Below are 120948 nucleotides of genomic sequence, written 5' to 3' on the forward strand. Positions count from 1 at the left end.
AGCTGTGTAAAAGTGGTGTTCCGATATTAAATAAAAAACATATCATACTTTCAGCATCTGTGGGAAACTGTTTGCATTGCCCCAGAGGTGATAAAAATAATTTATAGACCTCAGTATTTTTCACAATAAGGAAATGACCTCAGCTTTGGCAATCTGAGGTAGTTAGTGAAGCTTTTCTGCTACATTTATGGATTTACTTGAGCTACATATTCTTTGACCTGTATTTTAGATTTATTGGCAGATACATAAGTCACAGTAAATAACCTAAAAAGCAATTGATGCTCTGTGCATTTTGTGCATGGACTGATTGACAGATTAAGAAGGGTTGCTTCTTCACAAGTGATTGAGACTTGTGCCCTTGCTTGTTATAAATATGTCTGCTGGGGTGTCATGTACATTTTTTAACCCAAAATTCTAATATAACTGAAGGATTAAAAGCATATTCAGATGATAATGCATGTAAATACAAGCTTGAAAGGAACATAGGTATTTATGTATGCTATGATAAGGGTAATCAAATCCTTGAGAGCAGCCTCGAAGCCCTCCCTTCTCTGAGCAAGTCCCACCAGCTTGATACCTCTCCCAGGAACAGGGCTGCATTCAAGTCTGTGCTGCAGAGCATTAATGGTCCAAAAGAGGGGGACAAGAAATGTTCCTCTCCTGCGGCTGTCACGCTGCTGACTTTCAGATCAGCACTGTTAAATAGCTGAGGACTTCAGCCAGAGCTTGCTAATGTCTTGAACAGGTTTTGAAATTAAGATCTGGGCCTTGAGTGCATATGCAAGGCACTCTTTGAGTGCTTTGCATAATCATACAGGATTGAGCAATTACTTTGGGATGTGATGGGGGGAGAGGAGAGTTGTGCTGGGTCTCTTCAAGTGGATCAAGCACTGAGCCGTAAATAGGGGAAATAGATACTGTATTTGATGGGCGAGCATCTGAGTGGAAGTCACAAACCCCGCAAGCATGTTTTTATCATGACACTGCTATGGAACTGAGATATTAATGACATTAAGTAGATATCCCTGATATCCTTTCATCCCTTTTTCGCTTTAGGCAATGATCTTCAAAAGCTGCAGTCAAATATCTATACAGACATCCCCATCATTTGCCTACTGGAAACTGGAAAACAAACATCCCCCTCTCCCATCCTTCCACCAGAAATGAGATTAATTTAAAGTTTAAGACAGGACTGTACAAGTTTATTCTCAGTCTCTTTGTTCTTGTGGCTTTAAACAGATCACTTATCAACCCTTTCATGCAGCCTTTTTGATGGTAAAAAATGGCATTACAAAAGTTTTAAAGCGACCCATGGTGATATATCTTCATTCTCTCAGATGCAGCACAAGATAGGTAATAAAGAATAAAAGTTTACTCACTTGAAACTGAGCTTCATCCTCATCTGTTCAGCTATGCATAGATTTTAAATATGGATGTAAGAAAGAAATTATAACAGCTTCTATCTGTTCTACTGTTTCTATGATCAAAAACGTCACCAAATAAATATGACTTAGATTACAAACACCTATGGATGAATTAATATTTTCTGTTACTTGAATGTGCCAGGGGTGATCCGTGCACTGGAAATGAACCTTGCACAGCCGGAATATGCACGGAGCTCTATGAGCTATCTGCAGCAACACCATCCAGCAGGCAAAACACATTTTCTCGATTTATTTCACCCATTTGTTTAACTTCACTGCCATCTGCTGTTAAAGAAGGCACCCTGTACCGCAGGCCAGGCAATAGCTGTGATGTGCCCAGGCACTGACTGCCATAGCACTTCTAACTCTTCCACATTTTGATGTGCTATAAAGGATAGGAGGGAGATATTTGTCCACAAGGCTTGTGTCCCACGGGACACTATGCTACTGCTACCATTGCCAGGGGTTCTTCTAACAGACAAGAAGATGCTGTGTTTCTACTAAATTAAGTGTTAAAATGGACACTGACTAAATCCGAAGCAAGTCTGGCCCCAAGTAGGGTTTGTGCAGTCCTGTGCATGCTTATACCACTACCAAGGGAGCATTTTATCACCATCACATATTGTGAAGACTCCAGCAACACCAGCCTAAGTAATGCCATCGCTCTTTGTGCATGTTTCCCCTTCTGCATCTTCCCCTCCTTTTTGCTCTAGAAAGAAAGCCTTCCTCATGTTCCTTTTCACAGCACTATTGCCCCACGTTTCTTCAAACAGGTCCTGGAAAATCCCATCTTTTCCACCTAGCTTAAAAGAACCTAGAAGAACAGCTTGAAAAGTAATCAGTAATTATAACATCTCTCATTCTGTGCAATGGAAGCACCAGAAGTTTATTAGGCAGAGAGGACCAGACCAGATGGATCATCAGCTCTTGTCATTCAGTATGTCAGGTAGTTCCTTCCAGTCTAATTACTTGATGCTGTCATTTTCACTGTATTTAACAAATAGAAGTAATGGAAGTACTCTCTGTATGGGTAATGGGTTGCATCCAGAAAGAAAAAAAAAAAGAAAAGGAAAAAAAAAAAAGATGGGCTATATATAAAGGCTATGAATTAAAAAAACAGAGTTTGATTATGGAAAATATGTTAAAAGTAGAAAATATTCTACCACCGATGGGTGCAGTTAGACATAGGAAGTCTGTAAAAGCATGACATTTTCTATTAGTTCCTACGTATGCTTATCCAGCTTTGACTCAATGACTTTAATTCTTTGGCATGATCCAATATAAAGCAACAGAAAACTTTAGTTTGACCTCAGTAGGCTTTGGCTGAGGCTGTCAGTAAAACTACTGTGCAAGCTAAAGCATTATTTGAAGATTAACCTAAATATTGTGTTTAGATAGTTAATCTGATGGCTTTGAAAGGCAAATGATGACATTACACGGCTATATACATTTATTACAAATAGTGTATTTTTACTTCGAAGTGTCAGAGATAGGCTCTTTTCAGAAGCAGGTTGCTACTGCAGCAGTAGCTCTTTCGCCATGGCAACACCTACAATCTCCTTGCTTTTCTGATATTTTTATTTAATTAACAAAAGGCTTGATAATCAATACAGCTGTAGAAAAAGCAAGATACAGTCTACCTCTTCTTATGCCTCAGCAATAAAACTGCAGTCCAGTCCTGATCTCAGAATATCTGTTCCTATCAAAGCTAAGTTATGAACTGTATGGCAGAAAAAATGTAGCTCAATTTTCAGACACTCTGTTAAGTGCAGACCTTGGCAGACAGAAAAATCTTATTTTGCCTTATAAATGGAGCGAATTTGATATGGAATTCAGTGAAGAAACACCAGAGTGGAACACCAACATGCCAGTTCCCAAGTGGAACACCACCCCTTGGGGCAACCACATTTGCATGAAAAGGTATTATCCAGCACTGGGTCACCTCTTGGCACTGGAGTGTGTTCTGGTGGACAGAATGTATTATCAGTCACACTCATGTCCAGATCTCCTGAAAAGCCTCTGTGTGAGACATGGAATAAAACACTCTTAAAATGGAAAAGTAAAACACTTTGGAAAGGTGTTGGTCTAAAGCTGACCAAGGTCAAAGGCCACAGATGTAGGGTTTTTTCATTATGATTTATTTCTTCATAAAGCATGTAAAATAACTGCTCTGGCTCTAACCCTTTTACCATTCATTTCTTCTTTTCTTCGATTTCTCCTCTGAAACAGGTGGATGTTCTCCTATGAACATGCACTCTTCGGCACAACTGCCTAGCATATACGCAGGCAGACTTTTGTAAACCAGAATCTTGTCAGAACTGGCTCAACATTTGAAATTCTGCCTCTGCTAGCAAGTTCATGAGAAATCACTGGTACTGCTGACTTAACTGCATGGCCTGAGAGCCACTGCTTGCCATCTCACTTTCGAACCCTCGGTTCACTTCATCTTACTGAAAGCAGACTTGGCTTTTGTCTCTCCCAGATCAGGACAGGCCTGTTTTCTCTGAGCAACTGTGAAGCATGCTGCTTCGCTTCATTTACACTTCCAGAACTAAAGGCAGGTGAATCCTGATGTGATGTTCACATAAAGCATATGCAGCTCATTTCGTCCTACTTTCTAAATCAAAAAATTGCAGGTTTTTTTCTACTATACAAAAGGAGAAGTATAGCAGAAGGATTGACTACAAGGCAGCCAGCTAGGGAAACAGAGACTGACAAAAAAGAAAATGCATTATCAGATTTTTCTTTAAATGTGCAGTAGAAAGGGAGCTGGGAGAGAGTCTAGCCAGAAGAGATGAAGACAAAGCAGTGACTTTAAGCTCAGTAGAGCAATAGTCAAGGTAAAAGGTTAATTATGCTCTCTGTGGAAGTTCTAGTCCCCGAATCAAACGGGGCAACTGCATCTCCCTCTTTAAAGCAGTTACTGGATTTGGTCATTTCTGCTCCACACAGACTGTGCTGAACTGCCAATTTACAGCAGGGCTCAGTGCTCAGCCTCCCACCAGCCCTTGGCTTCCCCAAAGGAAAGGAAGTAATTCCTGCTAAGTCCATCTGCAGGGAACGGACAGTTTTATAGGATGGTGGTTTAGTTTACAAAATGTCCAAATAAGAGAAGGAACTTGTCTCTGCAATCACAGGTCACCACAGCCAGGGGCACAGTGCTCAAGGAGCACCAGTAAGTTCTAAGAGCAGGGCCAAGAGATAGGAAGCTGGAAGAGGTTATATCCCCTACTCAGAGGCAGGTTTAGGAGGAAAGAGGTAGTTGCACATCTACTTCCTACACTAAGCAAAAGTAACATGGATTCCAAGAAAGAAGGCAGCAGCAATGGGAAGCAGAGCTTGCTGGAGCTATTACCAGTTGCTTTGTGAATAAGCTGTGACTTTCGTAGCCATTCCAAAAAAACCCATACTGGACAGTATATGCCATAGCCCAGGTCTTCGTGTGTCTGTAGGAACTTTTTTCCTGATTTCAAAAGTCATGGAAGTTACAAGATGTCCTTCTCCATCTTTGGTTTCTAGAAGGCATAGTCACTGGTAAGAGGGTGCTTTGGGGATATGCAGTATAACTCCAAACATGTTACTTCCAGCCTTTCAAACTCACAAGAATATGAACTACTAGAGACAGTGGAGAAATTGCTAGAAGAATTCTACAACAAAAAGACCTCATTAGCCTTGAAGTATAAAAAAATCCAACACAGTCACTGAAGTCGGCCAAACTGCTGCTTCTGAGTTGACTGATAAGAAAACTGCTAACAATGTCAGAAATAAATCTTTGTCCTAAGTGGCCCTGCATAAAGGATGTGAAGCTGTGTAATAAGGCGTTGCCAATTCTCCCTAGTTTTATTATGGGCCTTGCAATATTCAATGTTTGTTTAAAGCCTGGCTCCCGGAATCAATCTCTGTTTTAATTAAGAAACAAACAAGAAGGGTTTTCTTCATTTTGTGGTTGCTGGGAATAAAAAACTCCAATGGTGCAAAACCCAAAAAAAGCAGATAGACCAACCTTTATATTGATATATGATTTAGATATACTGAATCACCTCATTTAAGTTGATTACATTATTTACAGAGATGAAATTTTTAATGTTCATTGTTTAGTAACACTAATGATGCTAAACCTGAGAGGAGGTTTCTTTGTTTAAATGACCCACCCTTTAATTAGCAACAAAAGAGCTTCAAAGAGATCCAGGTTCAAGTCAGTTGATTCCTTTGCGATAGCACTTGTGAAGGAAACAAAGCAGGTAGCATTGATGGCTGATGTTACCTGTACCAAGCAGGATATGCAGTAGAGAGACAAAAGCGTGCATCCATGGCTGTTTCCAAACTGAGTTGCCACATGACTGACATTAGATGCACAAGACACTGGCAACAGCATCACTCTGTGGCACACAAAAAAGGAAATAACCTTGTCTGGAACACATAAATCTGCCAAAGAGGAATCTGCACCTCCTGGTGTGTAACTTTAGCTCTTTGGCAAGACTGAAGTGCAGATGTCTGATTCTAAAAGCAAGAATCCCCACTGAAGTTGACTCTCAGCTGTAAACAATACACACATTTCTGGCCACAATGGGCATCTGCTTGTGCTGCTAGAGAGGACAGAAAACTGTCATGGATCAGTGTAGGCTGCTTATTGTCCCTGCAGGAGACAGCTTCTTCGAAGCTGCAGAGAGAGCTGAATTTGATGAACCTTGATTGTGAATGTAACCTGCCTAGATGGCTTTTTAACAGCTGAGCTAGAACCCGGGTCTTCTGGACTTGGGTCTCTTTTGCTTTCCTGCCCTCTAAGAAGCCTTAGAAGTCTTCTACAAATTGGAAGCTAAAGCTTTTGGAGATGTAACTTTTTCCTCCCTCATTCTTTTGGGCAGTAACAAACCTGTTTGCTAATTTACTGTTTAGTATGAGCAATTTCTCTCCGATTCATCAACTACTCTAACCTTCCTTAGCATTCCTCACTGCACAGAACAGTTGACCTACCAGTTGGATGTTTCTGCTACAGTGTGTTCAATATTGAAACAAACCTAACACTTCTAGAAGGCATCACAGGCTGAAGATTTCTCATCCCACCGCTGTGAGCTGGTGAGAGGAAGCAGGAGACTTGACTTTTCTTTCAGGATGATCACCATACGCTATGTGCGGACTTACTCAGACATGCTGCACGGTTTTATGCTAAGTGACATTCTGATAATTATCTTTATACTTTGGAGATGTAATGCTTCACTATCTTATTAAATGAAAGATTAAATCAATATTATGTAGACCAGGTTCGTATGATAAATTTAAAAATGACCTGGTAATTATATGACCATGTTTTTCATTAACTATATAATTGAGTCCCACACAACAGTAAAGAACCTTCATGGTTCCTACAGTTTTTACTTTTACCTAATTTATGGCAAGGTTCCCTGAGGTTTAGGGGGTTTGCACAGATTTGAAGTGTGACTTAGTCTGCACAAACCACAGCCTTATAAAACTAGTTCTTTGCAGACTAAAATTCCAGAAAGTGTTTTCTAAGCTTATTATAATTACTAACAGTTTTTACTAGTTCCTAAATAAACTCATATTAACTTGCCCTTGAACTTTACTGAAAAAATGGGTGCCACCATCACTGTTAAAAAGAACCTATTCAGAAAAATCACGTATTTTATTTTTCAGTACATTCAGGTTCAATTTGTGCTGAAATTAGCCACAATTCACAAATAATAGTCAGGTTAAGATCCATCCTTTTTTCTTACCTCTGAATAACTAGAACAGTAAAAGGTAATTCATTTTTCTTAATAATTGCTTCTGTGGAAAAAGAATATTTGAAAAGAAGGCTAGGCCAAGTTTCCTGAACACTGTAAGAAGATATTTGGATCACACACAGAAAAACCTTGAAATGTCCAGTGTAATAAAACTTGGGACTGCATTTCATTGTGCCCATAAAATCTGCTCCAAATCCTCCTAAAAAAAAGGATCAGAACAATTCAGAAAATGTTTGATTCAAATTACAAGAACTTCTCAGTGATTTATGGGACAGTGGAGATGGGGTCACTGTCACCTCAGATTTGTTTTCAGGACATTCATTTTTGTACTCCTTATGCATAATTGAATAATGAATTAAAAGATATTAAAACACACTGAGACAGGCTTTCCGAAATACAGGCTGCACACCACAAATACATTTTCTAATGGCAGCAGAATATAGTGATGTGTCTGGTGTCACCAGATGGTGCTCTTCCACCATTTGTCAAAGTGTTTGCCTTCCCATGAGCAAGATTATATTCTTAAAAAGATACGTTGTACTAATGGCAGTTTTGGATTATGCCAGAATCCACTGCTTTGAAGTAGTCTGAAGTGGAGACAGTAGAGTGAACAGTAGCAAAGGTAATTTAATTTAGGGTTAAAGTTACAGTGAGGCCAAAATTCCTAAAAAACATAGCTCTGGGGGACTGTTTCATTTCAGAATGCGTGTGTATATAAATTACTCAAACTTGATGTCTCCTAGACAGCATAGTGCTCATTTTTTTTCTGCAGGCAAGCTGCATTGTAAAGCACCTTGTAAGTTGTCCTGGATATCTTAAAGGTGTGTTATTAGTGTCATGATGAGAAATTAGTATGAGAAGAAGATGGAGGATTTATAAAGTTAACATTGTTCATCCAAATTTTTTTCATCAAAAAAGGCTGTCCATTTTTTTAAAGTTAACAACGTGAAATAATTGTTGATGCAGTGCTTATCATTCACAGACAAGGCAAGGTCATATTTACTTGAATAAAACAGGAATCAGGTAAGTGGTAACATCTTTGTTCAGTACTTCACATGCCTTTCCACTCAGCCTTCAGCCTATTTTCCTTTTTGCTAAGCTCTATTCAAGGTTATACATCCTGTGCTCACCTTGTATCTCTACCCTTCTGTCTTTTCTACCTCTGCATCACTGATATTTTCTCTTGCTCCTCTTATTGCTTCTCTGCCTTTTCAATTCTCTTTCACAAAAGTTGATGTGGAAGAAGAAAAGCTGAAGAAACTCCTCCACCTTGGATTGTCTTTCTCTTCAGAGTGAGGTGGACCTGTAAGAAGTCTGTTACTGTTTCAGGTTATCTGACTCCATTGGAGAACTTAGTTGATCATTCTTACATCTATTTTAAGTGAAGGAGGTGCCAAACTATTATGACATGTAGAAGGTAAAGTCTAAATAGATAGATTTTGCCTAAAAAGGCCACAGTGAAAATATGTACCTCTCTGCCCCTTCATAAGAATTTGTTTCAAGACAGCCAGTAATCCAACAACCTACATTCTTTTGTTCTTTGGACATCAAATAAATCTTAGAGCATGATTATGTTTGCAAAAATTTTACCTTTTAAAAGTATATTATTAAGTTCCTGGGCTTTTTGTTTTCCAAAAATTCCAAATCAGATTTGGTAAAACAAAACAAAACATTTCTTCCTGGTGCTACCATCACAGACACAGCTGCGATCTGAAATTTAATATCCTGGCCCAAATCAAGAACTGCATGATGCACTTACAGTGCAATTGTTCTCATTTTCTTTGTACCTTCTCAGGTAAAGGCTCAATGACTCAGACTTAATTAGTTGTTCCATGGGTGATACTTGAGTCAGAAAACCCCACTTCATTCTCCCATAGATTAATTTCTCTTGACTGTAACAGCTACGGATGCCCTGAGACTTTCAGAAGAGATGCTGTGTAATGGTACTATCCCAAAGAAACTCCACTGTGGAAAATTACTTTGTGTCAGGGTGTACTGTGCGGGTCCTTGCCTGGACTTGGCAATGTGCGCCCATGTAGAAACCAAGAAACTCCTTGGTAGCCTGATTTTCAAAAAGGGCACAGTAGGCACTCTCTGAAAATCAAGCCTCTCATAGTTTCTCAAAACTCAAAGTACCCAAAATAACTAGTTACTTGAATATTCTGATGACGGTCTTCGAGTGATGTGACCAAAATCATGACATTGCAAAAGAGAAGTCTGGTAAAAACTTTCATATTAATCAGATACTTAGTTATAATATTCTTTTATTCTCCAGACAGACTGCTATGAGAGAGCTTGCATGGATGAAATTGTAAAGAGGACCAGCCACCAATTTTGTCAACTCCTGTCACATAGACCATGAGGGAGCTGTGTTTTATTTCTTACCAGAACATCAGCATTTTCACTATTGGACTGTCTTGTCATCTACGAATTCCACGGGCCACAAAGCCTTTCCTCTTCCTCCTGCTTAGACAAGGAACTATTGCGTGGCCCTTTGCTAACTACATCCCTGAGAAGGTGACCATGTACAGGAGCTTCTTCCACTTTCTCATCCACTACTCCCATCTGATTTACCTCTGTGTTGCCTTGGGTTTGGTTGGGATGAACTAACAGCTTGGTAGGTGAACTAAAGATGTTTGTGTTAATATTGCCAAACTTAATAAACAATATTTAAAATTACACAGACATAATTACCAAGAAAAATATGTTTCTATCTCCCCATATGTTTTAAACTATTAAATGCTGAGAATAGGAAATGTTCAGAGGAGCGACTGAATAGGATCTTGGCTGGACAGTAGCTTTTAGATGTCATCAATGGATGTGATAGTGGACATGCTTAAAATAATATTCAACATTATATGTGATTGCTGAAAGGGCACTATACCTTGCAAAACGTATCAGCCTGTTTGATGGGATGCAATGGTCTGGTGCAACCTCTAACACAATGGCTACTGCAACAGGTCTGTGAGTTTTTCGTTCCACAGTGCACAGTCTCACTTCCACTGATGGTAACTGGGAATTTGCAACTGCCTTATGCCTACTACATCTCAAGCAATAGATGAAGGGGAGCTGAATAACTATAAGGAGATGGGATACAACCAAAACAACAAATAGAAAAGAAGAGTAAATGCACGCAGAGGAAGACTGCTGCTGTGCCTGGCAGTATCGTGAATTTCAGAAATCTAGATGAAAACTTTCATGGCAGGAATCATTTCATTAGGGATCAGGATAGAAGAGATCTCTGTGCTGGAGCCGCTGGGCAACAAAATGGGTTGAAAACAGCTTATCCAAGATATGAGCCACAGAAAACAATGCAAAAATTGACACTGCCTTTGAAAGGCTTGGGTTCAGTCCTGTGCAGATGGCTTCAGCTTCTCCTGTAATTAGGAATACAACTCAGAAGATGCAGTCACAGCATTACTGAGGTCCACAGTCCAATGAAATCACTGGGATCCTTCCCGTTTAGTCCATGATCTGTCCATGATACCTTGTTTTATGATACACATAAAAAAATGTTGTACCCTAACAAAAAGATGCTGTGCAAAGGACCATTGCGCAGGGAGCTACACTTACTTTATCTATCATGCAGAATTTATGGAAATAAATCTTTTAGTCCTTCTCAGCATACAGAACATTGGACAATTACTTAAGTCTATTTATTTAACTGTGCTTCCCCAACACAGAGTGAAGCCCTTGCTGTTGCTGTTATAACCCCATCTCACGTTTTAATTCTTGTTATGAGAAAAGCCACTTATGTGCTAAAAGGTACAGTGAATATTGCTACATTTTTAGTGGTGACCAAGTCTGATGTCGTCAGAAGTCCGGGCTCAACAGTGAAATAAATCATGCAGTTATAAAGAGGGGAGGAAGCTCTGTAGCTCAGCTTCATGGGGTCAAGATTAATGAAACTGAAAAATCAAGACAGGTTTGTTCAAAGCAGCTGCACCATGTGCCAGAGCTTGCTTCCCTCCACAGATCAAAATAAAGCAGGGAAAGAGAAAACAAAGACTAAAGCTGGACCTGCTAGAGATTTGCAAGCACAAAATCTCCGAAAGAAGTGAGGTTTTTCTTTCTTAGACAGTACCCCTCTTGGGACTTTTTTTTAACCTAATTGGTATTTAGAAGATTGATTATCTGAATGTCATAGGGTACAACGGGTCTGTCTGGATAACTGGCTGGATTTGCATCACAATTAGGTATTGGGAAGCAATGCCTTTGCGGAGTATTTTATTAAGGTTCAAGGCATCAAAGATGGGTTGTAATGACAACAGAGATACATTCTTGTATTTTCATGCCTTTCCTTTTCATTTCTTAATCATAAACTAGGTGAAGGAAAATTCCAGCCTTCTCCTGTAAAGGAGAAAAATGGTTTCAGTCTTTGTGGTCACAAATGACATAAAGCAAATTGAAAGAACATACTACTTTTCTGTAAGTATATAATTTCAAGCCAGGTTTGTGATTTTGGGTGCCAGCTGCATGCATTTTAAAATCCATAGGAGTTAATTAGCCCTGTCTCCCTTCCTCTCCTTCATCATGCTTTAAAAATCCTGGGAAACAGTTAAGGTTCCCAGTGTAGGTTTGATCCTTCCCTTGTCTGATACTCAGTTACTACTTAGCCCCCTAGTTTATACTACCCTTGGCTTTTTATTTTTCTCTAATGTGTTTCTTTGAAAGGAATTTTATGATCATGGCTCAGGGATCTTTTTTCCAAGTTGATGTTTCTTTTTAGTAGTTACCTTGCAGCCTGTGCTGGCTGCTGTGTCTGAAGGTCATGTACATCCCTTCCTCACACTCTTCTGTTTCAACCTTTCTTCTTATCCATGCTTTTTGTTTGTTTGCTTCAGTCTTCCTCTCCATGACAATCAAATTAGAGCCGTACAGTTCTCTGTGAGAAGGCAGACAAAAAGCAGAAAGCCTGTATTGCTCTGGTGAGCATGTTAGCCTCTGGGGCTGCATAACAGTTTTCTGCAACTCTAATTAAGACATGGCCTGTGGTTACACCAGTACGCAGCCTGAGCCGGTCTGGCATATTTTTGCTTTTATTATTATTGTTTTGATCGCTGTGTCAGGGCAGCAGTCGGTGTGGACTGGCCCGTGTACGCTCTGCTGCCTTCCGACAGATGGAAACAACGCTCTTGCGTGGCTTTTCTTGTTCCTTCGCCTCCCTGAGATGTTTCTAGTCACAGGCTAACACCGAGTTTATTTTTTATAATGCTCTGCCTACAGTGAAGGGCCTAGAAACCGGGCTCCTGAGGCAGAATTGAGAAGACACCGCTGTCAGGTATTTCTGAAGCCACTGTCACCAGGAAAGGCCTCCCCGGCCTCCCCACAGGGCCATGCCCCCACGCCGTGGGACAGAGGTAGCACCAGATCAAGGGGGCGCAAAGGTTCCTCAGCATGGGACCTGCCTGCAGGTCTGAAAAAAACGGTTAAATCCCCCTCAGCGTTTGGTCACCAAAGGAAAGCCAGCTGCTAACGAGGCGCACCAGTGCCCTGTGGGGCTGAGAGGCCGTGAGACACCCCTCAGGTCACAGCGCACTGGGCGGCTCGTCCTCCATGCTGGAAGGCCTCAGGTCCCACTGCCAAAGAGAAAACCCCCAGAACCACACAGAGAAGGGCGACCGCCCGTAAGGGGAAGGCGGGGGGGGGACACAGCCCGGCACCAGCGGGCGGGCGGCTCTGAGTGGGCGCCACCGTGCCCCAGGCGCGGCCGTGGGCCGGGGGCACCGGGCCCCCAGGGGCGCCGCCCGCGGGCACTGGCGGGCGGGGGCGGGACGGCGCTCCCGCGGTTGCGCTCCGTGCCGTCAGTCACATGAGCCGCCGGGGAGCCGCGCAGCCCCCGCCCTCCTTCCCCCGCACCCCTTTGGCCGCGAATGGCACGGCCCGGATGCGCTTACACGCAAGGAGGGTGCGGGTGAACCATTGAGCGGGGGCGGGGGAACCCGGCAGCTGCCGGCTGGGAACCGGGCGTTGCGACGGGGGGGAGCGGACGTGACAGGCTGAGCGGCTGGGCGCAGGCTGCCGGAGACGGAGGGCGATGGTGGTCCCCCGGGGACAGGAGCACCAGGCCCCCCAGGAGGTACCGTAGTGGCGTCTTTCCAGCCTCCCCCACCCCGGGCAGAGCGGCGTTGGTGAGGCGCGGCCGCCCGCTGTTCCTCCGGCCGCGCTGCACTGGCTTCCGCGGGCTCCCTGCCCGCTCCCTCTCCTCGGCTCCCCGCGGGCCGGGGCGCTGACCGGCCCTCGCCGCCGCGCCGCCAGCCCGGGGCTCGCCGCTGTACGGCGGGCTCGGCCCTGCGCCCTGCCCCGCCCGCGGCCCCGGGCGGTGGGGTCCCTCGGGGCGCGGGGAGCCGGGTCCCGCTCCCGGGGGCGGCACCGCGGCGCTGCCGGCAGGGCCCGTGTCGGTCACCCTCCGTGCACCATCGCGCTGCCTTGCCCCCGTGGCCCATGAGGCTGTCGGGGTCCCCGTGGGAGGGAGGAGGTTGGGGGAGAGGGTGGTGGGGAAGGTGGTGGGGAGGGTGCTGGGGCGGGTGCTTGCAGCCCCCGAGGGGCCGGCTGCCCTTCCGGCCTAGCCACGAGGTGCCCGGGGTGCCCGGTGCCTCTGGGCAGCCACGTGTGTGCGTGGAGCCGGGGGGACCCTCCTGGAACGTGGGGACAAAAGCCCGGCGCAGGGCGGTTGGGGCACCGCGACCATCCCTGCTGCTGTCAGTGGGCTCTTGGCTGGTCCAGCGTTCCAGTTTGCTTACGCTTGCATTGCCCAAAAAGTGGAATTCCATGTGAAGGTCTCCTCCTGTTTTCGTAAAAAGAACACAGAAGTGTTAAATTGAGGTGTGTGATTTTTGTCAGCCCTGAATTTGAAAGAAATATGCAAAATGGAGAATAAATTAACTGGCTAATGGCAATGGGGGCAACCAGACTGGCTGGAAGCAAGCTGTGGGCCAGCAGTTTGAACAGCAGAAGCAGATTAAAGTATTCAGCTGGGTGAAAAAAATGTGCTGTTAAATCCATATAGAAATGCGTTGCCTATTTCTTTAACATCCTTCAAATTAACAACCAAGTTACTAATAGAAGTCAAGGTTTTCCACATGGTCTGTGTTAAGGTAAAAGTTTGGAAAATGTTCATTTGCAGAATGAACGAGAAGCGCTGAATTAGTGTTGCGTTGTTTGTTTTGGCCAGGTTGAAACGAGAGAAGATGAGGAACAGAACATCAAGCTGACTGAAATTTTGGAACTGTTGGTGGCGGCTGGGTATTTTCGAGCAAGAATCAAGGGGTTATCACCGTTTGACAAGGTGAGACCAATGCAGTATTTCTAAAAGCCTTTTTTTAAGGATAGGAAGATTATATACTTTTTCCTTGTTTAGCGGTTCTAGGTGACTTAAAAAAAAGACACTTGCAACACATGAGGCTTTTCTGTGTAAATAATTCTGGGAATGACCCAGTTTCAAACAGATAAGACCTCCTCAATCTTGAAAAACAATTCTGTGCAGCAAGGCCTGTTTTGGAGGAGGTGATTGGATGCAAGCTAGTTACTGCTGTGCTCTTCTGGCAGTGTTATGGCCGAAGTTAGTCATATATGGGGAATTTTGCCCCTCTCTCAACTGCAGTTAGAAAGACTTGATACTTGGACATAGCATGGTAATATTTTTTTTTTTAAAAAAAAAAGTTTTCCTGAATGAGAAATGAAGAAATACTTGTCTTGAGAGACTCTGAAAGAATGGAACAGTTAGCCTAGTGAGATTATTTTTGGGCTGTTTTTACATACCTTTAGAATGTCATGTATGTTAACCTTTCATTGTCCTAGACGGGAAGTATGTGATACTAACAGTGAGCAAAGTTCAGGTTGAAAAGAGACTTCTGAATTGTTTTAGTGCTGACTCTGTAAGAAATTCCTGAACCAAAGTTTGAGAACACAGAGATACAGCAGCATTGAAATGGACTCTTCTGTTTTCTGGTGTTTCTTTGATCATAGCACAGCCTTGCTTTGCAATGCAATTTTAGTTTCTTAAAACTGCTTGGCATTACTGACCTTAGCTGCTCAGGAGGCTGTGCACACAGACACAAAGTAGTTTCAAGGAGACAGCCTTAGGATGTAATAGTTGCATTTATGTGTAGAAATGGACGCATCAGGTTTATACTTGCCTAAATACAATTGCAAAGTTACCATTTCATGAATGCCCAACCTTTACAAAAAGTGAGCACTGCTATTGAAAATGATCAAACTGCTAGTGTAAAAGGGGTACTAGTAAACTGTCTCAGAGGGGAATGTGAGAGGGGGAAATGTGTTAGAAAACCTTGTATAGAACACCCTAATTTACTGTGTGATGTGGTAAGTCACTCCACATTTTAATCCCTTTTTCTGGACTTTGTGTGTGTTTAGACCATCTTGCATATTCATATACAAGGTTGTCTGTATATATTTACGTAATTTATGTCAAGTTGATGAAATGGCTTGGGATTTTTAATATGCCAAAGTATCTGTAGGAATAGGACCGGAAACAGAGGTTTCTACAGAGCTGTGGATTTCCATCACTATGTTGATACTGTGCCTGGCACTTGGTGTTGCATATGTTAGCAAGCAAAGAATAATAGTAGTAAAGGTATGTGTAGATATATGAATACAAAAATTATGATCCTTGATAAAATTCTGACACAGTCACTTCTTAAAGATCTGACATTTAACATACTGTGCTGATTTATTTTATTTTATTTTTTTTTTTAAATTTGAGAGCTGTTTCAAGACTGATACATAAAATTCAGAATGTCACTGACTGCTGGGGTTTTTTTGTTTTTTTGTATACATGTATTGTATGTGGAAGTTGATACATGTATGCTATCTACATGTCTTTCAGTCTCCATAAGAATACTGAGGATGTATATATAAGGATATATATATAGATTATATAAGGATATATAAAAATACTGATGATGAGGTGAAAGTACTGAGTTGTAGTTTCTAAAATAAAGCCTATAAGATGTACTTGGGTTTACCTCTTCAAATTAAGATGGAACTAACCATGCTGTTGCTCCTTTGCTAGGTGGTAGGCGGCATGACGTGGTGTATCACTACTTGCAGCTTTGATATCGATGTTGATTTATTGTTTCAGGAAAACTCTACTATTGGTCAAAAAATGTAAGTGGATTAAATGGCAAGTGTGGTGGGTTTTGTTTTGGTTTTGTTTTTAATTTTTTAGAAAAGGAGCAGTGGGTGGGGAGGGGGAAATTACCTGATACTTGCTTGTTATGAGACATACTTTTAGTCCAAGTTTCCTGCTTTTGAAGACCACCCACTTGCAAAACGTTGCACTGGTTTCTGGATTTCTCAGACTGTAGTTCCATAACTTCTAAAACCAGAAAGAAGCTTATTCCAAAAAAGGCAGTGCTGTTCGCCTCTGGGCTGCCATGTTCTTGTATCACTACCAAGCAGTGAAAGTGCTTATGAGGCTGCACGTTGAACTGGATTTGGAACTGATCCAGATTAAAACCTACCAAAAAAACAACAAGAAAATAGTTTTAATGTGAATCAGTTCCTGGATCTGGTTCTCTATGCAGCTGCACAGATGCTTGTGCTGGCACAAGGGGGTAGTGCAGAGGCCAAAACAAAGGGCAGAGGGAGACCATGCTGCTGGAAACTGGAGTGGAACAGTAGAAGACCTTCGTTGGGTTCTCTATGTCTGCAGATTTGCTGTGTAAATAACCTCTGATTCTCCTTTATGATTCTGAGTTGGAATTGTAGGTGTCAGCAAGCAGAATGTAAAGCATTACACTGTTGCCAAAAGAGTTACTTGCCCCATACTAAGGAGAAGATCCTTCCTGACAGTGACTCAATGAGACCATTTTGATTTGATTCATTTCTTAAGGCATGAAATTTGGTCATCAGTCACCTAATTCCTGTATTAGGGAGGTTTTAAGCATTATTTTGAGCTGAGAAAGGGAATACTTTGTAAACTACATTATTTCTTTATGCATTTCTGTGATAAAAGAGCCATAATTAAAATTTGAAGGAAGTAAAAATAGCTGTCAAGTTACAGTTGCATGAAGAGACTTGTTTGCTCCATGTAGTCAAAAAGAACATCTTTCTGTGCTGTTTTCTTGAAAGTCATTTAGCGTTGGCAAGCCTGTAATACTTGTAAAAATAAAGATTCATGTTTATTGCCGTTAAACTTGGAGACACTCAAATAATCATAGATAACTAACTACATAAAGCTTTAAGTGCATGGAATTAAGTAGAGACTAGGAATACAGGTGGTGGTGATGGTTTTTATAGTTGCCATCTTTCCTATCCTGAAGAAGAGCAGGATAGGAAATAGTTAAGTTCTGAAAATGTTCTGTTATCTTTCCAGCTGACTGGAAAACTGGCAAAACAAAAACCAGGCTCCTCTCCCAAAACAGCAACAATGATTTATTTGTAAACCTAGAAGTGTTTGGAGTCACACAAGCATAGGCGGTTTTCATGTCCATGTAATGTTTATGGTGGCTCAGTGCTCTTGTGATCTTCTCGAGATAAGGAAAGTTAAGCTTTGTGTTTTCTCAGTATTATTCTGAAGGCATTTTGATGGTGTCCTGTTATTTAATTGCTGGGTTGAAATAAACATGGAAACATACATTAGGAGATGTTCTTGCATCTATTGGATAAATAACTTTTTTTTCTTTACATTTCATTTGCTTTGATTGTGCTGAGAGGCGCTGCTATTTTCATGTTGTAGAATATTAATATGGGGCCATAGTGGGAATTGCCTTATTAAGAATAAAGTAAAAGTTTTCACTTGTCTTAAGGAATGTAACTTTTCAGGCTCTTTTCCGAGACTATGGTCTCTTGTCTCCTGTCTGTTGCTTCCTTTTTCGTTCTTCCAGAATATCAGTTTTCCATTTGGGGGTTACTGAATATCAAGGTCAGTACTGGACCAGTTAGATTTTTTTTTTTTTTCCTTCATGGAAAAACAGTTTTAGTTTTCCCATAAAGTGTTCATCCTTAGTGCTGACACCTGCTTTAAAAACGTGCTTGACAGCACTGGCAGCAAAAGAATACCTTGCTCTGAAATAAAGGGTTCAGTAGGAGCAGAATGATGTTCTTGTAGGTGAATCCCTTGTGTTAGGTTAATCCTTCCATTTTACCAGTTCTTACCTGAACTGTAGAATGAGACTGTAGCCAGCAAATTTCGTTTTACTCACTTCAAAACTGTGTGAAATATACTGTGTATTTAGCTTTGAGGTGTAATCTATATTTAAACTCAGTTTCAGTAGTAATGTCGAAATATATTTTGGGAGTTCTGCTAAAAAAATGTTTAAGTCCTTACATTTGATTCTGGACTTCCTTTAAGTGCGTCCATTTTACTTGGTCTAACTGTTCTTAAAGCTAGTGTTTCTTCATGTATGCATATATTATAATATGCAAAGGTGTTTGTAGATACATCTTACACAGGCATTTCAACTGACCAGACATGCAGATCTTAACATTTTCTGTGTAATCCTATGAATGAAATCACAAGCTAGGAGCCTGCAAGAGGGGTTCGATCACCTTTTCACATACATAGTATACATAATATACATAGTACAATGTAAAAGCTATTTCGTAAATGGAAGTCTGATTGCTTTTCACAGCTGTATACAGTGGAAGCCGCTAGAGGGAACCTTCTAACTACTGTGTTTGCAGAAGTAATTTGTAATTCACAAAAGAAAGTTGTAGCGTATATACATGTGTATTTTTGTTGTTTTATAATAGTGCCTTAACTGAAAAAATTGTGTCTGTATTACCAAAAATGAAGTGCCCTCATCGTTTGGAACCACATCAGATCCAGGGACTGGATTTCATTCATATATTTCCTGTTGTACAGGTAAGAATTTTGTGACTTACTGATACTTTGCTGAACAAGGCCCTGAAACTTGCATAAAAATTATAACAAAGATCTGGATTATTGTTTAGCTCTCTATTTAACTTCAGAATGAATAATCACAGAGAAGTAGTTTAAATGAATGTTTTTAAAGAATTGAGTGACATTGTGGATGATCCAATTCTGAAGTATTGCTTGATCCCCATTTAAGACAAACACAAACTCTTCTTCAGTTCTTTGAAATGGAGTCAGATTCTGCTTTTTGTGGAATGGCTGTGTAAAGAAACTAAAGTTTAAGCTTGTTTGGAATCTGATAATCTACTTTGTCAGACTAGGAAATAGAATAAATACCTTACAGTCTGTGTTTAAGCTTATGAAGTAAGTTACACAGTTCAATCAAAGGGATATGAATAAGCTGAAAGCCAGTTGGAGTTGTTTCTTTAAGCATAATTCATCCTTCATTTGTATCACTTAAAAACTGTACGGCTAGAAAAATAAATTGCTCTGATTTGGGATCCTATTACCATGTCTTTGTTGTGCACTGCTAACTGACCGTGTGCATGCTCATAGCTCTCGATTTTATTAAGGTTTAAGCTAACACGTGACGTGTTCCAGTTATGTGTGGTATCTTGAGAATCCTTGGTATGTCCTTATTATTTTTTGATTTTTACTTTCATCTGCACACAGAAATGTATCTTTAAGTAGGGAAAATGAAGACTGTTAAGCAACCTGCTTTTTCATCAAGTATCTCCTTACCTCCTGCCTGAGAAAGAATTCAGCAAGTAAGAGTTTCCTCTAAATTCCAGTTTGTAAGAAGTGGGGGAAACTTCCTGTTGTCTCTTTCTTGTTATCTTCTAGTAGGAGGCTCCTGAGGAAAACCACGCTTAACTGCACTCCCCACAGAGTTACGTGGTGTGTGCTGCTGTTACACAGCTTTCAAGCTGTGCTTATGCTGCCTAAGGTGGAAAGTTTCTATCTTGTTAATGCGAGTTTTTCCTTTTAAACTTGAAGATGATGGTTACATCTATCAAATACAAGACTTCTCTCACAGAAAAAAATAATTCCTCTGCTAAAGTGAGAACATGAACTATTTACTCCTGCTGTAAAAACTATAGCACTAGGTATTCTTTTATCTGACCTGCTTTATCCAAAATCCCAGAAAGGAGAAACATTAATTCTAACCAGGGAGGAAATCAGCTTCTAGGATTCTCTGAGAGCAGCAATTCTCAGTATTGGTAGCTGGCCAGTAGGTGGTATATCTATTCCATACTTGTTGAAGAAGTCTTTGTTGACGAGCTTAGTTTTTTTTATGTAGAGATCCCTTTCAGAAGGGAAGTTCTGCCTGCTGCTGGTACTGTTGGTTCCTCATTTCATCCCAACCAAGACAGGCTTTCAAGAAAACCTGTTGGTGTCACCAGTATACTATGTTCTGAAAAAGACCATGCAAGAGCTGTAATAGGCTGACCACACCATGGCATGTGGGAGTTAAATATTTGATAGTGACACTTTACTCAATGCTCTGCAAAGTTCAAGATTTCACTTGCTATCTCTTAAGTCTCAAATCAGTCCCCAAGTAATACAGAAGCTCTTTCCTCCACCTGGAATTGTGTCCCAATAGCTCTTACACTGTGCGAGCTAGTCTGGTGAACTTGATGGGAGGAATTTAGATGAATCCTTCCCTCCAGGAAGAAATTAGATTGAGTTGGCTTACTGCCATGGACTAGCAGAACTAAAAAAACCCAACTAAACAAAAAACTTTAAAAAGATTCCAATGGGCAGGAATGGTACTGTTCTTCCTAGTAAGTTCTGCTTATGTTCACGTAGAAAAATATGTGCACAATCTTGTGTTGAGATGTGCTTTGTAATCAGTAGTCTGCATTTTCATCTTTCTTGTTGTCATCATCTTCCCCTCAGTTTCCAGGGGTTCATGGTTATATCGCAGAAAACAGTTGCTGGTTCAGACTTGGATGACAAGATTGATCTGATCTCTTATGTGACCTCCTGCACTGGCTGTCAACAGCCCACAGGATTTATCTTCTCCAATGTTATTTAAAATCTACTTCAATATTTGTGGCTTTTTGTGTGGTCTTATAAACATCAGAAGAATCTTCTTATACAGGCATGTGGTGGTTCTTGAACACTTCATGGGCTTGAAGATAGGTCTTTTCACAGTGGAGCTGTAGGTTTTGAAGACAGTAGTGATATATAGTAGGAAAATTTCATAGCAATGCATATAACCTAGCTGTAATAGCTTCTACCTGGGGTACAGCCAAGATTAATGAGATGAGGTCATGTTCCATGTGGTGTCTTCCGTCAGAGCATAATGGACTAATGATACAAGACAGATTCAGTGTTGGCTCTTGGCACTGAGAGCCCAGAACATTTTCTGTTCAACTTCCAATTGCTTCACCTTCCAGCAGGGCTCCAGCCCATCTCCTCCTGCTCAGACCGACAGAGATGGGTGCTGTGAGCAGTTCAGGCTTGCTCTGTGGAAGGGTGACTGTACCATAGCCCACAGACTGTATAAAAGCCACCTGGACTATTTGTGTAAAACAGGCTCCCAAGAGCCTCTCTGGAGTAGAGCAGGATGAACCTGTATGCATGTAGAGTATAATAGCAGTTTTGTATATGTGCTGTCAATCCTATGCTTCCTAGAACTGAGAGATTCATTATTTATTCAGTATGGCCTGCTCAGAAGGACAACGTGGATAGCTTTTAGAGTACAATAACGTTCTGCAGTTTTTGAATGTAGAATAGGATGTATGTTGTGCAGGCTGGTACAGCTGAGCTCTTGGTCTGGTGAGGTGTGCTGGCTATTCCATGGGATAGATGAAAACAAAAAAGGCAGAAAATTAACATTCCTTTGTTTTGCCAACTACTGTTGTGTATTTTTCTGTATTTTGATAACAACGTTATTAATGTTTAACAAGGAATAACAGTGAATATTACAGATAATATGACTACATAGTGTGATGAAATGTACTTTGTTAAAACTTATTTTAGCTTTAGTAGACTTCTGCTAGGATATAGGGTTTATGCAACTCAGATTCTTGGGAGGGCATTGTAAGGTTTTGGGGCTTATTTGGGGAGGCAGTGTATTTTTTTTTGTTTCCTCCTTAAAGGTGCAAGCTAAAAGAAGAATGTTTAAAGTGGCCCACATCCATCTCTATTCCACAGATGCTCTTCATTTTCCTTTTTGGAATGATTTTATTGAAGATACTTGGATTACAGCATGCATTTGGCAAAATTCCAATGAAGTTCACTTATGCTTGTGAAGATTTCATATGGGTTTTTTATAAGTGAATTTTTCCACTATGAATTCCTAACAGTTGAAATTTGCAATGGAATTTTCTTTCCATACTTACTGTAAGAAATTAATTAGAATATAAAAGCAATTCAGAAGTTACAGTGCAAGCTAAATAAAGAGGATATCGGGCAACAAAATAACAATTTTGCAATACTAGTTACAAATAACATTCAGGAATGTTTTTGGGATACTAGGTTCTGCCCTAAGGAGCGTAGAAGGGAAGGCAGTTTGATCTTCTTTGGACTGTTGAATCCCACTGTAGTGTGAACAGTATGGCTCGTCAAGGTTTGTATGGTTCAATATAGTTCAACAGGATGAAGAATATTTAGGTTTTTATATGTAAATCTTTAATTATAAGAAAAGCCATGTGGTTTCCTAGCTTACACATTATCTGATTGCTCTACTGAGGTTTTTATTACATAGAAGAGCAAACTTTGTAAAAGTAGCCAATGCTGAATAGTTTTGTTAGGAGTAGGTCCCAGAGTTACCGTGTTTACAAATAAATGTTCCTCCGTGCTTAAAATGTGCTTTTAGATTTTTATCATGTATTAAAATATTTATGTAGTAGTTTGATGTTTGCTGCTGTTACTCTTCTCCTTTCCAATGATAGAAACTTTGTTTTTTTTCCCAGTGGCTGGTGAAACGTGCAATAGAAACAAGGGAAGAAATGGGAGACTATATCCGTTCTTACTCTATATCGCAGTTTGAAAAAACTCATAGGCTACCAGAGGTAAGATAAGCTAGTTGTTGCAATGCTCACATCCATACCAGCTTCACAGCTCTGAAATTGGCACAATATACCAGAGTTGCATTTGCTATCATTTTGTTAATCAGCCCTAGAGCAATCCATGTACATTCATAGATACTGGTTAACTTCTGCTTAATAGTTACCCTAATTTTTCTGCAGTATTTACTACTTCTCTGTCACTTTGGCTTGCCAGGTAGCTTGCTTCTGGAGTGCATATACACTGCACAGAGCTCTATCCAGGCTAACCATGTGACTGGAGCTACATGAAATGTGTTTGAAAACACCCAGCATGCTATGGAGAAGCTGATCTAACTAAATGAGAATTGGTGCACTGTTAATGCTCTGTAACTTGGGTTTTGTTTTGGAGTGCTCAAAGTGAGCTCGTCTCCCTGTATCCAAGCCCCAAAATTTGTTCTTGAAAACTAGATTCCTGAAAAACTTCATTCAAAAACTGATCTTGGGGAAAGACAGAGGGACAGTTTTGTCTCCGTAAAACATGATTGCCAGAGGAGTGAGATGTACAGTTTTATCTAGAATTGTAGTGGTCAAATAGTCAAATGCTGTCCCCTTTGAAACTAAATGCTTAGAACAGTGTTGTGATCCTCTCTTCTTCCTATTCTGCACTAATGTTGTGAGGTTTCCTTGGTGTAGGGGGAGAGCTGGAACGAGCTTGGATTTGTGTCTGTAGTGTAAAGTCATTAGTTTTGTTGGTGCATATCCCAGGGCAATTCCATATTTAAAACCTAGAACCCACGTTTTGTCTCTAATTCAGTAACAACATTAAAGGTGATGTCCCTAATACTGTGAAAGATGCTTGGGATGGTTTGGATTTTATTTGGGGTTTTTTTATTATTATTTTTAGTGCTTAGAAAATAAATAAAAGTAGGGGAAACTTCTCTTTTCCACATTAAGCCCATCCCAATCTCATTTCTTCATAGTGTAGTAATGATTGGAGATCCTGGTAGTGGGCTGGGATTGCATTTCTGTCAGGTACTGTGTGAGCAGAGAGCAGAAGGACTGCTGATCTGGATACAGTTTTAAATAGGTAGGTACCCTTTTACAAGACCTAGCTACTTATCTGATGAGAGAAGGAAATATTTTTCTGTGTTACAGGGAATCATATTCACCAAATAATTGGGCAGCTCAGAAACTATTTGACAACTTTGTTTGCTAAATGCATTACAGTGGTTAAGATGTAATCTCTGTTGCTAGTATTTTTAATCACCTCTGTTAATGTCTTGCAGGATGATGAATTTATGCAAAGAAAAGAGAAAGCTGTCAAAGCAGTTACTGATATCTGTGTAAGTATGTTAGATTTTTATGATCAAGAAGCAAGTGGTTTCAGTAATAAAATGGCAGTGGTTAATTTTGTTTAATGTAGCCAGTCCTGAGTTCTCTCATGAGAAGGTCCCAATTAAGTTACATATTGACCTTCATTCTTAGAACAGGTCTCAAATGCCAACATACCAGATTAAAAAACATTTAGGTGTGTACTGTCCGAATAGGTAAACTCTGTCAACTGCCTGCATAGAGTGTGAAGTTCCACCCTGTCAAAACAAAAGTAACAAAGTAGCCTATAGGTTGTTAAACCCTCAGCAGACTGTAGCTATTAGCAGTTGGACTGTTTATCTTGAAATTAAACAAAATGGCAATTTAAACGTCTGCATTTCAGAACTTGTCTTTTTTACTACTTGTAATTAGCAGTGAAAATACCCTACTTTAGAAATGTTTTCTTCAAGTAGCAAATGTTGGTTGGGAAAGGTGGTATCACTTGTGAGATCTTCATCTGAAGAGGGAGATAACTCTTGGATAAATGGTTTGTTTATATTTTTTGAAAGCTTATTCATGAAGGCTACAAGGAGTGACATGTAAAATACATAGGCTATATGACTGTCTCGTACCTGTTTTCATATACCTAGCTAGCAACTTGAGTTTCTGTCCTTGCTTTCTCTGTAATTGCTGTCTGCTTGGGACTGTCAGTTTGCCGTTTCTGACTCTTTAACAGCTTGCTATCTTTTTGGGTTTTTTGGACCATCTTGATAAATTCACAGGCCAGCATTTGAGATGGGATGAGAAATCTGGGTATGCTTTGAATGGGACACTTCCAAGGCTGATTGATAGATGGTGAAACCCTTCTCTTTTGAGAAAACCAATGCTACTTCAGGGAGCTCTAGCCAGACACCCTAAACTCTTTGTCCATGGATGGAGGTGTTAAGTGCCAGCATACCAAGCTATATGATAGCATAATGGACCAGACAAGTAATCTTACCATTTGTCATGTTTTGGAGGCAGTTTTTCCTGTATTAGCAGTTTGAGTGCTGCTGAGCCTAATATATGTGGTTGAATTACAGTGCATGTTTATAGAAAAACATTGCTGTGGAAGTCTCCAGGTAATGACCAATGCAAAGCCCTTGTTAATCTATTTCAATAATTACTCTTGCTTTGAAAATTTCAATTACAGTCTCTTAAGTGTTGTTCCCCATGGTTTGGTTGGGTTGTTTTTAATTATTAGCAGGTTTATGATGAGTCTGTACTCCAGTGAGCAGTACTTGTCTTTTCAGTGAGATCTCTTTTCCATTTTACAAGTTAGCTCCCCTTGTAAATGGATATTATTGTTTTGTTTGTGCACCTGTATAACCCTTTACATTGAGAGAGAATGCAAACCTGTGTAAGAAAGCAAATTCCAAATGCGTGTTGTATCAAGTAGCTCTTGACATGCCCATTTTCAATTTTCAGAGTAATTGTCCTAGTTTTTCAAGTGTGGCAAAGTGTGTCCATTTTCTGCCTGCATTGTCCTTAAATAGCACTAAACGTTCGGTATCCAGGTGGCTGATACCAGCCTTGTCACTGAAGAGACAAAGTAGTCACAATGCTGTTAGGAGGCACCAGTACCTAGAATTTTTAATGTCATTTAAAAAAATAGGGAAGATACTTGATTAACAATGATTAAGGGATCCCTTTTGATTGCTGAGGAGCAGAGGGGGTTTCAAGTCTCAGTTTTTATAGTCTAATAATTTGATTTTTTATTTTTTCTGTGACATTAACGCATTTGTTTGGGACAGCTTGCCTAAAAAGAAGGAATGCAATCTACTTTTAGTATGCAGGTACCTAGTAAATGTCAGGTCCATTCAAGTTGCTTGTCCAAAGTCCTGGGGTGCTTGGTTGAGCTCCCTTTGCATATCTACCTGCATGTTTTCTGAAATTGCTTTTTGGAGTTTGAAGAGAATGCCATGGCAAAGGTGAAGCAGGTATATGTATGTCAGATCAGGTATTTCTTGGCTGGTTGAAGCTAGTGAGTGGGTTTCCACTTGCCCAGTATGTTAGGGTTGTTATTTTAAAATTCATAGGTCATGGTCCTAGAATCGGATACGCAGTATTTGTCTACTTCTGCAGCTAAGGGAATAGTTCCATGTTCAGGGTCCAAGAATGAAACTGATAATGCAAAGCAAGGAAAACAAGATCTTCAAAGTTTGATAGTATTTTGCACCATTCAGCTAGCCTGTCTAAGGATCTCTGAATAGCTCTCCTGCCTTTGAACGTGCTGGCTGCTCGCCCCAGTTTGGATCTGTGTGCAGAGTTGGAAAAGGTATATTCTGTCTTCTCCTCTGGATCACAGATTTCTAGTTTTTTAGGTGCATCTTCATGGAAGATAAAGTTTTCACGTTGGTTCATCACTGCTGAGGATATCATTAGACACACCTCCCTCTTAAATATATGAGCTGTGTCAGGATTGCATCTTCTACAGCACCTGATCTTCTTTACTGAAGATTAGTTCATGAGATCTCTTAAGGCACCAAGGCATGACTGCAGTCTAGAACACATGGAGTGAATTTTCAAGCTTTCCTGTCTGTCTGTAGGAACTGTAAGAAGAAGGTGGGCCATTAGATGAAAGCTCTTCTGCAAGTCACCTTGAAATCATTATGCACTGGAATTAGAAGAGAAAGCCACTTTCCTAAAAGAAGCAGCAAGAGTGAAAGACTGGTCTGTTGCTTGAATTCATTATTATAAGTTTGGTCTAAGGATCTACCCTTCTCTTCTCAAGGGGACAGTACAGTGAGATTTATGGTCATGATCAGGCCTAAAGGTTAGAAAAGGGAATATTAATACTGGTAATGGTTATTGGAATAACAACTACTGCTGCTGAAAGGTGACTGCCTAGTGAATTCAGATTATCTTTCAGTGGTTTTGTTTGACTAATCAATTATCTGATGCCAAGACTAATGTTTATGGTATGATGCCTATGCTTTATATAGCACAGGTATAATATAGAATGCCATCATAAAAGCTACAATTGTTTTTACGACTTGTGTTGCTTTTCCATAGTACATCTTGTGGAAGATTCTGGATCATACAATGCTTTTTCATATGACAGTCAAAAATGTAGCAAGACTTAATAGCTGGAAACAAGGATGACAGAAATTGAGATTAGAAATGAAGGAAAAATTGCAAAGGGTAACTGACAAATTCAGGAGAAACTTGCCAAGGAATACCATCTATTTTCACTTGTTTGAGGTCTTTGCTTTGGGATTACATGTCTTTGAAAAAGATTGAAAGCTATTTTGGCAATGTTATGGTACAGGAACTGCTTGTTGAAAATAATAGTTTGTGTTGTACCAAAAGCCAGATCAAGCAAAAAAAAAAATACCTTTTTTATTTTCTTTCAGAATCTTTGCAACTTCTTGCATTAAATCTTTTGTCCAATGTGAATAGAATTTTCTGAAGTTAAATGTGTATATGGAAAGCCCAGGCTTTGGTTTCGACATTTGTTTTTGTAAGGGATGTTTTCTGAGCCTGTTCCTCAAAGCATTTAAAATACATGAATGAAAAAGAGAGGGGGGCGTTCCTTTTTTGATGCTGATTATTTAACGGTGATGAAAAAGTTTTTTTCTCTGCTGTGATGAGTGCTGGAATTTCATTTCAGAAAAAAATGAGAGAATGTAATCTAATTGTTTAAAGGGGACACTTTTTAAAGAATATCAATTGAAGTAAAAAGAATACCATTGAGATCACAGGTTCTTGTTTAGTTTTTTCCAGTATCTTTGCTAGCAGGATAGCACTAAATACTAGACTTCAGTTAACCTCAAAATCTTTATTCCAGCAGCGGAAATGTTGCATTACAGACTAACGCCACCCTAATCTTTCATCAAAGAAACAGCATTTACTTCGGAGTTAGTTTTGCTATCTTGGTTCCAATTTCTAATTTGGGGAAAGCTGAGAATCTTATGATTATTTTTTGTTTTGTTTGTGCTTGAGGTAGAATAATTTTCCTAATGTTGTTAAATAGACTTCTATAGGGGCATAGTTGTTGTATGTGGGAGGAGGAAGAAAAAAGGTAATATAGGCCATATTTACTGTAGTGTAACGGTTGTGTCTGTGTTAACAGTTAGAACAGTGGCTCAGTCCTCTTGTTTCAGTTTTTTGTTTTTTAAATTGGAAGTAGCTCTGTCAGCGCAAAATAGTACTTGTGAATCCTTGTTTTATTTGATGAGCTGTTGTCCAGCTGTAGGATCACACTGGGACAGCATGAAATTGAATGATTTTAGTACCTAACTATTTAAGATATTTTTGTTCCTTAAATTGCAATAAAATCTGCTTTAATTCCACTGTAACCTGTAATCATTGAGTAGGTACTAATTACATTTAGTTATTTAATCAGAGATTAAAAATAGCATTAACTCGCAAAAGAGGTAACATTTCTAGATGCTGGTTTTATCAGCTAAGTCATAAGTTGTTTTTTTTTTAATAGGTGTTGATTGTGTTATTTTTTACTTTTCTTTCAAATGTGATGGAGGAGATGGTTGAAGAAATAGTGTCTGTTGTTAAATACCCATTTATAATTATTATTATTTTTTAAACCTGGAAGGATGGGTCCTATAGCAAATTGGTCAGAAGTAAATTTGGTAAGATTTTTATCCTGTAATTCCAAAAAGAGAAAGTGAAGGATATTTATTTGGGTAAGTATATTGAGTTGGAAAGCAAAGAGCGGTATATATCACTCTAGGTAACAGTTCATCATTTATTTTAGAAAAGCCTTCTACAAGCTCTGAATTTGTTCACTGTCTTACAGGAGGTTTACAAGCCTCAAAGAAAATATAAACGTCAGAAGGGAGCTGAAGAACTGCTAGATGAGGAATCAAAGGTTCATGCTACGCTTCTGGAATACGGCAGGTGTGAAAGGCTTCATTTAATTGTCTGTGGGTTTTGTATTGTGTATATTTAGAAGCATACCATATAAAATCTGGATCGTGGGATTTTTTTCTACTACTTGAGAATCAAACTTTCAGATTTACTCCTCCTTGGTTTTGGATCTTGTTTGCTTACCCTGTAAATTCTTCAGGGACTGGACAGTCCTCGTGTGTGTGAACAATATTTTGTAAAATGGGAGCCCAAGTTCTGACTTTATGCTGCTGGTAGGGTGTGTTTATTTAAGTTGTTCTTTGCTTCATAAAAATGGCTGAAATTAATGGTGCTTCTAGGTGCTGTCTGCCAACCAATATTGCCTCTTTGCAAGCAATCCCCAGAAAGTGGGGTGGGGGCGAAGGAGCTGAAGTTGTTATTGCTTTTTCTTTTTTTTTTTTTTTTTTTTTTTTTGTAGTTCTTGTGTGGTTGCTACATCAGCAGGCTGAATCATGGTTTAGTGCTTTCTTGTCTTGCTTTCTGTAAACTTCATATACTGAGACCATGTTCCCAAGGTTTCCATTTATCCATTACTTTTGGAAGACCGCCTGGCTTATTGAGAGCTCTCTAAACACCTAAAAATAATGGTACAGTTTCTGATTCTAGTGTCTATTTCCAGTTTTCTTTTAATAGATTAGTGATATGGACAGCTTGTCTGCTGTCCGAGCTCTTAATTAGTGCAAATGACACATGAACTCATTTTTGTGTCTTCTATGGCTTCTCCCCCAAAGCCATAGATTATTTTTGTTGTTGTTGTGTTACTGTTTTGAGTACCTTCCTTTTACTCTTTTCGTGCATTTTTCTTGACACGCAGTTGAAATGAGCCAAGTGTCCTGGTTGCAGATTGCTTATAATCTTCCCCTTTCATTCATCATCATATTTTGTGAGGGCAGTGTAGACAAATGTAATGGAAAATAAGCTGAAAGATGTTAAGTATGGTGAAATCCTCTGTGTGTTCCTAAGGAGTGAAACAGACACTTGGGTGTCCTTTTACTCAGCAGAGCATTTCTGACACTGCATCAACTTTATATACAAGTGGTTAACTGTAGAACTTTTCCCTTCCTTCCACCTTGAGTGCAGTTCAGTGCACTTACCTGAAGTATAGCAAGGTGCTCACAATTGGAGTCCAAAGAGCAGATATGGAAAAATGAAGTCCTGGTGTACTCCTGCCTATTTATAGTTTCTTGTACTGTTTCAGTGTCATTACTACATACTGGTGTCAATAGACCTCTCCTAACAAACAAGAAGAGTATAAAATAGTTTGTGCAGTTTAAGGGAATTTTTGTGTATGATTTTTCTAGAGTAATTTTAATCGTTTGTTGTTTTCTTGGGTTTGGGTTTTGTTTTTTTTAAGTAAAACTCGGAATCACTATACAGCTTGAAAATTGAAATAAAAAGAAGATGTTTTCTGTAGAGCCTCAGAATTTGTTTTAGTTTTAGGTACTGTGCAATGGTTGAGACCTAAGTAAAGCTCATTTCTGCTGGAAAACATAAATCTTTTAATATAAAAAACAATGGAAATGGATGATGGGGAAAGTTTAAGTACAGTAAGAACAGAGAAGTAGGAGGTGTTGAAGATGTCAGGGAACTGCTCTTCTGTTGTATACGTGTGCATTGGTACATAGATATGAGGAGCAGTTTGGGATTAAGAAAGATGACCAAGAACTTGTGACCTTTTGGGAAGGAAAATCCCTCTTCAGGACAGTATGTGTTGAGGTGAATTGCTAGGGCTCTGCAATACTACAGAAGAACAAAGGAAGAAGAGGTATTTTGTGTTTGAAGGGCATTTATTTAAATTGGTGATACGGAGGAAGGACAGTATTTAGAGTTATCTGATATGAAGGGCTTAACGTGGATTGGATAGAAGTGGGAGATGATAGGATAATTGCAGGATTTCAATGTATTCTGGTAATGATTTAATAATGAATTCTCAAAGCATAAAACTCTTGATCAGAAAACTATTTTTGATACAGTGCAAAAATAAAGAACATCTGAGAAAATGACAGTAGTGAGACACACAAATATCTGCTTTGTGTGTTTTGGTAGAGAAAGAAACCCTTAATGAAGGACATAGTATGTCTACTGTGAACTAGTGATAAATTGGCAAAGAGTTCAAAGACTCTTGCACTGTCCCGATGCCAAATGCAGCATTACTCGGATCCAACTGGTGATAGTGCCACATTCTAAGTTTGTTTTTGATCTTGTGGCCTCCAGCTTAGAGATTATCACGAGGGAGCTCGGATGTGGTAGCCTGGTGTTGGCCAGGGTCTGGCTTGAGAGTGGAGTGATGCCAGTGAGCATCTTTCCACACAGTTGCATAGTCTGTTTTAGTAAAGGGCGTTCATTGCCACAGCTTTGCACATTACCTGTCAGCTTTCAGCAAAGTACAGTCAGTTTCTACAACAGATGTGAGATGTTAAGCCTGGGAGGTGTCTGGGCTCTCTGTTGATACAGCTGATGGTTGTTTTTGTTATTGCTGTCCTAGTGCAGTTCATTACTTGGATGCAGTTATTTCTGTGTGAAAATAAAATTGTGCTCCTACAGAAAGCAAGAAGAGATAATGATAATGGCAATGCTACTTACAAATGCTTCTATACTAATACAACTTTGTGCATATTCTGTGGAAGGTTAGTGCTCTGCCGCAGTCTTTGCGTTGCTAAGCTTTAAAGTACAGAGAGAACTTTAATGTTGGGGAACTCTTGAAGACTTGGGAGTTATGCTGTAGTAAAATACGACTGAATATACCTGCCAAGTATAAGTATGGAATAAATGGAGAACTGGTGACAATTGGTACGCCTGCTTAGGATTACTTTTAATTTTTAGCCATAAAAGGCTTATAAATAGTCCTGCAGTAGTTAAGGAATTAAACAGTTGTAGGTCTGAGTTAGAACTGATCTTGCTGATTAACTTTTCATATCTGTGTACGTGGTGGGTTTAGTGCCTTGTGAGATGTTCGCTTGCTGATATCTAAGATTTCTTTCTACCTGTTTTTTCTTTAAGATGGTAATTCCCAAAATAACAACATAGCTCAAATGTCAGGTTTTTTTCTCTCACTCAGAAAAACAGATGTAAGGAAGTTTGAGTATATATTTAAAGCTCTGAATCCCATGCTTCAGAAAGAAGCTTCAGATTCATCAAAGCACACAAGAAGCATGAATTTTTTTGGGGAGTAGAGATTGCACTAGCAATTTCCTGAGGTCTTTCCAGAATTCAGTAGTACATAGCTAATGGCTTGGGATTAACTTCCAAATGGAAAGAGAGCGCTACTTTTCCCTTTCATGAGCTTTACATGGCAATATTTAATGAACAGTCTACACTTACAAATCGTGATGGAAGGGGTAGATGGAGCTGAAATTGTTCTGTAAATATGCTGCAGTACATGCTTGTTTAATTTATTTGAAGTACGACAAAACTAACCTGAACCTGGCTGTTGGTGCATTTCTGATGTGGAAAACTGATAGAAACTTACTGTGTTTGTGGAAGTCGTAAACAGCAATGTACTACTTTAATGTTACTGTTGTTCTTTTAGGAGATACGGATTTAGCAGACAATCTGGAAAAACAGAACAGGTAAAAATTATGCTAATTTTAAATACTTAACTTGCTGGAAGAATTACATTGTTTTTGTTGAAGTGCTGGTTACTGTAAGTTCTTAAAGGAATACAATGGAATAAGCAGCTATAATTTCTATTATTGCCAGCTCTTAAAAATGGCTAACTTAAACTAAAAATCTGCATGCCATTAAGGATGCTGTTGATTACAGTCTCATTTTTTAAAGTATTTCCTTCATCAGTACGCAAAGATCCCATTTTGAAAGTGTGATTTTTCGCTTAGAAGGAAGGATGTTTGGGTGTTGTGTTTGTTTTGTTGCTTTGTTTTGTTTTTTAGTGTAAGGTAATGACCTTACACTAAGGTAAAAACCCTGTCTAATGACTGACTTTTAACTAGGTGTTTCATGATGTGATCATTAAAGAGTTTTTCCTTTTCTTTTTTTTAAAAAAAAAACATTCAGCTTGGGAGAAATTTTGTAGGCATTTGTTACATAACAGGTTATTTAATGTGATAGAAAAACATGATACCATGCCATAAGTAAATCATAGTGCCTCTCGAAAAGCAGCATCCTTGCTGTGCTTTTGATGATTATGGAATCATAAAATGTCCTTGTCAGAGTGTTTTCAGGTTTGTTTTTTTTTATTTCAGTTCAGATATTACTTTGGCTACAAGTTATTACAGACAGAGGTAATGAAGAAACGCATTAAACATGTCACAGACACTGCAGTACATGGAGTATATTAAGGTTGCCTTTCTTCATTATCTCAGTATTCTGCATACAAATTTAGCATTCAGATTTTATAAGTGGAGATGTTTCCCAATCTAGGCATACCTCTTGTTCCCTAAAAGTAAATACCAGACTGCAGTCATGTTCATAGAATTTATTTTGTTTCTTAAAAAATATTATGGACTTTGAAATATTATATATTAGATGGTCATAATCATGTTTGTGTGAGTTGTCTTCAGTAAGGCAAAAATGGTCATTAGTCGGGTTACTGGTGAAGTAGAGTGACCTAGAAATTGATTGTGTCTGTCACCAGTTCTCATTAGTGTAGTAGTATGAAATGTGACAGAACTAGGTGATTTTATACCGATATTGAAATTATTAAAAAATGATTTATGTTAAAAAAAAAAAAACAACAACCTGCTTTCTGCTGTATAGCAAACACATTCTGGGGCAGCTAGTTGTCTTGTGAGGTTGGTAGTTGTCAGGTGGCTGTAGAGTAAGGATTCTTTGTCCCAGACACTGTCTTGAGCAGCTGGAATACTTGTGAAATTAATGAGGGTTATGTTTCAGTTGGCATGAATTGGAGTGTGAAGATGTTCCAGGCTGAAATGTATTCTTAAGAATAGAAAACTATATACCAATTTTCTCCTTGCTGTTTTTATTCATACTTTAGAATACTGAAATTAGATATAATATTCTCTTTTTCTTTAAAAGGCTGAAGATAAAAAAATTGCACTACCTCCAGGGCTGGCAGCAGCAGGAAAAGCTGAGCCTTGTGATGAAGATGACCTTCAGGCCGCTGAAGAGGTGTGCCACATACCTAGTAGGCATGGATGTTACTAACTTGGGGGAGGACAGCAATTATCACTGCCCAGTCATTCTCTGTAAGAAGGAAAACTTCCATGCTTAGCTGAAGTGAGAGTTGCTTCCCACAGGAGAATATGGAACCTGAAAATTATATGTAAAATTAAATGTTTTTTGATTTTTAGTGCCAAAAGTTTTGCCTTTTTTTTTTTTTTTTGAATCTGAGAATTTTTAAAAGGTCAGTTTTCAGTTGACGGTAGGAGCTGAATACTTTTGAGTGAACCTGTACTGTTATAAGGAAAATTTGGTAACTTTAGCTCCCCCTTCTTTAACTTGCACAGATTTACTGTCTCATTACATGCATTACAATACAGATATGATACTAATTGCATATATGTGCCCCTGTCACTAGGCTGAAGTAAGTTAATTATTGAAAGATAAGTTGTTATATGTAATTCCTTGTGGTTTTGTCCTAGCTTCGCATTAAAACTCTGATGACTGGAATGGCTGCAATGGCAACAGAAGAGGTAAACAACAGTGAAAACTGATAAAACTTTGTTTAAATTATGATTGATTATGGCAGTTATTTCTAAAATCAGGTTAGTGGTCTGAAGTCTTGGAATGACTGCATTTTAAATTTTCATGAAGTGAGTGCAAGAAAAGATGGCTTAATTGGGAAGACAGTATTTTTTATGAGGCTGACGACTTAATAATTTGCCTTGAGATGATAAAAGCAATATAAATAAGTGCCTCATTCAAGTGGTTTCTACAAAGAGATTTTCAGGGGAAAGACGTCACAGTGCAGCTACATAAGATGCAGTATGATTTACTTTACTTATCTTGTGAAGATATCCAGAGGACTAATCGTTTTACTGGCAAGAGTGGACGAAAATTTTACATATTTCAGTGTGTTTTTCAAAGCACTGGAAAATATTTCAAAACACCATTCGTCTAAGAAAATGAAAATACTGGATGTGTATCTTGTTTTCTTAATTGGTTGTAGTTAATGGAACTTGTAGGCTGCTGTAATTTTGGAAATACTTACATTTTGATTTCTGGGTGACAGGACTGGGAAGAAATTCAGTTGTTAAACATTGTTTCTGTTTATGCTGAAGCCACAGAAGAAAAGGTAGTAATTAGGCTAGTCTCCAAGTTGATTGACATGCTTTCTACTGAAATCCACTGTAGAAATCGGTTCTACTTGAAGATTGGTTTTAGACATGCATTCTTTGAAAGGTGCATTGTTTCACCCATCTGCATTTGTTATAATTTGGCTCAAAATGTGGTCTAATAGTGATATTTTTTTTATTACCGTGCATGCAAAATTCAGTATACAGAATACAATTAGAAGTTTTTGAAAATATGAATTCAAATTTGATAAAAGGTTGTAAGTGAGAAATTTCCATCAGCGAAGTGTTTTGGGGGAGCGGAATGTTTCTTTTTTAAATTATTAGAGATGTTATTTTTTTTTTACCCAGCGCAAAGGTTTTGTATATTTTTGTTAAAATTAGAGCTTGGGGAATTGCCATGGAAAAAGCATAGGCAATTCCACAACGCAAATATTTTCTTGACACAATTGCAGGGCAAATTGACAGCAAGCACAGTTGGTCAAATTGTTGGACTCCAGTCAGATGAGATCAAGCAAATAGTGTCAGAATACGCTGAAAAGGTAAGTGTGTTACCTGATTGTGTTTTACAGAGACATTTTTGATAGCTTGTTAATTTAGGCCTTAAGCTTCCAACTTAATTGCCATGATTCTTTTGAAACAACAGTGTGTCATGTATGCTGTGGATAGCAGCATAGTCAGGATTCAGGAATGTATTTTAATGAGATTCAAATATGCATAAGCTTTTGGTATGGTAGTACATATTCCTGAATTGCATTCATGAGTAGTTAGTGTTTAAGCACTTGCTTAAACATTCTCATGAATAAAGAGCCTGAGTTGATATCTGTTCAAACCAGAGGCCTAAATTCTTAATGCATTTTAAAATGTTCAATGTTAAGTACAAAAATACAGTTCTGTGGGCCTGCTCAGAGAAGAAGCTAGGCTGCTCTGCTCTGATCCCACACTGGGATCTTACTTGCAGTGGGCTCCAATTCCCAGTCATGCCATGGATCTCTAGTTTTGAATATAGTATCATCAAATCCAAACCTTTGTTGCTTTTAGAAGTCAAGGCAATTAAATGTACATATTATCTCCATTACTGCTGTTCAACTGAGATGGGTTTTACAGTATTGTGAAAAGAAAATCTGGCTTTTAAAGCAATTAATACATACAATACATCACTGCCAGGTATGAGTTATAGGTCGCTCTTATTTGTCCAGTAGTCTTCTCATATTTCTTCTTTTTTGTTGACACATGTGAGGTATGGAGCTTTCCCTTTTGGGAGATAAACCCTATAACTCAGAGTCTATAGCAAATTCTTGGCCTTTCTTCATTATAAAGGATTAGAAGAACAGAAGCCCAAGGGTCATATTTCAACATTACATTTCTTCTGTTCTGAGAGAAGGCAGCAGGACCTTGACTATTATAGTAGAACAATGATTAATACTCTGGAAAGTAAGAACTGATTCAAGTCAAACCAAAAATATATCGCTTTTCAAATCTATGAGATGTGACCAAAAAAAATGTATATCTCTGTGTATGTATTCATGCACCAGAAAAATGAGAATTAAGGATGTTATCAAACAGTTTATTGAAGCATTAGCAATGTTTGGATATAGTTCTAATAGTTTTAACCCCTTGTAACTACATAGTTTGAAGAACACAGCAGTGCTTTTTTGTCTACCAGTCCTAATAGAAGGCACGGGCCCAGTGAAGAAAGCTGTCAGACAGAATTCTAGATTCGATGTTGTATGTGCCAGGACCTTTCTTACAAGATGGCATTTTTGCAGAAGATCAGTGCATACAGTTTTCTGCATTTTCCCCTCCTTTCTGCTGCTACTAACTTGCTGGGCAAACTGGAAGGCAGATACCAGTGTTGTTCCTCACTTCCTAAAAATCCTGGCAGGAAACTATTGACATGGCTTTTGTCTGTCTATTAGTCACCAGCTTTAAGGACAGTTATTCAAAGTAGCTTTGATTTTGCTTGTTGGAAGGATTCTTACTCTGAGGATCTGTAAGTATAGTCATAAATAACAAGTGGTTTTTTCTAGGAGTAGAATAGGAGGAAAGCTTGTTCCCTGGTAAAATGAGAGAACAACTAAAACTAGAGAAGTGCTGTCTCAAAACTACCCCCTTCAAAAATTCCTGAAGGAGAATCCTGTACAACAGTTCTAAATGCTGTTTGTAAGTTGCTTCTGTCTTGAGAAGTTGACTCAGAATATTATTTGACTTCTGTACTCCTATATCAAAGATTACTATTACACCTTAAACAGTCAGTTGAAGTAACATCTAATGAGCATTTCAACCATTTAGTGTGGTTAGGGATTGTTGTTCAAGGAAGATATTAAATTAGATTTTTTTTTTTTTTTTTTTTGGTTTGAGGAAACCCTCAAAGATAAAGTTATATGCAGTGATTTTTATCTTTGGGTTCCTGGGTCTTGGGAAAGCATCAAGGAAAAATGACAGCAAATTACATTGAAATAACTGCTAAAGATCTGCATGGAACTTGACTGAAAACAAATCTGAACTGCTACAGGCTGGAGATATTTTGGTTTTTTTTACCCAACACCCCCTGTGGGCTTGAGACTGAACCTCAAACTGAGGTAATTATTATACAGCGGTTTGGGTTGGAAGGGACCTTAAAGATCACCTAATTCCACCCCCCCCGCCATGGGCAGGGACACCTTCCACCAGCCCGGGTTGCTCCAAGCCCCATCCAGCCTGGCCTCGGGCACTGCCAGGGATGGGGACTAACTATAACTAATGATGGAATTGGTCACAGATCTAAACCTGTGAAGTCTATTTGCTAGTAAGGAGAATGGTTGAACATGAAGATACAAACACAACTAATTACTATATTTACTACTGCTGCAAAATTTGTATTTTTGTACAGACTCTTTTTTTAAGAATGTGAAGTTCTGTAAAGAAAGATCATTAATTATTGGAAAGTGCTATAAGCACGGATTTGTGTGAGAGTATCTCATTACGAAGAATAACATTACTTGCATATCCTTCCTTCCTCCTTCCCATTTAAAACTTCTACATGTGAACAGTGGGAGGCAGGCTCTTGAAGTCTAGAATTAGCCATTTATTTTGGCTAGCAGTTTTTGAGCTGCCATAGTTCAGTGATCCTTATGCACAATTATTATGGCATTTTAACTTAAATTTTGTCATAGAAAAAGGCTATTAACACTTCTTGTTTAACTTGCTTGATTTGGCTAAATTTTTTAGGGCATTTGAGCAGTTGTGGGGAACAGGAAGAGTGCAGAAGTGAGTCTACACCTGTCAGCAGTGGGGGATAATGTGTGTTAACAGAGAAGTTGAAGGATGTATCCACGTGTCCCTTCTTGTCACATGTAACTGAAGTTCTTGTTTTGAGATAGAGTACCAAACTGATGATCTTAAATAGTCAGAGACACTGGTGCTCAGATATGACTTTCTTAAATTATGTTCAAAAGGCAATGGCTGTTTTGGTCTAGTAAGAGACCAGGTGACAACAATACTGTCAAAAGCAAAGTAGTTTCTGTAACTTGTACTTTCTTCCTTCTGTGCTAAAAGATGCATTTTTCTCAACAAACTGGAACCCAATTCCTTGGGAACTTTGTAGTGTTGCTGCAGAGCAGATCCTTAGCCTGCTTTGACTGCGTGAGTCTTAACCCTAGTTTTTTCATTTGCAGACCAAAAGGATTTTTCTGCAGAAACCTCTGTATTACAGTGATGGTTATTTCCCATTTTCAGAAAGCAAGTTTTAACAGCCCACTTTTTGAGAGGTGACCTTTCTTTATGCCAAAGCTGTACTGTGTGCATTTTTACTATTTTTGCAAGAGCAGTCTCAGATTGGTTTAGCTTATGTTTCTTTCTCTTGCATTTCCAGTTTTCTTGATTTGCACATTATGCATATTAGATAGGCTAATCATATGATGAGGAGGATGGAGTCTTAGAATGCATGACATGATGAGGGAATGTGACGACTAAATTAGAGGAATAAGTAAATCTGAATGTGTATTTCTTGAATAGTTCGGTGTTACAGATGTTGCTTAGAGGCATTTTTTTTCTTTCCCAACAAATGGAAAGTACCCATGTGACTTGGGTTAAGATATCTGAGTCGGTCTTTTCTTGCTGTGGATGTAAAACTAACAAATCATTAAGCTGCTCTTCAATATGAATGACACAGGAAATGGAGAAGAGGAAGACAGGTTTTGCCTCTTATTTTTATTTAAAATTAAGCTGTTAATGAAGACTGGCTCTACCCGTCTGCCTAGAGTGGATACCAGGAGCAAATATGAGTGAGGAGGATTTCGTACTTCCCGTAACATTTTTGCTGGTTGTACATTGCAGTGGTTGTCAACATTTGATAATTGTTCAAAAAGCACTTGGTATTGAAGTCTTTGACAGACTCTGCAAATTGACACCTGACATACTTGAAAATTAACAGTTTTTCTAATGAAATATTGGAAAATGGATTAACTGGAAAAAGAAGTCAGAGTGCATGAGGGAAATTACCAAAACAGATGGATGGAGTATTAAAGTGAGGACTTCCAAAAGGTACAAACACTGTTGAGGCAAATAACCACTTAGACATCTAGCTATTACTGAGTTTCACTCATTCTTTTGTCTATAGCAAATACACAATTTCTATTACAAATACTATTCCCAGTAAGGAATGCTTCTGGCAGCTTTCATTTCACAATTCAGAGAGAACAGGAGACTGGAGCCAGATTGCTATCTTCATTATGTATTTGAGACACTTTCTTGGTAATGCGTGCTGGATTGAGTGGTTTTCAGAGACTGGTGTCAGTAGCACACACACATGCACAAAAAAAATGCTTGAAGTGCTAAATGTATCTACCACACCAAGTATGTCCTTGTCATTCAGCATAAAGATGCATCCAAACTAGTATTTCAGAATCCAAATATACAATTTTTCAAGGCTTTCAATTCTTTCTATAGTTCTATATATCTACTTATTGGGGTATGAAGCATCTCTGATTCAACAAGGTCAGTAAATACCACTGCTTAACATAGTTTTAGCATGTTTTTGTATTTTCCACTTAAGAACTCTACCAGGTTTAACTGCAGCACGGATGCAAAAACTTTGTTTCTTCTAGTATGCTGTAGTATTTTTCCACCTGTCTCAGGGCACCTGACTTCATTTTTAGCTTGCTTTACCTGTTACCTTTGCGATCCAATTCAATTGTTCAGCCACTTCCTTATCTTGATGCGAGATAAATCAGGAATGCATTCTTTCTGTTGGATAGTGTGACACAGTTCTTGATAAGGAGTATCACAGGTTTATTCTACTTTGGCATTTCCTGAGCTATTGAAGAAGCAAAAAGTCATGGCATGAGGTCCAACAGGCTGTTCTTACTGCTTATTTTAGCAATCTGAGCTTTCTGCTGAGGAGCGACCAGAAAGGCTTGGAGCTGCCCAGCAACATAGAAGGAAGGTGGCATCTCTGAATAAGCAGATTTTGCAAAAAACGAAACTCCTGGAAGAGGTAAGTATTGTGTATGTAATAAAGAAGAAAACATTGATAAATGTGGTTGATCACAATGTTTTTGCCATCCAGAAAAAAACTTGCAAGCTATCTTCTGTACGAGCAATTTGTCATGCTGAACATTCATTTCAGCATCTCTGAATGTCTTGCTTGCACATTTATTACTAAGACAATGTGGCTGATTTTATATTAAAAAATTGTATAGCCCTGTCTGTGAGGAAGGGGCTAGCTAATCAAAACATGCTTTTCCTTCCCCCCCACCCCACCTGTCTTGGAGAAAAACAGAGGAAGTATCTCCATTTGACTACTTAGCTATAGTGTTGAATGGGCTGTTTCCATGATTTTAAGAAACAATTTTGGAGGTTACTCTATAATGTGCTAGAAATGGCTTTTTATTACATCCTGTCTTTCATATGAGCCAGCTTGTCTCAGGACTGACTGTGGTGGGATTTTTTTCTTGCTTGTTTGTTTGGGGGTGGTTTGGTGGGTCACTGCTTGGTTCACATCTTAACACTTATTTTAGGGGGGCAAAGGCTCTTGCATTTGTGCGCATACTCTGTAAGTAGGAGCAAGAACCACCATTCCTGTGTTTTAACCTACTTGTGCTATTGCCATTTAAACCTAGAAAAGAACAAGTGGAGAAGTTACGCCATTAATGAAATGTTGCTTTTAATTATGCATACTGCTGTAATCAGCAACATGCTACCTCTAGCTTGCAGAATTTGGTGAAAAGATAGTGCATCAGAGTCCGTAATTGGAAGAGCTTGCCAAAAGCAAATATACTTGAGGAAAAACTGTGGCTGACTTCTGTGGTTGATACTCTTGTCAAGTACAGCGCTGCTCCAGCAGCCTTCATCTGTTTTTTGTTTTGCTCTGCTCTTGTCAGCAATGTGTTAACGCCTTACATCTTGACTGGTTTTGCCTATTAAATGTTGGGGGTACAGGGGCTCCAAAAGATAGCGCTGTATAGCATGTTTTATGAGGCAGTAGAGTGTTCAGTCTTAGAAACAACAGAGGTAGAAGAATGGTAGTTTTGAAAGCCTTACCTACTATGGTGTAACTATGGCAGCACCAGATTTTTAACCTCAGCCACTTACTAGACCTGACTTTTTTTAAAATTCTACTTTTAGAAGAGTCTTTAACAGTACATTAAAGTCTTCTATTTAAAGGATATTTATTCCTTCAAGACTTAAATCTCCTTTCAGTAAAGCATATGCTGTGAACTCTTCAGTAAGGCATATGTTTTTGAATCTCTGGCTAGCATTCAAGTAATACTAAGTTTAAATAAAGCTACAGAAATAAAACCTATGCACAAAAAGTTGGAAAGACTAATTGCCTATCCTGCTCTGTGTTTTTTTCTCTTCTTTTTTCCCAACTTTAATAAAAGCTTTATGAAGAACTGGTGCAGTTTCTTCTTACTTTATTTTGCACAAAGAAGAATTTTCAGAGGGTAGAGAATGACAGTTTAAGTGGTAAATATTAGAACGCATTTCCTTTGGAACATGCTGAACAAGGGGGTGTTTTTTGTTCTTCTTAAACTGATGCATTTCTTGTGTTGCCCTATTGGTATGCCTCATCTGTTAAAAATGGCATTTTTTCCATAGTCAATAACCCTGTACAACTGTTAGTTGCACTGTATGTTGAATGTAAACCATGTCTGTCACAATTTCTCCCTGTTCTAGAGTGAAATACTAGGAAGTATTATACTGAAATTAAATACACATTGACTTATTTATTTCACTTGAGTTTGTATTCTTTTAACACTTTGGTAATACGAGTTTTCCATGTCTATGTCAAACATAACTTTGGTGCCTTGTCAAGATGCTGACTGTTATTAAAAAAAAATACTGACAATACCTAGCATTTAAATTCAGGCTGATGTGTCAGGCTCCCAAAATCATAATATGGGCTTACAGAGAGTTAAATCCTGCATGAATTCCCATGTTGGTTTGAGTGTTTTTCCTGAAGTAGAAACAGAAATTGCAGAATGAGATCTTTGGAATTTCAGGAGTGCAGGGAAAACAAGAGGATGTTCAGTGTATCCTAAGTCATTGCAGTGTGTTTCTGTCACACATCAACTCTTCTTCTAAACCACGATGGCTATGAGACGGGCATATGAGGGAGATGTGTTGTGTGTATGTTGTAGAATGGAGACAGATGCAGGCTCTTCCAGCATCTGCTCTGAGCTAAGCAGGTTGCAGACTTGTTCCAGATAAGATGCTTTGTTGTCATGACTGACAAGTGTTAAACACTGCCCTGTTGTAACAAGGGGCAAGCTTGCTCAACTTCAAAGATATTCTAGTACAGTTCTGCAGCTTTTGGTTGTGCCCACCAGCTCACATCCATCTGCAGTTTTTCTGCAGTCAGTATGTAGGCATACTGGAAGCGTGCTTAGTTTGAATTTTTTTTAAAGAAGTGCAGTACCAGAACACTGCACCACAGCCCTTGCATTGGGAGAACAGTTGGTGTTCTTGGAGGCAGTTGGCTCAAGCAGGATTTTGGGGAGGACAACCCAGGTACGGTTGTGTAGGAAGAGTAGCATTAAGGAAACTGTGACAGCTAGCTCAGGTTTCAAACAACGAAAAAGTGCAGTAGCACAGTTCCCCACTCCTGCTGTTTCCTTGATGTTTCTTGCCTAGTTGAGCAGTAGGAGAGGCTGGTAAATGAGCTTAGCAGTTGTGGGTGGCTTTTGCAGCTATTCTGTGTTGTGCTGTTACGATCTGGAAAGCAGAAAGGATCTGACAAAGTCTATGCAGCCTCAATGACTGAAATGTTCAAAAGCATTTTTCTGTAACAGATGGCTCCCATTCTAGAGAATTGTAGCATATTGTGGCTACTGAATTAGCAATACAGAATATGCCTGTAACTAGATATATGCTGACTGGATTACATCTTCGTGCCTGGTGCAAGTAATTTCCTTTACCGGCTTCCCTGGCGTATGAATGAATGTATTTGCTTGCTTTCCAGTTACTGCTGAGAAGAAAGCAGTTTGGGGTGGGCAGGAAACATTGTAAACCACACAAAATTGATGCAGTCATTACTTTATTACAGATCTTCTTCTAACTGCCAAACAAACTTCATAATCCACAGGAAAACTTAAGTATTTCTGAATCTGTTATCATGCTATTTGTCATTTTAGCAGTTAAGAGCTGTTTAATTCTGGGTTGCTATTTCCAGTACATATGTCTCAGTGCTGAGTTTTCATGTGGGGGAAAAAAGTACTGACAGCTATAACCCAAATATAATCCTTTTATCACTTTAATAAAAGTTTCCTGGCTAAACTATTTTTATTTTTTTTTTACCACTTGCCAAAGACTGCTTTTGAAATCAGTGACAGTCAAGACCCCACTTTTAAAACATGTTTGAAGTTCTGGCTTTGGTACTGCAGTAAGTTTTGGCAAGAGTTCTCATAACAAATAGTTCTTTAATCTTTAGGTCAGTGTTCGTGAGATGTGGACTGCAGGCTTATAATTGTTTTGGGGTTTGCCCACCTACTTATAATTCAGTCTGTTGGTGAATTACTGGTGAAAAATATGGAAAACAATGAAAAAAGCTGTCTTTTTATAAATTTGGTTGTGGAAAGGGATGAGTCACAGCTCTGTGTTGTGAAGAGCAGCATGAAAAAAGTGGAACAGAAACCAAAATGTGCGTTTCTTTGTTTGCAACACTTCTGCTCTACTTCTGTAACCCATGTCCCATTTTTGTTGTTACGATTTGCAATTTAATCTTTATTTTTTATAAAAGGACTTTAAAAAAGGATTTTCTTCTAAAATTAGCCTCTATAAATTATTGGACAAGTGAAATATCCAGTGGTGTTTTGCTAACTGCCTTATTAGACTTCCCATCTTTACACAAAATCATAAACCAGCTTGCTTATTTGCTATGAGCATGTCTGTGGTATGGTGCCATGGCATTTCTATGCAAGTCTTGAATCACCCTGACTTACTTGGAAAAGTATGAAATGGGACTCTTTTCTTTAGCCTAGTGTGAAACCAGACCAGTATAACTGGGCTCGATAACTTTGAGCAGTTTAGGAGAGATCCTGTCTAATAAGTTCACATTCTGTTCACATCTGTCTTTGAAAAGCTGCTGTTTATTCTGGGACCTAATACATGTTTGCTGCTGTTAATTAAATATTCAACCAGAATTCTTGTAATCGAATGCTCTTAGAGTAGATGACAAGAAAAGATGGTGTTTGTGATGGTTGGTGTATTGTTTAATAGACAACCTTTATTAACAGCTCAAAAATTGCTATTCTCTGTTACAGGTGTAATTGGCATGAATACAGAATCAAACTCTTTTTCTTTCTCTTTCATAATAGTTGCAAGCTAAATGTACTGATCTGCAGGCAAAATGTACAGAAGCAAAAAAGACATTAACAGAGGTAATCCTTTGGTTTTCTGTGTACTGATTCTAGCAGAATCATTTTTGAGAAGCTCTGTGTGTGGAGTGATGTATTAAATGGTGAAGGCTTTTGACAGCTTAACTCACTGATCGCATGGTGTGGGAATGCTAAGTACCTTGAAATATTTTATGTGTGGAAGTGTATTTCAATTGATTCCTAATTGCAACCCTTAGGTTAAGAGTTACAGTGAAAAGCTGGACAAGGAATTGGCAGCCTTAGAAACAATAGAATCCCAAGCAGATTCTAGGTAAGTTTCTTCCTTTGTGACCTGTGAAATTCTGAAAAATGGTGGTTTTAAAATGAATCATTGAATTTTTCTTGCTTTGTCAACCTTAATAATTAAAATTTAAAAATTAAATAATTCTCCAGCTTGCTTTCTAAAGACAGGAAAATATTACCATAGTGTTCAGTCAGAATGAAAAGTATCGATCTGTAGTTGAAAATAATTGTAGGTGTTTAAAGCAGAAAAACCCTAGACACGTTTGACAAGTAGATGAGGCCTTCCTGATTTATTTTCTTCATATTGGAAGCCTTCAGCTCACATAAATTAAACAGGAGTCTTTCTCAAAACCTCCACAATAATGAGGCCAGAACATAGCAAACACATCAAAATACTCTTGTGTAATACTACATTTTTATTTTGACTTTTGTATATCAGTGGTGATACTTGGGGTTTTAATTTACACAGATTTTGCTGGACAAATGTCTTTTAGTTCTCATCTGTTTATAAATTAGAAAGTAAAAATCTAATGTGTCTTACTAGATCTTCAAATTTAGCTTATTACAGAGTCTGCGAGCGCTGGTGGCCATGAATGAAAACCTAAAAAGCCAGGAGCAAGAGTTCAAAGCACATTGTAGGGTAAGTTTCAGTTTCTTAAGTAAGGATTCATTTAAAACTTGGTAAATAAGCATTATACTTCTTCCCAATTTGTTGTGTTGTGTGTGTTTACTGGTAGTTCCAGGTTTATATTGAATATTGCCCGCGGCTTGATTTGCAGCAGAATTATGGACAATTGCTCAGTTCTGCAGTGTATTGTATCTGCAACAAGGCTGAAGACCAAGAAGGTTGGAACTAGATCAACTAGCTGGACTTGCCCCCTGCCTTGGAGCAGGGAGGTGTAAGGAAGGCTGCCAAGGCATCTGAGTTTCTGTGGCCTTCAATGTGCCGTTGTGCCTGAGACTGTCGTACAGGGCAGTTCCCAAACATGGAATGCCGGATCAGCCTTACCCTGGTCACAGCTGTGGCTCTCCTTGGTTTCGTTACCATTCTGCTGAGAGCAACTCAGGGCGGGTTGATGGGGAGCACTGACACCTAAACTTGCTATTAGGTGGTACTAGATACCCACCTGTGCTACTCAGAACCTGGAATGGATTGTCTCTTCTTGGATAATGCAGCCAACACTGACTTGAGGGGAGGTACAGTGCCAAGAGGCGGGCTTCCTGAAGGCCCTTAGCCTTGGAGCAACACACCAAAAAAAGACAAGACTGAGATGAAGCTATTGCAGTTTTCAGGGCGTGTTTCAGTTTTACTGCGTAATAGCTGTTTTGCTGTTTACTGCTGTATTTATGGACTGACTAGAAATACGGTTGGAGAGAATAGTTTTCATTTTCTACCGTTTAAACGGTAACGGATGGGATTTAATAGAACGAAAAGCAGTAAAAAGAAGTGGTGCCCTGAGGTGTAGACTGAGCATAGGAACCTTGTTTTCCCATACATACTCCTTTGGAAATCTCTGAAGGATTGCAGTGGAAACTACCTTGCAAGTAATTTTAGATTTGTTCGTTTCTAGAAGTGCCATATGTTGCAGTCCTGTGTCGTGCTGTTACTGTTGTAATACTCCTTTGCTTCTTCAGTCTCATTTTCGATGTCAGTCATTAGTTGTCTAAGCTGGATCTAGTATATTTGAAAGAGAGAAATAAATCTGTTCCCATGTTTGATAAAAACAGACAGTTCTATGTAATGAGTAGTAATGGATGCCTTACCCTTAAGTAGGGAATGCTGTTTAATCTCACAAATTTAAATATAAAGTGTGTGGTCAGCTCCACAATTTTGTTCAAGGTGTATGTTGTCAAGCTTCCTGCTCTCCCCTGTTAGGAAGATAGGTCTCAGTTAAAAGCTGCATAAATTTGTTTGTTTGTTTTAAAGGAAGAAATGGAGAGACTTCAACAAAATATTGAGAATTTGAAAGCTGAGGCAGTGGAAAATGGGGAGGAACAGGTAATAGCAAATGTCTATATTCAGCGTGTTTTAAAATGTTGGTTTAGGTCCTGAATTTGGGAATGTACTCATAAGCATTAAAGTATCTGTTGCAATCTCTGAAAAAATCTGTTCTTTCCCCCCTGGTAGAGCCACAGTTCAGACTAATAGTCGTAGAAATACAATAGACTGAAAATAGCTGTAATGTTCTTCATTATTCTTGGAGAATCCATGGGGCTAACTCACGGGTGGTTTTTTGTGCATTTTACTACTTTCTTTGTGGTACCTGAGGAAAATCTCTGGGTATTAAAAGCAGTGCATAGCTCTGACAAAAACAGGCCTTCTTTGGAAAGCATGTTTGTTTTGGTGGCTTTTTTTCCCCCCCTAAAAATGGATTTTGTTGAAGGATGAAAGCACAGGTTTTCAGTGGCTCAGTACGTCGCATATCATGAGCAGCTGTCAGAAGTTAGGCTTTAACACAAGTGCATCCACACTGATGGCAATGAATAATGAATGAACAGAAAAGGAAAAGCTTGAATGACTTGTGTATTTAATGGGTAAATATTTGATACATGTATGCCTCTGAAATGAGGTAGATTACAGGTTCCATGATACTGCTGTCGTTCTGAACACAGCATGAAAAAATTAAAATGTAAACCTAAATCTTAAATTTTTAGACAAGAAAAAATTATCTTAAAAGTCCACAATCCAGGATTCTAGAATACTTCTCAGAGGAGGGTTTATGTTCTGTCCTGGACTATGTTTATCCTTAACCCCTGCCACTGAATCAAAGTATAAACATTTAGACAAGGAGTATGGACAATCTTCCAATACGTATCTTCATTTAAAGTGTGACAAATCTTAAAAGCTAAAATGTCAAAAGTTTAAAAGCTAGCGAAATGCACTTGTTTACAGTAAAAGATGTCAGGTTTTTAATGCAGATTCTGAGTCATTGTTAAAAAAATAACAGCAAATGGTGGTGTTACTGTGGGAGCCATTAAACAGAAGACAGGCAAATATAGAAAACAAGCCCAGTCTGCACATTTTTGCACTACAGCCCTCATATGCTGCTCTAATACACAATTCTATCGGGCTCTCAAATTCTAGGAGCCGAACAGGATTATAGAACAGCAGTACAAAACTGAGAAAGATAAACTTCAAAAGATCCGGCTGTTACTGGTGAGTAAGTCTGTGAATTTACTTGTACAAAATTATCGGCAATTTTCTTATCTTGTAACTTCTAATACTTCTTTTTGTTTTCTAATCTTAAAAAGTTTTTTTGTCACAAATCAATTAGGAAAAAAAAATTGAGCCTTAGCCAATGCGCTTTTTTTTTTTCTTAAATTATGTAGTAACAAGGTATTGCTGGGGCAAGGTGTGGGGGGCCTTCATCCATTTTAAGAAGAGAGCAAGAAGAGGCTTTGTTTTCTCCCCTCTTAACTTTCTGTTCAGGCACGAAGAAACAGAGAAATAGCCGTTTTACAACGCAAGATTGATGAAGTACCCAGCCGAGCTGAGCTAACGCAGTATCAGAAGAGATTTATTGAACTTTACAGTCAAGGTATGTATATCAAGCAAGGAGCATCCTGCTGAAGGCTTAAGCCCTGAAAGGTGGGCCGTTTCATTTTGAGCGTATGGCATGTAACAACAGCACTTGCTAATTTTGTGCTATTTTAAGGGTCTTTTGGTATCCATGTCATACGCCCTATTTTCAAGGTTTTATAAGCTGGTGATAAAATTTTCCTAAGGGTGGAACTTGATGCACAAAATCTCTGGAGTAAACTGTCTGCAGCAGGTTCAGTCGTTTAGGTTAATGACCACTGTGTTTAGGAAGTCCTTAATTAACCATTTACAAGTGAGGTTGCTGTAAATTTGAGTTGTGTTTAATTAATTGCTTTTAGCATTAGTTCGCTTTCATTGTTTTCATTGACATGAGATACGTGGTTGTGGACCACGCTACGTCAAAAACTATGAAGTAAAGGCAATTTCTTGAAGAGAATGTTTTCTTTCATTTTTTACTTATAAATACCCTGCGGTATCTTGGTAAGATCAGAGTACAAATAGTCCTTAGCTCTTTTTTTGTCTGGTAAGAAGTTACAAAATGGGAAAATGTGCTCATCTGACTTTTTTTTGGATAGATATGTGTTTGCTGTGCATGGATATTACTGAACATGCAAACTGAATACAATTTTAAGATTGTTCCGTTAAACTGTTAACAGACCAGTACACTTGCTGGTGTATATTTAATGTAGTTTGTGTATTAGCATAAGCTAAAAAAAGTTTCTACCAAGGAGAACTAGCAAATGTTTTAAAGAACCTCTGCATTCATTAAATATGTGTGTGAACCAAGCTCTTGAAGGTTGAGCAGTTCTAAATTGTTGTCTAACTTGGATTCAAATCCCTTGGCCTGGCGAGAGGCATCTGTAGTGACATAGCTGTGTGCTCTCTGCCACGTATGGTGTCTAACTCAATGCAGAGAATAATGCACTTAACTGAATACAAGTCCAGTACTTCCTTCCCCCGGCTTTGCTTCTTATGTGCCATGCAGTTTATTTAAACAAGTCCAGCTATAAAGACAGTTTTGTTGTCTTGCATTACATTTCCGATAGATTGCTTTCTCTGTCATGTCTAAGAGAATTCAGACAAATAACCTATGGTCAGAGCATCTACCTGCTCAGAAGATGGAGGTTTCATTTATATACGAAGTACAGAAGGGATAAGGTCAAAGAGACTTCTTCAGCTTTGGGTGTAGATTTAAGGTGCCTTGAATTTTATGGGACTTCATTTTCTGTAGCACAAAATGTGTGTAGTAACTTAGATAACACACTGCTCAGTTGTGGCCAGGAACCTGCATTGTACAGGTTGAGCTTTTGGAAATAAGAGCTGAAAATCTCTAGCAAGCCTTTCTGTGAATGGTGGTATTTTTTTGGAGGCTTTTCATTTAGCCAGATTCAGGCCATCTTCAGAGTTGCCACAACCTGGTTTGTGTGGGGTTTTTGTTTGGTTGGGTTTTTTTTTAACTTTGATTCAAGGGGTGCTTCTTGTGATCTTCAGTGATGCCTTCCAACCTCTGATTCTGTACTGGAATGCTTTTAGGTGCCAGTATTCTGTGCTTTAATTTTGACCTAACTGATCCTCCTCCCTTGAAAACATTAAGCTGTGGTTGTAAGAGAATAACTGAGGCTCTTGGCTCCTTCTTCCTCTTCTTTTTGTCTTGCCTTACGTGGGCCGTGGTGTGTGCCCGTAAGGCTCCATAAGCTGGCACAACTTTCTAACTTGGTGGAAATCCTGAAAAGTTTTCTTCTGAATTGGTGTGTGGAATCCACTCATAAAAGATCTGTGACTACCAGAGTGGCTGCAAGAAAGGGAAGAGAAGGTTCTTCTCTTGGGAAAGGCCTCTTCCATTTGGCAGCAGTCCAGCAAAACCCAAACTGATTAAGACAGCACACCTGAAGTAAGCCTGTTGGTGATCTTTGTGCTCGTGCAGTTTTTCAAGGAGCAGCCTGATTCCAGCCCTTGGAAGAATCTTTGTGCAACATGCAGAGCAGCCCTTATTAACTTGTCAACCTATCCCAAGCATTCCGGAATTCCTCGGTGCTTTCCTGCTCCTGGTACTCAGTAATGTAAAAGTGGAGGCTACTATATGTGTATACCATGTGTCACAATCGTACTGTGGCAATGAGAAACCTCTTTAGTCCCGAACGTGTTGCTACTGCAGCAGTAGCCACTGCTGGATTTCTGTCACTAAAAGATTTGGTTTCAAGCTGTGGGTTACTGTTGGGCTTCAGCTGGAGAACAGAATTGCACAAATCGGTCAGGATTTCTTTAAAAATGTGGATGTTTAGTGACATTGTGATATGGGAAGGAGGTCATGCTGTCTGTAAATGGTTCCATTCAAAAACTTAGTCCAGCGCATCGGTTCAGTAGAGATTTTATTTAAAGATGGCAACTTGTTACCTTTATAGTTTAATGTAATGACCACGATTTCACTCTGGTTTATCTTTTTTAACCCATACTTTTTTTCCAGGTCAGTGGTTCTAGACAGTGCTTAACATATTAACCATAATTTTTGCCAGCTGTCCTTCACTGTTGAACTTTTTTGGGGAATCACAAATATCTTGGGTGTCCTTAGGCATTGAAGAATGAAAGAATAGATGAATACTTAGTAGATTTGAGTATCAGTCATCATCTTGTAGGCCCAAAGGCAATGTATGTCTGAGCCTCACCTTCCCCACCAAGCTATGACCAACGCCCGCTATCATAACCCAAGCCAGACAGTATTATTTCAGCATGAATAAACTGTAAGAAGAGAAAAAAGGCTTTGAAACAGTAAAAGCTTGCTTTGGGCATCTTGCACACGTGTAACTTGAAATAGGTACTATAATGTAGCAGCACAGCAGACTGTATGGTGTAAGGGTGAAGCTTAGGAAGGAAGGGGGAAACAGACAGTAGTAAGGAAGCACAGCTAATGGTGCCAGCGTATGTTCACATAAAGGTCTGTCAGCAGTTGAGGCTAAATTTAAACACTGAGCTGTGGAGTTCTCATAAAATCTGATAGCTGCAAACCCTGCTGGAGATTTACATGCGGGGGAATATTCTTCTAGAATGTATTAAAGAGTGTGTTCTGTTATTGATAGTGGAAAGTATGTTATATAAAGCCTATGAAGTATTCTTACAGATTCCATTTCACTTCATGCTCTTTTATTATTCTGCCCTTCTTTTTGTTTGCAGTTTCAGCAACTCACAAAGAAACGAAGCAGTTCTTTACCCTTTATAATACACTGGATGATAAGAAAGTATATTTGGAAAAGGAGGTAAGAAAATGTTATTACTGTTTTCTAAATATTCAGGCTGTGGAGGAGATAAATAGTTCTTACCTGGCTTTCACCTATATTCAGTCCTGTCAGAGTAGAGTTAACAGTCTTTAAGTAAAAATGAAACAACTGATTCATAAGAATATTTCTGCTGTTGAGGGGGAAATGGTCTGTGTTGTAAAAGAAGTGCTATTAGTACAGTACTGCACATTGTGTTCACAAAACATGAGTAACCTTTGAGTAGCAGATATCTGTCTTGGTATCACAGGACCAAATTACCCTCTTTTTCTCTTTGGTCATCATCTTTTTATTCTGAACCAATGCTACAGTCGGTAACTTGGGAGAGCAAATTCCAGCTGCTCAGCTGTCAGCAACGTTAGAGTTAATTCTTGGGGTCTGAGCCTGCCTACGCTACAGTTGCTGGTGATTCTACTGCATCAGGATCAGAAGAGTAGTTTTCATGAAAGTCACTTGTTTTTTCCCATCCCCTCTCTTCCTGCTACATAGAGTTCACATCTTTCTTGGGGATGACTTAATCAAGATATTGCAATTTTCTTTTTATACAATGGCAAGCATGTGACTTTAGTAAAGGAGAAATAGGAGCAGTCAAGACTCTAAAAAAATTATGAAATTACTTTTAAAATACATAGTGCTTTGATACTTCAGGCTTCTGTTTGTCCTAATAAAATAAGAACCGATTAGTTAGGCTTGCATTACTTATATATATTTTAGTTTGTGAAACAAGCAATAGTCACATTTCTGACTGTGTAAATACACTTTATGTCCTGGTTTTGAAGATGCAAACCATTTCGTTCCTTTAAGCAGCTGATTGTAATACATGTGCTAGGTAGTTTTCAGTTTTCCAATTCAAAAAAGTCACTAATTTATGTAGCTTCTTTAGAGGGTGTGCGATCCTGTCAGTTGCTTGTTGAAGGAGTAGGTTTAAATACAGAAATATTCTTTGAACACTTAACCTATGCTGCATGTACTGTACCTGTGGTAGAACTGTGAGGAGAGGTAGTTTGGGGGGTGGGGGTGGGGAGCAGGAGGAACTTTTGGTGGGCAGCAGCCCTTCAGAATAATGTTAGGCATGTACAAGAGCATGTTCACTGGGGAAGAAAACCCTACTTCATCTGTTCCTGACTCTCCTACTTAGTTCTACAGTAACTGAGTACAGTATCCTTGCTTCCATTTTGAAAACCTTAAAAAGTACTCCATCTGAGTCTGCTGGAAAGCTCACCAATGTTCTACTTCTGTGCAGAACTTAGTACCTTTTGCTATGGCAAACATACAAAGCTGGGCTGCTTACAGATTTTCTGGAGGCCAGGATGATGAAAAAACCCCCATGACCCAGAATACTTTTTTCACGCTAGCATTCTAGACCTTCCCCAGTTTACCCTGATAGAAGTATTTTAAGGTATGACTGCAGTGTCAGGGTAGATCTGGCTCTTTTATTTTGTGGAAAAGTACTATACTGTTCTATGGATGTTGTCAGAATTCAGGCTGCATCTCCATAAATTCAGAAGTAACTTCTGTGACCTAAGTGATTCAACAACACATGTAAATAATATATGTAAAACCATCTCAAGTTCTATGCTGAATTGAGCCTTATGGCTTTTTTTATTGGGGCAGGGGGTGTGTGTGTGTATATACATATATGTATATATATTTTTAGTTAGGTCAGTGAGCAGTACAAAGCAGGATCTTACCAAAGTTTAACCTGGGGTGAATTTGTCATGTGCTTTACCTAATTTCTGGGAGAGGTTTCAGTTCAAGGTGAGACAGTGCCTACCTGATGGTCCCTAAGATACTCAAATTATCTTGGAATTAGTGGTGTAACTTTTTCATCTCCTGAAAAATACCATTATGAATTTTCCTTGAAAGTTTTCTTTCAAGCATCTATTTCTATCAAACCAACAGTGATGATACCATGTAATGTCAGTTACATAGTGAATATTCTGGAACCCTAGCCGCAAAACTTGCGTGCCTGTGCAGGAGCGGGTGGTACAGTGGCTGGCAGTGGTCCTGGCGAATGCCTTACCTAAGTCTGTTAGATCAAGAGCTTCTTTTAGCTTCATGTCAATCACCAGAGAGGTCTAAATATCTTCTGATGCAGTCTTAACTTTGTTAAATGTATAATACAGTTGAGGTTTCCTTGTGTTGCTCTTAATATTTACTTGCTGAAACCTTAATTATAATATCTAGTAATGTACAAAAGATGCCTTTGGCATCTGTGCCTCATAAAGATTTCTGGAATATTCTTGTGCTAGTTCTTGTCTTCCCTCTGCTGCCCCCCACCCCTTTCATAAAATACACTCAGCATAATTGCGTTAAAATAACAATAGCAGGAATTGTTATACAGTGGGATTTTGGCTATAAAGGTTGTAGTTCTGACATGAAAGGTGTCTGTGTAGTTCAGCTGTTAATCGTATTCTGTGAAAGATTAATTTTTAAAATACTTTTAAACGCTTTTTTTATAGAATGCCTTTGACTTGGGATTTATACGCTAGTTTTGCTGTTTGTAATATAAGACATCAGCACTCTTACTGTACAGTAGTTGTGCAGTTACTTTTCATGACAGAATGTTTTGCAGTATAAACTGTAATTACATTACAATAAGCATGCATTTAAGAAATACCTTGAGGCAGGGATGTGGACTTAGCAAATATTGATGGGTCATGCAATAATTTCTTTCTTCTGAGTAACAGGAATTCTTAAGCATCTTAGCTGCCTCTGAGTCTGTTCAGAATTTGTTTGAATTTTTCAGAGAAAGGTCAGGAAAAACTACAGATTCTGCCATGCATGTGCTTGTCACTGTCTCATTCGGAAGATTTTAGATTTGGGAGAAAGCAGTTTAGCTTTCTGTAGCAGTGGGGCAAATGATTGATTCTGTTTGGAACGCTTAGGTTTGCTTAGTACAGAACACTTTCAAATATTCATCAAAAGGAGAAACTGCTTGGAAGGTTTAACCACAGGTCTTGCAAGAAGTATTTAACACCAAGAAAGAATCACTTTAATTGCTACTTGGTGAATTTTAGTGCTCTCTGCAATTTATAGAAAGCAAGAAAAAATCAAGGTGGTTAATAGAATATGCTCCACATTTAGTTTAAACAGTTGGAGGAGTTTATAGGGAGCGCAACAAAATATTTCTGTGACGCTGTTTCTGTCTTGATTCAGTGCAGTGTTAGGATCTTACAAGAGAAGCCATACACATGAAATGCTATTCTGTATTTTTTAGAAGTTAATCTTGTAACAGCCTGTAAAATACGTGTAAGCCAAGTGAGTAATGATGCATAGCTCTTTGGAAACCTTTAAAACTCTTTTGCACAATGAAAACTGTGCAGAAATTCACCCGTTCCTGGCATGCTTGTTGTCTTTATGGTATTGTGTGGAGATACTGGTTCCAGTCTCTGAAGCAAAAGTTGGGGTGTATGTGGTGGTCTGTTTGTTTGGTTTTTTTCTCCCCCCTTGCCTCTCCAATGCAATGCTTTGCTTTAGATTGGTGCTCTTGTTGCAGCTTCTTGACAGAGCTAAGCTGCTAATAGCTTCAAAACCAGCATCTTCAGTACTGTTAATACAATCTGGGTTTCTTTTGTTTGGGCAGTGAGGAGTTACTGCTTAGTTCTTGGTTTTGTGGGATGTTTTTGTTTGTTTGGGGTGGTTTTTAAAATATATTTCTGCATTTGCTATCCTGTTTTGGCTTGTAAGCATAAGTCAGGGATATGCCTAAGTGAAACAGTTCTGCCTTATCACTACAAGTAAGACTAATTACGCAAACCTAACAGCCACAACATATGCTTGTGCACTGTCACTGTTGAGCACTGGATGAGTACCTGTTAAGTTACTTATATGTCAAGTTTCAACACATGTTGAACACATTTATACACCATTTTACCTCATTGCTTTAGCTTGGAAAGTCATCACACCAGAAAATTCTCAGTGGTGTAATTGGGTGTCAGTGAAACTAAAAATCTCAGTTGTGGTCCAAGGCTTCTGGTTTCTGTGGCCCCTCCACTGGGATAGATTTTACTAATATGAAAGGATTGTGGTTTCTCTTCTGAAAAAGCTCATGGTGATTTTTCATACAACTGGCTGCTTGTCAGAGCAAAATCTACGTAGTCAATTTTCTAAACTAAATTTCATTTTATTGAAATCTCATACCAGAAAGGACAAATGTGTATTTCTTTTTTTTTTTTTTTTCTAATTCACAGGTTAACTTACTGAATTCTATTCATGACAACTTCCATCAGTAAGTAATGGTCCTTTTTCTCTTGGTAGTTGCAATAAGTAGTACAGTTAGTTGGAAAAATGGCAGTGGGCATGAGTTATAGAGACTTTAAAATTGTTGGAAGTTTTTATGAACGTAAACTCCTATTAACTCTGTTTAAGCCAATGTTTGGGGAATCACAGACTTGGAAATGCCTAACTTCTATAGCCAACATATGTTTTTAATATGTGGCTCTTCAGTTGCAGATGTGGAAAGAAATTATTCAGTCATCATTTTCCTGGCATTAATTTAAATATTTTTCTCAGTTTTGTGAAGTTGTGGTTATTACATTAGTTACAAAACACTAGGCTCAGACATATTTCAAGACATGTTTATTATGAACTAACCCTATATTTAAAGGTTTTGTTATAGTGTGAAGTATTTACGTAAAATCATGGTTCCCTGGGAAGTTTGAGGTCAAAGATCCATCTATGGTGCAACTGGCGGTTATTTTTCTCTGGGGTTTTTTGACTTCAGAAAAAGTCCAGTATGAATTTTTGTCACAGCAGTACAGTTCAGGTGTGTCATGGGGGAGGAGGTGGTGATTTAATAGTTTAAAACAATTCTTGCTATTACATCTTTTTATAATTCTGCTGTGAAATTCTGAGCTTCTCTTTTTTCTTGTGTCCTGTGTTGGTCAGAAATTTCAATATTCTTATGATTTAATTTTTTCCTCCCCTATTGTGATATCTAAAAGTTTAACTTAATTACTGGGTTTTGTTGTAATTATTTCCGATGTTTTTCTTTTGCAGCAGGGATTGTAGATTTGTTTTGCTCAGTGATGAGATTCTTTTGATTCTGTCTAGGCAGTAGAAACCAATGCTGTAATTGACAGCTGGGTTTTAGATTAGCTTTCTGTTGGGTGGGTGTGCGGGGATGATTGTATTTTCTTTGATTTATTTTTCTTCATAATGTTTAAGACGTGTTACAAGTCTAAAACCACATCTGGGCTCTCCCTGTTAAGGAAATCATTTTTTTTAGAGTATTTTCTGATTTCCTAGTCTTCTCCTAGTTTTCTTGATATTCATGACAGCTGCTATTCTTAAAAGCTTGTGCTTTTAGTTAGTTAATAGCTAATTCTTTTTGTACAACATAGGAGAGAAAGGAACAGACTTTAACTGACAGGGAGAACACTTCTGGTGAGCTCTGTAGTCTCTGTTCCCCTCTTTGATAGTTTATACCAGTGGAAGAGCTGCACTGTTACCTGAAGTCAGTGATTAAAAAGATGAATTGTTACACAGCGCACTCAGCAGTGTGACTTCTTGGACATCGGTAAATATGCAAGATGGCTGTAGATGACGTGTTGTCCCACATCCCTGTCAGTTGTTACCTTTTTTCTTTCCAGAGCAATGGCATCTTCTGGTTCTCGTGAGCAGTTTTTACGGCAGATGGAGCAGATTGTAGAAGGCATCAAACAGAATCGAATGAAGGTCTGAGATTCTTCTCACTTTCTTTGCCAGAACTTGGGAGTTAATTTCAGAAAAGCCTGTGCGTGGAGAAATCCACTACGTGAGGTGCAAATTAAGCAAGCAACTAACAATTACTGTTTCTTTTCACATTCTTAAGAAACTTCTCACTGCTAAAATTGTAACGAATAGAGTAGAAAAGAGGTATTGTAACACCTCTCTGCTGACAGGAAGCTTATACCCCTTAACTTCACTACTGCCGCTGTAGTGATTTAGATACTTGAAACAGCTGTATGTGACTGAAGTCAGTGAGAACTCTTCCATTTGGATTGCACGGGTGCAGTCAGACCTGTGTCCCAGGCACGGTTTCTCAGGCAGCTGGAGCTGATTGAAGCTGCTTTCTGCTGCTGAGGAGGGTCAGCAGCACCTCCCAGAGTCCCAGCCATCAGCTGCCTTTGGCCCGGGCGCAGGGCTCATCTGATGCTGTGTTGAGTCAACTCAGGTGTTTCTGTTCTTTTTTATTAGAAAAGGCAAAGCATTGCTGGTGAGCGTGTTGTGTCCGTGGTGCAAGTGAAGGGGGTTTGTGGGTCAGCAGAGCCCCAGTGCTCGTGCAGAGAAGACAAAACTGTTTCTGGTAACATTTGGGGGCTGTTCTGTAAAAGCACAGCCTCAGTGGACTTGGGGCAGTGCAAGCATGAGGTCCAGCAGCTGCTCCACATAAAGCTGTCTACAGGCTTTTTTGCACATTGGCACACAAAGAATAGGCTTAAGTACTTGGTAATGGTAGTTGGTAACTTGTAGCTATTGTGGTGTTTCACTCTTTTATTTTCATAAGTGAACATATACATAGTTTCTCAAGTCTGGTAAGGGGGCTCTGAGATGCTTTTCTCTATAGAGCCAGAAAATTCTTGGTAGTGGATTATAGCTGTTCTTTATTTGAGTTTAAATGGAAGTATGATAGACCGTGACTCAATATATACTAGAGGGTGTACTGAAAGTGTGGTCTGTCCAGGTATTGGGCTCTTTTTATCCCGATAGCTAAACAGAAACTTCAAGTACAAAATATAAGTATGTGTATATAGAAAAACCAGAATGGGATGCAACTCAAGCTGTTATAAAGCTTTTTTCCCTAATAAACTCTACTATAAAAATATGACGTTTACTATAGACTGCTGTGTTTGGCTAGTTCATTGCCTTTTTTTGCAATGAATTATTTTTATTTGCTTGACCTCTTATTTTCAGAGAGGACAAATTGACAGCAGAAAGAATAGTGATATTGGTGGTTGTATGTATGGATCATCTTTCTGTCTTCAAGGTTGTTGACATAATGAGTGACTCAGCATCAAACAGATTATGAAAATACTTTTGAACAGTGCAATTCTGACTAGTGAAGATGAGCTTGAAGGTAGTTACATTTCTTTCTTTTGGTAGAATGACGTTATTTCAATTGCTGCAGCAAGCAACCGCCCCAAATTGAAACTGTCCAGGAATTCAGTGTTTTGTTTTCTGTTTTATCCTCTGTTACGCACACAGAAGTGGGTAACAGCACAGCAAATGCAAGGAGTGAAAGCAGACCGAGAGCTCTGCTGAGACTTACTGTGGGCTCTTGCAAATTTTGAAGTTCATAAAATCATTCTGGACTGTATTACTGTGTTCTCAAATGGAATCAAAAGTTTCAGATGCTTCTTGTGAGAGGGAAGTGAATGGGAGCTATAATGTGAGATGGCTCATTATTTTGGGGGAAAATACAACTTCAGCATCTCTGATGATTACTGAAAGCAGTGGCAGCTCACATAGCTTGTGCTGTATTCCTGCACTAGCAGTTTGGCCACTGGCATATTGTGGGAGAGGTCACAAGTGACATTTTATTCCTAGTTTTAGGTGTCTGGATCAGCAAAAGGTGGCAGTTACAATTAAGGAGAAAAACAAGTTTCTGAATGAGAAAGCTAAGTTCATTCTCAATTCAGAGAAAAAAATGTTATGATGGGGTAGATAATCATTTAGTACCTTCTGACAGTTGATTTCTCAATGCCAGTGAAGATACTGACAACACATGGATGCAAAGAAAGTTTTAACAGTTTGCTTGGTTCCTTGGGGAGCAGCTGTGCAGCAAAAGGGAAGGTTTTCTTATTCTTCCCCTAGGAAATGTCTGTTGGGTGACTTTCGACAGACAGGCTTAGTTGTATACTGCAGGGATTATTCAGCCCAGTGATGATTTGGTCTTACCTATTTGATTTCTGTCTGAAGTGCATTAGAAGTGCTCACAGTCAGTTTCACAATTCACTCCTAAAAGTGCATCCACTTCAGTTGTTTTCTGTACAGCCCTGAAGACCTTGTGCCTGAAGAGACGTTTCAGTTTTCAAAGCCCATCATATTGTAACCGCATCATAAAAGGCCTAAGGAGAAATTGGACATACTTGTTATGGGGACCAGTAACCTGTGAATAAGCAGTTCAGTGTGATTACAGATATTCATGAGACTGTCCAAGGACAGAGGAGGGAGGAGTATGTCAAGGGATTTGTCATAGTCAATGCATAAGGGAAGCAATTTATCCAAGGGTGGTAATCCTTACCTCTTTACAAGAATTTAGTTCCTAAGTGTTTCAGCAATGCTGGTTTTAGCCTCATCTTAAAGGAAAGGGATGCATGTGATAATGTTTTGGGGTTTTTTTTCTGCATTAACACATTTGATGCTGTTTCTTCCTCAGGCATAACTTTAAAAACCTGCTGGCCCTGATGAGTTATGTTAGGAGAGATTCCCTGGTGTTCTAGACAGCAGCTGGCTTTGTAAAGGAGACTTACCTTGTTAGCAGTGTTCATACCCAGAGAAGGTTGGGCATCTGCTCATTTCTTTTAGGTATAAGAATCATACACGATCAATGCTGATGTATAAATCTAGAAATGCAACAAGTTCTGCTGCTGTGGAATTACCTGCATGTTTGAGTTTTACATTATTCTTGCAGGTTTTGGAATTGCATTTTTCCCTGTCAAAATTCAGGAGATGAAAGCCTGTCAGAGAGAATGCAGAAATAATTTTGGGGGAGAGGAATGCAACAGGAATTTCTTACGGGGTTGTGCCCTAGCACCAGAGGGAGGGATGGAAAACATTTTCTTTAGACAAGCAGCAAACTTGCCCGTGATGCTGTAATGGAAGAACTTCATTAGAACTACCCTGGAGAGGAAAGCAGTCTGTTCTATATAGTAAGAACCAATCCCCTTCACATTTAGGGGTTTAAATTATGTTTGACACAACTTTTGGCACAAAGAGAAAAGATAAGATATTCTTACAATACCACAGAAGTAGACACATTCTTGTAAGACCACATAAGTGTGCGTCTTGAGCTAATACAGCATTGCATAGGAAGGCAAAGATGTCTTCTGCCCTCGGTTTGATACAACTCACAACTAAAACAAGATCTCAGTGTTGCATCAAAAAACTTTTTATTCTTTTTTCTTTTTTTTTTTTTTTACATTACTTTCACTGTGTCATCATTGCAGTAGGATTGTTCAGTGAGCAAGATTCCTGTGATGTGAGCCTTAGTTTAATTCTAAATGATACTTATAGTGCCACTGGTACTGAGACTTCAGCATTAGGTTTCTAATCTTTTTTCTTTTTCTTTTTTTTTTTTTTTTTTTAAAGATCTGGCCTAAATGTTTGTCTCATTTGAAGCGCAAGCCAGGGGTTTAATTCATGAAGCATCTGTCTCCCTTTGTCTATTATAGATAGTTGTTCCTTATGCAGTATATACGTGTGTGTGTGTATTCCTTATGCAGTGTATCGTCTCTTATCCTTCCTGTACACTAACAGATGGAAAAGAAGAAGCAAGAAAATAAAATGCGAAGAGACCAGTTGAATGATGAATACTTAGAGCTTCTAGAGAAACAGAGGCTTTACTTTAAAACAGTGAAAGAATTTAAAGAGGTAGGAATGTTTTTGCTATGTAAACTATGAAGTGTTCAGTTACCCATTTTGGCTTGACTTGTGCATTAATACTGATAGAACATTTATCACACCATGTTTATGGTGTCTCTTTGTGATTATCTCCACATGATTCTTGGACTCTGAATTAAATTCTGGAAATCCTTTTTTCCCTGATAGACTAACACCCTTCCATGTTACAGGGGAAGGATAATTTGTTACTGAGCAAGTTGTATATTTAGGTTTCCAGATGGAATCTCTTGGAGATCTATGAGCAGTTAAGTATTGGAGCAAAGAGTTGTGGCAATGTGTGTGAATAAAGGAGGGAATCTGGAGTCTCAGTAGTTATAAATACCTTTAGGAACCAGCCTTGTTTTCTTAACTACTGTGAAAGCACTGTTTAACACTTCATTGATTTAGCCTTTCCTGAGCTTTTCATAATCATGTGCTTCTGTTAATTATTGTCTCCATGATAACAAATGACAAAGTAGTGCTGTCAGGCAGAATTGTCATTTGGCTTCAGATGTTTGAGGAAAAACATCTTTTCATAATTTGTTCTGGGAGAGTTTCTTTCTGTTCCATTCGGACAGTACTCTGGGAGAATAACAGGGACTGTTCAGCTACTATTCTGATACACAGAATTTTGTGTCCTAGTTGCAGAAGTTAGGTGGAAGTTGCAGTTGTTGTTGGGGGGCATAAGTAAGCCATTTTTCTTCCACTGCCTTGTGAGGGAACTTCTACTCAACCTTGCTGTCCTTCGAAATCATTGAAGTCATGGTTATGGTACTGAAAACAGGTGGTACGTACTTAGGTAAATACATTTCTGAACCTAGAGTGTTCCCCAAACACTTAACTTTGAAAACTATCTAGTCAAGTTCCAGATCTCCTAAAAGTAACGTCAATTGCAGATTTATTCAACTTCCAAGTAAAAATGTGTATTTGCTTTAGCTACTTGTAACAACTTAAGACAAATGGTCAAGCAGCATTCCTTTTGGCTGGAATGTCACAGTGTTTAATGAATATTACCATTGGAATAACATCCTGGATGAACTGGAATTATCTTCAGCTCATCACTCACTCCATTTTGGAGAACTTTCAAAATAAAAGGGTTCAGTTTTGCTGATGTGAAGAAATAACTAGTTAAGAGCAACTACCTCCTCTTCTGTTCACTTTCTGTTAACAGGAATGCCGTAAGAATGAAATGCTGCTGTCCAAGCTGCAAGCCAGTTGTTCCTGAAGAACTCCAGCTGGTGAAGCCTATAGATGATTGTTCAGTCCACTGAATCTCTCTTGTGAGGTGACAGTTATAACTGCAATGTAGATATATATAGGTATATATAAAAAATGTATACACACAGATGTAAAAATCTGGGTTTTTTTCCAGTATGTATTCAGTTTTACATTCCTTCATGACATGGTTGTATTATTCATTATTGCCTCCACTACACAGTAAAGAGTTAACGCAGTACAGAAATAGAAATATTGTCTAATTTTATTTATTTGGGTTTGGGTTTTCTTCCACAGTAAGGACAATGGAGATGGTTTTTTGGTTGGAGATATTTTTTGCGCTTTAACACTGAATTAGGTCAAGATTCTGGAATAAGTAGATACGTACTGTGTAACATGTCCAGCACCGCAAGATGAGCATTGCATTATGCAGTGGTTTGTTAATTTTGGCCAAAAAACTCCTCAGAATGAGATTCTTGAAACTCTCTTCACCAGCTAGTAACTTCACATTACATTAATTTACACTCTAGCCATAGATGAGATTCCAAAGGATAAAAATTAATTTCTAATGGTTAAAACATAAGAAAATGGGAACCTGCCTTGGATAATTCCCAGTGTAAAATTATAGATCTCTATTTTTATAAAGTCTAGCTGTTGTATAAATTTCTTTGAAATTACATTTTTATATATAGAGAGCGTGCTTGTTAAATTAATAGCTCCAGGAAAAAACACCTTAATCACTAGGACTATCATGTTACCTCTGGCTGGGATGAAAATCAAAGCCTGCGTTACCTGTAATATAATGAAGATAAAGATTCAGACGTTCTGCTCAAATGAACTGATGGCTCACCTCCGAAGACAACAACCTATTTACCCTGCTGAAGATTTGCCCTTGAAAGTTTAGAAACTTTGTGGAGCACTTTCTGAAACATTTTTCTATCTGTATATACAGTATTTTATAATTCAAACCGTTGCTTTTTGTACTTAACACCAGGATTTTGGACTGACTTCTTAATGTACATCTTAATCGCAGGACATCTTTCCTTCAGGAGAAGGAAAACCATGTTCTTTTTTCCCAGTAACACTGATGACAGTCCTGTTTGATTACTTTCTATGGCAGCGAATATAAAATAAAGAACGTTTGGAATCCAGTGACCTGCTATTGTGTTTTTCAGGTGGAACTTGCTTTAGGATCCTTAGTATGCTTTTGAATTACAAGTGCATTAAAAGATGAATTGTGTCAATATTCACTCATAAGGATGTTTTCATCTGTCACATTAAACAGCAGTCGGTAATATTTTGTTTTCCGTTGCTGCTTTTGGTAAGCTTGGTGTTTAGGTATTTGGTACAAACTATCGAACCTTTTATATGCAGAGGAGGTCCATGGAAGGTTATACTTGTCTTCTATAAGCATCTGCTTACAATACAGAATTCTCAGCGGAGATGTACAATACCTGATTCCACTCCTTTTGAATATAACAGAAGGTTTGATATTAGCATGTGGGTTTATACAAACTCTGCAGCATTGCAAACGGAGAAGCATGGGCAGTTGTTAAGCCTTGCTGCATAAGGAGATCGTTGGTGCTCTGTCCAGGTAAAATGCACGCAGTGAGCTACCAGAACTGTGGTAGACCAGGTGCGGTGTGATGTACCCTCTCATAAATGAGACTGGTTTTGTGCCAAGTGGAACACCTTTCCTGTTCCTTCAGTACAAACGGAAAGAAAAACTTCATACTGAGCCAGCTTGTACCTTACTCCCCCATACTAGTTAGTGACTGAATATATACGGGCTGCTCCTCTTATATCTATTCAAAAAGCCAGTCTTCCTAAAGCTGGAGAAATAATGAAGGCAAAATTATACTCGGAGTACATTCAAAGAAATTAAAAATTACATTCAGAGTTCCTTCAAAGCAGGATATTTGCACTGGGTGCTACTTGCAGACTTTCTGTAGTCAGCTTTGATATCAGGAGACAGTCTGCAGCACCAAGATAACCTGTCTGTGAATTCAAGCTGTGGTGTATTTGCATACCATGCACTTCTAAAGAAAACAAAAACTTGAATGGACATTTCAATTGGGTTTATGATTTTAATGAAAATTGCTTTACTATGGAACAGAATTTCCCAGGTAGGGTAAGTAATGAATTCACATGTAGAATAAATGATGTGATTTTGTTCAGTATAACACTAAATGCTTACCTGCTATACACACAGTCACCTGGAAACTTCAACATGGAATATAAAAACATCAGTTCCATTGCTCTAGCAAGGACTTGGTGATTTTGACAAAGATGTAAATCTGGGGTTTGTGAAGACCCAGTTTTTGCTCATAGAAAATAAATCTGAGTCCAGATTGTAACTTACCCTAATGAGTCCATTTCTTTCTACAGTAGATTGAAACCCAGGGCAGATGGACATTTTTATCTTTGCTTTCAGGTTCTAGTGTGAAAAAGAGAGGAAAGAGGCTGGAGAGGTATGAAAAAAGTTATATCAGCTGTTCCTTGCTTTCTGCGGCAGGCTGTTTGTGCCGGGGGTATCATTTCTTCTGGGAGGCACCAAAATGAGAGAGGCACCTCTGCTAACAGCCGGCTTTGTTCCTCCTGTGCTTAACCTGATGACTGTCAGGCGTAGCCTCTAGATCAGGCTGTCCCCAGTCAGTTCTGGTGTGGAGGAACAAGTATGCGTCATGCTATGGCTGCTTGTGGGATGGGGATTTTGGGGAACCATATCCAAGATGCTTTGCAGTTATAAACATGACAGTCCTGCTAAACAGAAACAATTGAGTTAATTTTGGCTTTCAGTAAAATAATGACAGCTGTTTAACAAAGTGAAGGGCAGTGTCAGGAGGTAACTTCTAAGTGGAGCTCGCAAAGGAAGGAGAGCAGTGCTTTGAAGTGATTATTTTCCTTTAAGTCGGTAAGTTTAATGTCTACCATGTCTTTGTGGAGATGTCAAGTCTTTGCATAATTACTGCGTTCATTTTTTTGATCTACAGAATTAAAAATATTTTTAATGCCCACAGTTTGATTGGAGCTGTGCAGCTAAAGCACTAAATTCTGAGGGTGTAGATGCCTGTATGCAAAGGACTATACAAACCTACAGCAAGTAGAATCTGTCTTAATTCTCCATTTCAGCTGGTTGTGAGGAGGAGCTAAGAGTTTCCCAGAATTTTACCTCAGTATTGCTGATTTATTTGACTGGTTAAAGAGAAGGAGCTTGCCCTGTATTATTTTGCTGTTACCAGGCTTGTAAAATAACATTTATGCGGCTTGTAGCAAAACTTTTTTTTTTTTATTTGATAAAGCATGCTTAGAGCTTTAATTTGCATTTCAATAAATTTAGTCTGATACGCTGATGAGTGAAGTGCTGTGAAGTAAGTCAGCTCTTTGCTTCAGAAGCTGACAGACTCTGAACTTAAGGCATACACTTACCTTTTAGACCATGACAGTTTTCTTTACATGCAGTTCCACAAATGCATTTGTAAAATACCTTTTGAGAGGTCAGTCAATGATGTACACCTAATCCAAGCATGAAAAAATCCAGACAATCTTTTTTTTACAGTGTGTCAAAATGAATGGAGTACTGTACCAAGTCACTGCTGATTTGAATACAAGAAAATCTTTGAAGGCAAGAGATGATGATCAGTATTTTTTTAAGGTTTCTTCCCTTCTTCATCTTTATCTCATGAAAAATCTGCATATTGAAGTGTGACCTTAGTGTGTAGGTTCGTGAACCAAACAGTATTTGATGGAAAAGAAATGCATGACATGCAAAAGCATTTCACAGTGTGGCAAAGTGGCACATTGTACTCTTTTGTGCTCCAGAGACAGGTATACCCACCCATATAGGAGACAGCAAAACTTTCCTGAAGTTTCTTTAGGAATGTAAAATTACTTGCATGAGGGAAAAGGGTTTACTTTTTTTAGGTCCCACTGTACAGCTGCTGGTACTCATGCAAAACGGCTAGAGAATTGTGCTGCTGGTACACCCACCTCCTGAGAGCCAGCCTTGCTAAGTCGGGCATGTAAGTAGAACGTGGATGAGGCGATACACAAATCTTACTTGCTTGGGTGGTGGATGGCATACGCTTAGGGTAGTCTTTTTATCTAAAAAAACTTCATGGACACGAGCTTGTTTATTCATGCAGTGTCGGCACAGCTATGGCTGCAGCCTGTGTGGACTCAGCCGGTGGCATGGGAGCTGGGAAGGCTTGGCTCCCTGGAGCTGGAGGCAGGCGCTGCCCCTTCCCCAGTGTTCAGGCAGGGCTGGGGGCCACCATGCTCAGCAGCATGTTCCTGTAATCAGCCACTCTTAATACCCGGTGGCTTGGTGGCTGTGGTGTAGACTATAGCTTATGACGTACTGATCACAAGGGTTTGTAAATGTGTGTTCTCATGACCAAACCCTTCATGTCTCTCTTTTTTGCTTTTCTTTTTTTTTTTTTTTTCTTTTCTTCCCCCACCCCGTCAATCTTCATGTGGGAAAGGCTTGGGAATTCTTATGTAAAACACCTTTTTAGATGGTGAGGCTGAAGTACGGTTGAAAGATCAGGAACTCCTGGGTACAATAATAGATTACGGAAAATAGATTGTGGAAGCTGTAGCATGGATGTCAGTCTCTTGGAAAGAGGAGCACAGAAAGTTACTAGCATTTTCTGTTCACATCCTTTGATCTGTGTATGATCTGTGGATTCCAACAACACAACAAACTGAGGCCTTAATTTCGATATAGCTGCAGGGATCTCGGAGCCTTGCTGCAGGATACAGCAGTGCCTTTCTGCTGAGCAATAGTCGATAGTGAGTTTGATTATTATTTATTTTGGTTCACACGGGAGTTGTTATATTTTCTGGAGTTTCTTTGGTCTGTCTTGAAGCCAAGGATAACCACACCGCAATAACATAAGTTCTAAACTCTTAATGTTTGAAGTGGCAGAAAGAGGAATGCTTGCATGCTTGATTTTACTCTTTCCTCTTTTTTTCAATTAAAATAAAGTTGCAAGTTTTAATAATGGGAGTAATTAATCATAAAGTGTCAAGGGAGGCAGAAAATTATCCACAGTTCCAACTTTTTTTAATCAAGGTTGACGACTAGCTAAGAGTTCTGCTCCCACTGTACCGAGTTACTGAGTGTGGCACACAAATCTGTGAGTAAAACTGTGCTTGTGGTGCAGGCCAGGGGATAATAATGCTTTTTCCTGCTTTAAGTGGGAAGCAGCATCCAGCACATGAGGCCATAAGCCCAGGTAACAGATTTCTTTCCCCCAAACTAAGCTCAGATTCCATATGACTAAAAGCCAGCGCTTTAAATCCTGAGTACGTGCCACAGCTTTTCTAAACACCAACACAGAGCCAGTGTGGGAAGCCGATTCCGTCAGCAGCTTTCTAAAACCACTGTAGTGAAATGAATCTGCTTGTTCATTGTCGCCTCTGGGTGAGCGTGAAGCCTGGCTGCTTTCAGTGGAAGCCTGTCATTCTGTAACAACCCACTGCTGTCACAGATGCTTGGGTGGGCAGAGCACTAAACTAGTTATCTCGAGAACTTCTCACAGTATAATTACAGAGGCTCAGACTCACCTCCTAAGGAAGCTAAATTCATCTTTGAGGAGGTGGAGAGCTACACTGTATGCTATGCCAGTAGCCCTGCTACCAGTTCTCAAGCTAGCTGAAGATGGCACTGCTGCATCTTCAACATCTATGTGCAGCAAAACCAGTGCAAGCGTTCAGCCACAGCAAACTGCAGAGCAGCCGCCTGGCTTTATGGTGCCTTCACAAGTTCCAGATGCCAAGCCATGGTAAAATGTACCTTCAAAATCTGTGTCACTTCTTGGAAGGGTTCCTGCACCAGGACCAGAGCCTGTCCTTCTAGTCAGCTGGCACGTACAGTTGGGAGAAATCTGGCTGCTGCTGCTGCAGCCAGAGTATGATGGGCCTTAACTTCAGTGCAGCAGGGCTGGTATTTGGTTTGCATGCCAGTAACGGCTTGTCTTACCAGGCAGACAGGGTACAGGCACTAAAATTTGGCCAAAGCATGATTACTGGCAACTTCAGGAGTGGCCACGTGCAGATCTGTATGCTTTCCAACAACCAGCTTAAGATGACCTCTTCATTTTCTCCTTCCATGTCATCCATTTGGATTTTAAGGTGAAAAACTCAATTCACTTGAAAAATTCATCAATGGTTCTGAACAAGGCCTGCAGGTTTTAGTAACTTTCAGACTCTTAAATATGTGTCTTCCTTCTGGTTTAATTAGGCCTCCAAACACTAGTTTGAACTGTAGCTATTCCATATGCAGGCAAATTGAGATTCACAAGGGAGGTTTTTTTAATTTAGCATTTAAAAGTCTGAGCCGCTATCTAACAACTCTGTTTCAAATTCTAGGTTATTAAAATGTTTAAATTCTCATTGAAAGTGAGAGGTGAAGCATCCTCGGCAGGTACGTAAGATACACAGGTGGCTGTGGCTGCAGACACAACAGGTCACACTGGAATTTCTTGGCACTGCAAGGTGTGAAGTACTGCAGTGCCTGGCCTGGCCATACACTGTGCTAGTGAGATGAGGCTGGGTGGTTCCCTTAAGGAACTGGAGGAATGTGTGCTTTGAGGTCATTAAATCACTTATTTAGAAAGGAGACAGACCGAGGCAATTTCTAAGTTGCCCATATACCTGGCATTAAGCTCAATTTGACATCACCAGGTACATGAATCATTTCAGGCTACACTGCAGCAAATGCTGCGTTACAGTTGAGCAACTAAAGGCTGCATCATTCATCGTTTTTTTGTTTTTCAGAATACACAAGCTACTTTGATAAAACCTCTCTGACATGGCTGTTAAGTAGGTCAGTTCCTAGCTGATGGAAATATGCCGAGCTGCCATTACCTGTGAGAGACTGCCAGGACACCAAGAATTTGGTAGGAGTTTCACGGTCAGCACTCGCATCCACATGATGCCCATTAGTTTGGTGACAGTCAGAGATGAGGCTGAGTGTGATATGCTGCAGTGAGATCAAGATACGGTGTTTGCCCGAGGGTATGCTTCTAATCAAAGGCTTGCTTAAGCAGCAGCAAACACAAAACTGGCACAGAAAGGCAACATAAAAGGTTAAACCTCAGCTCCAAAAGCAGTTGTGATGTTGTCCAGCGCCATCGCAGCTGTTTTGCCCTTACCTAAAGAAGCTTTAGGAGAACATAGGAGAGGGTGCTGGGACTCTGTCAGTAAAAAAGTTGTCATGCTAAAAATACTTAAGAGTTGCTGTCAGGCTCCCCCCCTGCCTCAGGGAACGGGAGGAAGTAAAACTCCCTAGAAGAACAAATACAGAGAGATGCTTGGCAGTATGCTTGGAAATACTTATCTTTTCATTTATTTAGGTATATCCCATTGGGACAAGTGTTTGTTAGAAACTATAAGAAACAATTTCAGGCTTGGTTTTGAGTTAGTTATTTTGGAGTGTTTGGAGTCACTTAGACCTGATGACCTCAATCTTTTTCTTACAGCAGGAGGAAGTTGATGCAAGCTGACAAATTGTGGAATTCACTCAGCAGGGTGATGAGCACAACATTTATGGGGCAAGGACCCCAGACAGTGCAGTAGAGATAGCCGCCTACCGCTGCCACGCAGCCACATGTTGCTGCCAGCAAACCTGCTGAATGAAGACAACGTTTGGCATTTGTCACATAAATGCATGCTTAGTTTTATGGTAGCGTGAAATAATAATGCATACAGTCCCCCTTCACTTGGCAGTATCAGGTGTCTATTTTGAGCTCACTTAGGTTTCAGAAAACAGGGAGAGCTTAAGCCCTGCAGAGGGAGAGAGTACAACACAGGTGAAATCTCCTGTGCAAGCAGTGAGAGGACATTCTCAGTAGCTCTGAACAATTTTACCTGTGGCTCTCAAACTTCACTTAACCCCAGGGGATGTAACTGACCTGTATTTCACCAAGATGTCCTGTCAGGCCTGCTGCTTGCTGGACAACATGCAGCCCTTCAATCACACTAGAGTGGTTTCGAGCTGCTTTGTCATCCCTTTTAATTTGACATCAATTCAACAACTAATCGAACACAGCATGTTTATTCCCTTCCAAATAAATCTCAAAAATGAAGCCAGCATCCTGCCCCTATCACAAACATTTCAGTACTGCTCAATTAGCAGTTCCCACTGATGCCTTTGCTAATGATGAGAGCACCATAGCATGGCACCTGTAGCTGGTTAGATGAGATCGGGTCAGTTAGATTTGACAGTCATGGTATCAGACACATACAGTGCAGACCTGAACACATGTTGATTCAAAGAGCAGACGGGAGGTATTCACTGCTTCAGTCTTCTTTGCCAGCCCTGGAGCAGGATGTATGTATTTCCAAGGAGAAACTGTAAACTCTTGGTAGGTTTATATCCAAGTATCTTCCACCTTCTTTTTCATTGTTCCTAAATACCCTCAAGTAGCTCTTGCGCATGAAAGCTGTACATACCGCAGGCATGTTTTCCTCGGGAAATCTCTGCATTATGCAATAAAGGAATCATTTTCTCCTCTGTGCCCCCTTTTATTTCTGCTTTACAAAAAGGTTCTTGAAGGCATTGTTGTAATTTTTGTTAAATGCTGTATAAATGAGAGGATTAAAGAAAGAGTTGGAATAGCCAAGCCAAAGAAAGATGCTTTTCCAGACGGGTGGGATGTTGCAGGAGCAGAGGGGACTTATTAATTCTGTGATGAAGAAAGGGATCCAGCACAGTACAAAAACTCCAATTAAGATGCCAACCATCAGAGCTGCCTTTTTCTCTTTCTGTTCTCTCCATGTTTCTCCATCTGTCTGGAAAGTGATAGCTGCATGACGAGCTGTAAACACCATCTGTGGTTCATGCGAAGCTTCCTTCACCTCAAAACAAAAGCAAACATGGATTCTTACCAAGACAATTTGTTTGAGTGAAGTATTACTTTTAAATGACAGCACGACATCTGTGCACCTACCTCAAAAGGCCCCAACTCTGTTCCTTCCAAGCTAAAAGAAAGAAAATGCCCCAGAGTACCAAAACTACCAGACTTCTCATTATGTTGGAGAAGCTGCTGAGTGTGACTGACAAAGCTAAATAAAGAGTAACTGATGCCATATGTGTTGTGGGTATTGTTTTTCAGTTTATTGGATGCCTTGATACCTGGTGGCAAATTGGCTTGTTAAGGAAGGCTAACAAAGGCATGTGCCTTCTGCCCAGCCCTAGACTAGACTCTCCTGCGCTGCTACGTGGCCCTTAGGGTTTCTCAGGCCTGAATCATAAATGAATTTCATTCCACTGCAGGCCCTTGGGGTCATTTCCCTAAGGGAGAGACCTGAAACAAATGCCTGCTGCTCTTTGACTACAAGATAAAACTATTTCCTTCCGTCTAACTGCCTGGATGCAGAGCTCAAAATCCCATCTCTGGTGGGCACAGGAGCTCGGTACAACCGACCACTTGTTCTACAGAAGAGACAGAGTATACCCCAAAAACCCCGCAGCTAAATCTGCAGGGAAGTTTTTCCATCGGAACCCTTTTTAATGAAAGAGTGGGATTTTAATTAAAGGAAAGTTTTAAGAAATGTGTCTGATCTTTGGAAAATGCCAATATTTCATTACCCACCCAAAAAAAATCATAAATGGCTGAAATAAAACTGAATGCTTTGGAAATATTTCAGTGCAAAGTAAACCCATCAACAAAAGCCCCTTATGAAAGACAGAACTCTGGTGCCTTCTGCTCTTCCTTGACAGAGGCCATCTCATCACAGGCACTTTTGTCTCCTGGAGAGGGACAGCGCAGCGGCATTGCACCAGCTGCAGGCTGGTCACAGTTCCAACTGAGTATATGACAGTGGGAGCACAAGGATGGACCTGAAATGACATACCCTCAGGCACTGTGCCACGATTTTGAATTAGCTTATAAAACAGTAGTAATCAAAGAAAAGTTTTGCTGGAAAAGCACCATTTTCTGGTCCTCATTTTCAGTCTTCTGTCACCTGTCCTTTATTTCACTCCTATCTACTTGTATTCTGGCAAAAAGTATTCCATTGCCAGAAAACCACCATTTCAATCAGCCTTCTGTTCAAACTCTGGCTTCAGCAGAAGATACACACAAGAAAGGAGAACATGTCAGCTAGTCCAGGCTGCCGGCAGTGCCTCCTGCCTCCTCTCCGGCTACAGGCAAGACGCTGGTCTGGGCAGTGAGTACAGCGCAGTGCTCTGGATGGCAGTGAGACTGTGGCACAAGTTATCAATGTGCGTAGAGCCCAACCAGAAAAAGATACTCCCTTGTGATTTTAGTCTGAAGATTAAAGTACAGGCTTCAAGTTCTTCTAGGCACTGCAATTACGAAGACAGCGCAATAAAATGAACAGTTTAAGGATGCAACCTGAGGCTCTACAATTTGCCTAAGTGATAACTCACAGGCACTGCAAGACTTTGACACCACTCCAAAGATGGCTTGTGGTTACGTTAGCTACATATTGCACATGCACATGTCACCTTTGTGCAAGCTTTATAATACATGGAAGGCTTCCATTTAACATGAGCACAGCGACTCAGAGAGGGAAGTGCTGGCAATGGTGAAACTATCACTCTTCAAGACGGATATCCCCGTCTTCACCCTCAGACATGAGACATGGCTGCAGAATGTAAGAGCAGCAGATTATGGGCACAGGCAAATAATGGGGGAAAATGAAAATCACATCTGTCCTGACAATTAAAATGGGACACCCCTCATGTAGCAAGGATCACACCATTTGTCTGCAGAAGGACTTGCTCTGCACATCCTTGATCACACTCTGCAAAAAGGAATGAATGTATGACATGAGGACAAATTTGTGACAAGCAACCCTGAAAGATTATGTCTTAGCCCTGAGGAATAGCTACATAAGTATGCCTCTTGGGAAGAGCCATACAAAGGACTTTGTCACTAGCATCGGGCATAGTTTAGTACTATATTTAACCTTCAACTCTTACTCAAAACATAGAGCTTGCAGTGTGCCATCATCAAATCACAGCCTTTTCTTTTTGGTACTTCAGGTTTTAGAAGGCTTGTGACTGAACTGCAGAATTTACTAGCAGCAACTCTTTTATCACTTAGTCACATATTGTGAGAAAAAGTTTTAAAATTTATTTTGATAAAAGATACCACAGTCCTTGAGTGTTTTCCCTAATGAAGCATGCATTTACAGCCTGGTCAAGCTCCTACTGAGATCAGAGAGTCTTCACAAACTCCACTGATTGTTAGATCAGGCCTCTGAATGCTAAACAGCAAGTGAAAATAGATTGTGGTATTTTCTGTAAATTACAGGACAGCAGTGGTCTTCCTATCTACATAATTTCTACTTTCTCTGTTGCCACAGCTATTTTTTCAGTTATTTTTTTATTAGTTCTGCCTAGAGCTACTGAATAATGTTGTAATAACAGCAATAATAATAAAAGTGCAAAGAGCAGCCTGGCGCTTCAGGAAAAATAATGGGATCTCTCATGGAACCTTCCACTAAGTAAACTGTGTAAATATCCCTGGCAGCCTGGAGATATTTTGCTTCAAGTTTCCATAAGAAATCCTTTGAAAAGGCTATACAAAATGTTCTTGAAAAAGTAACTGGTATCCCTGCTCAGTAAGGTCCTTCAACCTGTGCCTTCAGCAGGATTTATACAAGCATTTAAACCTTGGAAGCTGCATAAGTGCTCAGCCTTCCATGATCATCAGCGTCTAATGCTCACCCCGTACGTTGTTTCCAGCTGACTGGCTGCACATGCCGCGTACAACCCTCCCCGAGCTGGCCCTCCATCAGGCTCGCCTGCCACAACTGCCTCTCGGGCATTCCCAGCAGTGGGTGCCTTTCCATGCGCCAGCCCCAGCGTGAGCGCTGCCGCTTGGCAAACCTCTGATCCACTGCCCAGCTGCTCCTGGCGTGCACTGTCTCAGAAGGGACCAGACCTTACGGAGGGTTTCTAGCGAGGCCCTGTGCTCAGCGCTCCTGTGCTCAATGCCCCTGTAAATGCATCAGCTTTACAGAACTGTGCTCCCTCCCTGCCTGGTTGCCACATACACCTGCTACAGCACCACCAGCATCTCATCCCTGCTGTGGGACTGATTCATCAGGGGACAAGTCCACTAGATTTTTAAAGTTACACACAGTTTTAAATGGGAAGTGCCTTTCGTATCAGAAAATACGTATCACTGCAGACTGCAAAACTGAGAAAGTCCAACCTTTCATTATAATTTCAATTTATTTTTTTTTTATTGTTATTGCTCGCTATATGATTTCCTGCAGACCTGACTCATCTCCCTGGCCTGGTCTTTGCAAGATTATCCTTGCTACAACTATCAGCCCCCAAGACCAAGTCAAGGCTGTTTGTTAGAAGCCAACCCACACAAAGTACTTGGAAAGTAAATTAGTCTACTACAGGCAAACTGTTGCAATACACAGTGCTGGCAGAGGAACCATGCTGAGGGATTCCCCCTTACGCAGGCACGGGGTAATCCACTGTAATTTGGCATTGTCTGAACAAGAACACAAGCCAAAAAGATTATGTAGCTGCTTTCCAGCCTTGCCAGTTGTTTTCTTGAACTAAACACAGCTCTGACTATACCAAAACTGCAGTTTCCAGTGCCAATCCTTGGAGGCTTTGCAAGGCTCCAATTTCTAACCTAAGTGACAATACCTGACCAATATCCCTGTGCCACACAGAACAAAGGACAAGCCCAGTATAAAACCTTTCCCCCTTTCTGGGCCTACTGATGAGCACTAGCGAACAGGCTGTGACAGGGAAAAGGTGGTCACAGACTGCAAATTAAAGCAGTCCATGAAGATACCCTAGTTTATACCAGGGACATTGCTCATATGTGAGCGTCTCTGCACGGCGTCGCACACTGTTCTCACGCAGTGCTAGCAGCACCCTATGCCCCAGGCACAGATCTCCTTCCATCTGCCCAGGCACTGCTCCAGGAGCTGCGAGTCAGGACCAATGGGGGAAAAAAGCTTGTATGAGAAGACTGCTACTCTAAATCCAGAATCAGGTTCTGAAATCATGAAATCGGCTATTTCCAGGACAACAGGCTCTGAGAAGCGCAGAGATGACTGCTTTCCAGTGAGAGTATCATAAAAAGAGTAAAATGAAGGAAAAGATCTCTCAAGTACATATTCTTCTACAGACACAAAGGCGTTCAGTTTTAGTTTTAGAACTCATTCTTCTGTACGCTGATCAGCAGTTACAGTTCAATGACACTTCTGTTTGTCCCCAGTAAAATACTACTACTGAATGGCTGTACGTCCCCAATTCCTGTGCTCCTAAGCAGCCTTATAAAAAACGTGCCACCGAAGAGCTTCTGATGAAATCCCTTGATTTAAAATGTTACTTGTAGCTTTAATGATAGTTATTACTGGTCCTTTGTGACAGGTACCGTGTACGCGCTTGTACTGTACCTCCGGTGACTGCAATAACAAAACAACAGTAAAAGATGATAAACATCAATAAAATCTGGCTTACTACCACAAATTCAGAGTTTTGCCTGTTACAGTGTGATTCAGTGAACATCATGATGGCCTCAGTGCAGCTTTGGCATACTTCTTGCTCTTTTGAACAAGAACACGAGAAACTGAAATGCACAGCAATGGATCAAAACAGGAATGTCTTCACTTTCTTGGATGGTCCACCAATATGACAAACGGTACGTCTGATAGAGAAAAGGACACCTACTTTCTCTCAAAGGATTTTCTTCTGCTGTAAGCAGAAATAGCTGTGCATTTCTCCCAGGAAATCACTAGCCACTTTGCTTTGCTTCCTGCCTGACCTTTCTGCTATCTGACATCTGCTGCCACTCTTCTGGACAGTTGCACTTTTTTTCCTGACCCATCTCTTTTAGTTGTACAGAGGCAGAAATAAGAATGACAAGGCCTGTGACTCCTTCAGAGAAGGAGAATCTGTTTTCTCTCCCATATTGTCTGGATTGGTTATGTGGGTTGGAGAGGCTGAACCGGACAAGCTGCAGAACAGCACTGCACTGTTGGAGCTCTGGGGCCTGACACTACCTAAAGTAGGAGGCTCAGGGGGGACCTTCTGGCTCTCTACAGCTGCCCCAATGGAGGTTGTAGCGAGATTGGGGTCAGTCTCTTCTCCCAGGGAACAAGTGATGGGACAAGAGGAAATGATGGCTTCAAGTTGCCCCAGGGGAGGTTTAGATTGGATATCAGGAAAAGTTTCTTCCCTGAAAGGGTGTCAAGCACTGGGACAGGCTGCCCAGGGAGATGGTGTGTTTAAAAACGTGTAGATGCGGTGCTTAGGGACATGGTTTAGTGGTAGGCTTGGCAGCCCTGGGTTAAGGGTTGGACTTTAAGATCTCAAAGGTCTTTTCCAACCAAAATGATTCTATGACTCTAGGTTTGGATCAGGCCTAATTACTCATGCACTATACGGGGTCCTTTGAGAGGTGAAAAAGAAAAAAAAAAACAAACCAAAAGCCACCAAAAAACCCCCCAACCCTCAACAGAACTTGGTTTTTAATGCCTCACATGGAAACGTAATCCTGACTCTGCAATTGCTACATGTAAGTAATCCTGACATTCAGATTCTGCCATCCTTGGTTTTGCTGGGAAAAACCTATATGCTGCTAGTGACTTCAGTTATTTAAAAAGACACTACCCAGCAGTATCTGCTGCTTTTCAAGCAGTCTCGTTTAGTTCAGTTGGACTATTTACAGAGAATTATTACCTACTGTCAACAAGGTGTGATAGAGTATAGCTCTCTGTCAGTGATGGCATGTCACTAGTATTTTTTACGAGGGCTACTCACATCAGTATTGAATCTAAAATTCACTTTATAAGGAGTTTCATAATTAGCAAGCAAATAATTATAAAAGCACCTGCCTAATTTAGGGTCCCAATTCTGTAAATTTTTTGTTTCAGGGAAATGTAAGAAACAACCTTTCATTAAAACTAAAAGCACCTCAGATGTTTCATGTCCATCTCCCTCACCTGAATTTTTTTCAAAGACTTTGAAAAGTGTTTTTCATTTTTTTCAAAGACTTGTGTTTTTCAAAGACACAAATAAAGTCTTAACCAAAATTTACTCAAAATAGTTATTTTGTAACTATTCTATTTTGCACTTCTGTAAGACTATAGAAACGTAAGGTATGTATGCCAACTGTCAACTCGGAGACAACTGTCCTTTCTCTATGTAAATAGGTATCTATATACACACACATATATACACAGCAGCCATTCGCAAAGCACTTTGGTGCCTGGTTCTGTTGGCTGAAAAGCTCGGTGCAAAAACATCAAGGTACCCTCAGAATCGTTCCACTTGATGCATTAGTTTCTTCAAGACATTTCTACTGGTGTATGAGTACTATGACCTCAAATCTTTTCCTCCTTAAATTACCTTGCTAGAATTAACCAGCTACACTGCTGGGTATACCTCAGGCAATAACCTGCAGCCCTAGCATGCAGCTGCAATCTAGTGCTACCTGACAGCAAGTATCAGAGTGCAACACAGATGTCTCTCTCAGCAGGGATCACTGCTGTTACTGCTCACCCCCAGCCTGGGAAGCGCTGCCAGCCTTGGCCATCAGGTGCCAAAAGCCCCTCTAATGCTACTCAGATCACCTAGTGCAGGGCACCTGGGGTGAGAACTAACACAGATGCAGAGGGCACTTCACACCCAGAGTCACGGTGACAAGGAAATATGTTGCAAGGGTGAGCATGACAGGTGAGCGTTCTCAGAGAACAAAGGGATGAAAGAGAGTAGAGGTAGGAGAGACACTAAAGTAGAAAGAAATGGAAAATTAAGAGTGAGTTGATGGGTAGAACAAAAGAAGTGGAACAGAATTTGCTCCATCAGAGATTACAGTGACAACCTAACTACCCCTGCATGTGGAGAAGCAAAGCTGGATCACCTCACCAAGTTAGCCGCATCCCCTGGCAACGTTAGATTTGCGTTTGCAAGAGTTTTGCCAAAGGAACAGTAGTGCTATGTTTGAAGATTCTTCTCCAGAATTCACTGGGGAACTGCTACTGTTCCTGTGGACATGATAGATCCTGCTCCAAGAAGCTTAAATAAGATCAGGATAAAACTTGGTGAGTAAGTCTCAGTCTCTTAACTTAGAAAAAAAATTGGGAAGAAATGCATCCCAAATGCCAGCTCCCTTGATCCACAGGTTTTTTTACTGTACATGTGTGCAGCTGGGCACCAGCCAGCTCTTCCTTTAGGTGAAGAGTAAAGGTTTGCATCTGAATTGCAGGTCTTTTTAAGTTAGCAAATTGAAGCTGCTGGGACAATGCAGAAGGTTGCCACTACGTACCAATTGCAGATTCAAGAATCACTGTTATAAAAGGAGAAGTTCATATGTCAATCACTGCCAATATAAGAAATACCACGAACTACTGGCTTGAGCATTTGCTGGGACTGCAATAACAGCTATACTGGCAACCCCTTCAAAATGGGTATTCAGCTCACACTGACAGGAGCTGTTTTGTCAGTATAGCTTAAACCAGCTCCTAGACACTGCATCAGCAAAACCCACTTACCTGCCCACCTAGCTATGCCCACGCAAGGGCTTTTGCAGACAGAACTATGACAATTAGGAGCTAGACTTTTTCTCATTAAAACTGACATACCAACAATGTGTCTCTGTACAGGCTAAAAATTAAGCAGCAGTGCCTCAGCTCATTTAGCTTCCCAGAATTTTATATTCCAAACAACTAGTCCTGTACGAGTATGTGTGTGTGTAAAAGATAAACCATGCAAAATGCAAACCCACTACAAATATTCAGTTAGCTTTTGTGCTTTTAAAGATTATACATTAACTTAAACCAGTACATTCATCATACTCAAAACAATTTGGAAAGAAACCTGGTGCAAAGCTGGGGATGAAGGCCATAGGAAAAAAAAACCTGCCACTAGAGGCGACATTCTCATCTTTTCTAACACATTTTACGCTTTTGCATAGAAGACAGGTTCAAAAATCAATTTATATTAAAACCATCTACAAGGCATTATGATCCAAATCTGCAAGTCCGACCACATATAATTGCCAGTGCTGTCATCTCTTGCTAGAATCAGGGGACACAACCTACAGATACTTATTTGTGACCATAATAACATGTTTCTTAGGGTGACTCCAAGTCAAAGTTAGAGGTATTTAGCAGAGGAGCGAGGCTCTGCAGGATTAGCCCCAGTTGAACAGAAACGTTCCACATCTCTTCAGGTATCTCCAACATCCACACAGCTCATCTTTTGTTACTGGGAAGGGACTGGACTTAACAAGTACAACATGCAATCACAAAAACACACTGTAAAGAATCATTTCCACAGGTAAGAGTGAGAGTAAGAGTATGTGACAGAAAGCAGGGAGAGTTTACCGAGAGCAGTACCTTGGTGACATGGCACGGGTGAGAGCGGCATCATGCAGAGAGCTGGACTTCACAGGACGTGAGGGGCCAACTCCAACCCTTCAGCAGGGACACAGCCTTCCCGTCAGCCAGGGGTATCCCCGAAACAAGACCTCCCACATGACTAGGACTTTGTGGGATTAGGGCAGTGTTTGGGGCAAGAAGTAGAAGGGTGTGGGTTTTAAGACAGCTGGCAATTTTTAAACAGAAACAAAATCACTCATTGCTTGAATACTAGGCAGTGAGCCGTATGCTCCCAGTATTCAAGGTAAAAGAGTCCAAGCAGGTAAATACAGTGTGTAATTTGCTTTTTAAAATATACGCCGACACTGATAGATCCCACACAAAGTCAGTGCCGGTAGATAAACGTGCGTACATTAACTCTGTGCAACGACCCTGGGATCTGCTTATGTCTTTGTTTACCCCATCAGCACTGTAAAAAAACAAAGAGGAACAAGCCCCAAGGAATGGATAGTTCAGAATGAAGAGACGACTTTTAAATGGCTCTCCAGGCTGGCAGCGAATGCACCTGTCACTTACTCTTACGGCACACTTAAGAAAAAAAAAAAATATTAGAACTCCGAGGGTGGCACGTTTTGACTGGCTGATTACCGCTCACATCCAGCCTGCAACAGAGCAGGATTCCCACCGGAGCACCAGGGCACACTTCAGCCTTCTCCCCCTGCCAAGCCCCCCGCTGCAGGGGGCACGGCTGGGAGCAGACAGAAGCAGGAGCGCAGGTGCCCGGGGTGGCAGAGGGGGGTCTCCCCCCTGTTCCCCTCCTTACCTGGGCAGCCTCGGGCACGGGCACCACGGTGTTCCTCCTGCGGCCCCCCCCGCGGAACCTGGCGGCCTTGTAGATCTTCCAGTAGACGAAGAGCACCACGCAGAGAGGCAGGTAGAAAGCCCCACCAGTGGAGACGATGGTGTAGGAGGGCTCCTGGCTGACCTGGCAGCGCTCCTGCTCGGGGCTGTAGGTCTCCCCCCAGCCAAAGAGGGGGGCAAGGGAGATGGCGGCGGAGAGCACCCAGGTGAGAGCGATCATGAAGTTGGAGATGCGGCGGCGGGTGACCAGCGTGTACTGCAGGTGGCGGGTGATGGACCAGTAGCGGTCCAGGGCGATGGCGGTCACATTCCAGATGCTGGCCGTGCAGCACAGCACGTCGAAGCAGACCCAGACAAGGCAGAGCTCCCGGCCCAGCCGCCACCGCTGCCCGGCCGACAGCTCCTTCACCAGGCTCAGCGGCATCACCAGGGCCGCCACCAGCACGTCCGACACTGCCGTGGAGGCCACCAGGTTGTGTGGCACCCGGTGGAAAGCCTTCACTCGCAGGATGGTGGCCAGCACCAGCAGGTTCCACAGGAAGGTGGCCACGGTCAGGAGCACCAGCAGGGTCAGGACGAGGATGGTGAAGATGGAGAAGGGCTCCCGGCCCCTCCACGTGCTGCCGCCCACCAGCGCCGAGGCAGCCGAGGAGGCGTTGGTGTCCCCGTTGGCTGACGAGGCGTTGGCACCCACGCTGGGCTGACACTGGCCCCGCGGGGCGCAGGGGCTCAGGGGCTCTGCCATGCCTGGGGCGGGGGTCGGCCCCTCGCCACCCCGGCACACGAGCGCTCTGCCCGCGCCGCACCGGCCCCGCTGCCGGGGAGCGGCCGGGCCGAGCCGAGCCGAGCCGAGCCGAGCCGAGCCGAGCCGAGCCGAGCCTGGGCGCACCCCGCCGGCACTGGCCGCTCCGCGCACGTAGCGGGCGGCTCGGCGGGACGGCGGCGAGGGGCAGGCACCGGGGGGGCGGCACCGCCGCTCCTGCCCCGCCCCAGCGGCCGCCTCGGTGGCGGTGGCGGAGCCCCTCCGCGGCGTCCGGGACCGCGGCGGCGTGGCGAGAGGCGCCGCCTCCGCCGGCTTCCCCCACGGCCCCCCCTGGGCGGCGGGGCGCCCCCTCCCCCCGCGGCCCCCCCCTCCCCCCGGACGCCCCCTGTCCCCCCTGCCCCTGCCCGCCTCGCTCCCCTCAGCGCTCCCGCGCGGCGCCGCCTGGCCTGCAGCAAGCGGCCCCTTCCCGCCGGCGCCCCCTCCGAGGTTGGTCACGGTTTTCGTACCGAACACGAGTTATTTCTAGGCTGCAGCACACAAATGGCAATTTTTCCTGATTTAAAAAAAAAAAACAACAATCAAGACTCCCTGAAATACTCTTAAATTTCTAAGTGGCCGGGAACATCACTATCTTTCTGTCTGTTTCAGGCAGATTCACGTCAGAGTTTCTTTACTAAGGGCACCTGCCCAGCCTCTGAGAATGTGACTTTCCCCTGGCCCTTTCCAGCAACTACGCTTAAAATCAAGATGTTTCAAAAATAATTTTAAACCTGTTACACAACCTCTTTTAAGGTCTGTAAGAGATGCCAACAGGGTGGTACGTATGAGTAATAGATGGTGACAAGTAGCATGACAGGATCATATAGCAACCGGAGTATTTAAGGTGTGTTTGAGGTATTGTATCTAGGGTCTTTGGGAGGTATCCTTTACCCCAGCCTGCTTTCATTCCTGGGGTCGTTTACAACCCATAACCCAGCATTTCACCCCCTTGCTTCCCCTTAGTCTATTACCAGGGCAATTCCAGTGGGAGCTGCTGGAAAACACAGGCTCTTTTTCCTTACCAGGTCATACGGTACTGTTGAGAGATCTCCAAAGGAGTTTGAAGTTGTTGAACGCCAGTAAATAAGATAAAGAAGGTCAGTGAAGTTTGTTTCCTTGCAAATAGCGGCACAGCCACAATCACAGACTGTAATGGGGAAGCTTGGGTTCAGGAGGTTAGCTGCTCGTTTTTGAGGTAGGGAAGGAGTATTTTCTGGGTCAGAATAGTTCCATCTAAATGAATGCTGCTCAAGTTGACATTCTTCACTTGCATTCACATTTGCTGAAGAAACAGCACTGTCTGACAAAATACAAACCTCCCTCAGCACCACTATGTTAGCCACAGCAAGCAGGGTCTGGCTTGCCTTGCTCAGGGGTTTCAGCTTCAAAAGCTGGAACAATGATGAAATATTATAGCAATGAAAGAAAATGACTGCAGTCAGAACAACCAGGCTGTTTTGTTGGTTAACTTTTGGATGCCACTTCACTCACCAGGAGAGCAATAGAGCAAATAAATCCTTTCCCAGACTCATAATGCAGACATGATTTTAATTGTTCTTTTCTAGTTATTCTAGTAAGTGCTCTAGCGTAAGCCAGCAGCAAAGTGAAAACTATCTGCATTACTTGCCATCTTTTATTATTAGGAGAAAAGTATTTCCAAGTGCTAAATGTCTTGCATTTTGCCACTTGAGTTTGCAATAGGCAGAAACTGACAGAACTTGACAGGAAAAGCCTTTTCACAGTACTGCTGCACATTAAGCCTAAAGCAGCATCTGAAACAATTAGACACTGGTAAAAATCTGTCAGGGTTGGCAGGACATGTGACTGCTTCACAAGCAGCTTTGCAGGCTTTGTCTTTATATGGTTTTCTAATTTGCGTCTCCTTTTGTTAGTGAACGCCACTTCTAAAATGCCAGCTAAAGAATTACTGAACAACAATTTATTCCTTTAAAAAGCACCCAGACCTAAAAGCAGTAAGGGAAACAAGCAGATAAAAAAGCCCTTCAACTTCTAAATGTTTCAACAATTGTCAGTCCAATTCTGTGAACTTAATAAAGGAATAAAAGAATCTTGTCACAATTTGAATAACCCCACTATTAAAGAAAGACTGCAGACAAAGAAAACTCAGACTAACTGCAAATGTTTCATGTTTAGAGGCACAAATGGGCCAGGATGTGATCTGTTTGTTCCTACTCCTGCAGGAAATGAGGTTCTTTTCCTTGTGTGAGGGTACTCCATTTGTGGGTTGCAGACTATGTGTGGGCCACCATTAAAGCAGCCCAGATAATCTCAAAAATCTTCCTTTCCTAGAAGCTGTGTGCCCCCATCCCTTTACTCCTATTTATTATGTCTATGTTACATGCTGCATCCTGGTAGTTACATTGCAGTTCACACATCAACTGCACTGAAATCTCCCACTTTTTCCTTCTGCTGAAATAAATTAGTCTTTTAATATAGAGGCTTGAATAAAGTCTCAAGGGAATTTATTTTTCCTTGATGATTACCCCACTGCTGTCTTGTCCTGTGAATGCAAAGGCTTAGTGCTCCTCAAAGATTGCTATGGCAACACATTACAGTGTCTCAGAAACCAGTGTATACTTTTAAAAAGAGAAGAGGGAATTTTAAAAACCAAGGAGACTTGCATGTATTAATGTATTCTAAATAACAGAAAAGCAAATAAATATTGCATGAAATGTGGAAAAAAAACCCACCAAGAGACAAAACAAAACTAAAACCTACTTTTCTTCTTCTACCGAAACTAAAGGAGGAGCTATTTTACTTTTTTATACAATTACAGTATTACAAGTGGCTGTCACATTGAAGTGCAATGAAAACAATGAAAATCCTTTGTTTCATTCACTGATACTTTTCAGTGACTTCAGAAACTAGAGTCTGCATCTTTGTAGTTTCTTTTTTCAACGAAGTATAGTGGTGTGTATCCTCAAAAGGTAGCTGGTATCACCAACTGTTTCATTGCTCTTAAAATAACCGAATAAATATGTGACTAAGGACTTGGAGCTAGATGACAGAACAACAGTAAATAAAAAATAACATCATGGATGTTTGGAGCTTTGTGGGCTAAGAAGTCCAAGGGATGCAAAACGCAAAAGGGTGGAAAATAGTAAACTACTTACAAGTCTTAACAGTTGAAATCTTCCTTTGCATCTGTTCTTGCTTTTCCCTGGTGACCTGGGAATTACTGCATAAAGGACTTGTGACAGAGGTGAGGAATTGCAAAACATATTTCCTAGCCCTTACCACCTTACCAAACACCACCTGCAAGACTCGCTCTGCTGGCTGCCAGTGTTGAATCTACTCAGACTCGGTCTTGCCATAATTTTATTTTTTTCTATCAGTCTGAAAGTTCTGAACTTAGCTTAAACCTCCCTGCACCCTTAGAACTCCTGTCCAAGCTCCCCTTTGTACAGTTGTGCTAAAGAAGCAGCTGTCTTCACCAGACAGCAGCTACCCAGGCCAGCTTCATTGTAGCTCTCCATTTTCAAGCACTTTCAAGAACAGCATGTTGCTTAGGAATGGCTTTGGAGGATGACGATTCATACAGATAACAGAATTTCTACTCATTATGTGAAGTGATGATGTATTTTTATAGAAAATACATAACATTTAAATACAGGTTACATTTTTTCAGAAGTTTGCTTTTATCTGTTAGAAGCAGATTATTTCAGACCATTATAAAGGGGCTATGCTGAACTTAACTGCTTTGACTCATTTTCCATTTTTTGTTTTAGATACTAAGTCCTATGAGAGCTTCTAGTAGATGCAGTTTTATTCCATCCTCTGTTCTCTGCTAGCTCTTTAATAGAAAACCAGCCTCCTTTATAAAGCATTTTTCAGAAAACTCAGGTCATATAAATCCTGCAACTAATCTGATAAATACCTAGAAAAAAATTCACCTCAAGGGAAAAACAAACCCTCAAAGGCCTTTTGACAGCTGGTTACTTATTTTTGATTGAAAATATGATGGAGTATCTAGATGTCACATAAATGCTAGCTAGTATGGATTTTATTAATAAGCAAATCTTTCACAGAATACTTCTCATTCAAATACCAGTTTTATGTAACCTATGAGGATGTAAGCCACTAAGTGGAAGGTCTGCAAATACAAGGGACAGAAAGATCTGTATAGCTAATGAATTAGGTTTGCCACAGGGGTGCGTGCGTTTGTTAACAGATAATGAGCCCTAACACAGCAGAGGCCAACACATGAGTACAAAGGGGATTTATATAGTAGCAGGTTTGTTAACATTAAGCTTTGCTCCTGTTGGAGAGGCCACATAAAACAAACCCTCAACTAATCTATAATTCAGTAAAACTGATTTGTTTGACCTCAACTATTGGCTTCTGCTACTGTCAATAATCTTGAGGAAGAGCCAGACTTCTCTTTTTTTTTAGTTATCATTTTGACTATGTACGAGAACAGGGCTTTCCACTTGTAGATTTTAATATTTGTGTCCATTTCAAAGTTAGTTAGGAATCTACATCCATTGATTTCTATTTCAATTGGTGTTTGAGAAAGTTGTGGTGCCCAAATGCCTTTGATTCTTGTTCTAGCTTACTTCAAACCTGCACAGCAACTCTTTTCACATTTGTCTTAAGTTTGGTAGAAACAGCCTTCTTTCCTTGGACAAAAAGTGTTCACAAAATGTTCCTCATGTGGGCCACCTATCACTACTAATTAACTCCAATGTCATTATAATGTGGAATGAACGTAAAGCAAGATCATTGTGTGAATTTATCACGAGTACAAGTCTGGAATATGCATGTGTGTGGTTTATTTCTCTGTGCAATACTTCTGAATGGACAAATTTCATACCCATACTCAAAGAATTCTTTGGATGAGTTTAAGATTAATTAAAATCTGTACACCTTATGGATTACCTTGCACCTGAAATAGCATTGGTGTGGCATCACCTTGAGTAGAGGATCACTGCAGGTCCCCTCCAATTAAAAATATTCTATTCTATTAAGTAACTTCCTTATTTATAAATAATCCTTTGCTGAATTTATGTAGAAAGTGGGACAGAAAAATATGGAGACTTTACATAAAGTTATAGTAGTCCATACTTGCAAAGCACCAGAAAAAAATCAATAAAATTTTGCAATGAAGTAGGAAATACAATGTTTAAGTAGTCATTTAACACTTCATATAGTTTTGTTACAGGCCATCTGCAGCTAGGGCTTGGTACAGGTCAAGGATTCTTTTTCTAGTATTAAAGAATTACCTCTTTTAGTACTACAAGCGGTTTGGCTAACTTTTCTTCTGCCACATTTAAGAGAGAAATGTAAAGCTATCAGTGAATACAATTTTTATGGAAATATGAAGTTACTTCATGGTGGCTTTTTTTTTTTTTTAAAGCAATGTAATTTTAGGGTTACATTTATGCTTTCAAATTACATTTTGTAGGTATTCGTGTTACTATGTACCTTCATAAATTCATTCTCAGGTCCATTTAATAACAATTAAAAGAAAGGTGCCAGGCAGAACTTACCTGCTACTCAAGTCTGCTTTCCCTTCCCATACAGAAAGGATTTTAGTAACTAGAAGCGACAATATATCAAGAACACCTATCCAGAGCTTATAAGGAAGACTCAATAGGTCCTACAAATTCACATTGTCTGTCAACCCCTGTGAGCAAACATTTAGGTTCAGTTATGTAGAGTAACACATACAATATTCATGTAATTCTCAACATTCGTAGGTGATTGCAACAACTCATAGAGGAGCTCAGAAAGCTCGGAGCATCTAAACATCTTTAGATGACAGCCAAAATAAAGAGAAACATTTGGAAGAACTTTTGGAACTGTTATACAAGATTTTGCAGAGCCTGTAATTTTCTTTTTTTTCATTTTGACCAACTGGGAAAATACAGGAGATGGCTGTTTTTTTCAGTGTTGTAGCTTACAAAAGTGTTTGGGAAGATAGACTGCTATTGTACAGTGTGCTCAGATATTTTTTTAAAAAGTGAATGCAGTTCTTAAGCTAGATGACACCAATATAACAAAGTAAGCATGTGTCTAGACAGCACCCCGATTTTTCCATTTGTCTTCCATTCTCTCAGTGGCATCCTTCCTATACCTCTCCTCACAACTCCATATCAAAAGCTTATCACAGTGGCTAAAGAGAGAGAAAAAAAGGTAATCTTTTCCCCACGTGGCTGTGCAATAAAGAGATTTGACACAAGCAACATTATAGTATTTATGACTTTGATGCAAGCCAGCAAATTTTTTAGAAGCAAAGAGCATTCCAGTTGAAAAGGCTGGATTCTTATTATCATGGCTCAACATCTTCTATAAATCTAGGGCAAAAAGTAGCATCAAAAACAGTTGCATGAATTCTCTTGTCAGGACAAACAACTAAAATCCTGAGGAAACCGAACTAGTACAACAAACGCCAAGAGCACACAGATTTTACTTTGCATGCCTAGCCAGTTTATTCCAGGCTTCTTTCAGCATTGTTAGTTTGAACAAAATACCAGCCCACCTCTTAAGGGCTAATAACTGGCTCTTTTCTAGTTGTTAGGTTTTTAGATCTCTGTAAAAGCCCTTGTTAAGTTTTGGGGGGGTTGAATTAACTGGACAACCATCCTCTAAACAGAACATTGGTAGAACTGGGGGGAAAAAAAAAAAAAAAAAAAAAAAAGGGAAAAAAAAGTCACAGACCTGTGCTGTGTCCTGTCAGTAGCCAGCCTTCCTTCACAGTGGGAAGAAATTGGAGACCTCTACTAAAATGTGTGGTGTTTTTTTTTTTTTTTTTAAATCACATAGTCCTTTTCACTCTTCCTGTGAGAACTTGCTTCCCCTAAGCCTTAGATTACTGGCTTGAAAGCAAATCATTACAGTACCTAAAGCTTACTTAAACTGAGTCAACTCATACGTGAAACAAAAGGGCTAATTACTGCCAAAATATAAACAACTTATTTACCGCAGACCTACATAGATAGCATCTCACCCAGTTCTCAAGTATTCTTGCTCTGTGCTGTCAATAAACATGCCCTCTAGCTGCGACAAATACGATGGCAACACTTTCTGACTAGTCTTGTGCTTGTCTGTAACTCGGCAGCGTTATGGCACAGGAAACTCGTATCATGACAAGATTTTTCATGATTATGAGCAGTAGGCTCAGCAATGGAATTCTCCTTTATGGGCCTGTTCCAGGAACTGTCAAAAAAATCTTCCAGTTCATGCAGGACAGTTTTGATCACCCTCTTAAGTGGTTTAAAGAGTCCAATTTCTTTGTCAAGGTTCTCGGATAAAGAAGGCAATTTCTCAAGGCACACAATATTAGTCCCCAACCTATCAGTCACTGTTATGAGACAAGCCTTGAGAGTCTGATGGCTGAGGTCTATTAACTGCTCACAAGATTGATAACAGGGTAAGTTGCAAAGGAAACAGATTTCCAATCAGTTTGACAATCTTTTAAACTTCTTGCAACACCATAGTAGAATAGATGCTGCCTGATACACACAGATATTTCATCAGAAACTATTTTTCACTTATGATTCCATAAACAAAAAGAAAGGTAACTGCATCTACACAACCCAGGAAGCTGGAGCCCTGCTCTTTCAATTCCCACTTAGTCTCAGCTCAGGAATTTATCTTCTGCTTAATCAGGAAATTACAGCATAAAATAGCAGACTATGTAGCTACTACAGGCTGGGCTGCTGTTACATGTTTATGTTTATGTAACAGCATTAACTTTTTTTTTTTTAGGGTAAGCTAGTACTACTCTAGACCAACACCATCCAGTCTTTTCATCTCCTAGATGAGATCACTTCAAAGATTTTTTTTTATTACGGTATATAAGAAAAGGCAAATAAAATGTACTAGGGAGTTGTGCAGACTTGTGCCAAACTCCTGTTTTTCAATTTCCTTGTTTCAGACTTAGAAACTGACAGTGCCTCAACTCTTCTGCAAAAATTAGGTGGAGCTGGAGGTTGTCCAGCTGCTGGGAAAGCAGTCAGCTTTCTGCTCCCAGAACAAGGAGCAACAGAAAAAAGCCGTTCTCTGTGAAGTAGATTTTTGCCTACAGAGCAAAGTAGCCAGAATTCTGATGGGCTTTTAAGCCCAACCAGTTCTGGCTATGCAGCACATGGTCAGACAGGTGGTCACTGACTGTGCCCATCATCTCAGCTTTTTTCCTGTTCCAAACAAATACTCCACACTACTTCATTCACACTGCTTGTTCCCACATAACCACGCTCTGATCTTTACAGTGGTTTACTGTAGCTTTGCTTACATCTCTTTCCAAGTAAATGATTTTGCAGTTCATCTCAGTCTGTCAGAGTTAATTTCACTATAATGTAAGTTAATTCCCATACTGTAACTGCACAGCTTGCAGATGTAGACAAAACCCCTTAACTGTATGATGCTGTAGATCTCAGAGGAAATTCTTAACATGTGCTATTAATGAACAAGCATGAGAACTATTTTGACATCTATTATTTATAAATATATAAGAAACCCCAGAATCAAAGATTAGAACGCAATGCCCAGGCATCACCTGCTTAGTATTGCTTACCCTTCAGAGCAGATTTTGCTTTTTCATTGCAACTCTGGAAGCATAAGACACTCAAATCCTAGTAACAAAATTAATCTACTTAAATATTTTGACCTATCAGAAGTCCTTAATATCTGACCAATGGTATTACGAGTTTTGAAAAGCCCATTAGGGCTTAAAGTCAGTTGTTTCATAGAAAAGGGAAAAAAAGGCAAAAGAAGGCAACACAGTTCTAAATGATGAAAGCACTGGAACAGAATGGTCCTACTGTTTTCCCCAAAACCCAATCCGGTTTCTCCAAAGGTCAAAAGAAAGTTTGCCAGTGTTTTTCTGCAATACTTCCAACGCACATGCCATAGTTTTAAATCTGACATGCTACTTCAAAAGACCTAAGGAACAACAAACAGCCCATTTGATACTGGAATAACTACATATGCTTTTGTATTTATAATTGGTCCTGGATTACATTTTAGATGTAAATTAAAAGCTGTTCTACTGTAATCACACAGGGCCCAGATTTCTGGATTGTGACATTTCTTTCCTTGCATTGACAGATTTTTAAAGTACTATTGCCCACCACCACTGTAGCCTTGTAAGAACATACCTACCTCTACAATTGTAGATACGAAAACAATACACGTAATAGACTCTACTTTGGCCCAAACACATTCTTTTTGTAGTTAGTCTCCACTTTTCTTCTGTTTGCAATGTGTATTCCCCTCCTCTTCCACTGCAGTCTTTCTATTTCTCCCTCAAAATATTCTTCGAGTGTATTTATATCCCATTTCAATTACCGAGTCTCCCCACCCCCTCAATCCTGTGGTAGTATCTTGGACCTAATAAACTAATACTAAGAAACAATTCACTTTTGTACTTACAAGAAACCAGTGCAAAAACTCTCACTGCATCAAGGTTATGGAGCATTTTAAAAAAACAGTATCTGGGCTAAGTGCTTCAATTTATGCAATTTGCGTTTCTTGATTCTTTGCATATTCATAAGTGAGTACACTAGACTACCAGATTGATAAATTCAGATTTAAAGAGAACAGGAAAGAAAACCAAACTAGAATGTTACCATTTTATCACAACATTAAAAGAAACAAGTGTTAAGCATGTCTCAGATGTAGTTTAAGAGATTTTTTTTTAATCTTGGACACTGTACTTGTAATACAGATATGACTGAAATGAATCATAAGTTCATACAACCTTAATTATTTATAGGTATGTTCTGTTCTAAAGGAGTCTTCCTCCATTCTTCAGCATATTTGATGGACAGAGCAGAGATCTGTAGCACTAAAAACCCTAGTAATGATTCATGTGATTTTTTTTTTTAATCTTAAATCTTACACTGTAATCTGTTGTATTGTGTAATCCAACAATTTTCAGAGGCCTGCATAGGAAAAAAGGGTAAATGAAGGAAATTCTTCTATAAAACCTGGGTTTTTTCTTTAATAAAAAGCACTATAGTATTGACTTAAGGTAATTATATTCAGCTATCTTTTTCCTTACAACAAGTGTGGCAACATTAGCTAGCCATATTCTCCCTTTCTATCTTTAGTCTGCCTTCCAATGAGTCTTCCTGTATAAAATATGTTCCCAGAAACAAAACCATAAAGACCCCTAAAACGTGAATAGAGCAGTTTATATTGGAAGTAACTCCAAGATGGTTTTGATCAAGGTAGTCTATTCCAATGCCACAAGCCATTTTAATGAACATGTAATTAACGAGAAAACTGCCGACGGTCCGATTTCTTGCTGATGTGTTTGAAGATTTTAGCTTTGTGGACATTCTTTGCTTTCTGGTAACCAAATCCCCCACCTCCACCTCTTTTCTGTAGTCTTCTGCCATGGTTGCTGTTAACATCTGGAATTTTATTGGTTAAAGAACTTAAAAAGGAATAATTTGAAATGTTGCTTTTTAGATATTGTAAGGGTTAATAATGTGAGAAAAAGTAGCAGCATTATACAAAAAGCTGAGTTGCGTAACTACAGACAAAACTAGAACTTTGTGCCTGTGATTGTAAATAATGCTTTTATTCCTCCAGTTGTCCAGCTAAGTTGGCCAAAGTACTGCTTCAAATTCCATCCACTGGCAGGTTTGATAGTAGCCTAGATACAGTCTTCTATTTCATGCTCTTGCCCCTCTGTTTCAATATTCCATGATTATTAAACTTAAACACTTACCTTTCAATGAAAGTATTTTACATGGATGAGAAAAATACTCTAGAAGATGTATGCATGTATGCATTCCAGTTATCTGCCACCCCACAGCAACTGAAGTGCATACAGCATGTACGTGCACTAAGACATAGATGTTTGTAGGCATTTTTTGTAGTTTTAGTATTTGGTATTTAACATTTTCTTTGATGCATTTATGCGATTAATAGCAAAAAAAAATCATCAGGATTTGAAGTAGCATAGGAATTATCAATGAGTTGCATTTAACATAACACAGAAATTCAGCTTTGAAACACTGTAGTAAAAGGATACTGAGGTCAACAAATGGAGGAACTTTAAAACCAAATGAAAGGCTGACTTTGGGAAGATCCAAGTTATTGACATTATAGATCTGCTTCAGAGAATGGGAGTCGTAAGCTCTAATGTAAGCTTTGTATGCTTCCTGGGCTGACTTGTGAAGGAAGTAGTTCTTCTCAATCAGTTTTTCCAGCTGGTGAGGGATAAAAAAACCCCAAAACAAAATAAGAGGCATATCCAATTATAGCTGTACCAAACGTATAAATCATATTCAAGCAGATTATTTACTGTGTGAGCTGCAGTGACATTCGCTATTCATTTCAGCAAAATTGCCCTGTGACAGTAGAGTGAACATACATATATCAGAGTGCTTTTATAAATAGAGGCACAAAAAAGCCTGAAGCTGAATTACAGTACCAAGCCTCAGCAATATGAAAATTTAAAGAAATATTAAATTGGGTTGTCCCTAACAAGCTAATCGAGGAGTATACAACTGCAGCCACACCACAAAACTGTGTATTGAGAATTAATGGACAACAACAGTATACTTTTATGTCAGACATCTAAACTGTATGAGTCCATGTAATTCTATAAGTAGCCTTATCCATTTGGTGCAAACGCATCATAAAATAAGCAGTATTAATTCTAACACAAAAATGCAGATGCACTAGTGTAGACTAAGACAATTTATTTGTTGTGGGCTAAGTTCCCAATAATCTTTTGGTCCAAGTGCCTCATTTGATGTTTAATGTATATATTAATTCAGCACACTAAAAATAAGTTACATTAGACTTCATTACTTCCTAATACATTTGTAACTAGGATCATCTTTCTCTGCAAGGACTGTCTTCACTGCTTCTAGTACTTGGTATTTCAAATTTAAACTGCAAAGAAATTTTACAGAGCTCTTATCAGAATAATGATTCACAGGACTAAACAACAGTAGAAATCCACATCCACAGAATTATCTACACTGTTCTTACTCAAGTTTGTGCTCAATGACTATTTTTGTAGCACTGGAGCACAGAACAGGTTTAGCTGATGCTGGGCTTTATTAACACCAGCTAGTTAAAAATACACCTGGACTGCACACTAACATTTCTAAGTGTTGATACTGGCTCTCTTTCTGCACAGTGAAGTCTAAGTAAATCATCTTTTAAGACATATGTTACTCACAATTAATCTGCAGATACACAACTATTCAGTAAAAGCTACCAAGCCCCTGTTTGCTATGCCAGACAAGAACATTCTGTTTAAAAGTTGAAAGCAGGTTTACATCACCGTGGCTTTGTGATGTAATGGGAAAAAACAATTCTTACAAGCAAATAATGATGACAATTTAATACTAGCTATTAAAAGGGACAATATAACAGAAGGATTTACTGCACAGTACTCATCTACAGAAACTTTTCTAAACAAGTGTATGTATTCTTAAACTGCAGCCATTATAGACTATAAATTTCTCCACATAAATTATTACACAGGTATTCAGAGTAGCTGTAGTATGAAGTCATTTCATACCTGAGACTGGATGTCTGAAATTTTTGACCAAGAAAATTCAAATTCACTTAGTGGTACCTTAAACAAAAAAAAAGAAATAAAATATAAAAATTATTTATGCTGTGTAAATAGTGAACGTGTTTAGGACCTAAGACCTGTTGCATTACAGAAGATTCATTTTTTTAATACCACAGCTGTATCATAGAATTGTTTAGGTTGGAAAAGACCTTTATGATCAGAAAATCCAAAGTAAACCCAGCACTGCCAAGTCCACCACTAAACCATGCCCCTCAGCCCCACATCTGCATGTCTTTTAATTACCTCCAGGGATGGTGAATCCACCACTTCCCTGGGCAGCCTGTTCAAATGCTTGACCACCCTTTCAGTAAAGAAATTCTTCCCAATCTCCAATCTAAACCTCCCCTGGGGTAACTTCAGGCTGTTTTCCCCTTGTCCTATTGCTTGCCTTTACATCGATATGCCAGTATTATCACTTCCTTTAAGCTAGAATAGTAAAGGTGCTCAGTATGTCATGTAATTTTACCACTCTAGCTTTTGCTTTAGAAGCTATACCACTTCAATTATAAGTGGCAAAAATCTGGAGAGCAACCAAAAAACCGTGCAGTTTGTTCATACTAAAATGATTATGTTTTGAAGAAAGCTATGCTTCTTTTGGAATTAAACAATATGGAACTGAGTCTTTAAACAGAAAAAAAACCAAAACCTACAGAAGCAACTTCCAGGTTTTTTATTTCCTCTGGATGGTCAAACTCCCAGTATCCTTCCATAGAGAGGTCACAAAAAATTCATTTAATTTTTACTAACACAAGTTGCACATTCGCAAAGCTACTGTATGTACACTTAATATTTACCTTTGTGTTGCTGACTTTAGTCTAAACAACAGAACCTATTTGCTTAAAAAATTAAAATGTTTGATTGTTACAGTTTTTGCCTTTAAAAAACCTGTTGCACAGTTTAAAAAACTTCAAAAGTTAGACATAAGTTTACCCTGGCTTGTTTTAGGTAACGAAGAAAGCCCAGTTCTTCTGGTCGTAAAATGAGCAGAGCGTGCCCTCTACCATTTATGCCTCTGGCAGTTCTACCAACACGATGAATATATTCCTTTTGGAAAAAATAAGAAACAGCAAGTCCAATCAGTCTTTCAAACATGTAATAATCAAACAGCTGCACACCCCACCCTCCATCCCCCCCGATTTTAACATTAGTGTAATACATAATCCATTATTTTTTAAGACTTTTTCTTAGCACTGACACATGGATGAGGGAAACTTAAGTGCTGAAGACGCAAAGCATAATTAGGCTGAGACAGAATCCCTGACTAAAAGTATTTTACCTTTTACTGAAATAAAAAAAAAATCTCACTCTACTATAAATGAAAATAAAACCTTGCTTTTGGTATATTTGCTGTATATGTCAGAATTGAGTTTTTTGAGGTTTGCTTGTTTACACTGGACATTTATTCAAATAAGAAAACCCCAAATTTCCACTGCAAAAGCTGTTAGGAGACAGTGATGCATATTAGCTCATACTCCTCCTGAGAAGAGTTTTGTTGTTTAACTTATTAGATTTCAAATTAATTTAACAGCACAAAGAATAAAGTTTTTAAAAGCAGCTCTTAAAAAGGTTAACAAAGGTCTCAGCTACATGGAGCATTTCCTAGGAGCTGGTCAAAGAAACAGACAAAATCAGCAGTGAGAGATGAACATGGCTGAATCCTGGCCTCTGTCAAGCAGCAGTTTCAACTTTTCTCTACAACTACATTTGTAGCTACGATTTGACTTGCTGCTGCAAAGTTTCTCTTATCTCCTTAACTTACTTTTGGATCATCTGGAGGGTCATACTGGACAATCCAGTCAACTTCAGGAATATCCAATCCTCTCGCAGCTACATCAGTGCACAACAGTATTCCAGATTCTGCATTACAGAACTGGAAAAATGTTGTAGTACGTTTGGTTTGTTTCTGCTTGCCCTAGAAGGAGAAGGGAACAGACGCATTAATGATGAACTATCAACTGAAGGGGAAAGAAAAAAAAAAAAAAAAAGTCTGCCAACTTGTAAGCTTAAATCTCATTTCACATACTATAGCACTGCCAAAAATGTAAAATAATTTGAGGCATCTTTCTGTATAAAAAGGACATTTGCAAATCTAGCAATAAGATAGATTACAGGTTAAAAAACAATCAACCAACTACCATACTTGTATCAGTTCTATCAAAGTATACCAAAAAAACCTCCACAAGAACAAAATTAAAAAAGGACATTTATGGTCAGTTATAACTGTTTCATAAACTTTCAGTCAATTCTTTCTCCTAAACTACACATTTTGTGGTTTTGACAAAATATTTTAAATACTCATCCAAATGGTAAGAACTGGCATAATAAAACCAAACATCACCCTGGCCTTAGAAAAAGCACACAACACTTCAGAGATCACAGCACTTGAATTCCTCTGACAATAGCTTTGCTCCACAAATTGAGTTTTAGTGCTTGTAAAAGGCAACCTCTTGGAAGAAAACAGAAAGCTTTCTACACATAGAGCATAAATTAATATCAGTGTTCAGTCCTGGTCTGGAAAATAGCAAGATTAACAGTATTGAGGTGTTGTTATTATACAGTCTTTATCTCCTTCCTCTACAGACTAATCGAGATCATCATCATTTTTCTGAACGCGGCATCTTTTATTAGAAACCGGACTGAAAAAAACAAGGCAAGTATGTCAGTAGCAACTTACAGGTACCACTACCACATTAAAAATCAATGAATAAAATACTTACATGAATGGCCAAAACAGGCAGATCAATATAGTTGAGTAGTTCATAGTGGTACTTTACTGACATACATGAAGAAAAAAATACCATTAGTTTCTTCTTCCGGTTCTTCTTGAGGAATGTGAATAGCAAAAGGAATCTTTTTTCAGATGGACACACGACATATCCCTGGAAATTTTTAAAATATTGTTAAATAAAGCAGTATGGAACAAACTTTTGTTTCAGCAATACCATTAAATCAGGGAAGTGTTATGTTGTGAAACAAATAATTCTTCCAGCTATACTGGGCCAAACCACTCTGTTTATGGGCTGTCCCTCTCCTTCGTACATGAAACTCCTAAAGATGATAAAGCTGGCAAGAAACTTCTGTACTAACTTGAAATATGAAGTAATTTTAAATTAAAATTACTAGCATAAGTTCAGTGAAAAGTAATTAGTTTACACAATAAAAATTAATTTCCAGAACTTTCAATTACTGACATCAGGCATGAAAAAAAACTGCATAGGTTCCCTAACATTTTTTTTTTATGATGTCAAGAATTTTAGTTTATGGAATTCTTGCTACTGGTTTACTCCATTAAGGTAATAGCTAGCTACCGGTAATTTTATAACAACATTCATCATGTCAACTGCACAAACACAAACTACTGTGCAACTCCATTTAGCTACTATCTGCAGCAGCAATAATGAAATATATCTGAAGTGTATTTATCTCTAGTAACCAACATGAAAATAGTCAGAAAGACAACTGGAGTGTAGGTGTGTAATACAGGTAAGAACAGACAAGTGTAACTATATTACTATTTCATGAGGTTTTATATCATGTGTCCTGCAAACAATGACTAGATACACATAACTTACTATAGTTAGGAGACTAAATAAAGCCCTTCAGGCAATTGACAGCTTTTGCCCATTAGAACGATAAATGCATTTTAAGATAGCGTCTGTACAACCCAGTTAAAAACATACTGGACTTCACAGATCATATTCCTTTTAATAACATCTGTGCTTTACCTGTTCAAGACCATCTACTGTTGCTGTCTCCTTGTTATCATCAACCCCAACGTATAACGGCTCTTTCTTCAGAGAGATCTTTGCCAGATCTTCAACCTTTCTGGTTTGTGTAGCAGAAAAAAGCATTGTCTGTCTGCGCTCTGAAAAAATATTTATTTTGAAAAAGACAGCCTCATTTTTTGAACGAGAATTCAAACAGAAAGTCCATAAAATCTCCAGCTGCAAACTCCCCTACTTTTTTCAATTAAATTCGAGTTTAAACATACTGCTGCTGACAAAGAGAGGTGTAGTTGTATTATGGATCGTACAGTATGTTTACTTAGGCTGCCCCTACCCCCAAAATCCTAACAGCTATCAAAACACAGTATTATCTCTGGGAAAATGTTAATAACTATTTGCAATCCAATTTAGATACAGACCAATGATTTACATAGAGACCAACCTTGTAATTCTAACTATAAATCAGTTTTACTCCCATATTAAAATGCTTGTGTTAAAAAAAAAAAATTCATGCTGGACTGTGCAAGAAAAAAAAACTTACAAAAGCGCATTGTTACTGTTTGTCTCGCAAAATCAGTCTTGAACATACACGTTTGTGCATGCTATTTAGTCATGTGGCAGTCCATCTGTATAGGACCTCAGTGACTTCAAAGGTCTTAGAGCCCGTGTAGGAAATCTGCCTGCCTGTCATCTCTTAGCTCAAATACACATCCTGATCCTGTAACATTTTCTTGTTACACAAGTACATGGAAAATGCAGACTTAGCCTGTTCCATTTCACAGCTGCAAGAACAGTAGCAATTGTTCCTGCTGAACAACTGGTGCCACTGTTTTTGAAAAACTGCTTTTCTATTTCAAAGTGTCTGTTTCAAAATATAATTTACTTCCTAATGAGACAAAAAATATTTAAACTCATGCAAAGTAAAAATTTCTTTTATCTGTAATTTTCCACCATGAAGAACACATCGTTTTCCTACTTCCATTTTTAGCACTGTTCATTAACAGTCCTTATGGGATGTTATTTATTACATTTATATATCTGTATTTTAAACACGCAGATCTGCATTTAAGATGTGGAACCTCAAACTATTTATCACTGCTTTTTCATGTACTGTTTCCATGGGGTTTTTTTTCTACATTTTGAAAGTTAAAGGGAGAGAGCCTGTTTGGCTCTGAGAATGTGTTTAATACATCAATTATAATGAATAGCTAAATGAGAAATTAGGAGAAGATTTCAAGGCAAGTACTTCATCACAGAATGGTTGGGGTTGGAAGGGACCTCTGGAGAGCATCCAGTCCAACCCTCTACTAAAGCAGGTTCACCTAGAGAAGGTATCACGGAGTTGCATCTAGGTGGGTCTTGAACATCTCCAGAGCAGGAGACTTCACAGCCACTCTGGGCAGCCTGTTCCAGTGCTCTGTCACCTTCAAAATAAAGTTCTTCCTCATATTCACACAGAACTACTTCTATTTCAGTTTGTGCCTGCGGCCCTTGTCCTGTCACTGGGCGTCACTGAAAAGAGCCTGGCCCCATTCCCTTGACACTTGCCCTTAAGATACTTGTACAGATGGTAAGATCCCCTCTCCGTCTTTTCTCCAGGCTAAACAGGCGCAGCTCTCTCAGCCTTTCCTCATAAGGGAGATGTTCCAGTCTCCTAAGCTTAAACTGCCTTAAACTTCCCTTCTTAAACGTCCTTAAGATACTGTTCTTGGAGGTATGAAGAAAATTCAAACTGCAAGTCAGAAGACCTTTTCCCTTCTATTTAAGCCTTATTAGGAAATAATGAATTGTAGGAAATAAATGGGCAGCGGAAGATGAATGAAAGAACATAGATGTTAAACTAAAAGGATCTTACATGAATAAAATTATATTCCTAAAGTGCATATGAAAACTCTGTCCTTCAGATGCATGATGTAAAATAAAGTAATATATACTATCAGAAGAAAAGGACAGAGTAAGACAACCACTCTGAAGTGCATTTACAGAACTATAAAAATTAATGACTTCTCTTATAATAATCGAGTCATAAAGGATACATAATGTTAGTCAAATGATTTCCAAGAAAGACAGATTTTTTTTCTTACTTGGTAGAAGTTTTATGATCTGTTTCATTTCTTCTTCAAATCCAACCTCCAAGATACGATCCGCCTCATCAATTACCAAACACTGCAAGTTCTTATACATGAAACCTGGAGTGTTCTAGAAGATTAACAAATTCAGAGCCAGACAAGGACAGGCGTTTTATTATGTTTTACTAACACAGATTAGACATGAATATTTTATCTACCTGCATATGATCCAGCAGTCTTCCTGGTGTTGCCACAATTATGTTGATTCCATTTCCAAGTTTCTGTACTTCTGCTGATCTGTTACTACCCCCCATTATCAGACCATAGGTGTGAACATGATGATTCATAAGTTCTTTAAGAACTCCATAGGTCTGCATAGCAAGCTCCCGAGTAGGAGAAAGAATAATAACACCTGTTCCTAAAAAATATATCAGACAAGAGTAAGTTACAACTTGTCCAATCCCCCTCCCAGCCATGTCCCTAAATGGCCATGCCACAGTAAAATTCCACTGTGAAATAAAGAGCCTTACCGTTTCTAGGCATGAATTTTAGCTTGTAGATGAGCTCTACTGCAGGAATAAGAAACGCAAGTGTTTTGCCACTGCCTGTTTTTGCAGCTGCTAAAATATCCCTGTATACAGCAAAGTTAGAAAAAGTAGTATTTAGTTGATCGTACAGAGAAAGGAACAATCCTATTCTGAACAACAGTGACAATGTAAAAACGTAACAAGGCTTAAAGAAAACCAGTAGAGTTGGTATTAAAGAGTTTGGTGGCAGATGTAGTCCACAGTAATCTGTCACTAGTGACAGCATGAGACAGCGCCTTTGAGACACCCTGATAAGAAGACTAGTGAAAACAGACTTCTCTGCTGCCAAAGCCAGATGCAAAGCAGTTTCCATGAGCTTATCCTAAATACTTTTCAGGTGCAACACAGATATACTTTGTTCACTTGTATTAATGTCTATAAACCAAATACATAAAACATATGAGAAAGTATTTTAAAAACCCCAACAGTTTAGCTGCAGAAAGTCACATTTCATGTAGTTAGCTTGCTAGCAAAATTTACACAACATATGGGGTCAATATAGTGATTGAAAAGATGTATTTCTTACCTGCCTTCCAGAAGCGGCTTAATACTTTTATGCTGAATTTCAGTCATGTGTGTAAAACCCATGTCATTTATGCCTTTCAATGTATTCTCACTGACAACACCAGCCAGGGAAGTAAAAGAATTGTCTTCAAAAGCACCTGAAGAAAGGGGGGGAAAAAAAAATAGTCAAACTTATTCCTTCAATTCCATCCACTGACCTAGATGAAAAAAAATTAAAGGACTTTTCCTTATTCCTTTCTTCCATAATATCCTAAGACACTGACAAAATACTCCCTATTAATGTGTCCCTAAGAATACTACAAAGCTGTTAAAACACGAATGCACTGCTGCTCCTGCCAAGTTTACTAGTCATACACCTCCATCTTGCTCTTAATTGACTTTTTCCTCTGCAGTAAAACATTATGTGGGTATATAGGTTTTTAAATGTTTTCACTAGCAATTTTAAGACTAACAAGAGTGTGCATATAATGCAAATTTCAAAGAACAGTAACTGAGTGACAACTGTACAGTTGCCAGTGTCATGTCACTGACATTCAAACATCTGACTTATAAAACTAATTTGAAAACTGAAACTTGCTCTGGAAGAAAGTGTCAGACCCTGGATTTTTGCACACGTGAAAAAGAGAATGCAAGATACCTGTTACACCTAATGGTAAACTGGGCACTTCATCCTCCTCTCCCTCCTCCTCCTCCACTTCTTTCTCTCCAGAATCCTGCTTATCTTCATCTTCTACCTCCACAGATTCATCTTCTTCAGTTTTTGCTTTTTTAGTTTCTGTATCTAGAATGTTATTTTACAGTAGACAAGTCAGAGATACGAAGGATATGTTCATCATTAAAAGTTGTTCCACAGAGTGAATTTCTTTAGGCTATAAACCATGTACAAATGTCATGCTTTTTTCATGGTGTGGGAGCAGGGCAGGAGAAGGGGAGGCAAGTTTCTGTGGAAATTTCTGAGGCAGACAGCAAAAATATTCCTAAGCTCCTTCCACACAATCCACTTTGCATAGTAGAATAACAAAGCTTAATGTATATTATATGACATTTTCTGTGGAAACATGATAAATTATCCTTTAACAAGTTACAAAATTATTTCCTATCTGTAATGCAGCCATCAACTTTCCAACACAGTTTGTGCTCAGGACATGTGAAATGCAATGTCTCCGTTCTGCTTTAAATACCTGAATCTGCTGAGTGTGACAGCACCTCTTTATCTGCATAACCGTAGTAAGTGGCACAAAGATAAATACTTAAGGGATAGAAGCTTCAAATACCTATGTGCGTATGTGTCTCTATACATATATACATGTAAAAATATACACAGATGTAGCAGCGCTTGTGGGGTATAGTTTTTGGGGGTAGTTTTCCAGCATACTTTAGTTTCATAATACAAAGCTGTTGCCCAAGGTGGGATGCACTGCTGGAAGATGTGCTGGCTGCACATTCAAGCACTGACGGCACCCAGCTGTCAAAGCTCTGCTTTGGGTTGACGTGTTTGATATCTATTATAAGCAAGCAAACAACCATACTTTGTGTTATAAAACAGAATCCTATGCAACAACTGGTTGCTACTGGTTTAGTATGTATTAAAGCTCCAAAGTTACAGCTGGAACAGGACCGGTAATGCCGAGGACCTCCCGGGCACACCAGGGTGCTGGCCACAGCCGGGCCCACGAACTCTGTCCGACAGGGCGGAAACCGACAGTAGGCGCTTTCCGGGGTCCCCAGGAACACCTCAGTGCTGAGGGCCTGGCTGTGTTTGTCACGCTAACGTACCGCCCTGAGCATCAGCCGCCGCCTTCCTCTTCTTCTTCTTCTTCTTCCTCGCCTCCCCGCCGCGGGGAGCGACCGCCGCCTCCCCGCGCTCCTCGGCCGCCGCCGGCTCTACCCCGGGGGCCTCTGCTTCGGGGGCGACCGCCGCCGCGGTGCCCTGCGATGCCGCCTCGCCGGGCACGGGCACTGCACGGCGCGGGGGCACGTTCCGGAGAGACAAGGGGGGGAAAAACACAACATCAGCGACGGCTCCGCAAGCGCTCGGCCGGGGAGAGGCCCCGCAGGGCCGCCCGCCCGTCCCCGTCCCCGTCCCGTCCCCGTCGTACCTGCCCCCTCGGCCTCCCGCAGCTTCAGGTTGCGCTGCCGCAGCTTCAGGTTGCGCTTGTGGATCTTCCTGCGGAGCAGCCGCATGGGCAGGTTGCCCGCGGCCACCGACACCGACATCGCCGCCGCCCGGCCCCGCTCAGCCCGCCACGCGTGGGGGGTGCAGCGCGGCGCACGCGGGCCCGCCGGAACCGCCGCCCGGCCGCCAGGCCTGATGGGCGGCCCGCAGCGCCCCCCGGCGGCCCGGAGGTGACAGCGCCGGCCGGCAGCGGCTGGGTCACCCCTGCGGCGGGGCGAGCCCGGGCACGGCTACCGCGCCGCGCCGCCTGTCCGGCCGTGGGCGCTTGTCCCCGCTGCCCGTCCCTTAGCGCCCCGTTTTACCCCTGGGAAGGGACTCGCCGTCTCCGCCACAGGCACCCGTTACCCCACAGCGCCCCTTCGCCCGGTAGCGCTGCCTCCGCTGGTGGTTACAGGTGCTTAACTCCAACGCGAGGAGTTATGTTCCCGGGCATCCATCCACCTGCGCGGTGCCACATGTAGGAGAGGTGGTTTCAGGTACCCCCTGCGTGCCCTCCCGCGGGCAGCCCCTGCCTCCCTCCAGCGCCAAGCTCTGACACTTTCGGGCCGGCAGGACCCCCGGCGCCGACCCCGGGGATAAAGCACAGAGCCGTGCCGTCGGGGCGGTCCTGCATCTTCCGTAGCCGCCTGGCCCACTGCCGGCTCCTCCTGATAGCTGCGAAAAACGTGGAAACCCCCTGGGCTTTCAGTGCCAGCCAGCGGGCCAGGTCTGGGAGCCGGCCGCTTCCAGGGCACGGTTTCTTGGAGCTCTGTTAGGCAGCTCTTTCCAGCTGGAGCTCCCAGCTGCACCTCGATTCCAGTGATCGGCAGCATGACTTTTCCTTTTGCTGTCCTCCTTTTTTTTCTTTTTTCTTTTCTTCTTTTTTTTTTTTTTCTGGCTCTGCATCCTCTTCCACAGCGCAGTTCCTGCAGCGCCCTTCCCATCCTTCCTGACCAGCAGATGGCACAAACAGTACAGGGATTTGCTGCAGGTTGCTTGGCTGTTTTAACCAGTAACCACCCTGTTAGAAATCTGAACTACAAACTGTAAGGTTCAGCCTGCAATACCTTGCTGTAAGGCAGAATAAACTGCAGAACTATTACTATAGTAATTTCGAAGTCTTTCTTGCATATAACATTTATTTTTTTTTAAAGCTATTGAAACAAAAGTAATTTTTCACCATCTGTAGTTGTTGTCTTGCAGAGCCTGTATGGATCACAAGGATGAGATCTAAATTTGTTCTTCAGAGTATGAATTGTGTGATCTTGTCCAGACTTTCACAGACTGGATAACAGGTCTGGCCACTGGCTAATTCAGTTGAAAGGGTAACTGCCATCTCTATCAGCCATGTTTGAAAATAAAGTGAACTGTCCTCTGCAAGAAAGGCTTTTGGTACAAAACTCCAGGGGAACTTGGTTCAAGGCTGAATTTTAAGCAGGTAAAAGTTCCTTACTGCAACTCAGTAATTTAAGTTCTGGACATGTTTCCTTCCTGGCTACCTTATATTGTGTGCACAGAATGTTTTTTTTAAGTAGATATGGGTTTGCTCTTCCTAGTCTGTACTTATTTATACATATGTGACTAGGTTTGCTATTTGGATCCAGGTTTAACACAGGTGATGATCCTTTCTGAAATACAGTCATTGCACAGATAGAGTGAATTAAACATCTGGGCAGGAGGTAGCTGACACTAATACTTATGCTGAGGGTGTCCTTCAGGCATCGTATGGTCCACGTGTTCTTATCTTAACCAGGATCATTGCTATTTTGCTTTCATCCACATCATCACATCCTCAGCTCTGCCAAGAATTAGGACCTGGAAACACTGATCAGGTAAAATCCTAAATAAAGAGCTCACCTCAGTGTCCATGTTGGGTCCCAGCTGACTTGGCAAGTCTTTGTGAAATTGCATTAGTGTGGCATGAGGCCCAAACTGATAAACTGTCCTGAGAAGTTATGTTAGATGCCACTGAGCAGAATATATTGGCTACGTCAGTTGGCTATTATCAGCATGGCACTCAAGGAAAACTTTGTTGTGTTTGTAGATAAATGATGATCTTGCATCTGTGTAAACAGATGTCATGGCATTAAGTATAGGAACTCAGAAATTAGAGGTTTCATTAGGTGGCAAAATATCACGTGCTCCAAGATTGCCTTGTCTCAATATCTTGTAAAACATGTTGGTAAGAGTTAGCAAAACAGAATGCTTCTCTGGAATTTTCAAAACATGTTTTATGAGCTTCTTTCTTTTTGTCTTTGTTTTTTCTTCAAGCTGCAATTGTGGAAAGTTACAAACAAGAAGACTCAGAAGGCAATAATGATAATTTTATTGTGACAGGTCTAGGCAATAGTTTAAACCACTAACTGATGTTAATGGTTTCCTTTTCTCTGAAGTCTGCATTTCTTAGATATCATATGAATTCCCCCAGTACCTGTCTCATTTCTGTCCGACAGATTCATTCCTAATTACTTGATTTACTAGGCAATCGTTACTAACAATAGGATTTTCTCCAATGTTTATTGAGTTGTTGTCAAAATGTCTCAAATTCTCTACATATGATCTTGCAGGAAAGTTTGTAGGGAACCATGTTTTGAGTTAGCCAAGCCCTTATAGACCTGAGTAAGTCCATATTAGATACTGTGAATTTATCTCTGAAGATGAATGTTTTTAATGTGCTGCCAGTGTCAGTATTTTATCTCCCAATTCATCATTAAAGCCAAATTCAAAATCTTTGCTCCTACTTACCATTAACTAAACTTGTGTTGATTAACAGTGTAATACAAAAGTAGTCATTGACTTCAGTTTTATCATTGCGGGTAGACAATGGTGATTTATACAAAAGATATCAAAATCCCACATAGAAAAGATCATGGAACAAAAGTGTGTGGTCATTTCTGGGTACTCGAGTTGTGGTACAGAGCTGAATTAAGGCAGATAGGTTTTATTTCCAGAAAGCAGAATGTCTGAAAAAATGCTTTTCTGATGTCTTAGGTTGGACATGAACAAAACCACTAGTGATGTCATTTGTGAACATCTGCACCATTAAGCTAAAAGTTTTGAACTAGAGAACTAGAGCTTTTTATTGCTTGGAGAACCTTTCAGAGTTGTCTTGTAATTTTTAACAGATTATAAATTTCCCTGATAGATCAGATTTATCTGTCAGACAGTAGTAAGTTCTAGATAGGGACTTGGTTTAAAACCAAGTATCAGATACAATTTTTTTTCAAATGTGTCTTACTTATGTAAGAAAAAAATCTGTGTATGTATGCAAGTGATGGATGCAAAGGTATCTGCAAGTTTGTTTGTCAGAGTTGTCACAGTGGGGTTTTCTGTTATAATTGTATAACTCTCTTTTGTTAAGAAAGCTTTGCCATTTCCAAAATAAATATATAGACATTTTATATTTAACACCTACACACTCCAAAAAAAAAATCCTCTAGGAAAACAAGGTGCTATATACATTTTTATCCTCACAGAGGCAATGAGAGAACAAATAATACATAATACAAGAGCAGTACACAATTTGTAATCTACTACTGGCAGGCAGGAGGGTACCATGAGGATAACCATAGTGTAAAAGCATGCATGGCACATAGATGAATAGTTTAGATTTTATTTTATTTTGTTTTATTTTAGCAATGCAGAAAGTTGTTTCTGATATCTGTAATTTAAACTTACAACGTATTTTTGGGGTACTCAGAAATTGCGTTTCTGAATTGAATGAAATAGTGATCAAACATTTTCTATTCTGTAAACAGGAGGCTGTTTACAGCTGTTTGTTTCAACTGTTCTACCATCCCCAGTAAGAGCTGATAAATAGCTTGTTTGGCACATGACAGTAAGGTAGTCACTTTTACAAAGATAGCACTTAAATTCATAATATTTTTCTTTAGATATGAAGATCAATTATTTCATATTTTCCTGTTTAAAAAAAAAACCAAAAATTAGTGAAGTTTTTTTCAAAATACTGCAAAGGCTACAAGTAGGATCAAGTGATTACTTAACAGATTAATCAAATTGCAGGTGTAACAGCTAGCATATAACTTACAGACTGACAGGATCATAATCTTTAAAATAATAATTTTCTCAGGCATAAAAGGCTTTCCTTTTACAGTGCCCTCATTAATTTAAAGATTCCTAATAAGTATATTACTGCCTCTTATTCAGGAGTGTGTCTTTTATATTGTCTTACCATTTACATATCTTCATTTAAAATAGCCCTCTTCATATAATATAAAGTCACAGTTGAACTCCGAGTATGAAAGCTGAGACAGTAAGTGAAATACATAGGGTCAGCTAAAACTCTTTGTAACTATTTTGAAGATAAAATATGGAGGGGAGGGTGAGAACTTTGGATGTTCTGGGTGCATGGCAGCTGTATGGTGACAGATCTGTGGCATTTCGTTGATGGAAGTTCGAACACAAGATGTCATCCTAGCTGGGAGATCGCTCTAACACAAACTTGCCATTAGTTGAAGAGGAAAGAGAATGAAGGATTGAGGTTACTACCCCCCCCCCCCCCCAAGTTGTCCCTTACATGTGTTCCTTTGTTTACCTGTCACAGGCCACTGTTTCACTACAAAATTTTCTACACCTTGCTGAATACTTCTAATTTAATTCGATTATGCCATTTATGATTTTTTAAAATTGTTTTAAAGTTGGTTCCTGAAATTTTAAGTCAGATTTTACTTCCTTGAATAGTAGCCCTATGTTTCTCATGCTGTTAGCGAAAAAGATGATGGAGAATGGAGTGCAATATTCTTCTGAGTTTTCTTCAGTCTTACTCATTTTCAAACATTTACCTAGAAATCTAAAAGCTTATGGAAGGATGCAACTATTGTGGAAAAACTTTCAGGTAACGTCACATAGTTGAATTGTTATGTTTCTTCCTAAATTGTGTAAATCTTTTTGTGCTGGAGAGTAATACTTTCTTTATGTAACAATTCAAAAAAGGTACAATCCTTTTACCTTTACTCTAAACAGTGCAAAATTCTTCCTTCAAGGAAGAAGGGGTTGAAAATCTTGAATTAAACAAAGCATTATTTAAACAATGGCATTAGCATTCTTCTGATTACGGATGGGGAACAGATACCTTAAATATTAAACTCCTTGAGCTCAGGCCCCTGATTTCATTAAGACAGACAGTATGCCTATGTTCAAAATGATGTTTACGCTTTAAATGTTTGTTTCCTTCATGTATAAAATAATAAAAAAGATTTTGCAGTGCAGACATCTGTCTGGGACTTACGAGAACAGAACTCAATGCCTTGTTGTGTTGTAGATGCTCACATTACCTTAAGTGATCATTAAGTGTACAGTAAGTACATCTTCATCTGTGAGATGAGGATAGCCATATTTCTTTATTCCCACTGCCTTTTTGTACTTAGATATCAAGCCCTTAAAGCAAGGACTAATTTTAAAAATATGTTTCTATAGGACCTATGACAGAGAAGGCCTGTATGTATCAGGGAGCTCTGGGCACTGTTGCAATACTAATTATACAGAAGTGTATTACTCTCAACCACCAAAATTTAAATATACAAATAAATACAAATATACAGTAACATACTATTTTGTTACAAAGTATACATATTAGGGGATTAGACTGTCATCAGTCTGGACAGAGGAGGAAACTAAATAGTGGACATAGAACATGTCAAGGAATCTGTGGTACCTCTACCTGAGTGTGCTTTCAGCCCTGTTCTGAATAACAGAATACCTTCAAGAAAATATCATATGAGTTCATTGTCATATTTTCTGCAAGATGCAGTTAGGAATACACTTACTAGTGATTTCTTTGAAGTGACTCACCCCTCCTTTGCCCAATCTTGTTGGTATTCTCCTACCTCCACAGTTTTACACTACTCTTCTGCTTTACGTAATTCTGCATGTCCTTAAAACCAGTGTGAGTTACTTTTATGTTTAAGACTCTTTCAGATTGCCATTTACAGGAGTTTTAATATTCATGAGAATGGTTATTTCTTATATGTCTGTTATGCAATACTGGTTTTTTGGATTGAGGCTCGGTGGGACCTTGGACAGCGCTCCGTCAGAGAACGCTCAATGGCTTGTATTACTGGACTCTGAGCTTTTACGGTTCAAGCCTTTATAAACTGTGTCAAGCTGTATAGTTATAATTATTGCACACGTTGGCTTAACCTATATAGTGTAGTCATAATGCATTAGCCTTTCCAACTTTCACTTGCCTGTCCTTTATCATCAGTGACATTTTCCCTTAAAGGTTCAGAGCAAGCATGACTTTATGATCAGCTGTAAGATTTAACTAAACCAACTTTTTTTTCAAGGAAGGCTATTGTTGAAAAAACCAGGAGATGGCAGGCTTTCTTAATGGATCAGAGTTAAATTCTATTGGTGGTCATAATTTCTGTTCTTGTGCCCCAGAACAGGGAAAAATGTAAAATGAAGTGAAGGAAGAGCCACACTTCCTGTCTTGTTAGCAGGTTAGCTAGCACAGCAAGTCACTGCATGCTTGACCCCTCTGGTATCTTCCAAAGCATTTTCTTTCAGGTGTCAGATCTTGAACAATCGCATAGATCCAAGGGGAATTGTGGTCTTTCCAGTTTTCAGATTGGCCTCAGTGCGGTTTTCTTACCTGGCTGTTTCAACATACCTGAGCTACAGTTCTCTGTTCTCTGGTAGCACATAGGAGAAGTCAATGACTAGCCAGCCTTCCTAAGACTGTGTACTTCATCTGAAGGCAGGCTGTTTCAGAGCAAACTATCTCAGAAATGAAACACAATTCATTCACCTGTGTTTAATCTGTAAAAAATGTAGTAATCCAGAGACTGTATGACATAGTCCATCTCTGTTAGTTTGCTCCTTAACATATCTGTCACTGTTCTTGGACAACTCAGAGCCTCCACGGGGGATCAAGATGGCTTAAACTGGCTGTGGTGCTTTTGGTGTCTGTTCATGTAACATGACAAAAGGCAGTGGCACATCAGCTTATAACTCAGTGGGATATCACTCTACTAAGATATGTGATTGTCTATTCTTACTGGAAAAATAATTGCTGCACAGCAGTATTAGATATCAGTTTCTTTTAATCTGTTGGCTGCAAGCATGAACAAAAATTTCTAACTTTTCTATGTGTTTTTCTGCAGAACAAGCACCAGAAATTCTGAGACAGGAGAGCATAAAGATGGCTTCAGCTAGGTCTTTGTCCTTATTGTCACAGTCCAACCCAAACAGGGCTTGGGAAAACCATGATCTGCCTTCAATTATTTGCTAGAACCAAGTGATAGCTTTAATTCTAACAAACCAATAATTATGCATTTCCATAGTCATCATGGCTTTTGGACTCCCAAAGCTCCTTCTCAGTGTTACCACTCCTTCCCTTAAACTGCAGTAAGGTCCATGGGAATTGAAAGTATGCAGAGACCTAGGGCACATACTATTCATGACCATGTCAGGCTTATACATTGTTTGGACTAAACTTTAACTTATGTTGGGGAAAATTCTTGCTTTGTACCTTACAACCATTTCAAACTGTCTTAAACAACCCATCACTGACTAATAGCAATACTGAGAATAATACCATGAATAAAGTCTTTCAGGCAATGCTGAATAAGGTAAGCAGATGAAGCAGCTATCTAGTATTTATTAAGTATTCCAGTTGCTACCTGAGCTTACTGAAGAACCAAGCAAAGGGGGAAAACCAATAAATTGTTCCAAATGTCCAGCTATATTCTCACTTATCATATTTGTCAGTATTATAAGGGAAAGGTTTTTGTTTTTTTAAGTTAGTGATAACAAACCTCCATGTCATTCTTGTGTGTAAGGGTTCTCAACCTTCTTCTGCAGCTCACCATGTTCAGTTTTATGCATGTTGATCGATGTCTTGCTACTGTTTTCCTGAGCGTCCATGTCTGTAGACATCCTGCGGATGACTGGCTCTCACAAGAGTTCTGTTTTTAATTTGGCTTGCAGAAAGATGAGCTGTTCACATCTAGCAGAAGGCAAATGTCTGGACTTCTGTGGCAGGATTCTGCAGGTAAGAATCGTGTACATGGTAAGGAGTATCTGGATATAGATTTGGAATATGGTTACACTGAGATTGCAAAACTCGTTGGTGTGGCAAAACTGCTTCATATGCAAATGACACTGAATATATTGACAGAAATTTGTTATTTTGTCTGCTTCACAAAGTCTCAGAAACAATTCCCAGATAGCTATAATGGAATTTACCTTAGCTGTGTATATGAAGTTTCAGTTGCTATGCAGCATCATAATACAAGTCTCTAAAAGTTATGTCAAACATTTAGCTTGCACTTAATCATCTGCCAGAAATGTTTAAAGGCATAATGTCTCATTAATAATTATTAAATCATTGAGTTGTGCAAGGAGAGATGTTCCATCTTTACTTACATAATGGTAAAACACAGGTCATTTACCAAGTATGCAACAGCACATCAGATAGTCAAATTTTCTTGAAGGGAATTAACAGAGCATTATTAGAGGATATGTATTAGTAAAGGAAGGAAACATTTGGTGATTGAAACAGTGATCAGCCATGGCATACAGTCTAGTTTCTACACTCCCCCTTACTCTGATAGCTTAAAACATTCTCATGTAAATTGGCAGGTGTAAAGAAATGACATTAGTAATATAACCAAATTTATTTCAGTGTCACTTAGTTACGGGACTGGGACTCAGAAAATACATGTGGAGCTTCTACCTTTGCCACAGGCACCCTGAAAAAAATAATTCATGGTTACATTCCTGCCATCTAACTATGGACATTAACAGAGGTCCTGTACTAAAAGCACTGGCTTCAGGAAGCAGTTCAAATGTCACATGAGCTCTATAGTGGTGTCTGTCTCTCCTCATTGACTGTTGGGACTACAGAGTGAATAGGCTCTTAATATAGACAAGCTCCTTAAATGCAGTTTTGAAAATAGTGCTGGATGTTTATTTGGGTTTGTACGTTTTAAGTATTACCTGGCTGAGTTGAAATGTTGTGCTTCCCTAAAGGGTTCCTCATGCCCTTTTTTATAGTGATCAGTAATTACTTATGGTTGCTTACCCATGAGAGCAATCCATCTTTGTCCCAGGTCCAGGTTATGCAAGGAATCAAAGTTCCTGGTTACTGTCAGAGGCAGGGTCTGTCCTAGGGCTGTTCCTGTGTCCTTCTGGTGAACACTTTGTCCTTGGGGAGCCTGTCCCCTTAGTCTTCTCTGCACAAAACATGAGGAAGTCCTGGTATTCAGCTTGCTTTGCAGCAGTTTTTGTGCCCACACCTTCATTCCTCTTCTGGAAGTTATGGAGTGAAAAAAAGTATTTTTTTTAGTAAGATTGAGTGAAATGGAAAGGATTTTTCTTTTATTCTAGTCTCAGAACAACATAATTTCTATATAATGCCCATCCTTTGGAGTAATAGTGTGTTTTACCCTTTCCCATCCACGTCTGTAAGGAATGAAGATAATTGAAGACAAAGAAAAGGATGCAGCAAATCAGCACAGGTAAGCTCCAGTCAGAGAGCAAATGTACTCATTGTGTAGAGTGTAAAAGGGCAATTTAGGGCTTTAAATGAAGCCTGAATTACTTCAACCTTGAATGGCAAAATGCATTAATCTGTAATTATGTCATTTCACAAAAGAAAGCAAGAAAACCACTGGTTTAGATGGCAAAATGTGAAAAAAAATATATTTAATCCTGAGCTGAGATTTGTACATTTCAAGAAAAATACAGCAAGGATGCACATGGAGATCAGGAGCCTAAGACAAAAATATATATTTTGCAGATGTGCAGCAGGTTTTGATGAATGAAGCAGATCTCTGTGTGACTTCTTAGGCTATAAGCCTTAACACCCCAGCAAGTGTAAGCATTCAAAAAATGTCTTCTGTCTAGACACCAAATGTGGAGCAAAAATTCTGTTGTAAAAATGCTATTTCAAGTGCCATAGAACTAAACTTTGATTTAAAAAAAAGTGATAGCTGACTTCAAGAAAATAGTTTGGTTTTGCTGTACCCTGGAGCCCCCTGAGTGTGCTCTTCTAAAAGAGCACATTCCCTCACTGACCCTGACCACAGTAGTGGGACAGTCCTTTGGTGATGCCCAAATTCTATGTCTCACATCCCAGCACATGCTACATTTCAGTTGTCACAACCTACGCGTTGTGTATCCTCAAAGATAATGTTTTCTCAAGATCCCTGTTACATCCTGAAATTAATGGCACTTGGTTGAGCATCTCACATCAGAAGGAAAACGAGCATCTCTGCTGGTGGGTGAGCTTACTATGAACAGTGGAGGTGGCTTTGGCCTGAGGTCAATAGTGTTCCCTGTACTCAGAGGCTGCCTCATCCAGGCCCATGTCTCACACAGGTTTGGGCAGTGTAGTGTCTGGGATAAGCTGGATGCCACGTCTCAGCTCCCTCAGTTGTTCTCCTTGAATTTCATGAACCTGTTACAGGATTCTGGCACAATAAACTCAGCAGAAACCATGAGGGAGGGTAAGGAGCTGGCAGAACACTTTATTGGACTGTGTGTTGAGCCATGGAGCTGTGCATAGTGCAAGTGAGGTGGTGGGGACGTAAGTATTGGGACGATGTGAGTATTTGAAGGACTATGTTGGCAGCTCCCTAAGGATGGAGTAGGTTTTGCAAGTATTATTTAAAATAAAACTTGCTATGCTGGGAGCTCAGATTTAGGACATGCACAGATCTCGGCCTCCTCAGAATATACATGCTCTGTGAAAATTGCGTTTTCATTTGTATTCCGCATTCATGATCTTGCAGTACTCTCACATTGGCTGATGTTGTACAGGTATTTGTTGGCCACTGTGAGACTTTCTCTGGAGTCTGATCGCTCAGGGTAAGAACTTACCTGCAAAAGTAAAGCCATTTGTTCTGTGCCATAGAATTAGTGTTAGTCACTTTTTCTTCTGACAGAAGAAGATAAAGCATTGAGTAAGTCTGGCCCTGCAGGTGATGCTGAGAGACACTGGAAGATATAACAAATTGAATTCCCTAGCCAGCCTGATTTTAGAGTGTTTACTTCTTCCAGGGAGGTTATACCTCACCTCCACCATGCATTTCTACACATTTACACCTTTTACAACTTTATACCTTACTAGGTAGTTAACTGTCTTCAAAAAGGATCAACAAAGTAATTGTAAATATTTTTTTTAATTATGTAATTTCCAACATCATATTATCTTTCCATTAAACAGTGCCGCTTTAGCAGAGACACAGACCTGTGAGGCAGCAGCTGTGATCTGTTAAGCTCTCCTTCATTATTAATGTCTTGTTTTCACCAGTTTTAAGACAGATTCTCTGAGTCATGTTTTCAAAACCGTCTTGTAGATTCGCACGTATGATTTTAAGTGTGAATGGTTTGAAAGCTCCCAGTGTCTCTACCTGACTTCTGTGATTTTGCCTTTTTATGTTGCAGCGAAGATGCTGAATGAAGAACTGATCCCATTTCAAAATTATGCCTCTATCTTGTTATATTGCACTTAATGGGAAAATGTTTATAATTTCAGCATGTAATTTTCTACAATTCTCAGACAGCTTTAGTGGTATAAGCAGTACTCGGGGCATGTTTGAGAGATACGCTTTGATTAATGAAGAACAGACTAGTGAGCTAATATGAAGAACTGTGTAAAGATTAACATTTTCCTATACTATTGGAATGGAAATAGACCCTTAGGTAAAATATTTTAGGAAACAAATCCAATAAGGGTCCAATTTAAAGAAAAAAGTCCGCTTACATGCATAAGTACAGGTGTCTGACTTTTCCTCTCTGAAAGAATTGCCCCCAAAGTTATAAAATAAGAATAATTACTCTTAGCAAAATTTTCTGATCATTTATTCTACCTGGATTTTCTGGAGTACATTTTCAGATCATGGGTTATATGTTCCTATCTCATTATCACTAATGAGAATTTCAATGCAGCACATAATTTTACTGTGCTATTTTGTCTGACTTGTATTACACCTGTCAGTCTGCTTTCCTCCTGCTATTTCATTAATATTTAAATATTAATATTTAAAGGTCAAACTTAGCCTGCAGTGATACAGAAATATATTATTCAGTTTCATCTGACTTGAGGAGAACGTCTTTGGACAGTGTTCACTAGACAGGGAAAAAGGCAATCACCATACACTTTGCTGCCTTTTTAATGCATTTTTCTTCTCCTCCCTCCAGAAAAAATTGGACAGTTTCCATGTGAGAGGGAAGAGAGAGATTTGTAAAGAAATGAAGTGTAATTCATACTGCAGTCAATGGGAGCGAGGCACCACTCTTCTCCGTTCCTGGAGAGTCTGGCACTGAAGCAGTTGGAGAACTGAAAGTCTTCACAGGACAATGAAGCAAAACTCTTTGTCTGCTAGAATTGCTTAGTGGAAGATGTATCTGTCAGGCTTGATGCAGCTCACATTCAGGTCAGTGAAAGAAGGTGTGTAATGGCAGGATCTGGGCCAAAGCCCTCCCCCTCCGTGCAGCATTCTTAAAACAAATGTGGAATACATTTCAACAGTATGGCAACCTGGAATAAAAAAGAAATGCTAGGTGTTAAGTATAGTGGTGTGGTAAAGGCAGTGCTCCAAATGAAGTAGCATCTGTTTACACAAATATTTAGATAGCTGAACTGTGTTCCATATGTGGGATTTTGTATTTTGAGCAAAACCGGATTATCCCAGAAACTGCTTACCTGTGTAAATATTTGTGACATCAGAATTGAAGGTTATAAGGTCAGGTTTGCAAAGTATTACGAATACAGGATGCAAATTCCATAAAACAATGTTATTTGACTTGAGGCCATGCTAACGCTAACATTTTTCTGACTGAATCCTCCTGAAAACACCAAAAAAGTTATATGGCCTTTATTTACTTGCTGTGTTCCAGAAGGTAGTCTGGTGCTGCAGAGAAAATGGAAGAGGTCCTACAAAGAGTGGGATGGATCTGCTTAGATAATCTTCACTGTATCGAAGCTGCTTCTCTTGTGAATTTAAAGGAGTCTGCTGTGCAAACACTTGAGAAGACAGTAAAATTAGAGCTGTGCTTATGCTGTGAATGTAAATTGTTGCCTATAGCATGCACTTGCTTGGAGTGCAGGAGTCTTTGCAATATTCACTCACCTGCAAACAAAAGGGTCCCAGGAAAGACCTAGTAGAGTGGTCTTCTTGACCTCAGCCATGAGATACTGCTGCAAGAGCAAGTGGGTTATGTGGTAGTATCCAAGTTAAATGTAGCGTATCTGTCTTATCCACACTGGTTATTGACATATTTGGACTTGTGCCAAGGGACACAAGGGACCCAGCTTTTCTCATTGTCTTGTCTCAATACATGTCAAAGGATTATGCAGACTTGAACCAAAATTGTGTTCACACAATGTGGACTCAGTAGTAGTTTGGGCTGAGCACAAGTTGGACCAGATGTTGATTATATAGACATACCTTTAGTGCTGGGAAGCTGTGCAGCTTGACATATTTTATTGTAAAAGGTTATCAAGCTGCAGGGCAACTGTTTAGTCAAACTGTCGAATCTCTACTATGGATGTGAACAGAAGTGTTAATTGTTGACCTCAGTGGAAAAAAGATCAACCTCCAAGTGCCTAACAGTCTAAATAATCCTGAGCTGATATCCTAAATTGTCCCTTGACAGTTGCTCACAAACGTTGAATGTCAGGCTGTATGGTTTGGGTTTTTTTCATTTTTTTTTAAACCATGGATCTACATATTGTGCCATTTGAGAGTATATTAGTCTTCCACAGGCAATGTAAAAAGACCAGAGTCCTTGAGACTTTGAATTTGCCTACTAATGCATGGCTGTGAGGTGGCAAATTAAAATGGACTGTATTTCTTTTTTCTGCAACATTTTACCTAACCCAGACATGTTACAACAGAACTTTCCATTTCTGCACAATGAATTGGTGATTATAGCTTTTGCTATCAGGTATAAAAATAGAAATTGTAAATGTATATACTTTTAACAGGAGAAATTATCTTCAGCTATATAGCTGTTTATCTAAAACCTAATGTCATTCTTATGAACCCAGAGCTACCTACTTGTAAAGGTCAGATGTAAAGTTATAATTAATTTTGTGACTCTCCTCAGCTTAATATCATTAGTCAGTGTGATTTTCTGACCTCAGCTGGTGCTAAGTAATCAAATGCCCTTGCTGTATTTCTAAATGCCTCTTTTGAAACACAAAACAGCAGTAAGAAGATACGGTTGCAGATACATTGAAGGGAATACTTAAAGTGGGTTATAATCTAAGTAGCTGATCTCTTATCAGTTTTTGCATATCATCAAAGAAGAAAAAATACTTTTAATAAGCCAATTGAATCTTCCAAAGTTCAGTATCTGAATAGTTCCTCTGGGGGGGTGTGTGTATGGGAAAAAACAAAAATCTTCTTTTCTGCTGCCATAGAAACCAGCCTTAACCAGGACATTATACATAAAAAGAGCACCCTCTGGCTTCACATTTATGTTGCATATGTATTCCTTTTCAAATATGAAAAATGACATTTAATTTCTAAAATAAGTAGTCTGTTGATCCTCTTTTAGATTTGGCTGCTTTTGCAGAAACAAGGAAGTAATTTTTGGCTAAGAAATGAAAAATACACAGACCCTAAAGAGTCTGCAGAGGCAGCCCAAGTGCTCCCATAGACTTCTAACACATGGCTGAGTGCTCTGGGTGGAAGGAGTCAGAATGCTCCCATTGTGTCTCAGCATGGGGGAGAGTCAGCAGATGTGCACCTCTTCCCTTACTGTGCCATCACGTTTTGTATACCTCCTCATAGACAGTGGGTTTTCATAATTTCAAGCCTTTTTTTGTAAGAAATCAAACATTCTGTTAGAGTGGGGCAACTGATACAGCCATTTTCCTGTAGCTCAGTTCTTACCATAAAACAACATGACCCATGTTTTCCAAAGAAAGGAGCTCGTTTGTGCTTTGATTGATAGGAGTCCATCTGACAGCAGTATTTGCCTTGAAAAGTAGTAAGTCTCATTACAGTGTTACAAGCTGAACACCCCAAAATGAAGGCACTGAAATGACACATGAAATGCTGTCTCTATTGGCATGGAAATTTTGGCACATATCAATTGCTTCTTGTGGAAAAAGAAGAGTACGCTAGTACATTTTTGAAAATATCATGTTCAAAATTGCAGAAAATTTCAGTTCATTTTAGTGTTGAATCTACATTTTTAATACCCCCCCCCTTTTTTTTTTTTTTTTTGAAAATGGCTGAACTTGTTTCAGTGTGATCCTGCTCTAGCTCTCTGTTTCTAGAGACAACTTTAAAACATGCTAGTTTTAGGAGAAGAAACTCTATGCAAACTACTAATATAGCTATGAACTGAATTAACAGTAGTATTTTTCCACACGTTGTGTGTGTTTTCTGTATATCTGGTTTTGGTACACTACAAGATTGCACAGTGCAGATTGGAACTCCAGTGATCTTTTTATCCTTGACACTGTGATGACTCTTGTAGGGAGATAAGAATGGGCTGGACTGGACTGGGAACATGACTGTGTAAAATGAAGGTCAATCTGTCTGCTCAGTGCAGCTATGCTTTTCCAGTCATTTCTCCAGTTTCTACATTCAACTTTAGGAAGAATATATGTAATGCCAGCATAGGTTAAAAAGGCTTTCTACCACTCCTGCTGCCTTGGGAGGGAAGCCTGTCTGACTGCTGTGACTCTAAAATAAGAAGCTGAAATGCTTATTTTAACATCTGAGAGTGAAACCAAAAGGCAAGGCTAAGGTGCACATTCTGGAGATGTGCAGGAGTGGACCACGGGGAGTCCAGATGCATCATTGCAACAAAGGGACCTAGCAAAAAACACTCTTAGGAAGGATCCTACACTCTTGTTTGTCTGATGTTGCTCACATAGCAGGCACTGCCACAAGGATAAACAGGTAAGTGAAAGCAGCCAGATCACAGCCTAGTTAGTTCTACATATTTTGCATATATAATGGAAAAGCACTCAGCCGCCCGCAGGCTGGGTAATGATGGCAGCTAATTGTCAGTAGGTACAAAATACTGTGTCTGTTGCAAGGAATGTAGATACCTGCGATCAAGTCAGGGTGCACTAGCAATATTCTGTGTGGAAGTCTGCTGTTCATTTCAGTAATGTCTGGGTCAGCCCTCAAGGCTTTGTGAAGGGTGTGCTGAAAGCTGGATACCCATGCTGTAAAAGAAAGTATTTCATCATAGCCCTGTCTTTTTTGCAGTTGCTGGTTTCATTCTAGCACATGCTGCATTTCTTTCTTCTCTGGCTGGTCTCTGTGTTCTCACTTTAAAATATACATCTCTACCTTAAAATGCATTTGTAGATCAAAAACTGTCTGTGTAAGGATAGCCTCTTCCTTCTAAACAAGGCTACACTCAGAGAATACTCACTGACTAGTGTGACAAGAGACAGCTTTGAATGATTTTTTACTCTGTTAGAGTGCTGGCGAGGTTTGCTCAGCCAGTACCACAAAGAAAAACACTTCTTTCCTTGTCTCTCTTCAGCACTAGACCCATTTGCTAAGTCGCAGCTGTGCAAATACACTGACAGCGAGGGTGTTGGACAGGTGAAACTGGGCACCTCATCTGACCTACACAGCCTTCCTCTTTGATGATAACGTCCTACAAGAAATAAAGAGCCAGTATAAGGTTTAGATCTCTCTGCCTTTCTAGATAGTAAGACTATACTTTCACAGAATAGTGGATTAGTTCAAATGAGAATTAAATGAAGTCTCTGGGATGTTTCCAGGTGCTAATGGCTGGGGTATGGTATAGGAAGTAGATGCCAAGGTAGGTGTGCCAGGGCTGCTTCTAAGGAAGAAGCAAAGTCAGAGGTGATGTAAAGGCAGTACATAAGGGAGGAAAAAAGCTGTTATATCCGTTTTAGCTCCTTGGTAAATCTTGTTTGACCAAGGGGCTGAATTCAGAAGCAGCTTCAGGCAAATGAAGACAGACTCCCATGCCATGGGCTGTGTGATTAGCAGATGTGTCCATAGAATGACTGACAGATTGACTATGGGGATGCAAACTTGGGACCAGGCAAAACTTAAACGTGAAGTTATATGTATTTCTTCACACTTCAAAGCAAAGCTTGTCTAGATTAATGGTCTACTTCTTTGGAGCAATGCAGTTCATTAAGATAGCTCCTTAGGTTGCAAAGTCAAGTGTTTTGAGGCTGAAAAATGCC

General features: G+C 39.8%; 3 protein-coding genes across 4 annotated transcripts; 1 reads left to right on the forward strand and 2 right to left on the reverse strand.

Moving 5' to 3' along the window:
* The first annotated feature begins 13024 nt into the window (after positions 1 to 13024).
* On the forward strand, positions 13025 to 64294 carry CCDC93 (coiled-coil domain containing 93). The gene is made up of 23 exons (XM_056348923.1): positions 13025 to 13244; positions 14340 to 14453; positions 16200 to 16294; positions 18884 to 18995; positions 22931 to 23029; positions 24292 to 24348; positions 29115 to 29215; positions 32754 to 32793; positions 34217 to 34309; positions 34783 to 34833; positions 35889 to 35975; positions 40793 to 40909; positions 45231 to 45293; positions 45488 to 45561; positions 46092 to 46173; positions 47461 to 47532; positions 48619 to 48690; positions 48964 to 49072; positions 52243 to 52325; positions 56537 to 56574; positions 57938 to 58022; positions 61806 to 61919; positions 63100 to 64294. Exons 1-23 carry the CDS (start codon positions 13203 to 13205, stop codon positions 63151 to 63153), a joined length of 1854 nt encoding a protein of 617 aa, XP_056204898.1. The 5' UTR covers positions 13025 to 13202; the 3' UTR covers positions 63154 to 64294.
* A 131-nt stretch (positions 64295 to 64425) lies between these two features.
* Positions 64426 to 82102, reverse strand: LOC130153699 (5-hydroxytryptamine receptor 5A-like). The gene is made up of 2 exons (XM_056348924.1): positions 81307 to 82102; positions 64426 to 72008 (listed from the first exon to the last, which is right to left on the reverse strand). Exons 1-2 carry the CDS (start codon positions 82087 to 82089, stop codon positions 71676 to 71678), a joined length of 1116 nt encoding a protein of 371 aa, XP_056204899.1. The 5' UTR covers positions 82090 to 82102; the 3' UTR covers positions 64426 to 71675.
* Positions 82103 to 91788: 9686 nt separating this feature from the next.
* Positions 91789 to 103924, reverse strand: DDX18 (DEAD-box helicase 18). Of its 2 annotated transcripts, none has more exons than XM_056349846.1 (14): positions 103723 to 103924; positions 103400 to 103576; positions 102261 to 102404; positions 101625 to 101760; positions 101042 to 101142; positions 100730 to 100929; positions 100527 to 100641; positions 98443 to 98582; positions 97435 to 97596; positions 96477 to 96629; positions 95648 to 95761; positions 94661 to 94717; positions 93155 to 93332; positions 91789 to 92528 (listed from the first exon to the last, which is right to left on the reverse strand). In XM_056349846.1, exons 1-14 carry the CDS (start codon positions 103838 to 103840, stop codon positions 92386 to 92388), a joined length of 1938 nt encoding a protein of 645 aa, XP_056205821.1. In that variant the 5' UTR covers positions 103841 to 103924; the 3' UTR covers positions 91789 to 92385. The 2 variants fall into 2 exon arrangements, with proteins under 2 accessions (XP_056205821.1, XP_056205819.1); XM_056349844.1 differs by having other exon boundaries at positions 103400 to 103582.
* Positions 103925 to 120948: the final 17024 nt, after the last annotated feature.

The sequence above is a fragment of the Falco biarmicus genome, chromosome 8 (assembly GCF_023638135.1).
Source record: "Falco biarmicus isolate bFalBia1 chromosome 8, bFalBia1.pri, whole genome shotgun sequence".
Classification (NCBI taxonomy): Eukaryota; Metazoa; Chordata; class Aves; order Falconiformes; family Falconidae; genus Falco; species Falco biarmicus.

What these genes read in the sequence shown, in the direction of transcription:
- CCDC93 (XM_056348923.1), top strand. Translation starts at nt 13,203, where the DNA reads ATGGTGGTCCCCCGGGGACAGGAGCACCAGGCCCCCCAGGAG. An exon ending in AGCACCAGGCCCCCCAGGAG is followed by an intron (nt 13,245 to 14,339) that starts GTACCGTAGTGG and finishes TGTTTTGGCCAG; the next exon opens with GTTGAAACGAGAGAAGATGA. An exon ending in AAGCAGTTACTGATATCTGT is followed by an intron (nt 24,349 to 29,114) that starts GTAAGTATGTTA and finishes ACTGTCTTACAG; the next exon opens with GAGGTTTACAAGCCTCAAAG.
- LOC130153699 (XM_056348924.1), bottom strand. Translation starts at nt 82,089, where the DNA reads ATGGCAGAGCCCCTGAGCCCCTGCGCCCCGCGGGGCCAGTGTCAGCCC. An exon ending in CCGTGCCCGAGGCTGCCCAG is followed by an intron (nt 72,009 to 81,306) that starts GTAAGGAGGGGA and finishes TTTTGTTTTGAG; the next exon opens with GTGAAGGAAGCTTCGCATGA.
- DDX18 (XM_056349844.1), bottom strand. Translation starts at nt 103,840, where the DNA reads ATGTCGGTGTCGGTGGCCGCGGGCAACCTGCCCATGCGGCTGCTCCGC. An exon ending in GCGGGAGGCCGAGGGGGCAG is followed by an intron (nt 103,583 to 103,722) that starts GTACGACGGGGA and finishes CGCGCCGTGCAG; the next exon opens with TGCCCGTGCCCGGCGAGGCG. An exon ending in TTTACCATTAGGTGTAACAG is followed by an intron (nt 101,761 to 102,260) that starts GTATCTTGCATT and finishes CCCTTTCTTCAG; the next exon opens with GTGCTTTTGAAGACAATTCT.